Here is a 144,179-nt window from a genome sequence, read left to right on the forward strand (position 1 = left end):
TCAATATTATCCAAATTTATGTTTTTTTTTTTTAAAAAAAAGGAAAAGCTTGCCTATAACCTTCGGCTGTAACCTTTCTCCGTCTCGCTGATGAGATTCAGCAGCCTGCCTGCCAAGAAGGAGTCGCAGGACTTGCCAAGTGCTATCGAGCGGCGTGCCCTCATGACTCAGGGGGATTTCGTGCCTTATCACATGTGCACTGCAGTGGTTTCCACCGGTGGGGGGGTGAGGGGGGGGCAAAGCAGGAGGTCACATTCACAAACGTTGTGAAAAAATCCTTAATTACTCCCGCAAGGGCTGTTTCGGAGCTACTGTAGGGCCAAAAAAAAAAAGAGATTGAAAAGGTTCATTAAGGAAACTGGCAGACAGATGTGCCCGAATCACGGAGTAGCAATATGGTCCCTGACCTTAAAAGAAGGAGTAGGGAACCTGTCCACCATGTAATGGAAGCAGAGGATGGAAGAGCTTTAAACCAGCCCTTCTCATCGAGCCTTGCGAGGGAAGCAGATACAACGGGGAAGATGCTCTGGAGAGATTTTTTTTTCTTGCTGATGATTTTTGCTCTGTGTAACATGCAGTGATGCCAAGAGAGGGCAGCCCAAGCCGCCACATCACCGTCTGGCTTTTCCCAAAGCTGTACAGCGAGCTATTAGGATGCTGTGAGCAAGTAGAAAAAAAGAAAAAAAGAAAAAAAAAACAAAAGGAGGGAAAAAAAAAAAAGGCATTTCTACCCCAAATCCCAGATCCAAAAATGCTGGGAGAGAAAATACAAGGGGAAGCCAGGAGGAGACCCCAACTTTGGAGGGGTGGAGAGGCTGAAGCCATGAGGTTACAAACTGCTTGTGGGCAAGAAAATTTTGAAAGATGTGAGGTTAATCCGTCCTCTGCTAATAAGGGACCGTGGTGGGGGGACGTGCGCTGAAGTGAGGCGCCTGGACACGACAGCTGTGTGTCACCCTGTGCGAGGAGGGAAGGTGAGCTCAAGGGTTGAGGTGCTCAGATGCTTTGTTTCCAAATTTTTTAGGAAAAAAAAAAAGAAGCTGGGAAAGTTTCCTATCAAGGGTGTAAATCAGGTTCATGTGCCCACGGGAGCAGGTCCGAAGTAGCTCACCCTGGGATGGGGAGCAGTGCTTTTTCATGCGAGTGGTTGGGGTTTCCGTCTCCCCCAGCCCATAAAAGGCCTTTTTTTCCTTGCAGAAAGAGGCAGCTTTGCACATTTCCAGAGTCTTTAATAAATAGCGACAATAAAACCGGCAGAGATAGGGGTAATGGACTGTGTCAATGTGCAAACACGTCTTGGGGGCATTTCCAAGCAAGTGGCTTTAGCTCGACGGCCCTAATTGCAGGGGAGAAGCAGGTGGGGTGCATTTCACTCTCCAGGCGATTCCAAATGTGTATTATTCCCAGCCCCGACAGAAACACTGAGCTCCTTTCTTCCATTTTAATGCGGATCCGGGCAGTCTTAGAAAGCAAGCGTGTGTGGCTCGAGGGAAGAAAGTAGCACCTCCCCAGCTATTGCTCCCAGAGGGTTTGGGGAAGGGTTTTTTTCCCTGTTTGTGGCACTGGATATTTTCCTTTCTGAAAGAGAACCAAACCACAAGACCACTTTTTTCCTCTCGCAGTGCCCGACTGAAGCTGAGCTACGTCCAAGCGAGCGTTCCGAGATGATGTTGGTGGAAATCCAGGACGTGGAGATAAGGATCTGCCCCTGAAGGATCTGAATTTTACGCGGAGAAAATAAATTAATCAGGAAAAAAAAGAATTACCCAGCAAATTCCCTCGACGTGTTGTACCAATTTAAAGCAATGTTAATGTTGATTTATTGATTTGGAAAGGTACTTACATTTATAAAAGCAGCAAGGGCTTGTCTATAGTGTCAATAATGCAACACAGACCTGCTGGCTTTAATCCTGCAAGTCCCTTATCAGCACGTAAAATTCATCATGTGAGAAGGACGCAAAGGGAAAAAAATACCCAGGAAACTATTTTTCCTGAAAAAAAAAAAAAAAAAGAGGCTAAGCTGCGCTTCCAGTAAAAGCCAAGATACTGTAAAACGAGCCAACTGTCCTGCAAAGAGCCAAGGAGTTAACTAGGCTGGAAATCAAAGCAGCGATAGGATGGACCAGCGAGATCACTGGCACATCTGAGGCTCAGGGATCAGTTACTGGAACAACACCGTAAATCCCTCAAATAGCCCCAGAAGCAAAAGACGGCTCCCCCAGGGGTTCAGCCAAGCAGCTGAAAACAGACGGTATTTCCCAGACGTTCCCAGCAGGAAAGGTGGGAGCCAGGAGGAATTTATAGGGGCATCCTGGTGTCGTATGGAGGATGATGCTTTAGGGCTGGCTGAATTCAACAAGGCCAATGCAAGGTCCTCAATGTGGGTTGGGGCAATCCCAAGCACGTGTACAGGCTTGGCAGAGAATGGATTGAGAGCAGCCCTGAGGAGGAGGACTTGGGGGTGCTGGTTGATGAGAAGCTCAACACGAGCCGGCAATGTGCGCTGGCAGCCCAGAAAGCCAACCGTGTCCTGGGCTGCATCCAAAGCAGCGTGGGCAGCAGGGCGAGGGAGGGGATTCTGCCCCTCTGCTCTGCTCTTGTGAGACTCCCCCTGCAATGCTGCCTTCAGCTCTGGGATCCTCAAGATCAGAAGGACATGGAGCTGTTGGAGCAAGTCCAGGAGAGGCCACAAAGATCCGAAGGCTGGAGCACCTCTGCTATGGAGACAGGCTGAGAGAGTTGGGGTTGTTCAGCCTGGAGAAGAGAAGGCTCCAGGGACACCTTCTAGCAGCCTTCCAGTACCTAAAGGGGCTTCCAAGAAAGCTGGAAAAGGACTGCAGACAAGTGCGTGTTGTGACAGAACAAGGGGTGATGGCTTTAAACTGAAGGAAGGTGGATTTAGATGAGATCTAAGGAAGAACTTCTTCCCTCTGAGGGTGGTGAGGCACAGGAACAGGTTGCCCAGAGAAGTTGTGGCTGCCCCATCCCTGGAAGTGTTCAAGGCCAGGTTGGATGAGGCTTTGAGCAACCTGGTGTAGTGGAAAGTGTCCCTGCCTATGGCAGGGGGGTTGGAACTAGATGATCTTTGAGGTCCCTTCCAGCCCAAACCATTCTATGATTCTATGATTAAAAAGCACAGAGGAACTTGGAATGATCTTCCCCAAATCCAGGGGTTTTATGTGTGTGTTTAAAGGCAGAATTTAATTTCTGAAAAGCCCTGAAGGCATTAGGTCAGAGTTGCTCAGCAAAAAGATAATTTTCAGTAAGAAGGGCTATTTGGGCATGAGTTTACCCTGGGCAGCTCAGCAAAGCATGATGCCAAGCAGAAAAACATTTCAGAAAAAAAAAGGTTGAGAGTTGCTGGATGCCAAGAGCCTGGCAGTGGCCATGGACAGACATCCCTGGGGACACCATGGGACAGGACTGGCCAGAGCTTTTTCCCAGATTGCCACAGCTCTCTGTGCTTGGTGGCTTGTCCAGAGGAGGTTCATCAATGGGACGGAGGCAGGAGGAAAATCCACTTACACGGAAAAGGCAAACCAACAACCTGCTCCAGGCTCGCTGTTAGGAAAGATGTGGGAATAAAGACATTTTTCAGAATAAGACGCAGAAAATAAATAGTTTATCGTGGATCCAGTGTGGCCCAGGTCAAACAGGCAGTGTAGAAAGGACTGACTTGTCCAAGAAAATCCAGTTCCCCAGAGTTTGATCAAACTCCTCATCAGCTTTTCAAAGCAAGGAAGAAATTCAGCTTCTTGCACAAATTCTTCCTCTGGCAGAATTTTTCCCTGCCCCTGGCCTGATTTTTCCAGGTTGCACCCACCCAGAGACAATAGAAAACCAAGAAAACCAGTCAATTTTCTCATCCTGGCCATCCTCTCCTGTGTGCTGTGGAGTTCCTGGAAGGACCCTCCGTATCCCTCCATGCCCAAATACATCCCGGAGGATGGGGTACCCTGTCTGCAGTGGAAAAGAAGGTGGTTGCTCTCTCAGCAGACAAATTATCCACAAATTGTACAAGCCACGGAGGTTGTTTCAGTTACTAGGTCATTAAAGCGTCTAATCTCTAGAGCGATAAGGGTGAATATGGGTTGAAAAAAGGGGATATCTGGGGAGGGGGCTCCTCCAGCATCTCTCTAGGGCCTGAGCCATAGCAGCCCTCCAAAAGAGCCCCGGATAAGTAAGACATCATTAATAAATCAATGACAGGAGAACGAAAATGGAAGTAGATGAATCAGCGAGCTGATCGGGTCACAGATGAAAAATAGCACATCTGCTGCCGCTTGCAGTGCATTAACAAATAAGGCCACTGGCTCAGACACACTAATGCTTGGAATAATGAAGCTTCAAGACCAATTAGAGCATAAATCACTTTTTTAAAACGTAGCCAGTCCCTCCCCAGCTATCGGGAGATGTTATTTGCTGTATCCCACGCGTTCCCAGCAGCTGCCGGTTGGTGCAATGGGCAACACCGCTGCCTCATTCTGCTCCCGCTTTCTATAGGGTTGATCCCCACTAGCTGAAGGCACCAAGCAGTGGCTAATCCATACATTGAATCCACACCAGTGAGTGCCTGTGACCTCCACACGGATCTGGCCAGATGCGACCCAAGCACCTTCCCCTCGTCTTTACCCACTTGCACCAATTCATGGGTTTATCCAGATTGAAGAGGGCAGTGAGCTCAGGCTGCAAAATAATCTGCTCTGTGTAATGTGCTTGGATTTTGGGAAGGGAAACGAACTCACTTTTCCCTGGTCACACGAAGAGCCCCAGCCTTATCCCAGAAGGTTTCCCTGGGGACCTCGGATTTGGGTGCAGGGACATGGGGGTGAAAGTGTTGCGGATGGACCCACGCCGTGTATGGCACATGGCGAGCTGACGCTGAACAGCCACAGCTCACGAACTCCTGCATTTTTCATCCTTCTCCCTATTCATATATCCCCGTCTCCCTGCTATCGATCACGGTGACACAGCCCGGCGCGGTGTCCCAAAGTCTCTCACTCATCCATCAGCTCTGCGCCAGCCGCCCCGCCAAAAACCAGCCTCCAAGGGCATTTTGGGGACACAAACCTGGAGATGTCGGCACCGTCCGGACACCCACACCATGACCCATGGATGCAGCTGGCGGGTTCTCCCCTCTCATCAGCTCCCCAATTTCTCCCTGCACATCCCCACCTCCTCCATCCCCTTCGCCGGACACCGCGGTCACTCGCACGTAAACAAGGAGATCTATAAGCTAATCAAGCTGCTTCCCCTCAGGGCTTGATAGAGAGACAGATCATTATTGGTGTTTCTATTTTTAAATACAGAAGAAGTGCTGGGATATTATAGCAATAGGGTCATCTGTGTCCCTGGCGCCACCGAGCCGTGACCTCCATTATCGACGACCAGGGTGCGTAAAGAGGCACAGTCTGTACATGGAAATTCAGCACCCAAAACATCGATGGGAAGAGGGAGTTCTTCAGCTCCTGAGGACAACTGGAGTGGACAACTACCCAGATTGTTAAAAATATAAGGGCAAAAAGAGAAGCCTCAGGCTCCTGGCATGGGGACTAGGGCACGAAGCACCTCCATCCCGTCTGGGGACCCGCTGGGGCTGACCCTGGAGCTCATCCTCCGCTCAGCCCTGGAGCACCGTTCCCCAAAATGATTATTATTCTGCAGCTCCTGCCTGTAAAAAACCAGAGCAATCAGCACTTGCTCTTCCAGCCTCGTTAAATCCCGTTTAAACGAGGGCAGCGCTCCGCTCGGGGGTCGAGGGGGTGGGCTGCGCTCTGCAGCTGCGCGTGGGATTATCGTACGACGGGATTACGGAGCCATTACGGTTTGATGCACCGCTGCTATCCAATTACTTCAGTACAAATGCCTCTCCCGCGCGCTGGATCGCAATCCCCAGTCCTACCAGCAAATACAATTCTCCAGACTGATTGCTGCGTGTGGGAAGCAAACTGGAATTATCAGTTTGCAGGGAAGGCTGGAAGGGTCAATATCGCTGTCGGATGGCGGCGATGATGGGAGGATGCTGGGCTGGGGGTTTGCAAGGGGGTGGTTTAAGATGAGACGGCAGCAAAGAGCTGCTGGGGAATATCCAGGAGTTTCCGATCCTGAAGGAGGAGGAGATGCTTTATTTATTCCGATGGCGGTTACCTCCATTCGTATGTGTATTAAAAGGCAAAGGAGCAGCCAGCTACATTGGTTCATTAGGAAAAGCGTCGGGAAGGAGCCTGCTCGGGCTGAGATTACCTGTTTGCAAGCGATATTAATCACTGAAGTAAAAACTAATTATGTGGTTCACTAATTTTCCCTTCTCCAGCTCTGCTGCGAGAGCCCCAGACCTGATGGGCAGGGAGACGCGCTCTGCCATTGCCCTGGCACTAAATGCCTCCTTCTGCCAAAAACGAAAGCTCAAAGTGATTTAGGAGCTGTGAGAGCATCCTGGGGTTCAGAGGTCAAACCCAAACCTCGGCTGTCAACGACCAGATTTGCACCTGGAGCCAAACGAGGTTTGCACATCACATTGTTGGGTGAGACATCGGGGCTCTGCAAAGGGGTTTGGGGAGTCCCAGCTGACCCCTGTGTCCCTTCCCCACCACTGGCTTCTTTTTGGGGAAACACCCTCCCTGCATCCTCTGCACAGATCGAAGGGGGTACAGCTTAATCGTACCCCAAGGCAACAGCCCTGGCAGCCTCGCAGCAGCCAGGTGCACGCTTACATTTTTGGAGGAGAAAAAGTAAAATTCATAGTTTTGTACAGGTCATTACAGGCACCCGTCCCAGGACAACATGCTCATGCTTCTGACCTTTTTAAGGGTGTACTTTCATGTTGGGAAGTGTGGAAAAATGGAAATTTCGACCTAAAAAGAGCACCTTGAGTGTGCTTTTAAAAAATGTCCATCCGTAGAGTCCCAAAGACCCCTCTCTGCTCACCTGGTGTGGCAGGGCAGGGTGCGGGCAGCTGGAGTGGGGGCCCAGCAAGGCAAGGGAGAGGGAAGCAGGGATGAGAGGGGGAAGCAGGGACGAGAGAAGGAAGAAAAAGAAAGGGTAAAGGGGAAGAGGAAAAAGAGAAAGGAAAAGGAGAAAAGGGGAAGGGGAAAGGGGGGAAGAGAAAAAAGGAGAAGTCCAAACATTTTGCCATGCTGGAAGCCAGGCAAGGATGGGAGCGGCCACGGGGACCGCACACCTCAAGTCACCTCTGAGCACTCGCCGAGGAGCGAACCAAGAGCATCACTGGTGAAGTGGGTTAATTCCCATCCCTAAATGATTATTTTATGGCAGCAGCGCTCCGGGGCGAAGCACTGGCTCTGCCTCCACCGGCTGCTCCCCAACCCCCTGTGCCAGCGACAGCCTCCCCCCGCGGAGCTCCCAATCTGGGTCAGAGCCGCGCTTTTAACGTCTTTCAATATTAAACAAAGCTAAGGCGCTGCGAATAACACATCTTGGGGGGAGGGTGGTCTGCTCCCATCCATCAGCCTTGAAAAAACACGGATAAAAGGCTCTAGTGCTACCGGGGTCTCAAACCTGGCAGAGCCCGAAGCAGTAACGATCTGCCCTGCTAAGAGTTGATATCTTGCTCAACCTCGTGCCACATGAGGGTGGTTTTGTGGCTGGAAAAACCCCAGAGTTTGCTTTCTGCTCGAGCTCTGTGGGTTGAATGAGGGGTCTGTGTTTTTCCCGGCAAGGGAGGATGCAGAGCCATCATCCCGTGCCGGACTTTGTGCCGCTCCTTTCCCGCGAACACAAGGTTCGGGTATGCCGAACCTCCGTGAGTCGCAGGTGGGATGGACCCTCGTGGGATTTGGGGAGCGTTGGCCACAGGGAAAAGCAGCGGTACTCTGCATGCACGAGCTATTGCTCGGAAATTGCCACCGAGGGGCTGCTGGTGAGCGTGGTCATGGTCTCCGAGGTTGGGGTTTGGGAAGGAGACGGCGCCGGGTTCGGCTGTCGCCCGGCTTCACCACTCCCTGCCCGCTCCCTTCCATTTCAGCTGTGAAAGTGCCTGTCGAAAGGGGTTTCAGACCCGATAAATCCAACCTCAATTTAGTGCCTGTTACACTCCGCAGGGAGAAGGACGCCCCTGTCCAGAAAAATGCACTCGCTGATTTTCATCCTTTTGATTTATAGAGCTTCCAGTCTAAGAGATGTTCCTCTCCTCTCCAAACGAAGCAGACGCTGACAGCTCCATCCATCACCTGGGTTGTCAGAGGCCCAGTGCTTTAAATAAGCTATTAAAGTGAGATCTAGCTGGTGAGCAGTCATAACAGACCAGAAATCAGAGAGTTTACTTACTTCAGTGCCCGCTGAAATTAATTTCCTTTTAATGACGGGGGACCGGAGGGAGAGATCGCTCCGGTTTGAGAGATGCAAAGATATTTCTGACCCTGGAGGTGGCCGGAGCATCGGCTATAAGCACCTGCCCATGCTTGCCCTGGAGGGGGAATGTGTCTTCGTTACTGATGGCAAAGCCTAATTAACAGCCTCAGACACCCGCGGTGCTTGGCCGGGTGAGGAGGTGGCACTGTTTTCCCCGGCAGCCCTCGGGGATCCCGCCGTGACCCACCAGGAACGAGAAACAGGTATAAATTGAAACGAGACACGTCCCACTTGAGGGCTTTAAATAACTTCTGTTATCTCTTAACATTACCAATTCTGCTTTTTCTTTCCTTAAAGTAGCTGTTCATTACTTATAAAATGAGTGTTGCACGAGCTGTTAAAAAGACGCAAGTTTTTCTTGTATAATTAACCCTTGAACTTGTTTCGGTAAGCCTTAAAATTACAGGGTTAAAATAATCAGTGCTGTTATCCAGAGTCTATTGCACGTGTATGACTATGACTAAAGAAACATGATCCAGGTGTGGTTATCCAAGGAAAAGTCCTACAGAAGACTGAAATTGAAATTGGTAACTGTCATTATCGAGAAGGAAATCTATTACTGTATGATAAAACTGTCAAAATAATGACTGAGGGCTCCTCCAAATCAGGCAGAAGATGGATAAAGCTAATCTTACGTCACCGCTTGAGAATTTAGAAATTTTGTTTTGACCTTAATTCGCGATGGAGCCGTTCAAAACATATTTAATGAATGGGTTATAGTACTACTTAATTAAAAATTAAAACTATTCCTGCTGGGCTGGGACCATGGTGGGGTCAGGTCCCACAGTGCTCTGCCCAGCAAAGCCCATCACACCCCAAAAGCAACCAACAATAACACATTCCTCAGCATTTTGTTTTTCTCCCTGCTCCCCACAGGAAAATCCCAGCACTTCGTCTTTTTTAGTGAGCCCGGCGTCCTTGTCATCTTTTCACTTTCGATTTCCACCAGCCCATTTCATCCCTTCCCACCCCACCATCTGTCTTGTCCACCTTCGCCCCTTAATCCAATCTCCCCGCTCATATCACCTTGCCTCCGCGCCGTGGCTGATTTATTTCGGAGCAGCCGGTTTCCGCGCCGGGTGGGTCGGGACACCTGGAAATTGTCTCCGATTTAATTTCCAGACTGGGGAGGGGAGCTGTAGGGGATGATGTCTGGCAGGAATAGCCCCACGGGCCCCGGTGACACACACCACGAGGAGGAAATTGAGACCCAAACCATGTCCCCATGCTTTTGCCTCTGGATAATTAATGGCCACTGATGCCTTGGGGGAAAACCTGCTCCAAACCCCTTGCTTGGCTTTAAGCCACCCACCAGAACAAACTGCTTTGCCTTTACAGCATTTTTTTACCCCAGGCAGGCTGGTAAGCGTTGGTTCCCCACCATTAAACCACCACTTTTCAGCAGAAGAGACAGCTCACTTGCTCCTCAGTGAATATTTAATTCCTCCGGAGCAGCAAAGCCTCGTCCGAGCGGGTTCTGTTGGCCACAGCTACGTTGGGGTGTCGGGGCAGGGGTGCCATCACCCCGCACTTAAATCCATGAGTAGTGCAGAGACCCCCTAAAAGCACTTGGCTTTATATCCACAGGTAAATATTGGGCTCCGTAGCCTCTTTTCCCAGCTCGGCACCTTGGGGCTACACATGGGAAAAAGCCCTCGTGTCCCCTCCCCAGGGACCCACCGTGCTGCCGCAGGGCTGGGGGAGCACGCCGGGGTGATGCTAATACAAATTGATTAAGAAGAGGCAGTTTTTGGCAACCGGCAAGGGCTCGCTTGCGTTGCCATCAGGGCACGGCCACCCTCCTGCCACTCCCCGTGCTTGCGGGGACAAGGCCATGGTGACCACAGGTGGGGCTGGTGGTTGAGTCCACCTTTGGGGGGGGGATTTCTGCCTTCAGATGAATTTATGAAGCATCGCTGCAGTGAGCAGAGACTCTGAAGGAGGACATGGCCATAGGACTCCTGCACACTGACTCCATGGGACAAGGTAAGGCCGTGCCACAGCCACAGACCATCTCTTGCCCTCAAAGTGACCTCTGTCTCCATCAAACCACCTCCATCTCCATCAAACTGTCTCCATCTCCATCAAATCAACTCCAACAAAAGGCATCCAGAGCTTACACCATAGATTGCACCAAAAGCAGAGCCGGCCCGGAGCTGCTCACCTTCAAGAAGTGTCCATCCATGGGCAACGGGCTGGAGCAGCAGCCACTTCACCATCAATTGATGTTAAATGCATAAATCATTCCTTGGGATTCAGTCTCTTGCACAGGCAGGAGTGGTCCAGGCTCCTGCAATCCCAGGATTTTAGGCAACACCTAAAAACCACCGTGATACCTGCAAAAAGGAGTGGTGAGATCAAGCACCAAGGAGAATTTAACATAGAATTATAGAATGGTTTGGGTTGGAAGGGACCCTCAAGATCATCCAGTTCCAACCCCCCTACCATGGGCAGGAACACCCTCTACTATACCAGGTTGCTCAAAGCCTCATCCAACCTGGCCTTGAACACTTCTAGGGATGGGGCAGCCACAACTTCTCTGGGCAACCTGTTCCAGTGTCTCACCACCCTCTGAGTGAAAAATTTCGTCCTTAAATCTCATCTAAATGTCCACTCTTTCAGTTTAAAGCCACTGCCCCTTGTCCTAATTGGACAATTGGAGTTTGGGAGAAAGGAAATGGGTCTGCAGGGGTAAATCCACCCTCCCTTTGCCCCACGTTGGGAAACAACGTTTGTTACTGGGTGAATTGGCTCCCCCTTGCCATTCATTACATCCTCATCTGTCGCGCGCTTCCTGGGCGGCTGGTTTTGCAGTGAACGAGGGAAGTCGCGTCCTTGCCAGAATTAAACACGGCGCGGGGCCCTTGTCTGCCTTGGAATGAGTTTGTAAACAAGGATTTTTGCTGGCGTTTTCCCTCATCCAGGTAACGCTTCTGGGCAAAGAGTCAAGCCCAGACCCACTGTCTCACACCATCATTTCAGTCCCTTTAATGCCCAAAAGAGCAGTTTTCCTCCCTCCACTCCCACCGCTGCTTATTCCTCTCCCGTACACGACCGATGCCATCCTGCAGACACCTGAAGCCAGATCGAGGACCTCGTCAGGGTTAAAATCAACCTGCAAAAAGAAAAAAAGGTTGGTTTAGTTCAGATTGGTTCCTGGATGCAGCCTTGGGAAAGTTTGCACTGGCACGAGGAGGCCGGTGCTGGGCAGCAGCGCAGGGCAAACCCAGCTCTGCTGGGCTTAGGTCAAAGCAATTGCAAAAATACAGCTTGATTTACCCTAGCGCTAAAGCTCACCTAAGATTAGGGGGGAAATAAGACGTGAGGATAATCCAAATCTACCAATATTTCTCGTTACAACTCTGGAAATCTAATTACAGGTGAGCAGGAGCATCGCGGGCGCCTGGACCGCGTCCTGCCCTTCCCCATCTCCGTGGGACCTTCTGCCCAGGGGGGACATGGAGAGAGCTGGTCTCAGGGGCTCCGTCTTGCTCTGCTGCTTGCTCCATCAAAAAGAAAAAAGAAAATAATAATAAAAAATAATCAAGGTCACAGCATGAGGGCAAACGGCTCCTTTCGGGCAAGGAGAGGGGGCGAGGAGAGGGGTGGTGTGCGGTGATGGGGAGCGTGCCCAGCCCCGAGGGAAGCTCAGCCAGACAGTGATGAACGGGCAGGACGATGAAAAGATACAGCCGTATTTATTACCACTGGTCATTTCTGACAGCAGAATGTTAATAAGCATACTAATAGTCGATATTTCTTTGGGAGAGGCTTCATCCATTTTTAGCAGCTTGCTGGAGCACAGTAGATGAGTTTCTTATGGGCTGTTTCTTGCGGCTGCCGACACGATGTGATGAAATCTGAGCTCCTCGAGCTACGGTAGAGCGCAATGGCACAACTTTATTGGGCTTTCAGAAATCCAATTTTACTGTGTCCAATATTGTGAGTTGATTAAACCTGATTTGAATCGACAAACGTCCGGGGGGGGTGGGTGGTAGCTTACTGTGAAAGAAGGGAGAGAGTTTAATAAACAGGCTTGGGAGATAAAAATCTACTTTTATTCCAATAAAAACTCCCGTGTCAGAAAGCTGATGGTAGCGTGAAGGATAAGAGAGAGAGAAAAAAGAAGACAGACGTCTCCGAGCCAGTGAAGACACAAAGATACTGAGAGTACAAAAGATTGAAAGGGAAAAGCAGGCAGGGAGGTGGTATCTGGGTGCAGGACTCATGGGCAGAGTTTGGGAACAAGGTGCAGAACAGGGGGTGCTGCAGAGAACCCCCCACCAGCACGAACCAAAGCCACGTGCCAGCAGTTCAGTGTGGTCGGGGAAGGGCTGATCCTGGGAGGGAACAGTCTCTGTTGAGCTCAGGACAAGATCAGCCTGAGAGAGTTGGGGTTGTTCAGCCTGGAGAAGAGAAGGCTCCGGGGAGACCTTCCAGCAGCCTTCCAGTACCTAAAGAGGCTACAGGAAAGCTGGAGAGGGGCTTTGGACAAGGGTGTGTAGTGACAGGACATGGGGCAATGGCTTGAAACTGAAAGAGGGGAAAATCGGTTTAGTTATAAAGAAGAAATTTTCTACAATGAGGGTGGTGAGGCACTGGCACAGGTTGCCCAGAGGAGTTGTGGATGCTCCATTCCTGGAGGTGTTCAAGGCCAGGTTGGATGAGGCTTTGAGCAACCTGGTGTAGTGGAAGGTGTTCCTGCCCATGGCAGGGGAGTTGGAACTGGATGAAAGGACAAGGGGCAATGGATTTAAACTGAAAGAGGGGAGATTTAGATTAGATATAAGGAAGAAATTTTTCACTCAGAGGGTGGCGAGGCACTGTAACAGGTTGCCCAGAGAAGTTGTGGCTGCCCCATCCCTGGAAGTGTTCAAGGCCGGGTTGGATGAGGCTTTGGACAACCTGGTGTAGTGGAGGGTTTCCCTGTCCATGGCAGGGGGGTTGGAACTAGATGATCTTTGAGGTCCCTTCCAACCCAAACCATTCTATGATTCTGTGATCTTGAAGGTCCCTTCCCACCCAAACCATTCTGTGATTCTAACCTTTCCTTCCACCTGCAAAAAACCCAGTTGGGCTCAAAAACAGGCTGTTGTTTTTTTTTTGTTTAAGGTGATGGACCACAGCACCCAGGGCACCGCCGATGCTGTGGAAGAGCCTGGGAGGACAAGAAGGAAACACAGGTGCCCTCCGCTCCTGTCCTGCACCTTCATCCAGCCTTGCTCAGGGTCAGGATGCAGCTCTTGGAGTGCTGGGCATCAAATCTTACCCCCAAAATCCAACTCTTCTCTCACCTCCTTCCTGATGCAGCTGTCTGGCATCAGAAAATTACTTATCCCCTCGCTGGACATGCTTTCCCGGGTCCTCAGGAGAGGACAGGGTGCCCAGGCATCCGTCACAGCACATCCGTCCGACAACAGCCTGTGGTTCTGCAGGTTACCCCCCGGCGCTGGGCAGAGCCCCAGCCAGCTCCTGTCTTATATTTCTGCCTTCCTTCCGATAAAACCAGAAACCCTTCCCTACTCGGAGGCTCGCCTGCATATTAACCAGCAGCAGTCGGTGCGCTATAAATCCCCGGCATCCGTCTCCGGTAGAGCCGTTCGGTGCTGTCAGAGCCGTATATAAAACCTTCCCCCGTGATTTAGTGGCGAGGGGGGAGATGAAACACAAAGGGAGGGCTCCGCAATAGAGCCTCTTCCAACAGCTGCCCAAAATCTGCGGGGTCCAGGCGAGCCCCTGCTCTGCACCACTCGCCCCTCGAAAACTGCTGCCAGAGTGGGGTGTCGGGAACGTGCCGTAGAGAACCGCGGCGCAGGGCTGGAACCACGGAACGCCATACTGGCAGCGAGGAGGGAAGTGGGTCGGAGACCACCTCCGAGCTGGCATGGAACGGGTTTTACTGCCTTGCACAAATATATCGCCCTGTCCTCTGCAGCCGCCAGAGTCCTTATTATTCAGCCCGCATCCGTGCCGATGGCTCTCTCCCAGGCAGCTAAAGATCACAGCCAGGGCTGCTCGAGACGGTAGCTGTGACTTTTTTCATAAGGAGCACGTTGTCTAAACCTACAGGCTTTTTGCAAAAGGTTTAAAAGAGTTTTACAGCCGAGGAGCGAAGATATAAGCTGGTATTCCCAGTCATCCTAGAGAGATGATGGGCAGGTACTGGATCAGTCTCTGAGATGAAAAAGCTGGAGAGGGACTTTGGACAAGGGCATGTGGTGATAGGACAAGGGGCGATGGCTTTAAACTGAAAGAGGGGAGATTTAGATGAGATCTAAGGAAGAACTTCTTCACTCTGAGGGTGGTGAGGCACTGGAACAGGTTGCCCAGAGAAGCTGCGGCTGCCCCATCCCTGGAGATGTTCAAGGCCAGGTTGGATGAGGCTTTGGGCAACCTGATGGAGTTGTCCCTGCTCGTGGAGGGGGGTTGGAACTAGATGATCTTGAAGGTCCCTTCCAACCCAAACCATTCTACAATGCTCATGACTGTTACCACAAAAGCAGAGTGTGAACTTCAGCTGGCGCCTCCCATCTGGCCAGGAAATATTTGGCTTTCCCCAAATTTCTCTGCCTCAACATCTGGTTTGAACAAAGAGGAGGCATTTGGCTATTCTGTCCACCTCTCCCACCTCCGCCCTGATCTCCAGGATTTAGGCATCATCTTGCACAGCCCCCCCAGCCCATTTGCTAATGCAGCATTTCATGGCTGGGCTGGAGGTGCGTGGGCATCCTGTTCCCCCAGCACATGGCAGATGGGCACATCTACCCCCACCCTCCAAGCCCAGCACATCCCAGCCTGGCTGCTTGCAATCCCATCTCTGCCCGAATTTTAACTAAATGGGCACATAAAGTGCCTTGCATCAAGCACAAAAATCTTGGTTATGTTGGATTTCGGTCTCTTTCGAAAAAGATTGTGGCTTTAGCACAACCAGATGAGGCAAAGCTCAGTATTTGCTACAAAACTTATTTCTTGAGCAGCGGCCGGCCCTCGCCATGCGACTCCCCACCACCGCTGGCTCCTTTCCAGCCCCACGGCTGCATCTGGGCAGCTACCGAGGAGCCCAGGACAGCATCGTGCAGCAGCTCCTCATTCGGTAAATGTTACGTTATCACACGCCCTCTGTAACAGACACCCAAACGCCCAACTGGACAGTGGGTGACACCCATCACCTTTCCTTTACTGACGTGTCAGGTGAGGACAGGGATGCAGAGGCACTGGAACAGCTTTGCTCACCATCCCTGGTCCCTCTGTGGTCTGAGTTTGCCTTTTTTTTTTTTTCCCTTGACAGGCAAAGCAAAATAGAATCATAGAATGATTTAGTTGGAAGGGACCTTCAAGATCATCTAGTTCTAACCCCCCTGCCACGGGCAGGGACACCTTCCACTACACCAGGTTGCTCAAAGCCTCATCCAACCTGGCCTTCAACACTTCTCTAGGCAACCTGTTCCAGTGCCTCATCACCCTCATTAGTAAAAAATTTCTTCCTTAGATCTCATCTAAATCTCCCCTCTTTCGGTTTAAAGCCATCGCCCTGTGTCCTGTCACTACATGCCCTTGTCCAAAGCAACATTATTCTGGGAGCTGGGGGTCATTTGTGCAGCCGTGACTGAGTTTGGAGAGATATGATCAGTGCAAGCACTTTTCATGCCCCCGCCCCATCTCCTTTCCCCTTGGCTGAGCGGGAGCCAGGCCACACACCCAAATGAGTGGACCAAGCCCTGAGGAAAGAGATTACGGACACGGGCTCCATCCCAACCTCATGCTGGTTTGATTGCCCTCGTGGCCATTATAACCTAAACATGCAAAATGATGAGCCCATCCCTCCTTTTCCATCCTCCCCCACCCATTTCCCTCAACATCATATTTTCCCTCCATCACTCCCAGCTCTCTCCCCTTCTCCCATGAAACCAGGAGCGTTTCCAAAGCCATCAGTCCAGGAAGTTGTCCCCGACGGGCTTCAATGTGCGTGGTATTGGTGCATATCTCATCACAACGTGTGCATCCTCCATGAACGCTAATCTACCCATGTCCGGGATTCAGGGCACCCACTCCAATGTGGAGGAGGAGCAGTTATTTCCAGGACCTAAACCCCACAGCCCTGGAAGGGTTAGACATCCATGTGCAAACCCTCCCTGTCCCGTTGGTGCTGTGAGTCTCTGATATACAGGAACAGGGGTAACATGGATGGACCACACAAAAATCCCACTTGGGCTTATGCTTCACTAAAGCATCTCTGATCCCGCAGGCAGCACTGGGCTGTCCTGAGCCACTGGCCGAGGGAATCGCTCCCCAAAAACCAGCACAGGTGCTTGACAGCCCCGGATCTGTGCGTGGGTTTTAAGCACTTTCAAAATAAAACCATGTAACGCCAGAATGACTCAGAGCAACAGCACGTCTCCAGGGCAAACAGTCAGCAAAAAGGCATTTTCAACCCAATTTTTCAAGGTACCCACACTTCTCTCAGCGACTTGTAGCTGAGGGCTGGAAATCTCAAAACTAGACACCCACCCCTCATCATTTCCTATAAGATGAGGGTTGGAGTTACATGTTGGCATCACTTTACTGCTTTAAGTGTTGCGTTTTGGAGGGTCCGTACTCAAATTCCCGGCGGGAAGGGAAAATTAAACGAAACCCCCAAAATTTGGATGACAAATGCTCCTGGGCTCAGGTTTTTCACCTCATTGGAGAACCAGCCCCCATCCAAACACCTCAGGTTTTCCGGGGAAAGTTGTGTCTTTCCACACACCGATGAGCCAGCAGCTCCCGGTCTGTTGCAGCAACCCCAAATCCCTGCAGCAGAGATTTTATCTTCCAGGGAGCATAAACTAACAACTCTTCTGGTGAAGAAAAGCATCCTTGGCTCCAGCACGGGTACAGGATTGTGCCCTACAAGACACGGCTCATTTGTGGCAAAAAAAATCTCAGGTCTAACAAGGAGCATCTCCCTTACCCGCCAGCGTCCGACTCTTTGCCAAGTCCCACCCACCCGGGAGGTCACTCAGTTCATTTTTTGTTGTTTTTTATTCCCTTGTTCCATTTTCCTGTCCCCAGATCCCTCACAGCATTTTTAAGCCAAATCGAAGCCCTGGTTTGGGGTTGGGTGTTTATATTTTTTTTAATTACTCATAATTAAGTGATTCTTGGCAGAAAAGAGCATGGAAACAGTGTTATCCCACAGACAGGAATTCAGCTAGGAATTTCCTCTTCACCTCCTAGCCCTAAATATATCTGGAAAAAATATATAATCCCTTTATTATTACACTTATCCCAAGTATTTCCTTGCAAACACAGCCCTCTCACAGCACCCTGGGATCTTAATCACAACAGCCTCCAGCAAGACATTGAGCTGCGCCTTCGTTTCGTTATTTGTTGAGCTTCACTTTTCCTCCTGACAAAGTCATTGGGAAAAATCTTCCAGATCTTTTATTTTTTTGGGGGGAGGATCTATTTTTCAATGCCTTGGCTGGTGCCAGACAGCGAGAGCATCACCTGCACCCACACAACGCTGTGTATTGCAAGAGCTGAACATCTGCTGAAAGCTCTGTGGTTTTGGCCACCATCTCCACCGTGCTGAATGGTGGGAGGGCACCCACTAGCATGGGCTCAAGGGCTGGTCCTCGATATTGACTCGACCATGCTGTGTGTCCCTAGAGCTCACTGAGCAGCTTGAAGATGCCCCAGTATGAGCTTTTCAAACCAGCAGAACATACTGAGAGGGAAGAAGCACAAAAATAACAGGGTATCCTGCACACAAGCCAACGAGTCCCTATGGACAGCCACAAGCCCTCCTGCATCCTTATGCTCACCTGTGACCCTAACATCTGGCCATACCTCTGCATGTTCATACACCCACACTAGAAGTTCAGCCTTCAAAAAAAAGAGAATAATTTAAAAAGTTCTCCAGCATAGCCTTTAGCTGTGTTCCCACCAGCAGCTTAATCCTGGTGAGGTTTACTGACAAACTTCACACACATGGATGACACCCATGACCGCGTCCCACACCAGCCCCAGGTCATGTGCTGGGGATAAAAAAAAAACAGAGATACACCAGGAAACAGGGAAATCCAGCCTGTTCATCAGCAATCTCCTCCAGAGCTTCCTTTTTATTCAGGCCTTCCTGCAGTCTTAGGTCTCCAAAGCATCAAACCCTTTGAAAGCAGCAGCATCCCTCCCCCATGCTCCGAAGGGGAAAGAAACCCCATATTTGCTATTTTCTGACATCTCAAAGCATTTTAAGATGACGGGTCTCCTGGTGCAGGTAAGGACGTGGACCAAGGGTAAAATATCCCCAACACATCCCCTTTCACAGAATTACAGAATGGTTTGAGTTGGAAGAGACCTCAAAGATCATCTAGTTCCAACCCCCTGCCATGGGCAGGGACACCTTCTGCTACACCAGGTGGCTCAAAGCCTCATCCAACCTGTCCTTGAACATCTCCAGGGCTGGGGCAACCACAACTTCTCCGGGCAACCTGGTCCAATGCCTCACCATCCTTGGAGGGAAAAAGTTCTTCCTTAGATCTCATCTAAATCTTTCAGTTTAAATCCATTGCCCCTTGTCCTATCACTACACACCCTTGTCAAAAGTCCCTCCCCAGATTTCTTGGAGGCCCCTTTAGGTACTGGAAGGCTGCTAGAAGGTCTCCCTGGAGCCTTCTCTTCTGAAGGTTGAACAACCCCAACTCTCTCAGCCTGTCTTCACAGGAGAGGTGCTCCTCGGATCATTTTCATAGCCTCCTCTGGACCCGCTCCAACAGCTCCATGTCCTTCTAATCTTGAGGATCCCAGAGCTAAATATAGTACTGCAGGTGGGGTCTCACAAGAGCAGAGTAGAGGGGCAGAATGCCCTCCCTCAATCTGCTGCCCACGCTGCTTTGGATGCAGCCCAGGACACGGTTGGCTTTCTGGGCTGCCAGTGCACATTGCCAGCTCACGTTGAGCTTCTCATTCACCACCACCCCCGAGTCCTTCTCCTCAGGGCTGCTCTCAATCCATTCTCTGCTCAGCCTGGACTTGTGCTTGGGATTGCCCTGACCCATGTGCAGGACCTTGCACTTGGCCTTCCTGAACTCCGTGAGGTTCGCACTGACCCACCTCTCCAGCCTGTCCAGGTCCCTCTGGATGGCATCCCTTCCCTCCAGCGTGTCCACAACACCGCACAAGTTGGTGTCATCTGCAAACTTGCTGAGGGTGCACTCGATCCCACTGTCCATGTCACCAACAAAGATGTTAAATATCACTGGTCCCAGTACTGACCCCTGAGGAATGTCACTTGTCACTGGCCTCCACTTGAACATTGAGCTGCTGACCACAACTCTTTGAGTACGACCATCCAGCCAACTCCTTATCCACCAAGTGCTCCATCCATCAAATCCATGTGTTTCCAATTTAGAGACAAGGATGGCGAGTGGGACAGTGTCAAATGCTTTGGACAAGTCCAGGTTTCCAGGCTCAGGACCATCACCCAGGAATGCTCGAAGGATCACTGGAGCAGAGTGGGCTGCTTTCCAAAACACCAGCTTGTCTGGGGGAAACATCACCCTCCTGCTAAACCCCCAAAACTAAAGAAACTGTGTTCACCTAACTCCAACATGCCCTCTGGACCGGGTTGCTTTGAGCTCATTTCATTCGCAGCTTTGCACTTGAGTTTAGCTCCACTTTTCCAAACAAGCTCAAGGAAAAGCCTGTATCCAGGACTGTCAGCTCTAAATATTCATAAGTCATGAGACCGGCTTCAAAGTCGGCAGATTTTTTAGAAATTCACTCATACGTTGCTATTATTCAAAATTGTCTTTTTTTAAAAAAATGTTCTATATTTGGCTTTCTTTTGATGTATCTTCTCTTCAGGTTTGTGTTTCTCCCCGAAACCATATGGGCTTTAAAAAAGAAAAAGAAGAAGAAAAAAAGATAGCTGCAGTTCTCATACATTCACACAGCTCCAGATGTTAATCCTTAAAACAAAGCAGGTAGGAAAAAAAAAAACAAAACCAAACAAGAGGATGAAGCCACAATAGCTGGCGGGAAGATCCAGGAATCTGCCTCCGCACCCAAAGCCCTGTCCAGTACTCAGGGGGCTGCGGAGGTCCCCATCCTATGCTCAAGAGCGGTGGCAGGGACGAAAATGGGGTGTCAGGTACCTTATTTCTCTGCTGGATTTGCGTTTGGATTGGCTAGAAAAGTAGGAGATGGCCATAAAGCTGCAGGGGAAAAAAAAAAAAAAAAAAGCATTTCTAGGCAGCAGGGATGTCTGTTGAAAGAGCCACTGCTGCTACGAGCTGGATGGAAAGACAGGGTGAAGCCCCATTTCCCATGGCCACATCCTGCACCCAGGACCAGGCAGGAGGAAAATAATCTCCCTGGTTCCTGCTCCTGCTGAGCAAATTAGAGGAAAAACCCACACAACGACCCGGTGAGCATCCCCGGAGAGCGTACCAGTGGTTCCCCACAGCTTCTCCATCCCCAACCGGTGCTTTGCAGCGCTCCCCAAACCTGAGCCGCGATGGAGATAATCCCAGCCGCCGGGCCAGGTGTCTGCCTCACCCTGCCATGGCACAGCAGAACGCCTTTGCATAATCCCATTAAATAAAATCGATGCGTCGCTCGGCGGGGCCGGCGGGAGCACCCGGCTAATCGCCGGGGAATAAAAGCTACCGGGACTTTGATCGTTGATGTAGTATTCTCCGAGGAGCAGCTTTACCTTGTAAATCCTGAAGTACCTAGTTTGATGTTATTGCTAAGGAAAAAAAAATATATAAAAATAGGGAAGTAAGAAGCAAACGTCTGGGTGCAGAGCGCTCGCGCATTAGCAGAGTGGGAAGATGGGCATTTCTTACTGGTACTAGTGGGAGCAGCACTTGATCATCCCAGCACATCATGGCTCCACTCCAGTAAAAACCAGAGGTGAGAAACCTCCTGGAGCTGAGTGGCAGCCAACACGGTGCTGCTCATAATATCTAATTAATTACGGATAGCAAGGAAGTTCTAAGAAAAATGGGAAGATTGTTTACTATGGGTCCAGGATTAAATAAGGCGAGGGGGTTGCTCCCCACCAGATGTTGCTCCCCAGGTTGCTCTCCACCAGATGTGTGTCCCAGGTGGAAAAACTACATATATTTGTGCAGGATTTGACTCGAAGAATAAAGAAACGCAAAATCAACTGGTTCCACTGGGTGATTGTAGAGGAAATGAGCATCAAATGTGCTCTCATTCCTAATGAGCCAACGCTCAGGTTGTCCAACAGCCCAGCCCGCCGTATGGAATGCAGAGAGATTCCAGGAGGTTTTCTGACGTCCAATGCCCTGACATGTGAAAGCAGGATGGGAAAATGTCAATAAACCCAGGCTAAGTGGCTTACGGAGGGATCAATACCAGACTCCAGCTTGGAGGAGCTCCCCAGGGTGCAGCGGAGACCTCGCTATTAACGAGCTGGAAATCCATCTGAACATCCCTGCTGAGCATCAAGTAATGAGGAAAGCGGGGCAGGCAAGGAACCAGGAAAGTTGGGCAGGTTGAGCGCGGCCCCTGGAACGGGGCTGATGGCAATGGGAGGGCTTCAGGGTGGGGGGAGGCTGCCAGCCCCACGGGGTGGGGGTCTGCAGCCAGGGGACCTCCAATCCCACCCAGTTCAGCTCGGCAAAACCAGCGATCCCCGTTACTTACCAGCAGCCCGGAGCCTTGCAGGTCCGAACAGACCTTGCAAGGATGGGATGTGATCTTACGTCTCTGTATCCCACTGAGGATCTCAGCTGGAAAGGACATGGACAAATCCAGTAGATAAACTTGAAAAAGCACAAAAATGGTTTTAAGGCCAGAGAAAATACCATGTAGAAAGGCTCATAAAGGTGTCATCAGGGATATTCCTCTCCAAATGGTTCAAAAATGAAAAGGAGATGTGAACTTGGGAGAGATGCGTTGGTCAGACACCGGTTTAAACCAGGCTGGTATCCAGCAGCCTGGGCTGGGTTTCTGGTCCCTCGTGTCTTGGATCTGTGGATGGAAGGTGGCCTCTAAGCCCCGAGCCCCCCTGGGCTGAGCTCACAAGCGGTACCCCGAGGAGGGAGATTTGGGGAGCAAAAGCCTCTAGAGCCACCAAAACTTCAGCGAAAACCTGATGCCAGTGGCTCATCCCACCCATGTGCCCATCTCCCCTCCCCACAGCATCCCACTATGCCCAGTCACCGTCACTGGGACACTTACTGCCCTTTCCTTTCCATGCGGCACTTTGACACAACCTGCAGGCTGTTTTTTTGGGAAACCAGTAAATCAGCAGAAAGATATAGAGCAATTGCTTGAGGGTGATGGTGCTTTGGGTTTTTACCATGGAGGGGCTCAGGACAACTCATGAGGAAAGCAGGAGGCAGCTCAACATTGGTGCATAATCCTACAGTGATGCTCTGTCAACAGGAACAAAACCACAGCAGAAACTGCTGATTCTATTAAAAAAAAAAAAACCCAAACACAACAAACCACACTTAAACCTCAACCTGTGAGATGCACGAGCTGCCTGTAACCCCAGCACAGCTTCTCCAGCAGGTGAAGATGTGAGAGTTCAACCCTCGTCACATCCCTCTTGAAAGAAGAGTTTTTATAAGCCCCAGGGCTGGAAGCTCTTAGTGCTGCTTGGTGCTCTGCAGTTAGAGGTCCCAAAGGAAATCCGTGTCTCCGACAGGGCTGCCGGAGCAAACCCTGGGCTACAGCATCTATCAGCAGCTCCAGTTTCCCATTGTGAATTTATTCTTTGCTTCAAAGCCAAGATACTTGTTTTTTTTTTTTTTTCCAGAGAAATCCATCAGTGTGAGCATGTCTTCAGTTCAGAAGGGCAGGACCTGGCTTGTTTGATCCTTGCTTGTAAAGCATGGGAGATCTGGAGGAACGGGGCTGCTGTATAGGTAGTGACATTAATGGTGCTTTATCCTCCCAGGCTGAACGTAGAGATGCTTCAGAGAACTCCTGCCAAATCCTCGCAGATCTGTTTCCAAAAGCTTCCTTTAAACAAAACAAAACAAAAAAAACAGCATGTTTTTCTATACTGGGCTGTATAGCCCAGTAGCTTCACCAGCCTCTGCAGAAGGGCATCGGTCTATGTTGGCTGAGATGAGGGGTCTATTTCCTGTGTGTATTAACTGCAGACCTCAAATACAAAATATGCCAAGTCCTTCAAATCCGCAAACAGTGTCTGGGTTCTCTTCCCGGCCAGCCTGGCATCATGAGTCACTTGAAAAGACTTCGGGTTTTCGAGGAAATTTCTGGTGTATTTGCTGGCACACGTGATGTTTCCAGTAACCAGAACCACAGTGGAGTCATTGACCTGGATCTCTGAATCTTTCTGGAAATGTCACCTTAAAGATGTTTTCAGTATTTTAATTTATTTGCTTGTTTGAGAAAAAGTTTAAAATGCTGAGTTTCTGCAGAACAAACCATTTCTGACACTTCTGTGTGGAAGTTGGAGGAGGAGTGACGATGGGCATTGCAGAGTTTACTTAGACCAAACCGGTCGATGTTTTGAGTGGGGAAAACTTTATCTAATTGAGATGTTTTTCTATTTAAAGCAATCTACAACAGTGGAGCCTTGCATTTGTGGGCAAAGACCAACAAAACAATTACCTTCCCTGGAAACTGGATGCGACAATACTTAGGATGAAGACAAGTTGCTCCTTCACCTTAAACACAACACACTTCCACTGAGGCTGCAGACATCATCTCTTGACTGTAGGGCTATGAATTATTTAAATTTTAATATAATTATCCTCTTCCTCTGCCTGCAAATTCTATCCCAGTGGAAAAAAAAAAAAGTTTGGATAGTTGTGTGTTTCCATATGATGGAAGCCTGCGCAGATAGCAGCTTGGCAGGCACTTTCTGGCCTGATGGTTTGCTGCAAGTCCACCCTATCTGGGACATACCAGACCTACAGCTTGAGTTGAACCACACATGGACAGACCAAACCTGAAGTTTCTGGCATCTCCTGCCAGATTCCTTGTCTGTCCTGATACGTCCAAGTCCTTTCTGTGTTTGCTGCATGCATGCATGTCCCTGCCTGGGGAGCCTCACCTTGGGTAGGAGGACAGGAGCCCACCTTCACTGCTTGCTGTCCACGCAGCTCGGGAGCCTGGAGATCACTGCAGCAAAGGCGAGGTGGAACATCTGGCCCACACGTGTGTTGGGGAGGAAAGATTTCTCCCTGTGTGTCAGGGACCGCCTGTAAAACTTGCTGTTCTCCCCCCGCTGGAGGCTCCTGGCTGCCCAGACATGCTCAGTTACATGCACTCAACTCCCCAGCTGCTCCTGATCTGGCTTGAAGGGACCCTCCTGGCTCTCGTCCCAAGGAGGGGCTGACTCTTCCCAGCCAAGGGAAAGGCAGGAGGATCTTGGTATGTAGGATCTGGCCAGAGGACTTTGGGTCTGGGGTGGTGAATCCTGATGGAAAAGGAGGGGAGGGAGAAAACAGATTGTACCGGAGGGATGGCACTCCTGGGAGCCTGTGGAGGGTGAAGGAAGAAAAAAAATATGAAGGAGGACACTTGTTTCTGCAGGGAACATTCCCTTTTAAAGATGGGAAGTGTTTATTTTCTGTTTGCAGGGAGGGGGGATAAAACCCTTCAGTCAAATGCCAGATTTCTGTCAGAAAACTCCGGAATCGCTGTTTCAACCCTCCAAGCAGGGCTGGTAGCCTGGTAGTTCCGATTCTTTAGCTAGGAAAGGGGAAGTGAAAAATGTCCAACTCAAGGGTAGAGCAGGGAAAAGCCTGAAGTCAGACCTGACCCTCCCCCGGGCTCCGTTCATTTTTCGGCTTTAGGTGCCCGTGCAGCCTCCGTGGCGTAGGGTGGCTCTGGCAGCACTGGCTGGCAGCGCTCGACGTGCCCTTCTGTGCCAACTTGGAAGATTTTGATGGAGGTCAAGGTTTCTAAACAGAACAAGACAACGTGTGTGTACATGGGAGAGAGAAAGCAAAGCAGCTTCCCGGGACTACAGAGCCAGGCAGTGGTGAGCCCAGGGCTGTGTCACACGGGAGGCACTGGGGAACACACCAACCCCCCAGTACACACACCCACAGGGCCCACCAAGTCGCACCTAACGTGAGAAGAGACTCAGCTTTGTACAGATCCTGCTTGGACAAAGCTCAGCCCAATCCAGACCCTCTCAGGAGTGGAGTTACTCCGGCCCCATTCTCCCTTCCTCCACCCCTTCCCCAGCTCCTCGCTCCTATTTAATCAGAGAGAAATAAAGAGGGGAGGGGACACGGCACAGACCTGAGATGAGCCAGATGTTGCTGGTTGCTCTCCCCAGCCTGCTGAGCTGGATTTGTGGCCCAAATCCCACATCACCCTGGAAGCAGAGGCCAAGCCCCGGCTCCTCTCCTTGCCAACACACCTGGCCGTCCAGCTGTTCCGCACCGCCACAGCTGGATTTCAGCAGCCTGGGAGCTTCCCCATGGCACACCTCCCTCACCTTCACGAGGTGATGCTCGGAAGGACCACAGAGAAAGCACCCATGATGAAACCCACCAGCCTAAGCAGCAAACGTCCCTTTTCTGGTCACGGCCAGCACAGCTCCATCCACCCTCTGCAATCTAACCCCAGGCTGAGGAGTTGGAGTGACTTCTCTGGAAGGGGCAGCAGTCTCCAACACCTCCCTGTATTTCAATGGAGTCTAAGTTTAGTTTTAGGCTTAAGTACAGCTTCTTCCCATCCCTGCCCTGCTCTGCTGCTCTTGCAGGGGGCAGTTTCCAGCAGAAGTAGCAAATTCTCCGCTCAGTTCAAAGAGCCAGGGCTCAAGAATACAGCTTTAAGAACCGTAACTTTAAGGATAGAGCTTTAAGAAGACAGAATTTAAGGCAAATACTCCACAAAACGTATTTCTATAGGTATATACTTACATATATATATGCATGTATAGAATGTTAAGGGGTGATGTAATGGGGGTTCTACTGAATTCCTTTCTGCTGTTAAGTATTTCCTCATCTTGAGCCTATCTTCAGACACGAGATTTCAGCGAGTTGAAAAGAAAAGAAACATCAGGCTCAGGCTCCTATGTCAAACTTCTGTCTGCCTTAGTTTCACATGAAAGAGATTTCTTAAGCTCTTCCTAAAAATATGCATCCATACAGCAACATCTTGAAAGGGAAAGAAAACCAGTCATCACAAACGCTCTGGACACCTCCCCAAACGATCATTTCCCAGCAGCAGAAGCTGCAGTAACTAAGAAGAGGAGTTTTACAGCCAGGTAGCAGAGAGACAGGAATACACACTCTCTTCAGCAGCGAGTGAAAAAAGACTACAGCAACTTTAATCAGGTAGCTGGAAGAACGAGGAGAAAAGCAACAAGGGAATGGGATCAATAGGAGGATGTTTAGCCCAGTTGCCTTCCATAAAATGAACTGAGAATGGATTTAAAGTTGCAGGTTTAAATGAAAAAAAAAGCCAACAAATTTGTGGTGTTGCCTGATAGAACTGATACAAAAATGCGCACAATTTGCATAAAAAGCCTACAAAAAGTTACCACTGAGGAGTGCTATAGGGATGATTGAGGATCTGAGCTGCGACGCTTCTCTTCCCAGGCCCTGGGGGGACACTGCTGACCACCCCAGCTCCAAGCGCTCCCTGTTCCTCCCTCTTGGTCCTTGTTCCTGCCTCCAGGCTCATCTCCTCCTCTAAGGATTAGCAGAAACGTCTCCCCCCCCAATATCCCCAGCAGAGCTACTTCTCTTAGGTTGCCTCTGACTGTTTTAAACAAAATAGAACCATCCCTCTCTCTGGTCAGGTAAACACGGCTGTTCTCCACCTGGGCACAGCTGTTCTTCAAGAGCAGAATCCCTATTCAGAAACCCACCCCGGGCCAGAGACTGGTCTGACCACATCTGTGCACATCTGTGGTCAGACAGGCACCACATCCGTGCACATCTGTAGTCAGACAGGCACCACATCCCTGCCTGTCCAGCGGCACCTTTGAGATGCCTCGAAGTGATGCTGGTCCCTATACAGACAGCGATGGTCCCACAGGGAAGAGCTTTTACTCTCCTATTCGTAGGTGGGCACAGTTACACGCAAACAACCCCAAGCTTCCCCCTCTCCCCTTCGTCTGGGAGCATCTTCCCTGGAAAGTATTCCGCACTCTCCGATGATAAGGAAGGCCAATAGCGAGCTGGCGGACAACCACATCTAAAGAAAGTAGATTATTCCCTTATTTCCCTTTCCTATGCTCACGCCAACATTTTTTTTTTCTACTTAACGAAAAAGGCAGACAATTCATTTTACCTCATTTAAAAAAAAAAAGGCAGCAGCTTGTGTACTCACTGCATACAAAAAGGGACGAATACACAGATGGAAACAAAATACGGAATTACCATTATGGAAATTAATTTTAAGAGTCACAAAGCATATTATTCCTGGAAATTGCTTTTATTTAGCAATTATGTTAACACCGCAAGAAGGCAGCTGGCATCGAAAACAAACAGTTCAATTTAAAAATCAGGGAAATGAATTAACTGAAATTTCAGGGCACACACACCTGAATACACTCCACTACCTCGAATACTTGAAGGACCCTCAAAGGCTCAGGTTTTTGTTTGTTGAGGAGTAGAAGAAAGGGGATAAAAGAGTAAGAAAAACTGTTGATTTTTGAAGCTGTTCATATGTTTTTGTGAATCAAAGTGAAACTCTGACAACCAACCAGCTGGGGAAAAAACTGGAGTCAGTGACAATGCTGAGATAATATTTTAATTTTTTTTTTTTTTTTTAAGTTTTTTTTCCCCCCTGTAAAATGGCTTGTACTTCCACAGGTACCACAGCAAAGAAATTATTTCGGTCCATTTCACACGGTGTATAAAAGACCAATTTTACAAATATGCCCAGAAGTTTTAACAGCTGCTAACACTGTTTAAAGGTAAACATTGCTTCTCCATCATACAGGGCTCGCCGTGTGAACGAGCCTTTTCCTACAGTTGTGTCACCTGAAGGAGCCTTCCAGGGGCTCTCCATCATGTATTTAATCCGAGAGGAAAGCGATACCCATCCCTAATCACCGTGACACAAACAGAACAGACTTCCAGGTGACTTGAAGACTGGCTTGCCCACCAGGCAAGTACAAACATGCCCTGTTAAAAGGAAATCTTGACAGCCACCAGTTTCATCCGTAGTTTGGTTGTCCAAGAACTTACGTTTTTGTTCCGCTGCCAATAAACGAAAACTGATGACCGCAGAAAGTCGAGCTCTATCTTTGCTGCCTGCTGAGGCTGACTCTGCTGTTCTTCCAAGACCAAAGCGTCTGCTGCAGTCAGCGGGACACAGTTTGCGCAGGGCCTGCAGAACTACTGCGACTTCATCCTCAAAACTGTCCCCTCTCCACCCCCCGCCCTCCCTAAAAATCACCCTTCCCTTCTAAGTTTTTCCTTTTAGTTCACAACACCAAGCGTGAAGACCTGTGAAGAGCGCTTATGAGAAAATCTGTGACATTTGCAGCTCCAATTTATATCGTCCTTAAAGAGATAAGCAAGCCTGAAGGTTTATTTTTAATTCTTTTCCTTGTTTTCTTTCCAAGCTGTATTTACTTGTTTACTTGCAACTACATGGATAAATGGAAAACAAGAGGAGCCAAGAACTCTCAAGAGGCTGAAAACTGAGCAAACAAGGAGGAGGAGGAAGAGGAGGAGGAATAATCATCCTCGGCCAGAGTACTGCAGAACACCTGGGCTGTCCGCACCTATTTTCAAGCCCCTAACAGACTCCTGTTCCAACCTGCTCCCATCAACAGCTCTACCTGTCGATTCCACGGGAGCTTTCACTTGGCATCCAATGCAGCACGTTAACAACAGTCTCAGGGAAAACAAGACTTAACCACCCATGGCAGAACGTTCCTTCACAAAGAAGAGACAAGCACAGTTCGTTTCCAAAGCATTATGTGCAGCTGAACTTTAAGCAAGAGCCCGAGTCAAGCCAGGTCAGTTTTTCCCACCACACTAAAAAGCATTTAAGCGCCTCCATCAGCGGCCAGATCACCACCAACAGTTCTCTGACCCTAGCAAAGTGTCAAGACCATGAGCTGGAGGAACAGAGGCATGACAAGTCTTGGAGAAGCTTCCACTTCCAGAAGAATGATAAAACAGCGAGCAAAGTGACCACCTGCTGCAACAGCACTAAAGGCAGAGTTACCAGTTGAAAACCACAGCTTCTTTTGGGCAGTACGTGGAGTTAACAAATTAACCAGTTCTATTTGGAGACCATTGCAGTTTCTCACTACGATACACGCAGTAGCTCTGCTCCCCAGTCAGGCTCTGAAGCAGAACCCTCAAATTCCAGGAATTGAAAAACCAGTGTTTCATTGGGAAGATCACAGCCTTTCTGTTTCATCCTGGAGCTTCCTAACAAACTGGGAAGGATCCTTTTTAGAGCATGAACCAGGTCTGAAAGTGGAAGCAGCTACAATCACATTTCTGATGAGTTCCTGGCGTGCCTTTGCTTCGAGGTGGGTCTGTCCTTACTGAAACCAGCCCGACAATGGCTTTGGTCTCTTCTGAGCCCCATTCACCCCTCAAAGAAAAAAAAAAATCCTCAATTACTCTGCTAGTACAGTACTATTACTGTACCCTGAGGTGCAAAGTGATCACTCTTGAAAAAAATCATGATTAAAACGCAGTATCATGCTAACTCTGTTTTGTACAACTTGGATCACAACTCAAAATAAGAGCTGCGCCACCACTCAAGTCATCCATTTAGATTTCAGCACTCTATCAAGAAGCTGCCAGGAAAAAGGAAACCGTTACAGCTCCAGCATGTATGGATATGCCAAACTTTTTTTTTTTTTAAAGATCAGACTCAAAAAATACTTTTGGCTGTAAGTTATGCAAAGCTGTTTTTGAAGCATTCAAATACAATCAACAGTAACAGGTGAAAAAAATCCTTACAGAATACATGGACAGCACCTGAAATGGTATGCAAGAAATATCACAACACTGGAATCATGAACTAAACTTTCAAAACGAAGTTTGAGGGTGGTTCTCAACTCACTGCAAACAGAACCAGTCTTACTTATCCAGAAACTACTTTCTCCTGTTGAGTTACCATACCAGTGAAGGTATGTGTTTACTGGGACAAGGGAAGGAGAAAAGGGTTAAGCAGCCAAATGGTTCATCATCTGATCAGAGCAGCACATGTGGCAGTGGTGTCTGAGAAAAATAACACTACAAACTCTTCTGCCTTCCCAGTAAATCCAGCTCTGCAGGACTCACCCTAGATTTGAATACTGATTAACGGCAAAAGTACCTGGATTCATGCAAAGGAACTGTGGAAGTTTGTTTCCCAGGTAAGAGGGGAGTTTTCCTTCCTGCAGCATTTCCTGCGTTATACAGAACTGCTGACAGTGAAAGAAACAAAAATCTGGCTTAAAACAGTCTTTTCAAAAGGACACTTCCCTCGGATACAAACCATTAGCCAGTTTTCCACTCCATGCAAGCCGGATACACCACAAGCGGATGGTGTGCTGGTATTTCCAGCGAGGATCCTCTCATGCTGCACATTCCCTTTGCCCAGGGAGAAGCTGTACGAAGCCCTGAAGCAGCAATTAAACTGCAGCAGTGGGAAAGGGAGGAAAGCAGAGCCGCTGGGTAAGGGATGTGCCTGGGAGCCTGCACACTTGCAATCCGTTTACGCTCCAAAGGAGACTACGCATGCAAGTCCCCATCAGCTCAGCAAAACAGTTCCTACCCCAGACCTGTTGTACACAGAGCTCCAGACCTCTGGCCACCGGCACTAACACACGGCTCGTGGCCTTCATTCCACAAGGAACATCTCCTGAAAGCGTGTTGCCATAGCATCTCTTGTGAGAAACGGAGTGAAGTGTTTCACAGAGTCCAGTAGGAAGGAGCTGGAGGTGAGACTGCCTCTCGCAGATGAGGTATGTGCTAAATAGAAAGAACGCTGCAGTATGCATATGGGACCTGAGGAATTGTACGGAGTGTCGACAAGGAAGAGGCACCTTCACGTTCAGGACAGAAACCGCGACAAGGAATCGAAGGCCCAAGGCGTTTCTTCCCAGTCTGGGAAGTCTGGGCTGCCGTTCTTGATGAAGATTAGCCAGAAGGATGTCTTGTGGGAGTAAGGAGTCGGAATACAGAACCACAAGAGGATCTCATTGAAAAGGCACTAGGAAGAAGCATATGCTTTTAGGTTAACAAGATTCATCCTATTTCCAATCACTGAGTGTGAAAACTGTACAGTTTGGGATTTTTAAAGAAAATGATGCAGATTTTTTTTTTTTAACAGCAAAAGCATAAAAAGAAAAGTAAAGCTATTTTCAAATTATTAAAATGCTGATGATTTATACAGCAAAATTATATTAAAACCAGCAGCAGACAAAGTACGTCCCATCACCGTTGGCAAGAGACATGTAAAATGTTTATAAGGTTAACTGTAAAACAATTTTACAACCAAAATATGAACAGGCCAATTCAAGTATATATATACAGAATATATTAAAATCATATAAATTATATCTTTATACAAAGGGCACAAATATAGCAAAAAGCTATAGTTGATTAAACAGAACTGAGCTTGAATGATCAATTTAATCTAGAGATGTTATAATCTTCCCCCAATTTTTTTTTTTTTTTTTTTAACCTGGATAGATTGATACCTCAGATACCAAGAGTACAGAAAATAAAAAGGAACAAACCCCACAAATCAAAGATTTATCATTCTGTATGAAATGAAACTAACAATGGGCGGGGTACATCTCATATGAAATTCTGATTTAATTATTTCCATAGTAAACATTTATCAGCTCTCTGAAAAAGTCAGGAATTTCAAGTGATCCACTTCAGATGTGCCACCCTGGTGCATATATTTGATTACATTTGAATGTTGTTTGATTTGCAAACATTTGAAAAAAAAAAAAGACACAAACACATCTCAATCTGAAAAAAAAAAAAAGAGGTGACAGATGGCAGCAAGTTGAAAACTGAACAAAAATCCTCAGCTGAACTAGAAACAAGGCTCTCCTTACAGCATTTTGGCTAGTAAGTGAGCTTAAAAAATAACTTATTTTTAATTGCTTTTTATTTCAAAACATAACAGCATAAAACCACAATCCATTGAAGCACTTGAGAATCCAAACCGTCCCATCCGTGGGCTTATATTTAAACACGAACTAAGTGCTTTCCTGAATTCAGCTCTACTTAAATAAGTTCTGTATAGATTGTACCTAAACCTCCTGTTTTGCTGCAGCACTACCCCTTCATTAATGAAGTTTTTAAATGCTTGCTACATCTCAATTAATCCAGTGGTCCTGGGCATGCAAGGAGCAGGCAGGGCAAGCTAAGCTAAGCAGAAATAAAAAGGCCAGACTACACATATACAGAACACTGGCTTAAAAACCAGAACTAAGTATGTAAAAAAAGTAAAGCAGTTTTACCAGATGCAGGTTAAACGAGGGGGAAAAAAAAAGAAACAAAAAAACCCAGCCATATACCATACACAACGAACAGTGGAGATCTATTACACTGAAAGGAAATCGATGCAAACAGGATTTCCTCAGTTTCAAGTAATCCTTGATGCCTTTTTGGCCAGCTGTGTTATACTATAATAGAAATTTTAATAGCTTTTATACTCTACAATTTAGGCAGCTAATTTTTCTCTTACATATCCAATTATCCCTAGTGAACATTCACCTATGGTTGTCCACACATTCTGTATTAGCTCCTTGAGAAACTATTCAAGTTAAATTATATTGCAAATTAAAGAGATACATTCTGTATGTTCCTTCTAGATTTGAAAAATAGGTTTTAAAGGCTTGTCAAAGTTTAGAAGAAAAAACCTTTCCATTAAAAAAATCTTAGCTTAAAAAATCATTAAGACACCTTTTTCTGATCCAGGGTGCTAATAAAAAGATTACAAATATACTACAATTTGACCAAGAAGACTTCATGAATATGCTGCTTTTGAGCATGCAACACCACCGATATCTGCCAAGTTCCAGGTATCAATGTATCCCAATTCCACCACAGTCCCTCGCAATTTCCTCGTCAGTTCCCCCTCCCCACCCTACCACCCTATTAATAACATTATAAAAAAAGGTAAAATCTAGAGTTAGTGGCAAAATCTTCACAGTAAGTAGTTAAAGAAAATTTATTGTGGTCATTGCAGTGACATCAGTCAATTGGACCCTGAAAAATTAGCTTGATGCAGTTGTGTTCCCCAGACAGCTGTGTTGCACAAAAAGGGCAGGCAGCGTGAAATGCATGAGTACCATGAGGCAGTGGGATTTGAGACCAGTATTTTGCAGATTTCTCAGAGCACACATGTCCACAGGGGGTGAAAGCATGAGTTGGAGGACCAGCATCCACATAAAAGCCTGCTTCACAACCAAGCCAGAGAGGCACATAGGGGCCAACGGTTCTGCACATAGGACATTCCCGCTCGTTGGCTTCCGTGTCGCTGCGATGTCCCCAGTTGTGATAGCCGTGAACATGACCACAGCTGAGGTACGCCCAAGGCTGCTTCTCTTCCACCACGTCTTTACGGTTGATGCTGGGAAATGCTAACGTGTTTAACCCAACAGGACACTGTGGTCTGGCAGCGTTTATCTCCTGTCGCAGAGCTTCGATGTGTTTCTGAGTTGGAGTGTGGAACAGTCCATCGGCTGTTCTCCACAGAAGGGTGGCCCCACACAGGTCAATGAGAGATCCATCTTGTAGGACGTTGGTCTCATTTTCCACCTAGTGGTAGAACACAAGGAGTAGTAGTTAAGCCTGAGAGCTTTTGCAGTCAACTGAGTTCTGTAAACGAGTTGTCTTTCTCACCAAATCATTACTCCCCCTAGCACGGTGCCTAATTTTGTCTTACCCTTTCCTTGTGGCCCCCCATTTGTCTGAACCCATCTCTTGTCTCTTATCCTCCACTTAAGATTACAATGAGCATTCGTCTCTTATTCTGTGCTTGTACAGGAGGTTCTAAATTTGCAACTGTTACATGCTACGGCAATACTAATTATTATACACAGTTCTCCTTCCTGTAATCCTTTGGGAAAGGTATTACATTTGTAATCACTAACTTCTTCACAAATACCCTGTACATCTGAGCACCCTATTTTTTCTCTCAAGTATTGATTCTCTGTATGACTCTCCTGTTGAAGGTAATATTTGCTAAAATATTCTACCAAGACTGAAAAGGAAACTTGCCATTCCCTAAGGGCTGTATTAGCAGATTGCTCTCCTGGAATTCTTTGCCCACGTAGACTGGCAGAGGCTGCTCGTGCAGCAAAAGATGTTTTTTTGGACTAAAAACTGCTACCCAGGACAGATCAGCTGTCCTGCTACTCAGACACCTTTTTTTTTTTGGCTTGTGGCAAGTGCAAAGCATTTTGTAGAAGCACGAACTCCCACAGCGTACCTCATCAACAGCAAAACTCTTCCACAGGTACATCAGGGATAAATGACAAATGCAATCCTAGCTACGTGCACAGATTATCCTTACAGCAGAGTGAACTACCAGTTGAATTTCTCAAAGTGACAGGTTCTGCAACTAAAGCCACACAGGCTCAACTTCTGAACAATTAACCACCCTAACTAGTTAGGCCCTTTATTTAATGATGTTTTCCATGCAAATACGGCCCCAGTGTGCATTGCCTAAAGGCTTCTCTCCTCTGACTAAAAGCATCTACTTAAAACCTTTTCAAGGGATTACACCCAACGCAGGTTGCACTTTGCTGAAATATTCTTTAATTTGTTTTAATGCCCCAAACATCTAAGCAACTTGTGCAACTGCTACCAGTTCAGTACTGATGAATATCTATTTAAAAGGTTCTTTATGAAATTAAAAAGGAAAACAGACCTACTGCCTGGCTTTATACATAGAAAGTACACAGACAATACCACTAAGGCAAAAAAAACACCCTGTACATTAAGTAGGTCACACGAAATCCTCATGTCTGCCTAAGAATACTATGAATGACAACCGATTTGGCATTTACATTTTAATCCAGTTGAAATTCACAGATTAAGTGCGGATCATCCTTGCACAAAACACCTAGATGGTACCACACCGACTACAGATCAAAGGTCACCAGTGTAAAGTACTTCCAGCAGAAAAATTCAGTGGTTCAAGTAGAGATGAGAGAAGCTTTGATTTGAGGCACTTTTTGGATAATTCCTTCACAAACAGCAAAGCAAAAAGCTTTCTCGTATGCACCACGTTCATTATACAGTGTGCATTTGGTTTTATGAACCCAATCAACGAATACTGATCACATCAATACCAGTGTGCCATGTAATTTTATTTAAATGAGAATTCAAGTCATTTTGGATGCAGAGAAGGGAATTTATTTGTGTTAGTATTGCCTTTCTCTAGCAGCACTAAAAAGGTGTTTTGCTAACCACATACAAAGGGCACACTGCAGCAGCATCTGTCCCAGTCCCCAAGGCGATGTTTGCCTGCCACCATTAAAGTGACAATTTATGTACTGCAGGCTGTCTACTGAAAGCAGAACAAAATATTCAAACTCCATTTTCCAACTCCTTTAAACAGTCTGTCTTCTGCAAAGCCAACAGCAAAGGTGGAACATCAGGTCAGTGTGAGTGTGTGGGATACCTCTAACACCATCAAGGCAGTAGCACAACAGCAACTCCAGCATGAAGAGGATATTCCTCCTGCCAGGCACAGTCTCAGTCTTTAGCAGCTGGATGATAAAGTTACAAAAGAAAAGGAGCACCTTCAGCTCCTGTGAAAACACCCTTGAACATCCTCTCTCCTCCTGAATCCTAACAAAGAGCAGAAGGGGTGACCCATGAAGGCTTTTCCAGGTCTGCAGGCAGAAGAGCATTCTAACCTACCCAGAGACAAGGAGGACTTCTAGGAAAGCTATCTATCCAACTGGGAACACAGTTGTCTCTGTATTTTGCTGGGCTACTTCTATATGGTGGTGTTTTATTTTATGGTGGTTTTTTTTTTTCCCCTCCTTAGAGGGCAGAGGAGGGGGGAAGGATAAGCGACAATAGCATCCTCCTTCCTAGGTCCCACAGATCTTAGGAAGGGGAAAGAACAAAAGCGCTATGGGAATTCTGTTCCATCTTCTATAGAGAAGTGGACATACTCTTTCACAGGAACCTCTCTCCTGGTTACATATGCCACAGGTCTCTGGCAGCTGAAACCCTGCACTTTTGGTAAAGGCAAAGCCCATCCTGCTCCACGGAATAAACCAGGACTATACTTAGGAGGGCTTCTCTTATCTTCCTAGTGGCAGGTAAATCAAACAGAAGCTGTGTTATCCAAACTTATTTTGCATGCAAGTGACTCCTCCTTTAAGATAGCACTGCAAAAGACAGCTCCCTATACACTAACTTCCAGATGTCCCCGCGTCCCAGGAGAAGATTTCAGAGATGGAGATTGAAGAGCAAAGTTTATTTAGCTTTTACACTCTATGCTGTTTCAGTTGCAAAAGTGACATTAGCAGAAAACTTGAGTGTGCTCCTGCCTAAGCAGAAACAGAATAGCAGTACAGGATCTACTGCACGACACAGCTACTTAGAAAATATCAGTGCCTGCTATGTAGGGACAAGGCTACTACTCTGCAGTCACCCTACAACTGCATCCCTTCCACGCCAGGGAAAGAAGTATCCCTTGTTTTAATTACCAGTTACTTTCAACTTACCAGTTTCCCCCTTTGCTGAGCGGATCTGGTTTCCCGGAGAGTGTACACATCACCGCAGACCGAGATCTCCCGCCAAACGCCGGGTTTGGACTCCTCGGTGAACCCTCCTTTTGGATGCATGACCAGCACCCCATTCGTTGTCAATCCATCCATGTGGCCATCAGGATTTTTCCATTTTGCTGCTTTTTCCTGCATGTGACAACCACCCCAAGAAAGAAAGAGTTTGTCTAAAAGTTTAAGGACTAAAGTTTCACACACTCAAGCTTTACTGTGTCTAAACCACATTTCCTCACCTGCTGGCAGTGCTTAAACGTAGATTTACAAAAAAAAAACCCAAAACATTTTTAAGAATACTTTGTGCCAGAGTGGTAACATCTTTTGCTTATGCATCTTCAATTACTATTCTATCTTAAATATTATTATTTTTAACTCAGTTGAGTGCAGGTCAGGTAAGAGTTGAGGCCTCAGAGGTCAGCAGCATACATACTCCCAACCACCATAATGGAATACCATTGCAACGGGCACATCCTTTTCCATAAGGCAGGTGCTGAGCTCCTTGGTGTGTAGTGCTCAGAACTGCAGCAGCAACTTATTCACGACGAGTACCAAGAATATATCAAACCTAAAGAAAACCCACTAACAGTTACTAAAGTAGAGCTGCATTGTTAAAGACAATTATGACCATGAGTCCATGCTGGTAATAAATCAGGCACATAAACCCGCAGTTTCCACTTAACACTGCAGCTGGTATACTGGAGCAATAAAAGTCTAACGACAGTATAAGTTATCAACTAGTAAAAGGGAATTTTGGGGCTTGACAATAACAGAGAATGAAAACCAGAGTTTTCTCATACATAACGTTAATTATTAGTAATACTTACACCAAGAAATATATTTTTAGACGAGTCAAATCCAGCTGCAAAAATCCTTGCTGTATATGGTGGGCTCCTGTCACAAACAATCCTGCACGCAAAACGGGATATGGTGCTTTGGGTAATCTGGGTTTCATCGTTGTTTTGACTTCCAGAAATAGTATCTGTTACTACAAAGTCGATGGGACTTTCTGTTGACCTCCCGACCTACAAGAAAATTAAGATCATGGTATAATGAGAGCGCCATAGGAACATCAAGAATTAAGAACAGAATTTTGCCAAGTTAATGCTGACAGCATCAGTAAACTACTGTCTACTGAATTTTTGGATGGCAAGATCCAGCCAGAGTCCAATCTGTATTTTCACATTTGTCCTAAGAGGGTGGTGTCCTGGTGTCCTAAGGGCGGTGTCACATTTGTCCTAAGAGGGTGTCAGATGGTGGTGAGGCACTGGAACAGGTTGCCCAGAGAAGTTGTGGCTGCCCCATCCCTGGAAGAGTTCAAGGCCAGGTTGGATGAGGCTTTGGGCAACCTGGTGTAGTGGAGGGTGTCCCTGCCCATGGCAGGGGGGTTGGAACTAGATGATCTTTGAGGTCCCTTCCAACCCAAACCATTCTATGATTCTAAGCAGAAATACATCACTGACACAGCAAGACAAATTTTCACTTACAACTGATGCACCTGCTTGCCCAACACAGCTGCAATGAATTGTTTGCTAGAGTATTGTCAACAGCATGAAAGTATTATCACCTTGATAGTTCATAATCCAACCACAGCAAATTACTTACCACTATATTCTGTCAATTAGGAAATGACGAGTTTTATTCACATTTCTACTTCCAAGTTAATTTGCCATGAAAATAAAGGACCTAGAACTTGGTTATTTTGATACGTGATAACAAAAAGCTACCCACCTTCATGTTTTAAGAATGTGTAGTTCCAGAACAAAAGAGTTTTCAGGTAAAACTCAAAATATGATTAAATTTATTCCTAATCACATGCATGCATGACTAAGAAAAAAAAAAACTTTCTTCAGCAGGAATAAAACACAGCTGATCAGGAAGCAAGAACATTTTTTATCTTGACATCTATCAACTTTAATTCTAAAAGTGGAAACATCTAGGCATCTGGAACAGAAAACTTCATTACAAAACGGCAGGCAGATCCCTCTGCCCAATCAAACATACAGCGAGACTTTATCAATACTTCTACAAATGAGTAGAAAATTAGGCAAATTAGTGTTACACCAACTTTGAGTATAACTGAGGAAGTGGAGCTGACGAACAAGAAGTGGAACAGAATATTAATTTTATAAACACCTTGTGATCAAAGAGAAGAAAATTAAGAATTTCATTCATTCTTCACATGAAACTACCTTCAATATCAGAAATCTACATTTATATAAAATAACGTCCTCACTAAACAAAGGGTAATGGTTTTAAACTAAAAGAGTTTAGATTTAGACTACATACAAGGAAGAAATTTTGTAATTTTTTTTTTTATAAGGGTGGTGAGACACTGGCACAGGTTGCCCAGAGAGGTGGTAGATGCCCCATCCCTGGAAACATTCAAGGTCAGGTTGGACAGGGATCGGAGAAACTTGATCTAGTTGAAGATGTCCCTGCTCACTGCAGGGGGGTGGACTAGATGACCTTTAAAGGTCCCTTCCAACCCAAACCATTCTGTGATCTCATTGTCCCCCTAGAAGTTACGTTCTGCTTAGCTGCTTGCTCTTCAAAGCCAGCTGTGGCAACACATGGATGGTTCCATCATTAACAAACATCTCTGCAAACTGAATTTGCTGTGCTTGCTTAAATAGTAAACAAACATTATTTCAGAGTCAAGGAAAGTGATATTATTACTTAACCCTTGTCACAACTGAAGCAACAGTACAGGGATCTCTCCCATCCTCTTCTGCTTGCAGTTCTACTTTGCAGTGTTGAACTCAAACACAGGCCAAAATTCCTATCTTAGGTGACGCATCCAGTTACTTTCTCCACATCATGGGTCCCGACCGAGTATAAAGAATGATGAGCTTGCCACCAAAGCAGCACCCAGGAAATACTAAAAAAGGCCTACAAGTTTGCACTTCCCTTTTTCACAGAAAGTAAAGTGACTGCTAGAATACCCAAGAGACAGAGTTCAGAAACTATTCGGTATGGGACATTTCTGATTTATATAACTTGACAAGTTGAAGCTAAAACTTACAAAGCTATTTTCTTCTTCCTTTTACAGTATTATTTCTAACAGGCTTCTATTTCCCACCCAATTCAAGTCCTGCTAACAGTCAGCACGAAGCAGCAGCAGGAAGCTTATCCATAGCTTTTAACTATTGTCTATCTGTATGCAAAGTCTCTTAAAGGATAATCAATATTGAAAATGAAATAAGTTTGTTCGTAACGAGTTTCTGCCTGTTGCAGTCTCTCAAATAGATGACTCAAAGCTTTAAGATGAAATTAGAGAAAAAACTGCCTTATTTTCCCTTAAAGGATAACAAAACATGCAAGCGTTTACTCCCAGTCTTCCTTACATCCTATCAATCAACATGAAATCCAAGTATGTCTGGATATAAGCATTAAAATATATACACTAAGCTTTTATGTAGTTTTTAAAATCTCTGAAATGATGTGTTATATTTTAAACAACAATTACTTTATCTTATTTATGTCACAAGTATGTCTATACAACATCAAATATTTTAAGTATTTGCTTTTCTTTTGTTTTTTTTTCTCTTAAAAAGCCTTCAAGAGGATCAGTCTCATGTACTGTGCTACATTTCAACACTAGAAATTATTTTAATAAGTGGCCTTCAAAACATGGCAATTTCCTCATGCTCCACATCAATTCAAAATAGTGGGTTTGAGATCACCAGAAAAAGAAAGCCCCTCAGGAACAAGTGAAGAACTTCATGCTATCAACATTTACCCACGAAAAATTTTAACTCATCTGATGTCGCAGTCAGACTACAGTCACTACAGACCTAGTTCCACTAATTCAAAGCTACTCTTTACAGACTTTGTGACTCATTTTGCTTCCATTTTTCTCTATAGCACCGAAGACTTTCTTTTTAGTAATTTTAGGCTATATTTTGGGACTCTTCTTGTTAACCGTGTCACATTCGATATCATTTCATTAAGTTACTTCCAATAACAAACCATAAATCTTTCAAGTGACGCATGAGACAGCTTCTGTTTCAGCAATAACCGGTAGTGTAGACAAGCTGTGTAAAAGCCAGGCAGTCAATCAATTTGCTAGTGTCTACCGTCGATCAAAGAAGTGCTATTAAAAACCCCTCGCTCCTGAGACAAGGCAAAGCCAGGCAACCTGCCTACAGATATTTAACAGCTGCAGATTCTTGGGCTTCAACAGAATTTCACTCTGATCATAGGGAGAATTGGACCATGCATCTTCTGAAGGGCTGTTCTTCAGGAAAAAAAAAAAAAATCAATTCTTCATATTGAACATACTTGCTTCTTGTATAAACGTGTAGTTATTTAAGGTACTGGCTATACATTTTGGTTCCTTGTAGTGGTACTAAGAGGTATAATCATCCCATTCTTGTCTAATCAAACCGTGAAGGAACAGGTTCTACTCCAACTGATGATGCACATCGTCAACAGAACGGCTACTAATGAAGAAAATCTTCATTTTTAGCAGCATATAGATACTGTAGCACATAGACTCTGGGAGACGCCAGGGAGATGCTAATGGCACATATTAGTACATTCTTTTTATTATTACATGAAGAAATTTTATCTGGATGTCACTAAGACAAAGCTACAGAGTAGCATTTGTATAAAAACTGCACTGTAGAATTAAATTTAATACATGTTGTTGTCAGCAGCCAAGGAGGGGTCTCAAGCCTTAAGATAATCCTGTGGTCCAAGCATTATCCTTCCCTTTTCAGCTTCCACATCTTTGCCAGTGTTCTCCAAAAGCCAGGAAAACACACTTGAAAATAAAACAGCAACTCCAAGGACTGCCTATCCATGTGATGCTTGATCAGGTAGTAGGGTTTTACTCCGTGGATCAACAAAGACAACATAGAATTTGCCATCATGCAGCACAAAACAGCCCTCAAGTAACTTTTCTCTGACTGCCCACAATAAGATTACTGAGAATAATTAAAGCCTAATGGCTTATTTAAATAACCGAAACATCTTCAGCTGCTATGTGGCATTGCTTTAGCAGCAAAATCTTGCCACAGTCCAACAGACCATTCCTTTTCCCATTCTCACAGCTGTCAGCCCCTCTGGGCCAATGCTTGCAGTGCAATTCTCAGAAAACAGCTACAGAGAACGGAAATATGAACCTGGACACAGCGCTTGAGGTGAAGCTGAGATCAAGTCACAGCATGACAGCCTACACATCAAGACAGAAGAAACAGACTGCCCTGAAAAGAGGAATTTTAACAATACAGAAGCCTTAACCCTGACACGTTGGCCATTTGAGGGGACACCAGAAGGAACGAGGCACTCTACCAACACAAAAATCAGCTCAAAAGGTTTTGTTGTTACTAAGATGGTATAGTTTGACCTGTCAAAAGTCAAACCAGTCACATAACTGGTTGGCAGATAATTGCCTGGTGCATAATTATCTGCCATAAATGCATGGCAGATAATTGCCTGGTGAATTAGTACAGGGCCCAAAATTCGAGCTTTTGTGACATTTCATAGAATCATAGAACGGTTAGGGGTGGAAGGGACCTCAAAGATCATCTAGTTCCAACACCCCTGCCATGGGCAGGGACACCTTCCACTACACCAGGTTGCTCAAAGCCTCATCCAACCTGGCCTTGAACACTTCCAGGGATGGGGCATCCACAACTTCTCTGGGCAACCTGTTTCACCAGGCACCCAAGAGGAGAAAGCACAACCTATGCTTGTGAAGTGGCAGTGAGAAACGTGCACTCCTGTCAGCCATGGAGTGCAGCAGGTCTCTGGGTCAGGCAGTGCAGTCCAAGCTGTCTGGGTGCGCTACCCTGTGCAATCTCCGCCTCTACTGAGCATTAGTGGATCTCAAAGGGAAGCAAGGGAAGACAGGTTGTTAGCTGGGCTACGCTATGCTTAACCAACTCATTTCTCGCTGAGCCAAACCCCTGTTTTAGGTCCAAAGCATCCTTAATTAGCTCTCATAACCTACTGCCCTAGACAAGGGTCAGCTGAGATGCCGTTTGTGAAGTGCTGCCAGATTCCATTAGTGACAAGTAAGCATCTCAACCTACCTAATTCTTCAACAGCACCCCCCCCCCCAACCCCAAGTATCATTGAATGGTAAATAAGTAAATAGTATATATCTAAGTAAATAGTAGATATCCCACTAGGATATTCTGCAATCAAGAAGAGAGCTGTCTATACAACACAACCAGAAAAGCAGCTGTTCTGCAACTTGTTTATTCGTTTTTTTAGTGCACACAAGTGAAATAATTCCAGCTTTCTAAAATGTTTTTTTAAAATGTACATACAGAAGAAGTTTCACTGAAGCTACTCAAGGCACAAAAGCATCTTGCAGAGATAAACAAGTATCTTGGAGTAACCCCAAAGAATGGGTTACCTTTTCCATTTACTAGTTAACATAGAAAAATCTGGAGATTCATTCATTCTGGCTATGTGATTCTTTTCTAACTACCTATTCATGCAGCTCCACATGAGCAAGACTGGTTTTTATCAATCCCTATTTGGACCTAATCCTTTCAAAGTCACACTAGGAAAGATTTTATATAGAGCAAAAAACAGAAGTCACATGAAGCAAAAACATTTTCATCTTGACAGAGCCATTTCCTCTTCTGTCAACACTCAACTGCTGACCCTTCTGAGCGTGAAAGACTGAATGAGGAGGGATAACAATTCATAAGATGCTCTAATTACAGAGGTCACTGACAAGACAGACCCGATTAGTCTAGATTGGAAAAGGTGATGTGTATTTGTTTTCCTCTGAGCCTGAGGTTTCAGTTTGTACAGAATTTCTGCTCTCTTATTAAATAGAAAACTAAACATCACACAAGAAAATAACTTAGGTTACCAGAACATTAGATTAAAAAAAACAAATGCATACATAGGAGAGTGAAAATATGTTGGATAGAAGGTGGCTTAGAGAAACTCAGCACAATCCCCTACACCATTTGATATATTTGCACACCCTTCAGGTACAGTTTTTAATCATTCTATCACTGGCTTCTCTCCTTTAGTGCACAGCTCCCCCATTGCCCTCCTTACCTTAGCTTTTACCTTCCTCCTTCTCCTCCTTCCCCATCCCACATCCTACTCCTATCCACCTCCTTTTTACTCCAGCTACTTGATTAACTGGAGGGGGGGGTGGGGGGTGGGGTACTCTTGTGCTTATTCCTGAATCCAAACAGAGTACACATTTCTTTCTGGTACTGTTAGTACAGTCGTTACACTGTCCTTACAGAAAAAGGAGAGTACACTGAAAGCAGTAAGGATATTAACAGATGCTGGCACTGGTTTGAGAAGAGCAGACAATGCAAAATATCAAAGTGCTCCCATACGAATGCAACTGGGTTCAACCATAAAAATTCCACAGATCAGAGAAAATGCCAAGAAAAATATAATGCAGAACTGTGGTTCCATATTTAAAAAAAACAACAACCACCACCGTACAAGTACCACATAGAGTCTTACCTGAAACATGTCTGTATCTTTATCGTGAGTATACTCCACCACAACAGTCTGGTTTCTGGACAATGTGTAAGAGATACTGTGCTGACCTTTACAGCTGATCGCCTGTTGAACAGAAATATTATGTCTATTACACATGGCTTCCACATAAATATTTATAATCAAATTTATCTCACTATATAAACACCTTTACTATGACCAGGAAAAGCAGTGTATCATAACATTTTATTACAAGGTTGAGTAAATACATACAATAAGATTTGGTTTTAATGGAAAACCCCACAGCTGCACTTGTTTCTAGTTCAGAAGTACCCAACACCTACCATTTTCATAGTTCAGACCGCAAACACATGGTTTTCTCCCTGAAATTATATTAAATTCCTAATCCTCATAGGAACTTGTACCCCAGCAAAGACTGAGGGTTTAGGGTTAAATTTAGTTCTTAAGGTTTAGGGTTAAACTCGGTTCTTTGGTTTATTTGGTTTTTTTTTAAAGCAAATGAGCAATATAATTGATTTCCAGTTAAAAGTGCCAGGATTTCAGAGGTAGAGATATCATTGAAGTTAAGTAGATTTCTAGTTACATCAAAAAGACTCTAGCGATTTTCTATAAATTGTGACAACGCGCAAGCACTTTCAATCTGTTTTCCCTCATTAAAGGGTACTTCTCACTACCTGTCAAAGGAAACTGATCTCTATGATACAGCATCAGAGACTAAAAAGTATTTCAGTATTTAAAACCAGACTAGAAGAGGGACAAACTCCTGTTATTCCGCTGATCCTCACTAAGAAGGAATTCCTTATTTGTTAAGACTTCCCAGGTTTACATCTCTAAATTGTCTTTTTACTAGTCCAGCAACTACTTCAGAGAACAGAACAGAGACATCAGCCCAACACAGGAGCAGTCCCAACTTGGAAAGAAACAGCAAGAAACAGTTTTCTGATGAAAAAGAAAGTTTATTTTTGATGGATAAACACAGAGCAGAGCTGCCGCAGCAGAGAGCCCTAAGGAAAGGCAGGTCCCAGCGATCCTTTCAGAACCTCGGAGACTCACCATATAGAATCTTTGTGGCACTGATGGTCGTTTCTCAAGTTCAACACTCACTTCCAACACAGTGTAACCGTGCTAGCTGCACAGTGTAAACACACTAGGAAAAGCTTCAGGACCAAGGGAAACAACCTGAGAAACTAAATCTATTGGCTAACACGGAAACATATGGAAATACGAGGTCCATATAGCAACTGCAAACAAATATGAAAGGTAATGAATGCTACTGCTCAGCAAACTTAAGTATTGAATTAATAGGTTAATTAAAGCTTTCTCCAGTTTTCTGCTAAGGGGACTAATTCTCTGGAATAGGTTCTCTAACTAGCTCCATTCTTTCATGCTTCTCTTCACCTACGAAATTCAGATAGGAACGATTAAACTAAGCAACTGAATACATTCTACTCATCTGTCAGCTCTCACAAAAGTCTAAACGATCCCAAAGCTACAGATCAATTACTAAACAAATCATTAAAAGTCTTACTGAATGCTCGAGGTGTTAAGAACATCTACGTGCATACTAAAAGCCTTCTAAGGGTTAGCAAAAGTATTTGACACAGAATTACTGAAAAAAAATAATTCTTTCTTGTAAACTCCGTGCATTTACAGCAACAGACTAGAGACTACTTTTATAACGTGTCTCTTGCCGAAAGCTCTTAGCAGCTCCAACACCTGCTATTCAGGCTTAGGTGATGATACCTGGAGACAAAAGATTGGGCAAGATGACCTTTCCCAGTCCTTTTCAGTCCTTTTTTATTCTGCAATGAAGCTTTTAACAAACCTTCAAGCCGTAAAGTCGAGTTCTCCTGATTTTGTTACAACAGTTGTAACACCAGCTGAAAAGTGAGGTAAACATACACAGCATCAGCAGTACAGATTCTAAATTTCCTAATTTAAATTTCTGGTCTGTTTTGTAACAGCCATGACGCTGACACACAGTGTGTTGCAAGAACAAACAGCACCTCGAGATGCAATTCAGATAAGTCACAGGACAACTGTAGGATCAAACCGTATATCAAGAGCTTTTCCTCTCTGCGTGTTTGACAACTAGCAACGGGATCTTGAGCCCTGAGTAGGTCTCAGGTGTTACTAGAAGATAAATGAATTATTAAGTGATGAACAAGAAACCCTAACACCTTGCATTTTGAGCATAATATGGCAATAATCAACTTATATTCATATCAAACATCGCAATTTCAAACAGCAGAAAGTAATAGCTTTTACACACAAAGTTTTCATCCATTTCCACAAAACTGTGTTGCAGCTGAGGATACAATGGACAACAAGCCCATCAGCTCCAATCACCTATCGGCAGCTGGGTAAGAATTCCCAGGCATGGACACATGCCCTAAGCTTATGCTCTTGTCAGACAAGATACTGGATCAAACAGAAACTTTGGTGAAACTCAAAACTGAAAGTTTTACAGTCTGATGGAAAAACCAAGGGGGGAAACATAAGAATTTCCAGAATTACTTAGTAAGGTCATGCCCTATGCCTACAGAACTTAGGGCTTAGATATGTTAATAATTCCTATTAGGTTGACCAGGGTCAGAATCTTCTCTGAAATAGTAGAGTAGGACACTATCTTCTTTTCTGCGTGTGTTCCTTTTCCCTCCCAACTTTTCTTCCTCATCTTATTTCCCCTCCTCTGTGTTTTCCACTATTTAAACCTTACTATTTTCAGTGTGAAATGCCTTATTTAATTTCCTGGAATTGTGTAATCATGCTTCAAAAAGCTAAGAACACTATGAGAAAGGTTTCAACTTCTGTGCTTTTACAGTCTGCCCAGCACCAAAAGCTGCTCCAATTCACGACATTTTACAGACATTTTAATTGCTGGTTTCAAAGCAAGTGGTGACTTCCTAGTTAAAAAGTTAATGGTATTTCAAGAACTACACAAATCAGAAGTATGAATGATTTGCCATGACTATGACAAGTGAAAGGTAAATATCTTAATAAAACAGTATTTTAAGTGAAATGCAGCCACAGGCAGAATCATGAAGGATTTTAACAGCTTGAGAAGCTACAGAACCACACTACAAGTCCCAAAAAAGTGTGGAACTGATTGCCCCAACCCTCTTAAAATTGGTTTGTAGCAACCAAAATAGTCAGGTTGCTTTTTTACTGCTTTTAGCATTCAAATTTTTAGACCTTTTTCTGCCAGTAGGATCCCCCCTCCTCAGAAAAAACAACCCAACCAGGCGCTAAACCTTACCTGTATTTCCTCACCTTCACCCCAAGGCTGCCAAGATCCACCAGAGCAATAATGTGTATTTTTCAAAGCTTGTACTCAGTCAATCAAGCTTTTGAGTGTGTGGGTCAACATCACCTTAATTCACAAGTAGTTTTCTCATATCTTCTACATTCTTAAAAGTTTAATGAAAATCAGCAATTGAACACAGAAAAAAAAAAAAAAACACCACCCTAAAATTAGCTCCCAACAGAAACAAATGCTGGAAAAACCTCGCTAGTATGTATAGCCTGAGCCTGACAAACAAATCTGAAACAAGTGGCTCCAGACTGGCCACAGCATGTGCCATCTCTTGTCCAGCAGGAACGCTGGTGGAGATACAGACTCAATTTAATTCAGTTGCCTACACTGCAGTTTGTTTCATACGGTTAACTGTCTCAAGCTGCTGGATCCAAGTAATTCCCTTTGGAGGAAACAGATAGCAAAGTGGAGACTAACTGACAAAAACCCTGTGGAGGAAATAACAGCAGCAAGATATTCTTCCAGAATAATTCCACTGCTAGTAATTCTACGTCCACATCATAGAATCATGGAATGGTTAGGGTTGGAAGGGACCTTAAAGATCATCTAGTTCCAACCCCCCTGCCATAGGCAGGGAAACCCTCCACTACACCAGGTTGCCCAAAGCCTCATCCAACCTGGCCCTGAACACTTCCAGGGATGGGGCATCTACAACTTCTCTGGGCAACCTGTTCCAGTGCCTCACCACTCTCACAGTGAAAAATTTCTTCCTTATATCCAATCTAAATCTCCCCTCTTTCAATTTAAATCCATTGCCCCTTGTCCTATCACTACATGCCCTTGTAAAAAGCCCCTCTCCAGCTTTCCTGTAGGCCCCTTTAAGTACTGGAAAGCTGCAACGAGATCACCCCGGAGCCTTCTCTTCTCCAGGCTGAACAGCCCCAACTCTCTCAGCCTGTCTTCATAGCAGAGGTGCTCCAGCCCTCGGATCATCTTTGTGGCCTCCTCTGGACCCACTCCAGCAGCTCCATGTCCCTTTTTGTCTTGAGGACTCCAGAGCTGAACGCAGTATTCCAGGTGGGGTCTCACGAGAGCAGAGTAGAGGGGCAGAATCACCTCCCTTGACCTGCTGGCCATGATTCTTTTGATCAGGGCTGAGGGATTTTAAAAAGTCCAAATTTAAGCAACGAAGGAATCCTGAGGTACCATATTCCACTTGGCATGAAGGGACAGATTTCCCCAGCATCTTTCCAAGACAGCAACCCATTTATCTCCACAGGGCTTTCAAGTTGGAGGACAGAGTGCAAGCTCCAAGCCTCCCTCTATGTCAAAACAGCTTACCTTAACAGGAAGGCTCCTCTCCTCCCCATCACCCAAAACGCTGCAGCTACCCTCGATGTGCTGTCTTGAGGTTTGCATTCCAGTGATTTAGGGTCATCAAAACTGCCATATGTTATCAAAGACTGAAAAGAGCTGCATCTGAGAAGCCCCACTATCTCACCCCCAGGCTACCATGGCCTATGTAATTTTTAAATTATTTTTATTTAAGAAAAATAAAAAGCTTTATTAGTAGCTCCTTAAGTTTTCTTGTATCCTTCCCACTGGCTGGAATTACACTTGGCCTTGGTTTTCCCTCTGCCTCCTTACACGCACTTTTCATTCTCGCTCCTTTCTCTCCGTTTGAGAACAAAATCTCGTTCCAGCACTCCGCACTCAGAATCAAAGCAGAAGCTAAAGGCTATGGCTTACAAATCTGTCAGGTCTCAGAGGAACTAAGATCAAACAGAGCCTGCTTTCCCAGCAGCAACGCTGCACCTCAGCCAGCCCCTGGAACATCCCAGCCCACCTGCGTGCTTTGCTCTTCGCTCATTCCCCTGGTAAGGGAGCTGCTATCAGTTTTACGACCATTTTAAGAAGTGAGAACATAGAATTCCCTCATCTCACATATAAAAAGGCCTTGTAGATAAGAGGAATAAGAATGCACAAAGGTTTCATTTAAAAAACAGTACTTCTTAGTACTCTGCTTCTGTTAAAAAAAGATACAGAAAAAGAAAGAAACACAAAACTTAAAAAATATTCGACCCTCAGCAGAGTGGATGTAGACCCAACCGACCGGCAGCGATACACACCACCGCATCTGCAAACACACAGCGTTACCTGGAGTGTGCCACCCCACTGCGTGCCACCCCACCCCATCGCGTGCCACCACCCTCCCAACCACTGACTGCAATCGCAGCAGTGGCTTCTCTCCTGGAAACCAGCAGAAAGGTCAGTAGGTCTGAAAAACTTTAACTGTTTCCTCTTGCATAATGACAGATTAGCTGCAAACGCATCTGCTTTATCGACCAACAAGCCACAAGAAGGCAAAACAGCAGATCACTCCTGCAAGAACACAGAAAAAGACTGTAAAATAATCTGACCTAAGATGGAGCTCTCTTTCAAGAGGTCACCACTGGTATAGTTAGATCTCTCCAAGTGCAACAAGAAAACCCACGTTTTCCTTGCACTTCTTTTTTATGGGCTATTATTTGAGGACTCTGAAAGCTCCTGTTTTGCACACAGTGATAAACTAGTGTATATTCTTAAAATTTGTGTTCTGTAATAAGTGCACCACTTTTTTTGACCAACAACAGACATAAGAGTATAACAAATATCCTGGCTTAAGGATCAAACCTGAAGAAAGGTTTAAAAAGTACACGTGTGGGGTGTTGAGGTTTTTTTTCTTCCCCCAAAATTGTACTAGTTGTTTTAGTAAGAGATCCTATGTTTATCTACTACAGACTTGACATCTACCCTCAGCCAGATGTTCCCTATCGAGGAGCATCTTCTGGTGTGCCACAGCTCTCACAAAGTTGCTCATTTCCCTTAGTCATCTTCAGCGCAGGAGTTCAAGAACAGGTCAGGAGCTCACAGCATGACTACATCAGCTGAACACTATTAGGTCAAACCTTCTGTGTGAAGACTGTGTCCATGAACTAGAGAAGCAGATCCCAAACTTCTCACAGCTTTCAGGCTGCAGCTTTGCAAGGCTTGTAGGAGGCAGGTCTAATTCACTTCTAGAAATGGAGATTTTGATACTTTCTTCTGGTTTGCAAACAACGTTTCCAAGAAAAGAAAAAAGCAGCTCTGCATTTGGAAATTTAAACTTCACTGTTCACTTGTGCCTCGCTCGCTCCTTACAGATAGTGTTAAGTCCCTCTCATGACCATGGTTACCAACTCTTCCACGCTACAGCAGAAAATAGCTAAAATCCATTCAGAAAAGAGGCAGATGTCTCACAGGAAGGGCTGCTCCATTAGAATAAGAGTTTTAGTTTAGTTAATTAGGTCGGATTAGGACAATAAAATGATTTATGGGAACACTTTAGTTTTCTTTGTTGGTAGTCAAGCTGACCGACACCACACTGACGTGTTTAAAATTAATGACAGCAGTGCCTTCATGAGTTAAATGCTTTCTTACTTGGCTGCCAGCCTTCAATTTCTTTTACAAAAAGAGAACACAAGAAACACTCAGGAACGTGAGACAAAAGATCTTGCAACTTAAGAGAAAAAGGAAGCTTTGGCTAGCAAGGAAGGAATCCTTTTAAAGCAAAGAACACATCACATTTCCTCTGGATTTCTGGACAGACTGACTGCCAGAGCCAGCAGACATTAGGTTACCACAAGAAAACACAACAAAAGCTCATGATCAGGACACACTGACATTTTGGCTGCATCAAAACAGTGTGTCCACTTAGGAAGTTTCCCAGCAGATTACAACGAATGTCAATTCACAGAACATTAACTAAAGACTGTTTGCAATTTTACTTTGGCCTAACTTAAACCCACCAGTAATTGACCAGAATTACTGCTTCTGGAACACTAGATTGCAATAACACTGAAAATTCACACTGACCTCTGGCTACGGATACAGCTATTATATGTGACGTTCCCCCAGCCTTTTGCAAAGAAAACAGAGACGTTATCGTGAAAACCTTGCAGGCTTCATGTGCCTACAGGAGGGGCTGAAACGATTGTACCAACCAGAATCGCCGGCCCAGCTGCTAAACAAGTCTGCATCTGCTTCCTGCACAGCTCCGTACAAGCCCATCCTTCAGTGTTCTTCCTTCCTTTCCTTACAAAAAAGTGTCTACATTAGAACTGCACCACAGTTTTTGAATGCCACTGCTAAGGCTTTGTCTGTCTCTAATATTTCATCTGGCAATATTCTCTCGACAACTAAATGAGTGGTAGGAAATGGTCAAAAAAGATCAAGAGTCAGCAAATACAGGTAAAGTGAAAGAATATGGCGCCATAAAGAAATGGATTTTGTACACAGCACTTTGAGCATTTCTGACAATGTTTTTTAAATACATATACAGATGTTGCAACTACCTGCAGGCAAATTATTTCTTCTTCTTCAGTATATGGTAAACTGAATAGAGCACTGCTTGCCTTCTGAAAGCACCAGTTAACTGTAAAAACATTACAAATTTCTTACTGGTTTCAGATAGTTTCATTCATTTCTTAAATGATGCAAGCACTAAGACTGGGGGAAAGTTAAGAATGCACATGTAAGGAGTAATGGGACAACAAATATTTGACATTTAAAGAAACCGTTTAAAACTATGTGTGTGTGACACTGCCTGCAATCCCAGTCGCAATAAGAGTTGACACGTGTAACTTGCAGGCGACCCCTCTTCAATCTACTAAACGCAAATCTCTCTTCCTGCCCAAAAAAACCCCTCAGGGCACACGGGCTCAGTGTCTATGCATAAACAATATCAGCAAATAGTCTTAGTTTATTTACACTTCAAGCTTTTATGGCTTTCAAAGCACTCACAAGTGTGTTCTTACATATCCTTCCATGCTGAGCTTGGAGATTTGGCGGGGAGGGGGCAGAAGGGACACCACGTTTGTCCCTTGCATACGTCAAAGCCATCTGCTACAAGTGCACATGTGAGGTTGTGCACTCCTAACGCAATTTACCATTTATCAATTCAACAGGCAGATGTTAAATGATTCTCTTTGTCTGCTGAATTTGTGTCGGTGTAAAATTTTGGACGACCAGCCAATACTGCACATACCACTCTTGCTCCAGAAGAGGCCTCAAAATACGTCATTCCCCTAATTCTCTATTTTGGGTACTGCAACAAGCAAGGAGGCAACAATCTAAAAGCATTTCTAGATAAGCTAGGTTGGGGTTGACAGACACTTGACTGCATACTGTTATTCCAGGGAATAACGTAGAGTAGGCTACTCCTCAGACAAACACGAGTATTCAAAACGCATCTTCAAAATGCATAGTGGATGTTGATCGAATTACATAGCTTAAAGTTAGGTGCCCAAAATCATTGTTGTTGCAGCCACTCACTAGACCCAAGTCCTACCTCATACCTAGGACTCCTGACCAGTTCTGGTAAAGCAACTCAAGTTGTTTCACTTAATTCAAAGTATTAAAAGCAGCTTGAATCATAGAATCATTTGGGTTGGAAGGGACCCTCAAGATCATCCAGTTCCAAACCCCCTACCATGGACAGGGACACCTTCCACTACACGAGGTTGCTCAAAGCCCCATCCAACCTGGCCTTGAACACTTCCAGGGATGGGGCAGCCACAACTCCTCTGGACAACTTGTTCCAGTGTTTCACCACTGTCAGAGTAAAGTCCTTCCTTAGATCTCAAAAATCTCCCCTCTTTCAGTTTAAAGCCATTATCCCTTGTTTTATCACTACGCATCCTAAGTCCCTCTTCAGCTTTCTTGTAGCCACTTTAGGTACTGGAAAGCTGCTAGAAGGTCTCCCCAGAGCCTTCTCTTCTCAAGGCTGAACAAACCCAACTCTCTCAGCGTGTCTTCACAGGAGAGGTGCTCCAGCCCTCGGATCATCTTCTGGCCCTGCTCCAACAGCTCCATGTCCCTTCTTGTGTTGGGGACCTCAGAGCTGAACACAGCACTGCAGGGGGTTCTCACAAGAGCAGAGCAGAGGGGCAGAATCCCCTCCCTTGACCTGCTGCCCAACGCTGCTTTGGATGCAGCCCAAGATAGGGTTGGCTTTCTGGGCTGCCAGCACACATTGCCGGCTCATGTTGAGCTTCTCATCAACCAACACCCTCAAGTCTTTCTCCTCAGGGCTGCTCTCTTGAAATAGGTGCCAGTCTATACTGTATAATATAGCCGTGTCTGTTAGTAGCTCAGGAACTGTTTTGTAAATCACAAACTTTTGGTGGTTGTGAATCAACACTTTTCCTACCTAACCTGTGAATCATTTTCCTCCCAGTCTCATCTTTTAGCTTTTCTAACCCTTAAAACCTTTATTTCCCCTGTCCATTTTCTTCCACTCGTGTTCAGTAGCATTATATTGCAAGTGATCTTTCATCCGTCTTTGAAATCAAGTCTGCAGTTTTCCTCCTTTAGTCAGCTGCTAAATTTCCTCCCCCAAGCACACTAGAGCTAGAGACAGCTCAGAGGCACAACACAAAGCTGCGGCAATGTCAGATACATCAACTACCCACAGCATAAATCATTTACCCCAACCTCCAGAACGTTCCTTTGGGCAAATTACTGCCTGTACTTTGCTGCTACACTTCCTATTGCAACTGCTCGGGAGTTGCCTGCTGTAGTCCTGTGTTGGGGACGCATTTCACCCGCTTTGGAAACCCAGGAGACACATATGTTCACCACTGTCCTGTACTGAGTTTCATCTATTTGATATGTGACTTTAACTGTTTTTTTTCAATACTTGTTTCAGACTGTCAGTACAGGCATGTTGCTCTAAATTTTGCAGTTCATATATTGGTAGCTAACAATAATTTATTCATACTTAAAAAAAATTAGTACTACAACTTCTTATTTACTCCACCAGGTTTTCTCTATTCATTATCTCAGCCGATCACTACAGAGTGTAGAGACACCCACCCCCTGTTTTACAGGTTACGTTTCCATGTACCTGTCAATACAGATTACAACCGAATGATTAAAACACTTTCTGGAAGACACATCTGTTCCTGTTTCAGCTTCAACTCACCATGCAGTCATATCACTATCTAAAAGAAAAATGCATATGGGCATGAATTTGCAAAGTGGTTTTGCAATGTACTTTATAGCCACTTGTAAAATGGAAGCAAAACAGCCCAGAAAAGCGGGATCAAGAAGTTAGAACACATATCTGCCAGGATACTGCTTTGGAACAAGACCTCTTACAATATACCGAGCATTCAAGATTCTCTATCCACAACAAACAGGGTAGAAAGTAAGAGATAAGCAGCTGAGAGCTACCGTCCCTGGTCATGCTGCTACGACTCTGGTAGTACTAAGGCTTCCTACCTTCGTATAATGGACTGGTTCTCCTCATCTCCTCAGTAAAGAAGCCTAAGAAATCACCTCGTTAAGAGCAAGGGAAGCTAAGAGACTACTAGTCTACTGAAAGAGACTTTGCACAGGAAACAGTTCAGCTACAGTCACTTTAAGAAGAAAGAGACTAAATGGTTGACTGGAAAAAAGCCTACTGTACCAAGAGCTGTGTTCAAGATGATGTTCACTGTACTAAGATCACGTACTGAAGACCAGTAAGACCTCCCCTGGTGTGTGACCTTCTGAAAGTAAAACTTCTGACCCCAAAACTTCTGGCATTACCTCACTAAAGGGTAAGATTTTTTTTTTTTTCTGGAAGACTACAAGCCTATAAATTTAAACATGAAGGCATAAACATGATTTTGCCACTGCAGCTGGAGCACATCCTCCAAAACCCTTGATACACCCACAAAAATATCAGTAATTAGAGAAGGATGCAACAGTGTTTGTAGCTGCACGTTTTGGTGCCAACAGTCTACAATTCATTTATATACATCAGGAACAAAAGCAGCAGATGCCTGGCTACACTTATGTATTTGGATATGCCAAGCACACAAAACAGCCACAAATTAGAATCCTTAACTAAAAACCAGACAAAAAAAAATACAGTGATAAAGTCCCCTCAAGAGCTTCTATCAATACATAGACTGAAAGATTTGTACGCTCGGCGCAGCAGCGGTGAATGCTTCTGTGAATCAAAGCACCCACGAGCGCCAATCCAAGCCTGCCAGCCAAAGGAGAGCACATGACAACAAGATGAGAAGCTGCATATCATTCTGTAGCTTCCAGAAATCATAAATTCAATCTGACACAAATCAATTTTACATTAAGACAGCCAAAGACTCTCCAGACAGTTATCTAAGAGACCTGTTAAGCAGTTGCACAAAAATCTCTCCGAGGGGGAAGATGTGAAGCTACTCTTGCCAAGAAGTCACTTAGTGCTTATAGAAAACAATAACGTTTCACAAAGCCCAGCAAGTGACAGAAGTTGCTTTCTAGACTTCACGCTATAGCTAGAGTATTGTCCTTCTAGAAAACACTCTTCAATAGAACAAATCCAAAAGCAACCATATATTTTTCTATCTAAGATTCTTATGGAAATTGCAACAAGTCATCGCAGCAAACCGGACTTTGTAGTGTTTCCCTTCACAGACACTACCACCAAAAAAAAATCCTGCAGAATAGTTCAGCTGGTACTTGAACCAAGGTGGACCAACATTATTGACAGTAGCTCTCCAAGGAAAAGCAAGTTAAGCCCACTTTTCAAACAAGGCATCCTTACTGCAAGACACTTTGCGTGCAGAAGGCACGGAAAGGTACATCTGTAGGATCTTAGGTCTACATGAAGGCGATCAGTCTGACCAGGAGGCTCTCGGTACGCTGATGCTCAAGGAGTGGAAATAGCATGCAACTCACATGGGAAGTGATCACTTCCTTTTTTTTTTTTTTTTTTTAAGTCCTGTGAATCGACAGTAAACAAAAGTGTCAAGTTCAGAACTTACTCACATTCCTTACACACAACTTAGTATATTTAAAAAATAGACACAATCACTTCGTTTGAACTCTGGTTGACTGAGCTACTTAAGTGTTTTAAGTCAACAAGATAACACACTAAACAGCAGACAATGCAATCCTGATTTATGCTGCTGCACAGGCATTGAAAAATCAATTTGCAAACAAGTGGGAAGCAAGGAGCTTTCTTCACTATACATGTGCCGTTGCCAAGCTCATTTCAAAACACAACTGACTGTAAGCCCCTCCCCAGCACCGTCTCTGTATCTGTACAGAGTTGAAAACTGATTCCCAAAATTAGTTTAAAAAACACAGTTATGCAGAGGAAAAAGACAGACCATCTCTTCACGCAGAAGATGGCATGGCTCTGGGAGCACCCAGTAAGTAGCACTGCTCCATTTTGCAGACTGAGGAGGACAGTGAGAAAGCAACAGGTATGTATCCCGGTTCTCAGTTACCCACCTGAACTGCAACAAGGTGTTAACGACCAAAGTCAGGATTCCTTCATCAGAATGTGTTGTCCCTGGCTGTCACTCCAAGAGCATTACAGTCCAAGCTAACAGCCAGATTCACAAAATACATTCGACCGTAGCACAGGGAGGTTCAACCGAAAACCAGATCAGCATGTTTGTCTATTTACTAACTTCAGTGTGGAACACCAGACAGGGAAAATTTCAGTATCAACAGTACACTTCAGAGTAAAGCAAGTACAAAAGAACTGCCTGAGAGCACTTCGGCCAAAATATGGGTCATGTCTGCCACTAAATAGCTTTGATATCAGAGTGGAGCCAAATAGAACTTTCGTAGGTCAGTCCAACCTAAACAGTTGCTCCTCCTCAGCCCCCCCAGAGCACAGTGCTTTACCTACCTGATCGTTCAGTTAAATTTCAAAACCCAGGGTGTGACAGGGTGAGCACAGAGCAATTAACACCCAGGAAAATTCAAGCCAGTAGACAAGACGTTTGACAGAGTAGCCACATGTTTCACTTCTATCAGATAAAGACCACCACAGATCATTACTATTCCGAGTTGGCAGCAAAATCCCTCCCTCTCCAGCTTTGGAATGGAATAAATTTAGCTTACTCTAGATTGTACTGAAGGATATTCTGCAGCACAATTCCCAGTGTTCAGAGAAAGTAATTAGAGGATTAGTCGCCTCTATTGGTCTCTGTTCCTGCTATTTTCACTGTGTTTTCAAATTCAAATCTTCTGTCATTTTTCAGTAACGTTGATTCAGACAGGGGGAGGAAGTGAAATTTATGCCCCTAAAACTTAAATCTGTCATGGCAATCTAAAAATCCAAGCCACAAAGACTTGTTTTAAATTTTTTAATACTGGAATTGGGTTTTAGCAGGCTGTGTTGGACGCACTCCTATCCAGAAGTTACCACTTATCTCTTGTGCAGTCTATTAAAATTTAAAGCAAGCTTTACAGGCAACTTGCTTTATATTCATACGTAATGTTAGATAAGAGAACAGCTCATCAAAAGCTATGCACTTCATACAACTTGATTTTACCACCGATACGACCTGTTTCCTTCCCTCTCCCAAACACACACATAGGCTCACTCAGAAATAAGCAAGGCAGAACTCCATCCTGTATTATCACACATTTTTTTCCACATATGCCTTTAATAATAAAGCCCAAGCTATCTGAACATACAGTCAAAAAGACTTTTTTTTTTTAAAGGTACAGCACAAGACTGAAGTTGCAGTAGCAAAATTATAAGATATCTCACTATTTCTATGAAAAACACAGACTAGCAGTCGGTGATGTATGGGATTGGGGGTTTTATATTGCATGAAACAAACACTGAGGAAGAATATTAAACACCACCACAATGCACTTAGGCCCACAGCATAAATAAGACACTGTTTTAATTAGGGCTATAGAATACCAAGCACATCTGAGAGTAAAGCAGTCTACATGTATGTGGAGAATATAGAAGGCTTATCAAATTACATACAGCAAAATGCACTTCAGGTACCTACCTCCCCCCTCCACCTCCCCCAGCACGCCTGGGTACAAGTTCTTCACATAAAAATAAGCAATATTAACTGATTTAAATCATGTTTTTAATTTGATGTCAAACTAGTTGATTTCTTAAATCGGTTGTTTAAACCAGGTTTTAACAAGTCAGAAAGTCTTTGCCGCGTTGAACGCTTCTCCTGGTAAAGCTTGGAATCTCAGTCTCGTGACAGTTAAGAGCGTTTAGGACTCAGTACTATCAGGATGCCCATAATGAAGATGATAAATGAGTTCAAGATTATTGCTTACCTTTAAGAATTCATAAATTTGCATATATGTTTGAGAGGTTTAACAGCAATCTTGACACGTTTCACAGTCAAACCACCTCGCCATCCACAATTTTACAAGTTTATTGAAAAGTAGGTAAAAACCCAAAACCAAACCCCCCAAATACTTTCATTTCTTAACCTCTTTTACACGAGGCTCTCCTGCATGACACCACAATGTGTCCAAGTCACAGCTCTGTGAGCTTCCAAAAGACTTTGCCCCAAGTACAGTGTTTTTGACTGCTGGTGAGACATTCACTGTGTTCCCCTGCAGGCCCATGTGAGCTGGAGAGGGCCAGTTAAGGAGCCTTGGTGCAGACACCCACACATTTGGCATGCAGCTGAAGAGATCACTGCTTACTCACTCACTCTTTGCAACCCATGACCACAGCTCTTGCCAACGGAACAGTTTGTGCAGAAGCTCCCTAACCTGCTCGGATCCGTGAGCTGAGCTCGTCGCTACTCATCACCAAATGCACTTTGGACAAACTAAGCAGTTTGAAGGACAACCTCTTCCATCCTCACGGCTGGGTCTGAAGGTTGGTCTGTTGACTGTTCCATTACATAGGTTTTTAGGCTTATTACAGAGCAACACTCATAAAAGTTTCTGAGCTTTGACAACTCCAGAATAAAAATTATGCTGCAGACAAGAACAAAAAACGTTCTGTAAGCCCTCTGCCAAAAAGCCCCATTACCACTTTCCAGAGAGCTGCTGTATAAAAGCGTTCCCAGAATCATCTAAATTATTTCCACCATCCCTTTCTTCCACACCCACCTTCACCTCCAGACTTATCTGCCCTTTGTGTTCTCTTGATCAAATACCTAATTGAAATCACATGGCTTTGGGTCAAATGTTAGCCAAATTCCATTACACTTTTGGCATATCTGGATGGTATCCAAAGAAGTCTTCAGGACACTGAATGCATCAATGGAAAGAGGAGTCAACTGCCTATAGGTGAATACAGCTATAGGGACTTCTTGGAGCAAATACTACCTACAAATAAATTAATGGAGTATCTAATGCAGGCAGGAGTAGAAAAATAATGAATAGGCTTTTTTTTTTTGGTGTAAAATAAACAGCAGTGATCATGAAGATCAAACTGAAAAAAAACAAACAAAACAAAACCAAAAAAGAGATCAGCCACCACTCTGCTGAGCTAAAAAAGTAATTTAAGACCAGTTAATGGGGGAATCTGCACTGAAACCAATAAATTCTTTCACAAAGTATGAACTGTAAATCTAAAAAAAACACCACAGCAGGAAGACTAATTAATGACAGATGAAAATGGCAATCCAGATCAAATGCCAGATAAAAAATAATTAGTAGCGTATATATTTTTAGAGCAAAGAAATGGAAATCCAAAGAAAAATAATCTCTTCAAAGTCAACATAACTGAAGAATGTATTCCAATTCACATTTAATATAATCGTAACTGAAAAAAGCTTATCAGTTTTCATAACAACCACCCAACAAGCTAGTACAGATTCACTGATCCTTAAAAACAAGAACTTAATAACATAGTATTGTTGGAGAAACACAGACCACACGGAGTGCAATACCAACACAAAAATTCTTTTATGTACAGATTGTACACAAATAGTAAGCTTTATTTAAAGAATTACTTCCAGAACCCCTATTCAGTTCTTGTATAAACATATAAGGAAAGGTTTGAGTCTCCCAGTAACTGAATGCACTCCCCACCTGCAACATGACTTCAAACAACTTAACTGTCTCAGCATGTCTTGTCCTATCAAAACATTAATTTTTGTATTGACCCTCCCATGCTTTACCTGATCTCTGGGATAATGGCACCCATTCACGAACAGAAAGCCTAGTAAGTGAGGTAGTACATTGAAAACATTTCACAACTAAAAGGTTTTTTTCACCTACGTTAATCTATCCTGCTGTATCAACCTCTACTATTATTATTATAGCTATTATATAAAATAAGTAATTTAGAGTCCCTTTTATCAAAGTATTTCATTTGGCCTTATAGTTCCTGTACATGGCAACTGATTTAAAATTATTTTCCCCTCAAGAGATTCACTCTGTTCAGTTAGGTCAGTGAGTAGGGATAATACAGGGATTTAAAATTATGGCAGAAGCTATAAACCGAATTTACAGTTGATTATAAACCACTTCTTTACACTACGTACAGTATCACTCCAAATTTACAATGCCACAGATTAAACACAAACTTCAGTCTGAGGATTTTTTGGTATGGGATTTTATTACTGAGCCCCTGTAAGAGCAGCAAACAATCTCTTAAATCTCTGCTCTGTTCAAAGATGGGCGGCATCTGCTTTGTCTAACGAAGCACCAAAGCGAGAAGCCCTGACAGCTGAGAGGGTTTCTCCACACGCAGGAAGACATGGGCTTCTACCTCCTTCCCTGCAATACGCCGCCTCTGCAGACTGCAAACCACACATGGGCAATAAAGCTGGTATCTTCCTTTAATCTTCCAAGACTAATGCTTCCCAGGTTTTCTAGCCACATTGTACACACAGATACTACTCTCTCTCAGTAAGCACTATCATTTTCTACACCTAAAAAAAATAAATAAAAGGAGTCTCAATTTTGGCATTTACTCAAACAGCCCTAATTTGTTTTTGCAACATCCATTATCCTCCGCATCCAGTTTCACCCATTTCAAGCAGTGGCTACTATAGCACACAGGAACATTTTCCATCCTTCTCAAGACACCACTGCAGTTACTGCAACACAACTTACCTCACCCCCCACCCTGACTGCAAAGAAAACAGCGAACACCTGCTTCTGAATAACCAAATACCTTTGGGCACTTAATATTCATTGCTCCAGAAGAGCCCTTTAATTAATTCAGTGTTTAAAAATCTTAATTATAATTTCTTTATCCGCTCCAATTCTCCCCCATACCAGACACCTTCCAATTTCATCCAGTTGTCCCCGTACTGGTTTCTAAGTACACTGTGTTCAGCTATTTCAATCTGCTCCATGCTAATTTGATTTCAACAAGATATTAAAAGTCATCTTTCTTACTAGCTTGCTCCAAGAGTTAACTATTCTCCTGAAAACCTTCCCAGCTGAGTTGTCTTGACTTCAGCTTCCAGCTTGTTATTGATTCTCCTCCTTTTAGTGTTTGTGTGGTCACAGGACATAAACTAACAGAGCTCAATGGTCTTTGAGAAGCGAGAGAGACTGTTCCTCAAGGAGCTTCAGCTTTCACACAGCAGCAAGTTAAAATCACCAGGCAGTTGCTGCAGTTCAGAAGCAAATTTGTGAGCCACTTTCTGCCACGGAAATGGCAGTTTCTCAAGTAGCTGTGGTGAGTCACCTGTAGCAGAGCTAGTTTAAGCTGCCAGTTTTCATTTGATGCTATACAAGTCAGAGTCTCTCTATTCCCTCCTTCAAATGGTTTCTGCAACTCCTGTTTGCATCCTCTCGGGTCTTTCGAAATCCTTCTGAAAACTTGACAGCACAACTGCATACAGTATTTCATTAAGCATCACCGCGGAATATACCATGCTCCCATTCCCTTACTCCTACTACTTCCCTTTTCATCCAAGCAAAGAATTCCATTACTTTTTTGTACTGATTGTGGAAGACACTGGTTTCCAAGATACAGTCCCTGTTGCAATAGCTATAGACCCTACTGAAACCGTCCAAATATTTAGCTTTACTAGTATTTTATTTACAGTTGGATTACAATTAACATGCCTTTTTAAAAAACCCATTAAGTGACCCAAGTCATCTAGATCCACCTTTATTTTATTTATCCTTCTGACAGTTGAACTGCTACGAGTTTTGTCAAATGAAGTTTGTGGGGTTTGGTTTGGGTTTTTTTGTTGTGGTTTGTGTGTGTTGATGCTTTTAAAAAAAATAATTTCTTTTATATGACTTAAAGGGGGCCTACAGGAAAGCTGGAGAGGGACTTTTTACAAGCGTGTGTAGTGACAGGACAAGGGGCAATGGCTTTAAACTGAAAGAGGGGAGATTGGATCTAAGGAAGAAATCTTTCACTCAGAGGGTGGTGAGGCACTGGAACAGGTTGCCCAGAGAAGCTGTGGCTGCCCCATCCCTGGCAGTGTTCAAGGCCAGGTTGGATGAGGCTTTGCGCAACCTGGTGTAGTGGAAGGTGTCCCTGCCCATGGCAGGGCGGTTGGAACTAGATGATCTTTGAGGTCCCTTCCAACCCAAACCGTTCTATGATTCTATGACACATTTAATGCAGCAAATTGCTTACCTCTATGGAATCTCATTAGTAATCAGCTCAGGAATTTAAATTTCCCAAATAATTTCTTGGGATTTAAATGAATTAATAGCCAGCTGATAACAGTTAAGATGAAATACTACATAGTGCTCCTTCCCATTTCTCTCCTCTTGACTTTTCGTACCAGAATATCATTAACTAAGAAAAATAATCTTGAAGAACAAGAAAAATACAATCAAGTTACCATCTATCAACTGTTCTACCAGCCTTGTACACAACTCTCACTTCACAGCATCACACAGCACTGTGGGACACCAGCAGTCATTTTACCCCTCTCAGTTAAAAACAAGTAAGCATGCTTACACTCACCACAGTAACAGACTGTTACCACCTGGCAGCTGAACCACAGTAACTTGTTAGAATTATATGCAACAGGGTGTCGATACAGTTAATCAGACAAGCTTGTGTGCCAACATCCTGTAAAAATCAGCAGATTATTGACAAAAGCACGTTATCCACAAAACTGTGTTCGTTAGCTCTGTACTCCGTCCTGCGTATGGAGTTATAAGAAATTCAACTCTGATCCCTAACCAACCAGTTTACCTTTTCACTCTCTTAGCAGACCATTAAAACTCTTCAGGAATTCCCCCACTGCTCTAATACCTGCAATCAATTACCAGCACGCACTCTCTGGCCACTTAGGATTCTTGGAAACACACCCATTTAAAACTGCTTTTTCTAGTACATACTCAACAGACCAGGACTCACTTCATAACCCTCCAGAGAACAGACACACTCTGTTCTTTTCTCCCCAAATACAGTCAATAAATGTGTGAAGAGTGATGAAGAGGCACTGAAGAGGTGCTGTGCAAGCTTCATCCTGTCCACCTACCTCTGGGAAGGAAACACAGCCAGGCTCTCATGTTCCTAACAAACTTTGAGAATGCCTCGTTACTTTAACTATAGGAAAGATACTGTAAGAGGCCAAATCTAACTGAATTGGATGATGAACCAGATGATGGCGTTCACACTATTCCCCTGCCCCTCTCCTCAATGACGGGAGGGTAAGTAGTTTAGAATTCTACATTCCCCCATCCTACTTCCACATACACTTTCTGAAAGTGTCCTTTATTATGTCAGCATTTCATTTATGCAAATCCTCAGCAAGTTACAGAAACATCAGAGAAAGTTTCTTCTCAAGTGATGACTTACAGAAATTCCTGGCATTATTATGTAGGCAAGCAAGGAATTTCCTTGGACTAGATCCTGCTGCTTAACATGCTTACCATGGACTGTTCTCATGGGCGCTCTAAATTGTCATCTGGGTTGAAGACAATCCCACTTGCAAAAAATTAGGGTCATCCTTCATACAGTCCCGTCTTCCATTGAAATGGAATGAAAACGCACAACACTAGAACATTTAATTCTCACTGGTCATGGTATGCTTTTTTCCCCTCCTTCTTGCTGAGAGAGTCTGAGAAAGCCAGGACTTGCACCATGACAGATCTATGTATTGACATATTCTCTTAAGAAAAATATTTTGAATAGAGCACCCCATATCACCTATTTTTCTAAAAATAAATATTGAACAATAGTTAACATTCATTTTCCAGGCATAGACAGAGTACTGTGAATTGCTGATAGCTACTCAAGCACATTCTTTTCAAAAGATTATAGACATTCCCTTAACAAGGGGCTACAAATGCATGTCTAAACTATTCATTTCCCTTGATTTGCACTCAACACTTAAATGCTGGCAAAGACATCACCATATAAAGATGGGGAGAGGCTGTTCAGGAGGGCCTATTGTGATAGGACAAGGGGTAATGGTTTTAAAATAGAGGGAGGTAGATTCAGGTTGGATATTAGAAAAAAATTTTTTACCATGAGAGTTGTAGAACACTGGAACAGGTTGCCCAGAGAGGTGGTGGATGCTCCATCCCTGGAGACGTTCAAGGCCAGGTTGGACGAGGCCCTGAGCAACCTGATCTAGTGGGAGATGTCCCTGTTCCTTGTAGGGGGGTTGGACTAGATGACCTTTGAAGGTCCCTTCCAGCCCTAACCATTCTATGATTCTATGATATACATTACAGAAAAAAGAACTATATGCACTAAAATACAGAAGGAAAAAAGTGCATTTCGTTGTAAAAAAAATTCTAATATTAATTATATGGAGTTAAATCATTTAAAGGGTCTTGAAACATCAGGCGCCCAACTGACACATACTCGTACACAGTGGGAAGTATAAGCATCAGACAGTTTTTGTGTCCATAACCCACTGTATCTTTACTACAGACTTTTGTTGAGACTCAAACTTAGATTTGATAGCTAAAAATTGTCAAATGAGAGAAGCATTAAGTGTTATGAAAAGACAAAGCACTGCCTGAAGAGGACGATGTTACTACGGCACATAACTATCAGCCTGGAAGATCTGAAATATTAAATACTTCCTCTCAGGGTTGATTATCAAATCTAAAAAAGTCTGCTTAAATATACACTACCCCATCATGAAATTGTTGTTATAGCGTAAGGTTTTAAGAGTTCAAGTACAAAGTGCCTGTCAAATTGTATTAAGCAATATTAGAAATACAGCAGTTTAAAGCCATTTCAGAGAAGCAATTGTCCCTGTCTTTTGCTAAAAGCAATGAATAAGCTGATGCAGCAAAACAGTCGATGCTTTTGCTACACTGCCATCAAACAAGTAGGTTTAAATACGAGAAGGTTTGTCAGAACTCACCCAGGTTCTCCTGTTGCTACAATAGGAAAAAACGGTGGCCAAATGTTCCATCTGCAGGTATGAAATACTACAGACAAAAAAATATTTGTTGTGTCTGCTGAATCCTCAACTTCACCATGCTGGGAAACAGAAGCTGCTAAAAAGGAGACACTTTAATGAAGCCCCATGGGAGCACAAAGATAGAGATAATTGCAGCTTTGTATCGCTGCACAACCACCTGACTAACTTCTGTTAGGAAGTTCAAACACAATTTCACAAATTAATGCAAGAATTTTTTTTATTATTTTTCCTTTTTTTTTGTTAAAACTAAACAAAAACCCCACACAGCACTTATGGAAAAAGCATTCATAAAAGAACAATGCACTTAAGTTGTAAGAACAAAAGACAGACATTCCTGCTGGAGGAAAAAAAAGCTGAGTTGTTACTATGAAGCTTCTCCAGTGCAAATGCTACAGGAAAAACCAGTTGAAATTCTGTCCAGCTCTGGAAAGACTCATTTTATTTGTGACACTAGGAGATCACAAATCAGTGTTCTGCTGCTAGACAGGCAGATAGATGACTGACACTTTCTGCTCAGACTAGCTTCCAAGCCAAATAATAGTTTTGAGGAAATGATAGCTATGAAAGAACAGCATGTATCCTACCTTTTTCCGTTCTGTAGCAAAAGGTCTCAGTACCAAGGAAAATATAAAAACAGCAGAAGAGTTTGAAGACAACTCTAACGTGTAATTTTTAATGCTTGCCTCTGTGCATCTCACTTAGCAAAGTGCATAAAGTACTGATTTTCAGTATAAAATAGTGAAACGGAGAGATAATCTAGTGTAACTAAATTCTAATTATAGAAGCATGTCTATTACTCCAAGATTCCCCTTCACAGAAACATGAACAAACAGCAACGTGATAAAATCCTACTATTTCATGCTTTACAAAGTTAAGATTTATTCATGAAGATTCGAATCTAGGATTTAAATAAGATTTTTAAGATTTAAGCCAGAACAGGCAGTGTGCTGAACTACTTTCATGAACACAGGCATTGAAAACAAGTGATTAAGAGAACAATTTGTAGTTCTACGTTTCAGACATTAAAATATCTTCTCCAGATCCAATGTTATATGTGAATGTTCTGTCAACACATCCCCTCCCTTTCTGTTGCTACGTTGCCATAATTTGTGTTAAGAGACAAGGAAAGAAGCTTGCTATGGCAAAAACAAGTTTCTCGTTTTGCCAGCTCAAGAGGAAAAGCGAAAAACAAAACCCAAATGCTACCAACATGGAGCGATGGATCGACACAGCGCAAGTGTTAGTGGTACGAGTGAAAACGGGGACACATCAAGTCTCAATTCCTGAGCATACTGGACTATTTTTACTTTGTGTATTCCAGGAGGAACAAGGCTCTACAACAGTAGCAAGTGCTAAGCACAGCGCATATGTTTTATATATTAAATGTGAAAGAAGGAAATGCTCTTTAAAAAAACCCTGAGTACAGTTTTAACATTTTTATTTCCAAAAAGAAAACGTTCAGCAATGTTTTTCTAAAAAGCTCAGCACAGGCATCTCACTGATACCTATCACAGACCAACCAGGAAAAAAACGGAACCAAAAAACCAACATCAAGACTCCTGGTGTCCCTTCCTTGCCAGTGACAAAAGAGCACTGAGTCGAGGAGGAGCACAAGACAGGCACTGAGGAGGGGATGGGAGCGAGGAGGCTTTCTTGGGAAGAAGAGTAAGCACAGAAGGGCTTTAACCCATCCTTTCCAATCAAGTCATCAAATCAAAGGCACGTTTTAAGTTATGTGTTTTATCTATTTCCATGAGATGTACAGGACGCTATGCATAAGGGAAAAAGACAAACTGAAAGCTTCTTCATCAGCTTATTTCCAAATTATACGTCACCTTCTCATACAAAGTTATTAGAATACATTCTTCCAAAACTATGGTCACAGCCAGATCCTGTACATTAATTATCTAAGAGTTTAATGCAACACCCTCTCAATTTTATATGCTTCAAAATCTTGGCAAAGTTAGGAACCAACTCCCAACCTAGCAACGTTGTAGAAATTCACCCAAAACACCACATCAGAAAGCAAGCCTTCACTCTATTTAGACATACAACCAACCCAACTACATACTTGACGAGAAGACAACCTGCCCTACAGAGGTATCGATCTTTTCTGCCAAAAGCACTTTAATATAACCACGTTTTCTAATTTAAAGGAAAGGTGTTTACCCCCTAGTGCGAAGCGAAACCTACACTCTAGTGTAACAAACTATTAACAGAATTACTACAGCAAGGCCCAATCATAAATTACAGTGATACAGCACTGACAATGCCAAGACATATCATAGAATCATGGAAAGGTTTGAGTTGGAAGGGACCTCAAAGATCATCTAGTTTCAACCCCCCCTGCCATGGGCAGGGACACCCTCCACTACACCAGGTTGCCCAAAGCCTCATCCAAGCTGGCCTTGAACACTTAATACATTTAATACATTAAATTTAATACATTGTTGGCCTTTCTGCTCCACATGCAATTGTTTGCTGTTGACAAAGTTACAATTCCATCAACAATGAATTCTATCCCACCCCAAGTCCTCCACCAGTCTGCATAAAAGAGCATTCAAACATCATACTAGCTACAGTTAGCAGGCACTAAATAAACAGATTTAAATGCATCTGAGATGCTTCATGAAGACTTGCAAGCTTCCTTCAACATTAGTTACCTATTTTAGTAAAAAGAAGATAGAGTAAAAAACACAGATAAAAAATAGGGAAAGTGCATAAGCAGCAAAACATTTTTCAAATTAACATGAAGACTTTGGCCAGTCATTCAAAGGAGACTGTGCATCCTTACGAGCAGAAGGGTTTCATTTTAAAAGAACACCTACCTTTTATCTTCATTGGCCTTCAAACACACATTGATACACAACCACGAAAGTTAGACAAATGATACAAGTACATTATGTACCTGTAACAACTGTTTTAAGTGCTCTCTCCTTCCTGTTAATCATCTGAGAAAGGTGAGACCATGGCAATCCTGAACCACTGGACAGGCTGAGGTATCTGTGACCTCTGTGATTTATGAACTTTCACTAGTAGTAAGAACTTCATTCACAAGTTGGCAAGTGAAAGCCAAGCACTGCCTTTAAGACAGAGCATCCAGGGCTGACAAAGCCAGCCCTGAACACGAGCAGAGCTAGGCACAATTAACAAATGATTCTGGGTACGACATTTCCTTGAAGAAGACTTTCTTGACTTCAGAACGAGGAGTATCTGAATCTTGGCAGAAGTACAGAAAAAAAGGACTCTGTAGACAGTCCTTGAGTGCTTGTCAGAAAAATTACTGAAGGACAACAGATTACATGACACTCCCAAAATGTCAAACATCCACTGTACATAAACTTGCTAGGGAGTTCTTTCTGGAGTCTTCCTTCACCTGGGGTTAAATCAGTGATTAAGATACTTCAGTTGGTATGACCTACCATATGCATCAGATGTCTAAGCTGCTGCTGAGTCAATGGAGCCTTGACCACATCAGTTTGCTCCAGAACAGGCATGTGCTACTCGCTGAGCCACCTCCTAGACTCCACTGCCATACAGACTAAGCCTGCACAGACAAGGCTTCAGCATCATCACACATACAACCAGTGTGTCAACACAGGTGTCCACCTCAGACTCAAGCCCGTCCTTAATGGCCCTGACATTGACATTTCAATGACCTCCACCAGTAACAGCTGCTGAAACAGCCAGGCTGCTGAAATGATGGACTATCCCTCCACTGCACCTACCTTTGAGCGCTGTTGAGGTGTTTTGGTTTTATCTAGCGCAAAGCGGCTTACTCAAAGCAACTCTACGCAGGACTGGTCACACAGCTGGTAGCAAGACTGTCTGGGTATCAGAGATCATCTAACTCACATGAATGCTCTGCCATCAACACTGCAGCTAAGCACGATGTGGCAAACACCAGAACAGAAAGGATTACTGCTCATGAGAGCTGTAACATTTGCTTGTTGAGGCAGAATTATCTCAGCATTAGCATAGCCCGCAATCCTACCTGAAGCAGAGATCCTGTTTGTTACATTCCAAAAATCTCCTTTTCAGAGATTTATTTGAAGCTATCCAACCCTTTGACCTAGAAGGGTGCCTCTGCACTCTTGTTTCAAAGTAGTTTAGTGCTTTTAAGGCTAAATGCGGTTACCTTCACTGCCACCAAGTAAAACAAATTACTACTTCAGTCTGAAAAAAACCCCAGTACATTCATACTGCCACGTTATATGATGGTGTTCCCTCTGTCACCTCTATTTGGTATTCATGTACGTATTTTTATTCATCATTAAGGCCAAAGTTTAATCAGACTATTTTTTTACACAATTCCTGAGCATTTACTCACACAGGCACAGATTAAAATCAGGGCCCTACTTCTTCATCTGGAGAGATGAAGTACATCATCTTCTGGAAAGAGAGAGATTGCAGAAAGGGAATCGCTCCTTGAATCAAACGATGCAACATCACTGCTTCACCATCGGCGTTCCGAAGCATTGGACACTGTTCCACATGAAGAGTTTACAACCAGTTCACAGAACCACAAAATGAGGAAAACTGGAACTAAAGCAACAGCAGACATGACATGAGGAAGTATGAAGCTACTGGTATAGAAGGAAATTAATCCTAGAGCACTAAGGAATAGAAATAAAGCTTAGATGTTGCCGGGGTTTGCAGGGGGAAGGTGCAGGCTGATCTGTCAGGATTTGGGGATGTTCTTCATGTTCGCTCTCCAAGAAAAAGCCTTCTGAACTTGAAGGTCTAGAATTAAGCCTCATGGTAAACAAAGAAAAACATTCTGCCAAAGGGTTTTGATAATGGATTATAAAGAAGTAGTTGTTGTTCAACACCCAATATTGGCACAAAGTACAAGGTATAGAACATATACTCCTGTTTAGACTTAATGAACTCTGTACCCAGATTTTACTTAACAAGTTTTATATCCACTGATCTAAAGCTACAAATCCTTTCTTTAAAAAAAAAAAAGCCAATATTCTTTAAACAACGATCGCAATGCTTTCTTTTCTTCTAATATCTAAAATATTTCCACAGCAAAAGCCATAAAACTAGTTTAGAAAAATATCTGTAAAACATATGTTGCATAATCTAAATATGTACATTATATAAGTATTTGAAAAACACACTTCTGGAAAAGTTTTGAACTAGAGTAACGAACAGGGCTACCTTAACTGGACAGCCTGATCTACTTGAGACCTCGGGTAAATTCACACATCCAAAGGGACTTAACAGATACATAACTTCTTTCCTTTTTGAAATACTTTTCTATGATTTCTAGGAAAAAATGTTCCTCAGGAAAAGTCCTGTTTTTTTTTATCTGCATCACATAATGACACAGTATTACTCTCGACTCCAGCAGTATCTGCTACTACTAAGATACTAAGTTTCAACATGAAATAACCAAGGTATTTTTAACCAAGGAAACTCGCATTAGACCTTCCCAGTAACAATCAAGATGGTAAGAGTGATGATATTTTCAGATATTTAACATGGGCTGTCTCTCACACAAAATTGCAAACATTTTGTTTTGACTTACAGTTCATTTATGACACTCAAGCAGCAAGAGAGTCAATTTTTGTGACAAAACACCAAACAGTAAGATTTGAGCAGGCTTTGAGGGGGAGGGATGAGTTAGGAAGAACATTTTATAAGCGATTAGAAGTTTCGCAACCCAGCTTTCCAAGGCCAGCTTTTCACTTGGAACAAAATAAGAGCAGCTGCCCATGCTGAAGCGAGGTCAGCTTTGTTCCTGCCTGCCTCCCACCTGGACCACCAAGGCACTGCCTTATTGCTGACCTTCAGCAGTGGAAGATTCTTCGGTGGGCTGAAGCAGAGAGAAAATGGTGTGGATAACCAAATACTAGCATAAGAAAACAGGGAGGAGGAAAAATTTCTGCGTGTCTTGCACAGTAGTCCATTGTCTGAAGTTTAATATAACAACATTTACTATGAAGGCTAGCAGTCAAAAGTAATCCACAAACACCCCCAAAATTCCTTTCAGTCCTCCTTCCAGTTTTTGTGCGTTTGCAGTCACTGTCCTATTCAATGTTTCCTCCAAACTTGCTTTGTAGAAAATTCAAAACTAGTAAGGTTTGGATGGATAAAGTACAGTGCCAAACACGCAAACTAGAGAAATGGACCCATAATTGTTGAAGATTATTTGACCATTCATGCACTTTTTTTTTTGTATTCACGCAGTACAGATAAAAAGTTTTGCTTTAATAACACTCACCAAGCACTCCAAAGCCTGAAGCACAAAAAACACACCTCTCCCTCACTTTCTCTCAACCACATGATCTCCTTTAATTACCTCTTCTGGAATTCTGGACTCAGGAGGAGACTGTATATTAAACAGATACATAGTCAAAATACTGTGAAGGAAAGAGCTTCAAAGAGAGAGGCTGGTTGGTTATCCATGTGATCAGCTTGTGTCCACTCATACAGTGAGGGACTCCAAGCAGAACTTCCTGAAGACCCAGTCGTGGGAAAAACTCTCCAGGGAACACACGAATCTGACTTCAGTGCATCAAATCCACAGTTTTTCAGCTTGACAGGGACCAATACCCCTCCTTGCTTGTCGATATCAAAAAGCAGAGGAGAAAGCATCCATCATTTCCTAACTGTGGTGAACTCAGAGTAGGAGAGATCACTCTGAGCTCACACTGATGGGAGCTGGAGAAAAATCAAGTACTGTACAACCAAGCAAGTTGGCAGTGCTGGGCCTTTAATGAGCTTCCTCAAGTCAAAGCAATAGGCATCTGCTCTTACTGAAATTGGAAGGCCAAAGTATGTATTACCACACACATTATCTCACACCAAGCATCTGCAGAGTCCAGAACTTCCTGAAGTACTGGCAGAATCACTATGGACAAGAGACATCTGCAGAATTTAAAGACAAGTCTGTACACAACACACATGGTCTTTCATGGAGGTCACATAAGTACAAGCTCTGATGTAGACCCAATGGCTAGACAAACTTGTTTTCATGGAAGGACAGCTCATGAGACAATCAAAAAAAGATAATTATCTTGTAGAAGCAAACCCACAGTGCTAAAGAATTCTGAATTGCTCTTATGACCGCCAAACACAGAAAACAGAATTTCTGCATGCAGTGCTAAAGAGCTTGGAGCATACAGCAAATGAAGCATCACCATAAGCATTTCGCTGGGGATACATCCCTTCAAAAAGACATTATCCTGATAATGTACTCCGTTTTCTACTAAAATCTCTGGAAGGTCTCTGGTGTCAAATAGGAGCAAAACAGCAGGATCCTAAAACAAAGCAGTCCTGCATCTAAAATAAAACATCTAAAATAAAATAGAAACATGTCTCAGACAAGAGATCTACAAACAGTGGAAAGAGGAATCTTGTAGTCTCACAAGTCAGTCACCCCTCTACTACTTCGCTTAGTCAACAGATAAAATTATTCGTAGTCATAAAAGACTCCCAAAAAAGAGAAACATTTAGATTTTGTTCTTTCCATCAACAAAATCTCAACGCATTCTGGAAAATAAGTATTTTCTAATTTGTAAAACAGGAATAGCAGCTCTTTGTTTCTTTGAAAAGTTACTGTTGGCCCATGAACCTTGAATTGCTCTCTGTGTTTTCAAAATAATTGCCCCTTTCAACAAAGCCTTAAAGCATACGAGTCTCATCTACTCTTTGATGCAGTTCCAACTCCTCTGTTCCAAGAACGCTGTCCCACACTGCTGTGACTGAGTATATACTACCTGTTTTTTCCAAAACACAACATTCCATCCATTTAAGACAATTTTGTCTGGACGTGACAGTTTGAGATAACACAAAAAGCATATACACCATTAGTTGCATGCTCCTCATCACCACACTTTCTTTTGAGCATGAAACAACCTATATACTTGTCATTAGCACAAATATTCCAAGAACTTACAATTTTGTTGAAAGAGGACAGCACAAGAATAAGGTACATGCTGCCTTACACTTCTTCATAGTACCAAAGCATCTGTCTTCAGTTCTGTGGTACAAGTCTCAGCCAAGGACAGGCTCTCTGTGTCATACGTGCTATAAAACTCCATTCCATACAGCTTCGAATCCAGCTATGGGGGCTTTGCAGTTCAAAGCTAGCGTGAAAGTCACACTTCAGACTTGTGCACAGTTACCCCCACAACAGAAGTGATGAAGCATGTTTCCAAAACAGTAGATAGGAATTCCTGTATTACAAATGCTAACAGTCCCAAGACTCTTCTAATAGTTATGTACGAGCCCCTGTAGTCATCGAGCTGTTCATAATTGCACTACAGCACAGCCCACCCAAACACCTGGAACACAACAGCAGATTGTCACCACTTTTTAATATTCTAGGGAGGTTCTCAGGGATGCCGACTTGCAATGACGTGTTATCCCGACAGCAAGTTCAAACAGCAGAACCACCCCACAGGCAGAAACATCCCTGCAGCTTCATTTGATTTGAAATCAATTCTGGGTTTTCTCCTAACGTCTAGGAAGCTCAGACCAGCCCAGCTCTCAGGAGAGATGCACTTCTCAGACCAGATCCAGTTAAGAGTCGAATAGAATAAACATGTAACAGGACAGACCTTCACCACTACAGTACATGGTCCAAAATTTCCACTCTAAATCCTGAGGAATAGTGAGGAGGCATGCAGAAACCAGTCAAATTGGAACAAGATATTTTTAAACAAGTCATACTACATGAAGTTAAAGTAGTGAAATTGTTATCTTTCAGTGAAACGAGCGGCCCTGCTGCCTGCAGCGCAAACCCTACCTGCAGCTTTTCCAGTGGCACGAACAACTGAGGACATTCCCTGATGGGCAGCAAAGGTTCACAGCGTCTGACCTTACACTATGCCATTTTAAAAACCCAGCTGAGATACAATCTCTATTTCACCTGGCTCTCCATTTCCACAAGGCTCAACTCCTCCAGGTTATTTCTGACAGGGTAAAGGAAGTTGGAAACTGGCAGATACTGTGCGGTGGCGGGTTACACGGCCCGGCTTCCTGCAGAAAGTGAAGTGGAAGCGTAGGGGGAAATGCAATGCTCCCGAGTTTCTTAACACTAGCCCTGGCGATCGCTGCACCTTGCTCTGCTTCCAAAGGGCACCCAAAATCTAGTAGAATCTGCTTGAAGTATTGATTTATAGCAGATGTAGTTTAAACAGAGTTTATAAGGAAAGCATTTTTTGATCTTTTGTCTACCCTCTGAAGGGAAAGCATGAAAAGAAAAAACAATGTTAAGCCATAAAAAAAAATTATTGCTGTAGTCCTCAGCAATTTTTAATTCTCCTTCCTTCACTAAACATCTGGGTTTTGTTAGAAAACACTGTGAAGTGATTTTCCAAAACCTTTGACATGCATTCTGCTCAATAGATCCCAAAAGCTGAGGAAGGAGAGCTTCAAACCAAGTAACAGTTGTTATTTATTAAGCCCTACTAATAAAATCAGCCTAACCATTTTCTTTTGTCTAACCATTCCTTATTATTCGCAGGGGAAAGGGACTTAGCACGTTAAGACAATGTGCATTTGTAGAAGAAAAGGACACTCTACATCGAGGAAACTATTATTCAAGCCGACTCAGTCTGATGAGCCAGGAAAAAGCTGCCTCTGCACAAGTTGGGACTCTCAAGATACCTATGTGATTAAGTTCCTTCAGAACAAATTAGTGCTCCGTGAACTGATTACACCATAAATAAGCCCAACAGGGAAGAGAAAAGCCACTGACAGACACAGTACGCTCCTGACCACAGCTGAGCTCTACAGCTCTCATCCAGAACGAACACCAAAAAAACTGTCAGTGCCAAAAGGATTTCTGGTCTTTTTACTCAAAATTCACAAAGTATGTCACAGCGGATGCAACAGCTACCGTAGATAACTAATCACAAGAATCCTACACTTTCATTTTCTCTCATCACTCAAAACACAAATTGCAGCTCTCTCCCCGACCTAATAATTATTCGTATGGCTGCATTCTGTTCTTCTACAGTAGCAGCATGAAACTTGATTCGAGCTGCAGGAACCCAGCCAGTGACTACACAAGCTGCTGTTGTGATAGCACAAAGCAGAAGCCAACTCGGCAGGTAATTGGACTTGAAAGATCTTCCCCAGTCAGCTTGAAATAGTAATTTCATAGGGGAGAAAATAGGTTGCCTTTATCTACCACAGGTTACCAAAGGAAAACTCTGATCCCAAGAACAGCAGACATAATAAATACCTTTTTAGGGTGGTATGTCTTGGTATTAAAGGTGGTGTGTTTTTTTTTTTTTTTTTACTCTGCAGCAATTCAAAAGACATTTGCAACCTTTTATCAAGTCAGTATTAAGAATGCAAGAGCTTAGGCATCAAAGCGCAACGTTCACTTGTTAGAAAGGAGTACTTCTAGGGCTTGCTAGCTATATTCTCTTGCCACTGTCTCAGTACTTCGAAAGGTCTCAAATACCATACATGCTGTTACAGAATTCATTCATCCTTCCAGAGTAATCCTAGGGAATCCTGGAGGGCTAATGTCAACAATTCACACTTCCTAATGCCATACTTCAACCAACTCAAATGCATGTGAAGCTCCTTCATTTGTCTAACCTTTACACCCATACAAGTAATTCCAAAGCATTAGAAATCAATAAAGAAATCTAAATGCATACATATCTAGAGTCACGGGGGATTACAGGACTTGAGCATCCAGTACCACCAGTAACCTCATTGCTAAAGCCAGCTGCTAGCAGCCCACAGAGTACTGGGGGAGTTCTCTCCCACCGTTCCACAAAAGGAACTCCAACTAACAGCCTCCGACAGAGAGTTAGCGATGGCTATGAAGAGGAGGAAACAGGAATGAAGATCCACCTGTGTTTGCACAGGGGGAAAGCATTAACCTAACGGCCCACTGAACCAAGAGACTGGATGCGTACAGGAAGAAGGAACATTTGTGCTTGGCAGAAACTGGGATCGTAGTTTTATTTAGACAGGACATGTTGTTCACCTACTTAAGATCTGTAACAAAGATATTCTGTCCTCAAATACTATTCTACAGCAATATTAAGCAGGTTCTGTTTTCAATTATCCCTTTCCCTGTCAGACATGCATACCCTAGACAAAAAAAAAACCCACAAAACTCCAAAATACAAAAAAATTCTTAAAACCCCTCCCATATCCCCTCAAAAAATCTCTAGTTTAGCATCCCATCATTCCCAGGTGATTATTCTGAAAACTTACAATCCCCCTCTCATTTGAAGTTCAGCGCTCACTGGAAGATTTCTGCACAAGTAAAGCTTGTGATCATCTCAGACACCAGCAGACCTAGACTTGGGTTCCAGAGCGCTAGTTATTGTGCACTAAAACAACAGTTAAGACAACTCAACCAAACAAAACAAACATTACAACTAACTTTTGATTTTGTTAAATAGCTCTAATAGTTTGACAATAAAAATCGGCAATCCTAACTATGTCATGATGGGCTAGTAGCAAGCTTACACCTAAGAGTTTGGTAGTCAGAGGAAGGTTGTCATACGATCATGACTGATAACAGTCTTCCTCTTCATCATGAGACCGAAGCCAACGCAAGGAATGGCCTCTCCTCTGACTCGATGATTTTGAAACAAACTCTAGCGTAGCAAAAGAGATTATTAAAATCTTGAGTAAGGTTCGTACACAGTTAATGGAAAGTCTCACACCTCCCCCTCCCCCAGACATGTACACACAGACAAACAAGAGACAGCAGAAGAGTTTTAAGCTTCCTTTCTTACAGCAATATTAATTTTGACAATGCTGGAAAAGTCTGTCTCAACCAAATGGTCTGAGTTTTGTAAAACAGGGGACACTAGAAAATTCCCTGAATGGTACCTAAGCATAGAGTTAATACAACAGGTTTTAAAGTCAAGTGCATAATGTTGAAGAGATGCATGCATATTTTAACACTACTCTGAAAAAACTGGAGACTTATTACCCATGCAGTGCTTTCCCCCCCTGCATATACCCTCAGAAGGCCAAATTATTGTAAATTTTCTTCTGCACCTCCAAAAGGCAGAGTGGCAAAAACCAGGCACTCCAAGGGAAAAAACAAAAGGCACTGATTCATATGCAATTAGCTCAGCTAAATTAACTACTGAAACCATTGCTACTCCAGCTGTCCTTGACACCTGCATAGCAGGGACACTGGAACATGACAAGCATCTTCTTACGATCTATGGCAGTTTTCAGGCTGACACGCTAACTTAAAATGGGCAACAGCTACAGTTCTTGAGCTGCTGCATTAATGCAATTAGCACAAAACCAGCTCTGCACCTCATTCAAGCATCCCTGCCCCAGTACACTGAGACAAAACAAATGGAGACAGTCTGTGCTTTACCCACCTCTACTAAATCCACCACCCAAAAAGCATCAGTACTTTGAAAATAACACATTTCTTTCTACTCAAAGATTCAGTTTACAGCAACAAACAAGCAAAGCAAAACAGAGAACTGGTATCTGAAAAGTTAAAAAGAAGGAAGTGAAGGGAAGAAACTTGTTAATACCCTGTGCAGCACGAGTTCCCACTGTTTCATCTTCCTTAAATAAGAGTTAGACTGAAGGACTGAGCACGGAATGAAACCTTTGCGGTCAAGCTGCATGTTATTTTCTAAGAACAAAGCAGCTCCCTCTTTTCTCTATTAGTCTATGTTTCTGGAATCATTCACAGAATTTGTATGCAGAAGCCATTCCTAGTAAAACCCATTTAGGCTCTGGTGTTTAAGATGTCAGAAAAGCCTACGAAAGCACCTTACAATGTAAACATCCTTCCCGTGCATCCGAAAGAGCACTAACTGAAATCCACCGCATCACTGTTCTGGCACACATCCACCAGCCTTGCCCCAGACAACAGTATAAACAGACAAAAGCTCTTTTATAAGGGTTCAGAGAAAGTACAAAAGAATACATGCAACCTGAAATATCTACCTGAACCCAAATCCTCAAAGGAGGGACTTCAATGTCTCAGACCCTATGCTATCTTTATAAGGACACTAATTTGTACAGCACATATTTTATCTGCACTACAATAACAACGCAGATGAACATTAACCAGATACCTTGTCGTGTCTGCCAGGTGTTTAAACATTTTGCAACTCAAATGCTGAAATACTATCTGCAGTCCAAATACTTAAGATTATCCAGTGAGAACATGTGTATATTTCCATCAGCTATGTAATACACTTTTTTTTTTCCATTTGTTACATTTTAAGCAACAGACCAGAGTTACCAAGGTACAAACTTATACTACCAGCCTTCTATTTTGAAGGTTGACTTCATAAGGAAGATCTAACGCTTTCATTCTGAGAATACAAACACTGAAAAATATTTACAGAAACTTTTAATCCAAAAGACTACATATTTATCTGCACTATGCAGGCCCTATACAATCTTAAAAAAACAAAATCTGAGATTGTATATTTTGATAAATTTAGGTGTATACTGCGTATGGTACGTACTGTAAAAGAAAACCTAACACTATGCTATGTATTAAACAATATTTTTCTCTCGGTCCAAGTTAGACAACACACTTCTGAGAACATTGTATGTTCTCTCCCTCCCCCAATTTATATTTCAGTAAAAGCGATGTACATCTCTTACAAACAATCCATTTTTGTGAGCGTCACCACAGAACTCCCCCTCCAGTTTGGCCAGAACTCTAGTCACTTTTTCCTTCTAGGAAAAAGGGCTTGAGAGAAGAGATGACTTTCCTCAGGTTGAAATATGCTCCACCACCAGAACTCTGACCCAGACAGTTCTATACATTAATATATTACCATGTTACTGTATGTACTTTACTGCTTTTCCTCCTTCACCTACACTCGAGTTCAAGTGAAAAACATATAAAATACCATTATTAGCAACAAAAATGAAAGGCCCAGAGGGATCACTCAGTTTTTTATACTATGTCAGTTATCTTCCTGAAGAGGAAAGAGACATACCAATCTTACGCTCCAGTGAGAACGAAATTAAAATACTTCTTGCATTTGCATCACGAGACTGCTCTATGGCTCAGATAAAACCGTCAGCATTGACAAAGTCAGCTTTCTCAATAGAGGCAGAAAGGTCACAGAATCTCACACCTGAGGTTAAAGACTATTTTAAACAGGTAAATGGATTAAAACTAAAGATATATACCCCCTAGAAAGAAAATCCACTGCAGGCTTTTAATTAAAACAAATATATGACTACCATAGAATGAACTGGCAGCAAGTTAAATCAGCAGTAACTCACGAGTTGTTCTCCACCCAGGATGATCAGAAAAATGGGATTTGCCTCACTGTCACATACCTTTGATGCTTGGGGAGTAGAAATCACATGAACAGTGCTGGGCTTAACTCCGTTTGCCTTAGGTCGCTTATAAAGGGCAAATCTGCTTTTCCTGCGTTCTCTGTCACCATTGGGGAGGGATCCATTATACCTAGAAATAAACAAAAAAAAAATTTGGCATAAAAGACCACCAATCTGGAATATGGTAAAGAGCAGCAGCAATTTGGTCACAATATCCTGACAGGCAAAACCAAAAAAGCAACAACCGTGGTAAATTTTGTTTCCTGAGCATTCAAACATTCTTTCTCTATCAACGGTTGAAATTTTATTCATCATTAACAAGGTCATCAACTACAAATAAAATACTGAGTTGTTCAGTCACAGAAATACTTCTCCACCTCTAGAATTAAAGGAATCTGGAAGAACAGAGGTGACGTGGAAAAAGACAGAATTAAAGGACAAGTCAAATTAAGCGAAAGGGAATTTTACTCTACTCATACAGGGTTTTTTCCTTAGTTGTTTTTTTCCTTTCTTTTTTTTTTTCTTTAAACTCTAATCCGAAAGGCTTCATCTATTATTAAAGAAAGAGATGCAAGTGTTTTTAATTTATGTGAATCTCTCCAAAGACTCACTAATGACTTCCTTTGTCAGGTGTAACACAGTAGCCTTCAACAATTCTTTCATCTCTCTGAGGACAGAGACCCAATGGATTAATTATTCAGACAACTCTTAAGCCTCAAGGGGATAAAGCTCCTTCCCCAGGGAAGGGATCAACTGGAAATTTCTTTGCAATGCATAAGCACGGAATTCATCACCACCCCACCTGAAGATTTACGACAGCACTGTCACCTGTAACATTCTCAGTAACTCTCAACTGGTCTATGGAGATCTCTCAGGGCTTTACTTTACTGCAGAGATTCCTCTTTCATTCCTGATCCTCACAGACTTCAGACTTTTGCCTGAAGAATGACAGACGTTATTCCACTTATAAAAATCTCAGCTGCCTTACTGGTGAGGCCTATTTTATACTGATCACACAGATCCCTCTCCTAGAGTCTTTCTGATTAAAAGCTAACATCACAGTCAGGAAAGGAAACTGGAAAGGCAAAGAAGTTTAAGGTGACTAACTCCCTGCAAAGCCAAAAAGGTTAAAAAAAAAGTTAGGAGATCTCATTATCTGTTTAGAGATCCACTTAGAAGTAGTTCACCTCTACATGCACCACACCATCTGCAGATTAAAAATCGTTTGTTTGTAGCCCTGGAGAAGGCAAATAGTCACTCGCTGTTCTATGACAACTGCTGAGGAGGAAAAGCAACGCAGTAAGCCAGAATCTTTTTTTTTTTTCCTTTCTTATTATTACATTCTGTGTATGTAACTATCTTGTGTAACACAAGAATGCACTTGGAGAGCCTCGTATCCTTTTGCAAACAAATGGCATACGGACAGCGGATGGCAGCGTGCGGTCTCGCTCTGGATGGAGCACGGCCCTGCAGAAGGCTCACTGCTTGCTTCAGGTGAGGAGGACCTGGTGTCACAGGAAAACAGTTTAAAACTTCACATGCACAACATCTAAACGGCAGTGAGCTGAATCGCAGACTGCTAAATGTTTGCGAGCACAAGCAAGAAGAGATTTAAGCCTGAAAGAATCTCAAATTTAAGTTCTCTAGAATGTAAAACCAGACTTTTTTTTTAATGGACTTTTAATACAAGAAGGACATGGAGCTGCTGGAGCAAGTCCAGAGGAGGGCCACGAAGATGATGTGACGGCTGGAGCACCTCTGCTATGAAGACAGGCTGAGAGAGTTGGGGCTGTTCAGCTTGGAGAAGAGAAGGCTCTGGGGTGATCTTATTTCAGCCTTCCAGTACTTAAAGGGGGCCTACAGGAAAGCTGGAGAGGAACTTTTTACAAGGGCGTGTAGTGATAGGACAAGGGGTGATAGCTTTAAATTGAAAGAGGGCAGATTTAGATTAGATATAAGGAAGACATTTTTCACTCAGAGGGTGGTGAGGCACTGGAACAGGTTGCCCAGAGAAGCTGTAGATGCCCCATCCCTGGCAGTGTTCAAGGTCAGGCTGGATGAGGCTTTGGACAACCTGCTATAGTGGAAGGTGTTCCTGCCTATGGCAGGGGGGTTGGAACTAGATGATCTTTGTGGTCCCTTCCAACTCTAAGCATTCTAGGATTCCATGATTCCATGCTAGAGACACATAACAAGAACTTTCCAGCTGGGCTACAATTGAATTTGTTCTCTCACTGCCATTTTTATAGGGAAGACTACTGTATCTTTCTGGAACATTACAAGGGACTCCCCAGCACAGCAGAAAAACAACAGCAGTAAATCACTATTATTTCACGCCAGGCCTACTTGTATCTGGAAACTTGTTATTAACCCTAGACAAGAAAAGAGAAGCACTCAGTTAACACAGCAGATCCTCGTCACAAGAGACCAATTCCTAGAAAGATACATCAATACAATCCACAGGAAACTTAAACACCAGCCCTTAAAATAGGAATGATTTGATTCTCCAGCTTGAATCTTCCTAGATATATACACACGCTTGCTTTCAAAGACACTGTATTACCGTGAATATGCCAGCAAGTTTTAACTTGCCTGAAAACACCACTCTTTCTACAAGTATTTTTATCTGAAAACCTGAGAAAGCAGTAACTCCTTCACAAATAACATATAACTAGCATCATCACTAGCTTTATATTCTGTAATTAATTTTTTTTTGTATTTGTGTAACTAAATAGTACTGAATTTAAACAGTTCCACTGACAGTTAAAACCAGGCTAGTGGGGTTATTTTATTTGTTTTTTCTCATGTTCACAAAACAATTGTAACTGGGAAAGGCTACTTGAAATCATTTCAAGTCTCTGTGGGATTTAATAATCTTTTTTAAAAGAAGGCACTCAAGGTTAAAAGGCCTTTTGGAAACTTTAAATAGAAAGGAAATAAAAGCAAAGTGAAAGTTTAATTCATTCATCATGATTAGCACTGACAAGTTTTCACAGAGGTTTTCTTCGTGCCAATTTCTAAATTCCGTTTGCACAAGAGGGCAGGAGGAATTAAGTGGTAGTTTTACTATTTGTTATGCTTTAATTATAGACCTGCAAGTTTTATTCTGAACTGATACTGGTAAAAAGAGCTAGGACAATTAGTAGGCATACTGAGTCTCAGAGAACTTGCCTCTCTCCTCTCTACAGCCAGAAGACACCTTCATTTTTTTCTAGGCCAGGACTCTTGACTTGTTAACCACAAACCAGCCCTCCCCGTGGCACCTGAACCACACCTTTCCTTGCCACTACCTGAACAATCCACATACCAAACAGATATTAACGCCATGGCATCTCGTCAGCCACAACAGGACCAGCACCCACCCACTCACCCAGCGCCTCTGTCCTGGGAAGCGTGCAACTAAGACTGCTCCTGAGGCAGATGACCCACCTTGGCTTCTTGGCAAGTCCTTGCCTTTCTCAACTGAGCTGTCCCACAGGACACAGTGGGTTTCGGTATTCTGAAGGTGGAATACAGGCATAGAATCAGAGAATGGTTTGGGTTGGAAGGGACCTTCAAGATCATCTAGTTCCAACCCCTCTGCCATGGGCAGGGACACCCTCCACTATACCAGGTTGCTCAAAGCCTCATCCTTGAACACTTCCAGGGACGGGGCCTTGAACGCGTCCAGGGATGGGGCAGTCACAACTTCTCTGGGCAACCTGGTCCAGTGCCTCGCAACCCTCAGAAGGAAGAAATTCTTCCTTAGATCTAATAGAAATCTCTCCTCTTTTAGTTTAAAGCCATCACCCCTTATCTTGTCATTGCACACCTTTGTTCACAGCCCCTCTCCAGCTTTCTTGTAGCCCCTTCAGGTACTGGAAGGCTGCTGGAAGGTCTCCCCGGAGCCTTCTCTTCTCCAGGCTGAACAGCCCCAACTCTCTCAGCGTGTCTTCATAGGAGAGGTGTTCCAGCCCTCAGATCATCCACAATTTGCTAAGTCAGCCCTTTAAGCACTGGCACAGGGAGCTATATCAAGACAAGCAGCCCTCTCCTATCCTGCACTTTTCTCAGCTGTTCTACTGAGCAATGCCTGCGTGAGCAACAACTGCCGCCTCCTGGGCAGCAGCAGGATGGAACTGCACAGGAAGAGAAGGGTCAAGAACTAAGGCCACAAATTTCCCATCACAGAACATTATGAGATTTCCCCATAGCCAACAGGAGCTTCATAAACAGAACACCAGCTCCTTGTTGAACCCTCTCGCAACCCCTCTTCCACAAGCATCAGCCCATTTCCCTTCCCTCTGCGCCCTTCCAATAGCTCCAGAAGCCTGATCCACCTTAGGGACCAGCGCATTAGCATGCCAACTTCTCATCCCACAAGACCAGCACTACCAAAACCAACCTGCAGCCGAAACCCTCCATGCCACCAAAAAGCCTGGAACAAACATTGTTTCCAACTAATAAAACAAACTAGGAGAAATTAAATTTCAGAGACAGAATGACCGTTCCTGAGATTGTCCCACTCCCATGCACATCTATGGAGCACTTCTGAAGTTCTCCAGATGTTCCAAAACATCACACCAACATATGTGGTAAGACCAGTCCTATACATTTTTCCAAATGCTTCTCAGTGACAGCGATACTGGGACAGTAGCATTATGAAACCTTGTGAGATAATTATCTCTGTTGATAGCACTATTCCTTGCAAATAAGGGAGTGGTGCTGGCATAGGCTATGGGCATCGTAATTATCAAAGCCAGTTTCCTACAGATTTACATCAAACAGTTGAGGACTCTGGTATATAATGAAATGCAAACTCCAATTAAGTTTTTCCCATGGTTTGGATATGTAATGAAAGCCTCTCCTCTGCGTGGATTCATGGTTGTCTGGAGAGCAAGACCACACACGCTCTTCTCCCACAGTCCAAACACTGTGGCAAGTTCCTACTTTCTACAAGTCTTGTAGGAACCTACTTGACTACTTCAGAGATCATCAACGAGTTCTGAATCATTTGTGGGACAGCTTGTTACTCAAGCTTTTTTTGTTTTATTTTTTTTAAAAGGAATTAGGCTTAGCCAGTGACAAAGAGTAAACAAGATCTCTTTTACTTAGGACAGGAGCTCTAAAAATCTTGACCTGCACCTCAAACGGTTAGACTTCAACTCAGGGAAGTCATCCTCAAAATTAAGGGGAATACCTACTAGCTACTAGACAGAATCTGCTGCAAGTACCTGGTGTTGGATTTTTTTGGTTTGTTAGGTTTTTTTGGTTTCTTTGTTTGTTTGTTGGTTGGGTGGTTTGGGGACAGGTGGAAGACTGGTATTTTTGGTGGTTTGGTTTTTTTTTTTTTTTGGAGGGGAGGCTGTTTGGCTTTGTTTTTTAGTAATGCTATGAAAATACAAACTATCACAAAACTTAAATACTTCTGCATACCTATGCAACCTACCTCCTAAAAGACTACAAACTGAACAAGTCCTAAGTTGCATAGGTAATATTTCCACTGGACAAAAAGGAGTAATTTCACTTTTCCTCACCTACTGCTAACAGTTCCACTGCACACCACACCATTTTTAGATGCAAACCATCCCACTTAGCTATGAACAGATGACACATTACAGTTCAGTTGTTACCGTAGCTCTAATGGGCAAGAGAAAGTGCATCTTTGCTGCCCTAAACAACAAATCTACACAAGTATTAGCAACAGCTTTCACTGTGAAGTCAGACTTGAGTGAATTTTTAAGTACATTCTGTTTCCATGTTTTGTATCATATAGTAATATATACAGGCAGGGCAGAGAATGGATTGAGAGCAGCCCTGAGGAGAAGGACTTGAGGGTGCTGGTGGATGAGAAGCTCAACATGAGCCAGCACCGTGCGCCGGCAGCCCAGAAAGGCAACCATGTCCTGGGCTGCATCCAAAGCAGCGTGGGCAGCAGGTCGAGGGAGCGGATTCTGCCCCTCTGCTCTGCTCTTGTGAGACCCCCGTGCAGTGCTGCGTTCAGCTCTGGAGTCCCCACCATCAGAAGGACATGAAGCTGTTGGAGCAGGTCCAGAGGAGGCCACAAAGATGATCCGAGGGCTGGAGCACCTCTGCTATGGAGACAGGCTGAGAGAGTTGGGGTTGTTCAGCCTGGAGAAGAGAAGGCTCAAGGGAGACCTTCCAGCAGCCTTCCCTAAAGGGAAGGTTATTCCATCCCTAACCCTAAAGGGGCTACAGGAAAGCTGGAGAGGGGCTTTGGACAAGGGCCTGTAGTGACAGGACAAGGGACAATGGCTTTAAACTGAAAGAGGGGAGATTTTGATGAGATCTAAGGAAGAAATTCTTCCCACTGAGGGTAGTGAGGCACTGGAACAGGTTGCTCAGAGAAGTTGTGGCTGCCCCATCCCTGGAAGTGTTCAAGGCAGGCTGGATGAAGCTTTAAGCAACCTCATCTAGTGCAAGGTGTCCCTGCCCATGGCAAGGGGGTTGGAACTGGATGATCTTGAAGGTCCCTTCCAACCCAATCCATTCTATGATTCCATATACTTGGCACATACCAAGAATTCAGTTCATGCTTACACTGTATTTTTACCTTCACTGAAGTAATGTGGGCCAATACTGCTGCCAAAAGCAGCAGTTCCACCTTTCATTTGCTATTTTGTTCCTGCTACTTCTCTCCCTGGTTCATGTGAAGGAGAAACAAAACCAGATTTATGCTTTAAATATAGTTTTAAACCACATCAATTTCTTGCTCTCCAGTTCACTGCAAAACCACAGAAGCACTTATATTGGCAACAAGGGGAAAAATGGCACAGAGGGCAGGAGAGATTCCTTTAGAAGTGTGGCAAGTCTACAATTATCATGACATCTACAACATTAGAAGTCTAAAGATACATTATTCACCTTCACAGTATGCAGCATACAGTCGTGAAAAGCTCTGGGGCTGAAATCCTGACTAACTGGAAAGCCCTCTTCTACTGAAGGATCCAACATTTACTCCCTTGAACACAGATTAAAAGGAAAAATGCCACATGCTAGTTTATATCACAACGCAAACAGAAAACTTCAACAGATGCAATGTTGACAATAAAATAAGTGAACTTGTGTGTCTTTTCATATAATATCACTGCCAGCATTTCGTGCTCTTTACACCATCCCCCTTGTATCATACTGAACAATTCATTTTGGATCTAGGAAAATTAATGTACTATTTCAGCAAAATAACTGGAACTGTTTCAGATTTTCTTTCCTTTTTTAAAGACAATATTTATCTCAGGTATATTTTTCTGTATTAGACCTTCATAAAACAAGCAGTTGCTATCAGTTATCCGAGAATTTCAGTGAAACAGAAGAGTGAAGTTATTCTCAAACTTAATCTCATTGGGAAGTGTTGCCAAATAGGAAAACCAAAGATAAGTGGTATTTCTGTACCAACAGGACAGTACTGGCTTATTTTCTCCTTTGATCTCTATTCTCCAGCACCATGTATCAGTGTTATAGATATTAACTCAATAAGAATTTAAGTCTAAGCTTGTCTCCAGTTGATTATTACAAGCATCAATTTCTGCCTCAGAAGCAGCCTCCAACAGCAGAGGTATTGTTAATCATCAGCCTGTTCCTACCATGAGTTTCGGCAGTGAATGCAAAAGTGCTTCTCAAACACTGCAGTGCTTCACAGATGACTACAACAGATTAGAAAAAAAAAACCAATGTTGACATTTCTTGGAGGTTGAGAAGAGAATCCTAGAATGGTTTGAGTTGGAAGGAACCTTCAAGATGATCCAGTTCCAACGCCCCTGCCATGGGCAGGGACATCTTCCACTACACCAGGTTGCTCAAAGCCTCATCCAACCTGGCCTTGAACACTTCCACGGATGGGGCAGACACAACTTCTCTGGGCAACCTGTTCCAGTGCCTCGCCACTCTCATTGTAAAAAATTTCTTCCTTAGATCTAATGGAAATCTCCCCTCTTTCAGTTTAAAGCCATTGCCCCTCGTCCTGTCACTACAGGTCCTTGTCCAAAGCCCCTCTCCAGCTTTCTTGTAGCCCCTTCAGGTACTGGAAGGCTGCTAGAAGTTCTCCCCGGAGCCTTCTCTTCTCTGGGCTGAATACTGTTGTCCTCATCATCATCATCTCCCAGCACTTAACCACCAGCTCAACAAGCCTAGACTGACCAGAAGGCTCCATTCTGTCTTCTGAGCTGCACTTTCCCCGTTGCATTTCATGTACCTTTGGCAAAGTGTACAGTTGCTTGCTCATCACCAAATGACAGCAAACAGAGCTAGACAGAATTTCAAGGAGTCACCTACTCCATCCCAAACTTGAGGGCTTGATCCATTCCATCCATGACATTTGTTTCAGTTCATCTAGAAAACCTAGGTTTCCTCACCTTGTTTCAGTATCAGAGTTAGAACTCTCCCCCATGCACACAGCAAGGGAGATTCAGATAAAAGCAAGTCTCCTGAACTTCCTGCCAAATCCACCAAAGAACCTAAACAACGTGTTCTCCTTTTCACAGCAAGCTCACATGCTAGAAGACTTGATTCCCATCCGATTTTTCTTTCTTTCTAAAGGAAAACATTTTAAGAAGTTACAGCAGCAAACTAAAGTAGCCTTAATTTCTTGTTACTATGACTATAGCAATGAGTAACTCATGGGTAAGCAAAGGGCTTCCATCCTTTGAGCAATAAGAGATCCAAGACCTTTGGTTTCTTGCAACCTTGAAGGAAGTCCTGAATCAAAGACACAGTCCCACCTCAGACTCTGCTGGCTAAGACATCTCTATAGGCATAAATGCTTCCTAATCGCTACCAGTAGCACAGCTTAATAAAGCAGTCTTCCTGCAGAGCAAGAAAATCCAAACCAGCAAGCTCCAAAGTCTCAAATAATCTCATCTCTTTCCCCAATTAAGAGCACTGTTTTTGCATCTGTGAATTTGACTATCCCTGAGAAAGGTACGTTGGAGTAGTTAGTTGTGGCTATAATCAGATTTTTTTATCTTTTTTTTTCTTTTGAGACAGGCATTTGTTGTTACAACTTGCATCTGTGAAGTCATTTAACTCTCATGAAACACTTCAGGAAGCATTTCCTCCTCCAGTACTTTTGGAAGTAGTACTGAAGAGAAGTAGTAATGAAGAGAAGCTCAACATGAGCCAGCAATGTGTGCTTGCAGCCCAGAAAGCCAACCGTGTCCTGGGCTGCATCCAAAGCAGTGTGGCCAGCACGTCGAGGGAGGGGATTCTGCCCCTCTGCTCTGCTCTCGTGAGACCCCCCCCCCCCCCCCCGCCGCAGTGCTGCGTTCAGCTCTGGAGTTCCCAACACAAGAAGGACATGGAGCTGTTGGAGCAGGTCCAGAAGAGGCCACAAAGATCATCCGAGCTCTGGAGCACCTCTGCTATGGAGACAGGCTGAGAGAGTTGGGGCTTTTCAGCCTGGAGAAGAGAAGGCTCCGGAGTGATATTACAGCAGCCTTCTAGTACCTAAAGGGGCTACAGGAAAGCTGGAGAGGGGCTTTGGACAAGGGTTTGTAGTGATAGGACAAGGGACAATGGCTTTAAACTGAAAGAGGGGAGATTTCCATTAGATCTAAGGAAGAAATTTTTTTACATTGAAGGTGGTGAGACACTGGAACAGGTTGCCTAGAGAAGCTGTGGCTGCCCCATCCCTGGAAGTGTTCAAGGCCAGGTTGGATGAGGCTTTGAGCAACCTGGCGTAGTGGAGGGTTTCCCTGCCCATGGCAGGGGGATTGGAACTAGATAATCTTGAAGGTCCCTTCCAACTCAAACCACTCTATGATTCTATGAATACTCATTGTCATAGTGATCAATACTATGTGCCCACCACAAGCCTGCTCTTCCCCAGCACCAAATTTTAGCACTGTCTGCCTAGTTTACTGCTACCTGTACAGCCCTAGAGCCTTCAGAGAGGTTGCAGTGGTTCTGCAGAGGTTGCAGTCGTTCTGCCTATCATTGTTAGGCAGACTTTTTTCAGAAAGAAGGCTAATTTGTGTTGTCAGCTAGTTATTTGTGGTTATTTTTAATTATTTTTTTTAAGCTATCCTTCAAAAGTTGTTCCTAATTGCTGCCTTACCATTAGGAACCTAGCAGTCAGCTTGACCAAAAGCTGTATACTACACTTATGGTGCTTTTATGTTCAAATACAGCCAGTCTCTTTCTGAGCAGAATCAGAAATGTGGATTAGGTGAACACATGGTTAACAGGTTATATGCACACCATGAAAAAAGGAACCTTCTTCACAAAGTACACCAATTAAGTAGAACCTTATCTACTCAAAACACCACAAGAAATCACATGTGAAGCAGCTGGGGTTCTCCAGGGTGACCTTACTTCTCCCTTGGTATTCTGGAACAGAACTGGTTGCTCTTCAGCTCTTTTGGGGGAAAAGTGCCTATTTCTGAGGGGGTAAAAACATCTATTTCTGGCTGCTATGGCCTCCTCTCATTTCTGGCCCCCCCCCCCAAGTGATGAAAGGATCTGGTACAGAACAGTTCAGATTAATTCGCAGGCTGCTTTTTGTACTACTCCACTCTACACATCCCCACCACTGTCAGCAGGACTACCTTGCTATTATAACTACTGTAATATAATAGTTAAAAATATCAAGTTTGTTTTAGGGAGAATATTTATAGAAAACACAGCTGACTAATCCTCAGGCATGTTTAGCTTACATAATACAGGCAAATCAAGAAAATACACACCTGATCTATATTAACTTCATCCTGTACAAAAAGTTAAAGGATGCTATTGGCTTGCAAATACCAAATAGAATTCTACAAGAACTGCTTTTAATCAGTTTTATTTACACTACACAGTTTCCTTCAGAAGTCCCAAATCTCTCTGCTACTTTGATACTCTCTCCCTCACTGATGAGGTAAAAAAAAAAAATTAGAGTAAGAAAATACAGAAGCAAAGTAGCAAAAGCAACCAAGTCTCAAAGCAAGGGGCACAGGAGTCAAGGCTTTATTACTCTAACTCCTTGTAACGTAAGACGACTGAAACTCAGCCAAGAGCATAGTTTTGACACTCCTGTAAACTAGCTGATATTTCTTCTAGAGTGGGAAGAACTTCTAGAATATTCTTATAATTCTCTTTGACCATATTTTTTCTTAGCAAGTGGTTTGCTACTTGCCTCAGATTATTTTCCAGAAAAACAATTTGTTACTTCTGCTTTTGTGAAATCAAGTACAGCAGACCCTTGCCACCACTTTTGAGAGATGTACGTTTCTGTGGAAGTTTCAATTGACATTGCAACCTTAGTTTAATTCAAGAAATTCCAGATCTTCTATTGCATGTGTTAATGACAACGTGGAAACAGGTATTCCAAGAGGCAGTAACAGAGGATTTCTGCTGCATCAGCTTCTGCACGACAGCTCCATAAGCGGCACAAGTTTGATTAAAAGCTAATACTCTAGAAGAGCCTAAAGGAGCATGCTGATGCAGACTACTAGACCATCAGGACGAGCTCCAATTAAAGCAATCAAATAACTTGACAGTTCCAAACAACTTAATAGCTGAAAACCTATATAGGCAGCCCAGTTAAGCACTACAGCCAGAGAAAGGCATGATTATAGTCTCACTTACAACATAGATTTCTTAGAAGCCATTCATAACCATAATACTAGTAGGGGAAAAGAGCAGCTAAAAAAACCCACCAAAAGCTAACGTTTAAGATACTACTATACCAATTCCAACATAAGTGATATGCCAGAAGAGCATCAGAAGGCAAGGGGTTTTCCTTTTAGAAAGCAAAGGGTAAGGGAATCTGTTCTTTCACATAATGACATCCTCAACAATCCTTATTTCCAACGTTTTACTGCTCCCTCCAGCATTCATCTAACAAGGAGGCAATTTTATTCAGTGCTTTAAGCCCATCTCCAAAGCTGTCAACTAAAACCATTCACCACTGCATAAAACCAACAATGCTAGCACACAGTAAAATACAGGGTATAAACTAATCAAGTTCATTTCAAAGCATGCTTTTTATGCCAGCTAAAAGAGTCTAAGAGGTGGGCAAAGCACCATGTTTAGAGAATCCTCTTTCCAACCCCAAACCTCTTACAGTACAGAGGAAATGCTATTCATCTGAGAACTATCTCTAATCTAGCCAAATGCCACTGAAATTGTTTGATACGGCGTTCTGTTAAACTAAATACAGATAGATACGACAGAAAGTGAGATCTTCCTTTTACTGCATTCTAAACAAGTCAGATAAACACAAAATCCCTTTCAAAGGCAAGTACTATGCACAGCTGCATTTCAACGCAAGGAGAGAAAGAAGTGAAGGAGGAAGACTGTTTATCCAAAACACCAGAGGCTTAGGATCCACACACTTTTGTATGGAAACAATTTACAATCTTCTCTTAAATACCAGACCAAAAAAAAGCTGCAAGTTTCAAAATTAGGACAAGTAAGACCTCATATAACACAAGGGGACAAGACACATCAAAAAACATCTGTCCTGACATACCAAACACTTTCAACCTATCTGTTTGTGCTTTATACATGCTTGAAGGTGCAAAAGCAAGCTGTTCAAATTTTAGTCTGAGGAATGAATAGTAATAACACCATGCTGCATTTGAAACTTCACTACATTAAACATGACGAAGAAACTACATTGATTCAAAGGACCATTTGTGCTATAAAAAAAAAAAGCACAATTCAGACAACTCATTTCATAAGCAATCAAATCCTTTCCCTAAAACACTATCAAGGACTATTTGACAGCTCACATTTTCATAAGAAAAAGGGATAACTTTCTTATAACTTCAGTTATCTTCCAAATACAAGGGGTTCTAATATCATTTTTGCAATTCCAGACAAGAAGTTCCAGGATGTCTGTTACTTACAGCTTTTTCAAACACTCAAGCATGACGAGAATCTTCTTAGGTTCATTTCAGTATCATTTAACACAGAGGAAGAGACGAAATTTGCATCCATTTTGTGAATACAGGTGATCTCACAGGCAGTGTACAGAATAGAAAGTGAAGCACTCAACTTCTGCATCCTGACCTGTAACATCTATGTCAAATCCTATCAATTTTAACATCCCTCCTGGTTTCCCAGGGAAAAAGACAGCCTTATAAATGCACAGCGCTGTTCAATCCCAACAGCTTAAAGGAATCCCAAATGTTTGCCTCGGAAACAGAAAACACAGAATTAGGTTTCCTTCTTTGCAGCACTTGCAAGCATTACTGCCTCTCTGAACACAGCAGCATCCTTAATGTCACTGGTGCTCCATTATCATCGACTGATACAGTGGCACAAACAGTCCAACACAAGATAATCTACCACACAGCCTGCTCCAAGCACATTTAGAGCAGGTAAGGAAAGAGAAAAGCCAGAGCTACCTTCTAGCACCCAGCAAGATCTAGAGGTTGAAAGTCTCCAGATAGAGGCTATTTCAGAGGGTTGCTCCACTCCCCCCTAGTTGGGCCAGAGGTACCAACCTAGCTGAGAAACTTTCTGTGGTTACATTTAGCACATGGATTGAGTGAGAGTTACTGTCAGAGGTTCCTCCTTTTGTTGTCCAAACAAAATCAAAAAAAAAGGTAAGAATGGGCATTCTAGGAGGCAGACGTAGAAATAAAACCACAGTGAGACATAAAGAACACACAGAAGGCTGGAAGAACTGCACAGCACTGGAAGTCTGGAGAGCACCATGATGCAAGGCAGCATCACACCTGGAACAGCTGGCAAGGAAAATAAGCAGGACCTATTCTTGGAAACAAGTGTGTTATGTGCCCTACAAACCATACAGGATAAATTATTCTTCATACCCATTTTGAAAGAACTACCTGAAGCCTACCAGATCAGTGTATGTACTGTAAGTACACAAGCATCACAGCACAGCCAAAGCTGTGGGTTTTTTTTAAATAAATCAGAAATTAACAGTGCAGCAATGCAGAGAACTAGACTTCAATGTATCTTCTTCAGACTTAAAACACCCTGACAACTTACTAATTCACAGCAACCTTGGGTGTTTGCTTTTATCATAACCTATAACAAAGTTAATCAGTCACCTCCAGCCAGAAAAAGAATTCGCAAGGCTGTTAAATGTTTACTGCTGATCAGCGAAACTAATTCTGATCTATATGGCCTTATCATAGCAAAGTATCTTCACACTTCTACCCACAACATTTTAGAGATTTTTCTTCCCTTAAAAGGACTTCCAAAACGTTACATCAAATACACATTGACCCTTTACAGGTCTCAGAACACCATCACAAACATTTAAGAATTAGGAGGTAACTGCATGCATTTACCAAGAATGAATCGAAGTCACAGAAGCGATGTATTCCCAAAGTTTTTCATTTCTCTAAGAATGTCACTGTGTAGCTTCTTGCAGCAACTGCCTGAACAAGAGATTTTGCGCTACTGTTGTCTCCAGATGGGAAGGCACATCGTTCTCAGCAATGCAGCAAGACATTGTTTCAGGCAGGATAGCTGTGCAATACTGTTCATATACTGACACAACCACTGAAACCCTAAAGCTGAAAGGCTCTACAGCAACTAAGTTTCTTGGAGGATCAAAATTTTCACTTAGTTTATTTGCAGTGCTAATCCAGCCTGCCAACTTCTGGTTACATACTCTAGGAACTGAAGTTTCATAAAATTTGCATTTATACATTCCACGAGATACTAAGTAATGCTCACAAGTGGCACAATGGTTTGCAGAACAGAAAACAAGTTTAAAACCACATATAGTTCTCCCTCCAATTTTTTCCTTTGGAAATCCAGCTCTTTTTCTTAGCCAAAACCCACAAAGACAGTCAGCATACGATTACTATTTTTGTTCACTAGCTTTCAAAAAACAAGCCACCCCATATGTTTCTCTCTATTTATCTAGATTTCTTTGATTTTAAAGGCAAGGATGCCCTATGGGGCAAACCAGACCAAGAAAACAGAGGATCTGTCTAAAGCAATGTTTCCCAAAGTACAGGCTACAATTCCAAACAGTATTACAGGACTCAGAAGCAGCATTTGCAAGCCAAATGGAAATTGAGCTGTAGAAATAAAGCTCACAAGCCCAAGACTGAAATTAGAAGTGGATTCCCCAGCAAAATATGTCTGAAAAGAACCAGAGACACAGAAATGAAGTAACTGATTACAGCTGGCTGGCTCAAGAGATTCCCAATTACCCTCAGGTTTTTATAAAGGCTCCATAAGGGCACCTTGGCCACGATAACACTGTTTTCAACAGAAAAGGGGAGCAGTATGATGCTAAGAAATTTTGCATCCCACTTCCCTGCCAGCGCATGAGGATGCACAAGTACACACATAATGTCTCCTTTTCATGTGGGTTCTGCAGATACCCAAATTCTTACCTCTTCTCCCTCACCCAGCTAAAGATACTGCATATGCATTTTAGAAAACAGAGAGGACATTCCCTTGCTACTCTGTCAATACTTTGGCATTATACCCACAAGAATATCCGTAAGGATGTCTCACAACTGTTCTTCTTTCCTCCTACAACCCTACCAAAAGCAGAGAAGAGAGCTACAGCATTTGCTTCTGTCAAGTAGAAATCTCTCAGGCGAGAGATGCCATCACTCTACCACCTTGTGGGGTGGCAGAAGGCAAGAATGACATACAGAAACACACCCCATCAGCCTGTTCCAATATCTTCGTCTGTGAAACTTCACAGTACATCTCCTGGAACTGCCCATTATAACGGAACAAGTATTAGAGAGGCATCGAAGGCTGGACAAATCCCACACAAACTTCTCCTTTCAGATTTTTGGCCAAGGACAAAAAAATTCTTGACTAGGTTATTTTACAACCACTTGCAGAATGAGACTTTTCACCTCCTGAAAATTTAGCATTTATGTTCAATATAACACAGAGTATTAGTCTTAGTTCTGAACTGAGCTCATACATGAGAGGCAAAAGTACAAGGCTGCTGAACTACATGGGACATGATTTGCAATTCCCAAAACAAGTTTCAGGTTGTGTTCAAAATGCCTCCAAAAAGCTGGTTTTCTGAGAAACACAGACATTCAGAGTTAGTCTTCAGGGACATTTTCTTCCACTGAAAAAACAGAGATGAACTGATCCAAAGCAAAAGTGCGTATCACCACAAGACCCATGTTCTATACTGAGTGCTTCATGAAGCACAATTACTGAAGGTTTTTCTAGTACCCCAACAACAACCAGAAGATTTTTCACCCAAAGACACTGTGCTGACTTGTACATACAACACAATGAACATTTACAACACTGAACTTTTCTTCACAAACACCTGTGACAGACCTTACGGCATGGCCCAGGCTGCCACTCTTCTACATCCAAACCGTAGTAGTTGCAGTGCCAGAACATTTGTGTGACAAAGAGACAAAGTGACAAAGAGAACAATCGAAAAACAAGGAGTTTCAGATGCCAAAGAACCAGCAAAGCATGATTTCCTCTGGGTACATGTCTTGCAGTTGGATTCCTTCTTTGTCTACTAAGGTGACAGCTCCAATCAAAGCTTTCCCTCAGTGGTGAGTATCAGACACATGGATTCCCTGATGTCTAACAAGGCGAGGGTGTAGGGGGCTCATTCATCTTACAGACTCTCCTCAACAGAGCTCAAACAGCACTGGGAGGCTTTGGATTAAAATCAGCTCAATGACATACTTCATTTCCAGTTACAGACTACAACCTCACCTGTCACTACATCTTTCCGAAAATCACAGTGTATTCATCAGAGGCAGAAGGAAAATGACTGGAATAGGGAGATAATGGTGGCGGCAGAGTTGAGGATGTGGTGTCCTTCCGCACAGACAGCTGGGAGCAGTAACTACCTCAGACATCTGACTTCACACCATCCGTATGGGTCATCACCCCAAATCCAGCTACCTCGTTCTGCCTCTACCCAATGCCTGCACTGTCTCAAAGAGGCATCGGACCCTTAAACCAGTTTATCCCGCATCACTTAAATACAACCAGTTCTAGACACTATGAGTAGTTACCATGAGCAGTTTGAAACAGGCATCTGTTAGGAACTTCCCTAGATTTCAACAAGGCTTCAGTTATGCCAAGACAAACTGCACATCTGAACAGTCATTATCTGGACTTTTGTTCTCCCAGAGTAAAAACAGATAAAAAAAATAAACAACAAATAATAGGAAGCTAAAAGGCCCTGTCAAATACTGCCTGCTATACCATTTATTTTATTTTGGTTTTTAATTTTGACAACATCTGTCACACTCTGCATAGGTCTACACATCAAATAAAACTCCTTTCTCCAAAAACGAGCAACAGCACGTAAAAATCTAGGAGTGGAAGAAGGAAGAAAATGAAGAGTTTAAGTTATCCCTAACTAGGACGCTCTTCAGACTTAGTAATGAATATAGGTGGGAAGGAAGTCGCCTTCACTTAAGTAAACAGAAGACTGCTTGCAGCCACTCACACAGACTTCACTTAGCTCCTGCACAAGGAAGAACGGTGGCAGGGGCAGCGGGAGGAAGGTCACTTTGCACATCTGGTCTTAACGAACGAGTTGTTTTTACAAATGAATACACTTATTTTCTGGATATTAAAGAGCATCATGCGTATTTATCTACCAATATTTATTTTCATTTAACTCAACTGTTTTGCTCTCTTGACTTATGCATGACAAACTGATCTTTAATGCATTTCTCTAACTCTATATAGCACAAAGCATCACAGTTTTACCACCTGACATATTCATAACAAATTTCATCAGTTCACAAAACTGAGACAGCTGGTTTTTCTCAACTGCCATCTCTGCTCAAAACTCACAAATCAGCCCATACTCTTTCTGGCTTGGGTCTGAATAGCCTGCAACTGGAATCCAGCCAACCTCAAATCCAGCTCCTTCTTTCCTGCACTGGACAAAATGCCCAGAGGAGAAAGAGCGAATCACTTTTGCCACAAGGATCTGCTTACTCTTTAACAAAGCATTATTTTACAATTGTTCTCTCTATGCTGAGAGATTTCTACTAGGTAAAGCCTTAATATAAACCAGTGTCCTCCAAGGAGTTTGAGGTGCGAACTAGCAATATATGATCAGAGGCTAATTCCTCTAAATTCAACAATTCCTTGAATTCAATTCAATTGAATTTAGAGTCACATTGCACATAATAAACTAGGAGGGTACACTGAGCTTGACTTAGACCCTGCTAATCACTTAAGCCCTAGCTTTGCTTACAGAGGGAACTCTGTATTTTGTAGTCTTCCTGCATCCTTACATGGAAAGGTATTTGCTATATTACACCAGCTTCTTTGTGCTGGAAACTCAAAACTTGCAATAAAACTAGATATACAGCACTCAAGTATTGCAGCTGGAAGTGTGATTGTGCAACCAAAGAGATAAGGCAGGGCTGAGCCAGCAACATAACAGCAGTATTTTGTGCTCAAACATTGAAAGCAAGGCACAAAACAAAAGTTAAGGCTCTTCTGCTCTGACAACAAGCAGACTGTGAAAATACTGTAAAAAATGGCTTATTTATCTCTCAAAGGCAAAAGGAGAAACATATTTAGGGCTTTTGGGAAAGCTCTGGCAAAGTCTTTAAATGGGTGCAGGGGCTCACTACCAAAAAGGGTTATTTAAGAAATGCTTTTGTAATTGAGGAAAAAAAGTATTGCAGTACACATCCCTAAAAACAATTGAGTGGCTTGCAGTCTCTACCCCGGCACGTTCAGCCAGACATCTTACCTAAGGAAAAAAACATCCCCACAGCCAGTAAGACTGAAGCACTGCAGCTTCCACAGACACCAGCCCATGAAGGCACGTTCCTGCAGCCTCTAGGAACGCCGGTATGGTGCCAAGGGCAGCTGGCTTGCCAGTGGTGTTTGAAGGCATCTCCAGTGTTTCAGGCTTTTCATTAGGCTGGTGAAGACCAGCTAAGAGCTCACACACTAAGCTCCTGAATTCAAAACTCCCTCCCTGATGCACTGGGAAACTATTCCAGCAACTTTTAAGATTCAGAAAGTAACTCAAAGTAGGTCTTACATGACTGTTAGCAGAAAGGTTAGGACAACTACAAGGCAATGAATCCTATCTAGTCTCAAAGATTCCTCTCCAATGCCAAAATGATTTTTGAATCCAAGTATTGAGTTTCACAGCTGTTTGCTCTCAGAGGTCAAGCACTGACTGGGAGGAAGACACGTTGGAAGTACAGTAACATTTTGGTTTATCAGTCAATGTTTCACCAAAATCAAGGTCATCTGTGAGCTACAGAATCCCGTCACAGGATGTGCAGGGAAGCAGGAACCATACAGCTCAGCTTCTTTCAACAGCTCTGTCTTTTCTATGAAACAAGGATATGTGCACACTACTCCTGTTTCAAAGGCTGTGGCTCCACCATTACTAAATCAGACATCAACAATCCAAATAAAGCCATGCTGTTGCACATGACGAAATACAGCTGTGCTTGTATCAAAGTTTCAGCCCATTAACTTCTGTGTCTAGACTAAACAGTTCTTTCACTCTTCCTAAAGGCACGTGCTAGGGAGTTTGCACATTTGGTCTCCAGTTTATTTGTAAAACACAAGAGGAGATTTAAGCTTTTACATGACTCAATTTGTTTAGTTTACTTCCATACAGTGACTAACTGTCTTCACAGTCAGAACCACTTTGTCTTCATCCATGACATTCACATGCCCTAAGAGGATACACCTCGTAAGTCTGAAGCCTACCCGTTTGTTTAGGCATTACTACAGCCATCCAGTTTGAAGAATAAAATTATTTCATGACAGTTAAAGAACTTTCTGGATTCTAAAATAAAGACAGCATACATATTTGAGGGTGAAGAGTAACATGAAAACCTACTAAACGCATCTCTACAGTTGAATATGAAGACTGCCTTCCAAAACTGTTTATCAGAGAGAAAGACTATGCCAACTTCTCCTTTGTCCTCAATTCTTTGAGCATAAAGAGGAAAAATGAGAATTTTTCAACAACAGGGATCAGTTAACATTACCATACTCAAGGAGAGGACCATAATGTTTCTTGGCCTTCTCCTTTTTAACATACTCTGTACCAGCTACCTCCGACTTTTCTTCCCTGTCCCCATTCCTTTGGGGAGGCAGTGCAGTAAGCGGACATTTTAAGTTCGTATTTGTCTCGCTGTGCGACTGGTTGCTTTTGTCTGTTTAATACAATTAGCTGCTACACAGTAATATAACTATATCATAGTTAATATCAGCAATAAATATGACAAGCGAACATTTGGTCTTTATTGCCAAATACTTCATAAAGGTCTAGCACAAGAGTCTTCTGCTGCATTAGATTAGGAGCAGTCCCATATCTCGTTAACCCTCCTGGAAGCATGCTAGTTTTATCTACAGTGAGGGCAGGATACGCAGTGTGCTTAAGTCCAATATTAAAGATGATATTGTTCAATGAGGAAAAGAACATGTGAAGTAAATCACTAGCAGAAGCGCAAAACAGGGCTTGCTCACTTTCCCTCCCTACAGAAGAAACAAATTGCTATTGATAGAAGCATGCCTAATAGGTCCTTCAGCACTTGGCACCTCATATCATGCCTAATCAAATTCAGTTCATCTCAAAACCACTTTGCTTTTAATAAAACAAACTCTTCACACTGTAGATGTTGTCTGCATCCATTTTCACCACTGTTTATAATATCTTTTATCTATATGACACTTCTGTTGTGAAGCAGAGGAAAGCCTTTAGCTGAATTATTCTTTCTTCACCATGAGCTAATAACCACCTCTACTATGAAGCTGCACACACATTTTTGACTCATCTCACAGGATTTCATATTCTAGCCTTGGAAGAATGAAACAAAACTTCAGTGCAGAACAGCTGATACTTGCACATGCTGCTCAGAAGCTCCCTGTATTTAGGAACAGAAGTTACAGTACTCAGAACAAGTAAAAGCTACATCTAGACAATGCAAGTCCAGCGTCACCTTGTAAATGCATCACTGATAACCCGATCTTATTAAAACATCCTGTCCTCCTACCATACAGTCCCTCAAGTTTTCAGTAACAAGTAACAGTAACAAGTTTTCAAAGACTCTGAACAATTGTAATAAAACTGTTGAAGCTTTGCTGTCCAAAGATTTCCAGCAAGGACTGCATTCTTGTATCTTAAGCTCTATTAACTCTAGCCAGAAAGCACTGTTTGTGGGAAGGGCAGTAGAAGATTTTTTATTTTGAAGAGTCAGTCAAACCCAGAGACAGGTTACTCCTACTGCTCAACTCCCAGCACCACAATACCTACTCGGACGTGAAGAAAACCCCACAAGCAGCTTACTACCTGCCACACCTCCCCTCTCCAATCTTTGGGTTTAACTCACATAGCTATAAGTGCACTCATCATACCATCATCAACAGCACCCAGAGAGGGCACTTGCACAGGAGGTCACATTACAAGGTTAAATGTACCAGTCATCACAGAAAGGGCACATCTGGTCATCCAGAGAGGATGTACCATGGGGTACCACAGCTCAAGAGCTGGGACAGCACCGCTCCACCTACTCCCTTCACCCCCAGCACACTGATCTGCTGCTTTGGAACCCAAGGTACTGCTCACGGCTGTACTATTCGCTTAATATGAGGACGAAGATTTATTCTAGCCAACCAAGTAACAGTTGGTTGTTAAAACAGTTTAAACCTAGACATCACATACAATTTGCCAGAGAAGTTTCAAATAGGTCCTCCACATTAAGTCAACAACTCTACGATCTCAAGACTCAGTACTAACCTGCATAAACCTACGCCAGTAGACACCCAAAACATGACACAAAGGTAAGGCAGGTACAAAATTCTGAACTGCATCTTGTCAAGAGGGAAACAAGTCACCTAAAAGAAAAGCAGGACTCTTTCAACACAAGATTAGCATATCCAGGTGATAAAAGTGAAAAATGCCAAGAAACCATTTAGTTATGTATTTATAATACAAACAAAGCTTCTCCTTATAAGTCTCTGAAGAGGGCATGCTCTCTATGCCAGCATCCCCATTCCTGTCCCTCAAGGTTTAAGCTCGTGACAAGTCACAAGCAAGCTTTTCAGTGCTGACCTTGGGAGAGAGTGAGAATAAACATAAGTATATTTGATGATAAAACGAAAGCATCCTCAACACAAATGAGATTTAGGCATCAAACAGTACAAGCAGAACAGGATTTGATAGCACAAAGTGCACCTGGAAACAAGCTAGAGTTCTTGCTTCAAGCTGGGAGCTCAGACTGAATCCTCCTCTCTTTCACTTGTCTTGCTGACCGCAGGACAAATAAGCCACGAGTATGACAGTGCAGAATAAACAAACACAACTCTAGATGATACCATAAGAAGCACTTTTACTAAACATGAAGTTTAGGTGGTGAGGCACTGGAACAGGTTGCCCAGAGAAGTTGTAGATAACCCATCCCTGGAAGTGTTCAAGGCCAGGCTGGATGAGGCTTTGAGCAACCTGGTGTAGTGGAAGGTGTCCCTGCCCATGGCAGGGGGGTTGGAACTAAATGATCTTGGAGGTCCCTTCCAACCCTAACCATTCTATGAATCTATGAAGTAAGACTGCAACTGTACAACATGCTAGAGGCATTGTCTTTGGAAGGTTTCATACCCATAGCAGTCAGATACGACAAATTCAGAACCAAAACACGTGCAGGCAATACCAAGAAGAAAAATGACACAAGACAACGGCTGGTTCAGCCTACCTAAACACCTGTTGCCTACAGGTATGTCTATAGCATTTTGCAAACAGTTGTAAAACTTCTCTGCTAGTACTCTGAACTACTAAGCCCCACCTTCAGCAAGGCATGTTGGCTCAGGCTCAGAGCCATACTACACTCACACAGCTTCTCATTAGCTTAAGAGTACAGGAAAAGAAAGTTGCATCTTCTCAAAGCATCAAGTTGATATCTGCTACCACTACTGAGGAAATAAGGACTAAGCCAGTTAGAGAGCAGCATTAACTCCATAATAAATTCATATAAAACAGCCATAATTTAGTTTGAACTCGATAATAAAAAGTTCCTAACTTCTTAGGAAAAATCTGTTCTCAAGCAACCTTGTAATCACAGTCAAAAAACAGCCTGCTGTTAAGATGGAGCATGAAATAGCTTAAGCAAGATGCTGCTCTCAGCAACAAAAAACAAATCTTAATAGCCTAGAAAGTAATTTCTAGGTTTATATGTATATTTTAAAGTAGAACCAAGTGGACTTTCACAGTATCTACTCATTTATAAATTTCAGCGGAAAGTGGAAAACTATGCATCTCTGATTCTGTCAAGATGGAAAAGGAGCAGTTATTTGGTTCTACATGAGAAGTGCATCAATCAAAGGCAACAAAGTCTTACATTTCTCAGACTTGTTTACTCAGTCTGTTTTCTATATTTTAAGAAAAAAAAAGTCTTCTACATGTGTGACTTACTGCCTTTAAATGCCAAGGGGATTACAGTTTAACTTCCACAATGCACTCAGTTTCCTTTTTATAACAAGCATTAAAAATGAAGATGTTTGATGCGCTGATTTGCTTCAACAAATATAGATTTTAGCTTCTAGAGTTTGAAGTTTCTGCTCTCTGATTTCACATTGGTATTGAGATGCTGCGAATAAAGCCTACAGCTGGATACAAATCTGCACTGTGAAAGTCAAAAGTACTCCAAGGAATAGGATAGTCGCAGAGAACCAACTCGGGTACATTTTCTTTCTTAGCTTAAATGAAGCAAAACCTTTGCTCTATCCAGCCACATGCAAGCTTTCACTGAAAAAAAATCCATGAATCTTTCCTCAAATATAACCCTCTCTACTCTTTTTCTCTATACTGCAGTTAATGTTCTATTCAGACACAATACTTCTGGTGTTTGATTAATCTACTCGCAAGCTCTGAACTGGCACTGATCACATATTCTCAATATGCAGCATATAAGATCTATTATAAACTAAGCACAAGACAAAGGTCTCCAAGAAGCCACTGTCAATATCAAATAAAATAATAAATCAGTTTCTGCAGAACAGCAGCCTTCCAGCTATGACTGTTGAAGCAAATGATTCTCAGAGAGAATCATGACCTTGAACATACTTAACGCTTGGCTACCATTATTTGCTACAGAAGTTCCTTTAAATGAGGCCTAAAGTACATTTTTAAATAACGCTCAAAAGCAGAACCTGAGCCAACTAAGCAGTTTCACCAATATATCTACATCATATAGTGCAGAAAATTACAGAATCATTAAAACAAAGCTTCAGCTTGATATCAAACAGCAAACCCATGTGAGTAAAACTAAGTCCCCAGCTTAATACCACAGCCAGGATGACCCTGCCTCTGCCTTCGGTCCATAAACAGAAGCAAACAGACATTAAGGACAAGCAGAAAAACTAGATTGCATCTGCATTTGTCAACACTATTGGAAAACTGCATCAGCTTCTTCCTGAACTGCACAGTAAGAGATTAAGAAAAGAGTTCTGTGAACAGCCAGACAGATAAGTTAAAAAACTGATGATGCACTTAAAAGTAGGAAACACTTGAGGAACTTTACTTAGCTCATCAAGGAGGTAGTAGTTAAGGGGCAACTTCGTTCCATCAGAGAATACCTGTACGAGAAACAGGAGTCTAAAAATGAAGGTCCCTTCAGACAAACACAAGATGACATGTTTCAAATCTAAATTTGCTTCAACTATAAAGTGGTCCCTCAATCAGAACAACTTCCCAAAAGTTACTGTAGAATTTATCACTCTAAACACAGATGAGAGTTTTATTCTGTTTTTTTTTTCAAAAGGTTAAATTTCAGCAGAATTACAGCCTGTTTGTTCGAGGATGTCCACCAATCCACGTTAAACAAAGCTCACCTAATTCACAGTGGCTCCTGCAGGCACTGCAGCCTGTAAGTTAACAGATTCATTCATTTTAACGGTTGACTCTGGAAAATCTATACATGAAATGCTGACAAGTGATTTCAAAGTGACCACTGTAACAACACTGAGCGACACCCCTTAGGAGTTTTGTCTAGATAGATACAAAAATTAATGGATTTGGCAAATCGAGTCAAGTCTATAAGCCAAAGCCTCCCTCAGCTAACATCTCCTTGCTAACTTAGAGTAGCTAAGGGAAGTCTTTAGTTAGTAAGAAATATTACACTTATATGCACACACCTATCGGAAACCCCACCCAGAACTCCTCAGAACTGGTTGCAGTACACCACATCGAAAGTATCTAATGTCAGGCACAAAACCCTTTCATCGCTGGAGAACTCGGCCACGGACTAGGACTTAGCGCTTCTCTGGTATTCCTCCTTCAGCTTACACCATTCTACTCCAGTGACTTTTCTGAGAAGTTAAAGCTGCCCATCAACACCACGCAGCCCCAAAGGAAGGAAGAGAGATTTAATGGCACCAGGCTGTCCAGTGAAGGCCACTCCACGCAGCCAGGGACCAGCACCCACACCCAAAACAAAGCCACGCTGGCCTGAATGCCGTTATGTCAGAATAAATTCTCCAGAGCGCAATTCAAAGTTGGGGGCGGGGGGGGGGGGGTGGGAAACGGGCACTGGGAAGAAGGGGACAGGACATGCACCACAAGCACCTAATAACCAGATACCAGACAAGTCAAGTGAATGCTACTGTCAAACAATGTACTAGTACTGACACTCCATCCAGGGACTTGTTATTATATTCAGGATCATCTTCAAAACTCCCTACAGCTCCACATTCCAGGAAACACACAACGGGCCATTACTTTGACGGGACTTCAAATAAAACAACTCTGTTTTTTTTTCCCCGAAAAATTAGAATATGAATGTTTCTATTTCACCAAGAAACCCACAGGCTTTTGTGAGCAGATGACGCTACGAGCAGATGTACACCAGCAGATTCACAATCAAGCAGATGATCTCTTCTTTACCAGCCATCTTGACCCGTCTGGCTCGATTTACATAAACCGTTTTTACTCACTACAACATCGATTATGTAAAGCTCGACAAAATCTTAACCAAACACGCGCTGCCACATCACTGACAGAAAACACGTAACGGAGTACTGGGAGGAGGTTACTAGACATGTGTTTGCTGCAGTGACTGACCTGAGCTGCCTCAGGCTTTTTACCCTCTGACGGCACGAACGCACAGACAAGCAATCACAACTATTGCGAGCCAACACAGGAATGGGTTCTGGTGGGAGAGCTACCTACCGCCAAAAGAACTCGTTCCCCTTGATTTAAAGGTCAAGTACACAACCCTACTTTAATACTGATAAGAGAGAGTAAGAGCAAAACATAAAGGCAAAGTTTTTTCATCTTAAAAACAGGACTCTCAGCAGTTTGCCAGGTATGTCAATTCCTTTGTTCATCATCCTTTTCACCACCCAATTCAATAGTCTCACAGCTCAAGACAGAAATTATTCACCAACATTACAATCAGTGCTTTTTTTTAAAAAAAAAACACACTGTGCCTCAAAACAATTTTATTTTTTTTTTTAAATCTAGCTGTGAGGTCACTGTCAATTTTAATCAAGCAGTTGGAACAAGAGCTGCGATGCTACACTTCTGGCCGTTCACAGGTCTCAGTTTCACTACGGGGAAGCGAGCAGATTTACATTGTCTTATTTAAATGGAACTCCAGATTACAAGATTTTAATACAAAACAGGTATTAAGAAATGATATTTTTTTTAGAATACTGAACAGATGCTTAAGCTGTTTCAAGAGTTCCTAGTCACAAATGTTGAGTCACCAGAGAAAGAGATATGTTTGTATTATTTATGGCACTACATAAAACATTTAAGACATCTCTGATAGGAAATGCAGTGATCAGCTCTTAAAGTGTCAAACGGATCTTCAAACCCCCCATCTTCAGTCCAAAAAAAGGGGGAAATGTAGTTACCGAAGTCATGGCATTTCCTGGAGCGCTTCCATCTCGTCTACCTATTCCTACATCACATCCACCAGGCACATTGTGTCAGTAGGCTGAGACGGCCAACATTCTACTGTTTCAGCGTAGCCTACAGACACACACTGACCCGAGAGGTTCAGCTGCCAGTTTGCAGACTTCTCGTTCACAATTGCACTACAAGGACAAGAGGATTTGGTTTGCTTTTAGCACATGTAACACTCAAAAGATAGAACCTCAATGGTTTTAGGAGAACAGCTGATACTCAAATAAGAACTAAACTCGGTCATACAAAGTTTATTTAAATTTTATTGGCATGTTTCAACACACAGCAGTGAAGATCAAGACCTCTGGCAGAACCGATAAGCTGAGATCAATGCATTTCCATATTAAAGGAAAAGCACACCAGCCTCTGCTAGGCTAAGATCAGAGCCAAAACATTTCATACTTCTGAACTTTGTTGCTTTACTATTTTTAGCAGCAGTTGAGAAAGGAAAATGCTTCCAGCTGTGCACAAGAAAAGCCTCTGCAGCACAACATCAATTTATGCACTCTAATTTAATTAAAGATTCAACACTATACTAGGACTTTATTGTTAGAGACAGTGTTGCACAGCTGAGGTTACCCTCCATTTCCACAACTGAAACAGTAAGAACATTTCTTTATTAAATTGAGTTTGATATGGTTATTTCTCCCGAATCGAGTTACTCGACTTAAATTCAAGACTCTCAAGAGCCAGCTACACCACGTTCGTGGTAACAGCTTTATTTTATTCCACGGTAACGTTATCTTGACCTAGTCTCGTGATAAGAAACACATAGCACCCCTTAAGGAAAAAAAAAAGGTACAACATTGGACACAGGAGTACCCAGTCTTGACTGCTCTTTTTATCTGCTCCCAGAGATTCAAACAGCTATTCTGCAGAGGTGAAGACGGTTCTTTATCAAACGACTTGACCAAAACAAAACAAAAATCCCTAAGGAACCAGAACCAGGTTTTCTACGACCTTGCAGCAAACATGTAACAGATTCTGGGGGAGGCTGCGTTTTTGCAGGAAGGCTGCAACTGTTCTGCTTCACGGCTGGCTTGAAACCTTTCTATTGTATTTATTACTAAAAATTATTCCATTAACCATGTGTTCCTACGTATTAAACTACCAAAATTAAGCATCTCTTATAAGGTTCACAAGGGCTCCCAGCAAGCACGGCTTAGACGCTTCTCCCTCATCTGCTTCTACGGTGTTCAGCAGAAAGGCTTCAAGCTTTAACAGCAGGGCAAGCGCATAATACCAAGCGGATTACTTTAAGATCCGTATCAAGCTGAGAAAATAAACATTTCCACTACGGATCTGAATAGGAGCGCTCCATTCCTCCTCCTCCCCCCGCCTCTCCTCCTAATTCCAAAGTCATCTCCCCTGCAATCCGCACGGAGGACGCCGCCGTCTCTCGGAGCGAGGGGAGAAACCGCTCAGCGAGCGGCTGCGGCGAAGGAGCGCGCCTCGGTAGCACCTGCGAGCGGCACCGGCGGAACGACGAGGCCGGGGGTCGCCCGGTAACTCCGTACCCGCAACCCCCCCCCCCCCCCCCCCCTCACCGCACAAAGTTTCTCTCCATCCCGCCGCGCCGTCTCCGCAGGCCCCGCGGTCACGGTGCCCGACAGCCCGCCGCCGGCCCTCCCTCCCTCCGTGCCGAGGCAGCCGGAGCCGCGGCGGGCGGAGGGCCGAGCCCCGCTCTCCCCCGCGGGGAAAGCCGCCGGCGGCGGCGACGGGCGGCCGCTCCCTCACGGCGGGGCGAGGCGCGAGCGGGACCCCAACGGCCGCCCCGCGCGCTGGGGCGCGGGAAAGGCGGGAAGCGGTGGGCGCCCCCCCCCCCCCTTGGTCTCCGCCGGGGGTCTCGCGCCTCCGCGCGTTACCTCAGCGGCGAGACGCGGCCGGCGCTGAGGGGAAGGGGCGCCGCCTCCGCCGCTCCCCCCGCCCCGGGACAGGCCCCCCCGCCGCCGCGCTCCCCTCCACAGCGCTCACCCCAGCACCACCAGCTCCCCGTACTTGACGGGCTCCTTGTTAGGCGCGCAGTGCTCCTCCTGGCTGGGGGAAAACATGGGGCCGCCGCAAAGTCGCCCGCCGCTACAGTCCCATCCGCCGCCAGCACCCGTCCCGAGCGGGCTCCGCGCTGCGCCCCGCACTGAGCCAGCGGCCGCCCGACAACGGCCACTACACCGCGGCGGGGGGAGGAGCGCCGGGAGGGACGTACCAACTCGCCGCGGCAGGGGGCGGGAGGAGCCAAGCGGCGCCCTCCCCCCCGCCCGGCCCCGCGTGGCCCCGCCCCCTTGCTCCCGTTCACCGCCCGCGGAGGGGGCGCGCCCGCGGGCCGCGGGGCTCCGCCCCCTCTCTCGCGCGCTCGCCCCCCCCCTCCGCTGCTCACGAGTGGTACGGCCCGGCTGTGTTATGTAAACATAGAGTAAAGGGGACGGGGCCGCTCTTAAAGGGGCCGCTCGCGCCGGCGGGCGCAAGCGGGGTGGGGGGAGCAGGGAGCGGGGCCGGACGGCACGCGGCCAGGGGGTGGGGCTCTGGATCACCGAGGGGTCCACATCGCTGCCTGGGTTCCAGATCACCTGGGGGACTGGATCACCGTGCAGGGTTCTAGATCACCTCCTGCCCCCGGGGGGTGTCTAGACCCTGGGGGGGGGTGTTAGACCTGCACTTGCCTGGAGGTCTGGTTCTAGATCACCTGGGGGTCTGGGTCACCTCCTGTCTGGGCTGGGGGTTCTAGATCACCTCAGGGTTCTAGAACATCTCGGGATTCTGGATCATCTCCAGGGGCTGCAGGCCACCTCTTGCCCAGGAGGATGATTCTGGGCTGCCTGCGGCTGGATGGAGAGGCTCTAGATCCTGTCCCTGTTGCTCTAGATCACTGGGGTGCTCCGGAGTCCCCCCAGGGATCTCCTAGGTCACCTCCTGCCTCAGAGGAAGGGAGGTCTCCAGACCACCACCCACCTTCTACACCTTCCCTGAGGTCTCCAGCACGGCAGTCTCCAGTGACGGGGCCACCATCAGCTTCTGTGCTTGTGGCTGAGGAACGACTGCTCTCCCGCCCCTCATCCCTAGATGAGGAAGGAGCTGTAGCACCCACCTTCCAGCCTCTTCTGTCCGGTGTCTTCTTCTGAGGCTGCAAAAACACCCCCCGGCCTTTGTTCTTCAGGAGAAGCTTCACAAAGTCGCTGCAAAAGGCATCGGGGTGCAAAAAAACCCACCCTGAATCCCAAACTTTCTACAGCGACTTCCAAGGACTTGCCCCCCCCAAGCCTGCTGCTGCCTCCGGGGGTTCCTACTGCCCCCTTCGCTCGGAGCTTCATTTCCTTTTTCCTCGGTCCCCGACGCCAGAGCAAAACCAACAAAGATTAACTCGGCATCGATCCATGTTGAGGACAGAAATTCTCATTAGCCGCTATTTCAGGTCTCCAACCCGGGAGCCCGTTAACGAAGACAAAAGTAATCACGGCGGCCGCCACGCTGCTCCCGGCCTTCACCAAAAAACATCCCCTGGGCCGGCGCGGGCAGACTCGGGATCGAGTCCTGCTCCTCCTGCCGAAAGCTTTCCCTCCACCTGAAACTGTATTTAGCTATTAATTTTTCCCGGTGATGTTATTTTTCTGTCGTTTCTGGTGAAGAGGTGAAATGGAAAAAAACAGCCAATCTGGCTGGGCTGCGAGATGGAGATTTTCCCAGGGGCTGCGTGAAGAAGACAAGATTTTATTAAAGACAGAGAGCAGAATTAGTACGAATTTATCTTCTTTATTGCCCTAACAAAATAGAAAAGAAAGCCGGGCTGTAAGTCACTGTCAAAGAAAACAAATACAGTTTCAAAAATGGTGTGAAAAACAAATCTCCTGGCTTCGTCCTCTTCAACTTCTCCTATTTTCCCCCCCGAAAGCGAGACCTTCGTGACAGTTTGGCTTTCGCACGGCATAAACAAACTTCAATACTCTCCCAAAAAATGCTCCCAAACATCTCAGCTCAGCTGGACTCTCCATAAATCAAGCTTCCCGTTAACGTCCCTGGATTTACAGCATCTTCTGCTGCTCCCCCAGCCCCACACAGGGATGGAGGGAGAAGGAAGGACCTTCAAGATCTGATTTTGCTCCTTTTTTTCCCACTTTCTCGTTTTCTAACACTACACTTTTCGGAGAACGGGCAAAAATCGCGCAGAGCCTTGCGCAGCTCTGCATCCTTTTGCCAAGCCCACATGGGATTTTTTAGCAATACAAACCAGCGCATTCGCTGTATTTGAATACAGAAATGCAGAAATTATTAAGTCCAGAAAATGTGCTGGTTTGCATTGCTGAAAACAATTATTACATGCAGGAAATGTGCTCGTTTGCATTGCTGAAAAATAAATGCACAGGCTTGGAAAAAAAAGAGCCCAGCGGGATTTCTGGGGGGGTATTTGCACCTGATGCATTTGTAGTAGACAGATGAGCTGCACCGGGTTGAGGAGGCACCCCCCAGCTGTGTACCTTTGGTGGGGGACGGCGAGATCACCCCTGCCACTTGGGTTCATGCTTTATTTTTTTTCCTTGGAGATGTGCTTCGTCTGTCCATGTGTGGTCTCTTCATTCTGTGTCTCCCTACAGGGTGTTGTAGGTTGGCGAGGGAAAGGGAGGCCCAGCCCCACAAACTGTGTTTTAAGGCTCACTGGGGCTTTTTTCCCAAAGCGTGGGGTTTCTCCTTGAAATTTCCAAGGACCTACTGCTCTCAGCACTGGAAAGCTGCTTATAATTTTTTAATTTTTAATATTTTTTTAAAATTTTATTTTAGAATTTTTTTGTTTTGACTACTGAAGCAGACCTAGGAGCTGGGAGCAGCTTTACTGTACATTACACAGCTCCCTGTCCCGCACACATTACAGTCCCAAATCCCAACACCTCTATTTCCTCCAGCTCCAAAAATTCCTTCTACAACTGGTGCAAGCAACACTTGGCTGGCGTTTTTCCCCAAATCCACTGAAATAATTGAAAAATATTATTTTTTTTTCAATTCACAGCTTCATTTTTCAATTTCAATTTTCACAGCTTCATTTTTCAACTAAAAATGCCTTGCGGTCTCAGCTTTGGGATGGCTCAGCGTGCTTTTCGGGGTGACAAAGGGAAGTTTGGTTATTTTCCCCTTGTAAGTGGGAATCACAGATAACTTGCTGGAGCTCCTTCCTGGCAGCATCGGTGCTGGGAGAGGGAGTTTGGTCCCAGGTTTAGTGTGAGGATCTGCTGGGCTGGAAGGAGGGATATCCAGCCAAGCCAGAAGTGCCTTAAAATCAATGTTTGGAAAAAAAACCCAAACATGAAGAAATAGTACCTGCCCATTTATTTTTAAAACGTAATAAAAAGTTATTTTAAATGGGGGAAGATTAATAAGGCTCTAATTCAGCAAAGTACTTACAGATGTGCTGGACTCTGAGCAAAGTACTTCAGCGCTTTTATGAATCGGGACTTAGGGACGGGGCTTAAAATATGGAGAAAGTATTGAAAGATGTAAATAGCTCTCGCATCGTACCTGCGGCTTACGCACCACGTGAAACTCATAGTACATGGGATCGGGGCACAAATAGGGATAAAGGTTTCCATTCCCAGCCCTATATTATTGCCATTAATAAAAAGGTTTCCAGGAGTGGGATCAGGTTTATGTTCAGCTGTTGGTGGGGATGGTTGGGGCTGGGAAACTTGATCTCTAGGGTGGCAGCAGCCTGGCTTTGATCCTCCAGGGTGGGGAATAAACCTCAGGAAAGGAGAAAAAGTGTCTCAGCTCCAAGGTTAGGATCAACCAGGTATGGCCTGGGTGGGTGCGGATGTCTCAGGCTGGAAAGTCCCCAGCTCACTGGTAACTGAGGGTCTCGAGCAGCCACCAGGTGCAAGCAGCAGAAGAAGGAGCTGTAGATGTTTTAAAATCAGGTGTGATAAATGTATCCTAAAGGAAAAATATGATGCGATTGCTCATAGTGATGCAGTACTGAGCTTAGCGTGTCTTGGGGACCCTCTCAGTCCTGTGTTTCAGGGGTCCAGTGCCTGACATAAATTGGGCTAAAATAAACTTGCTTTTCTTCACAGCATTCAGGAGGCTGTCTATGTGCTTTGGACCTGCTGTTGTCTTAATTTTCCACCATGCCATGGAATGGCCTTGATTCATGGAAATATCTAGAATTCAGAAAGGGGAATTACATTAAAAAAATAAATGGAAGGAGGATAAAATACTTTCAAGTATCATGGCAGCAGCTTAAAGCTATGTTATAGGCTCCAGCTTAACATGTAACGCTCCTTAATAAAGACCCTAAAGGATTTTTTAAAAGCCGAGAAGTTAAGCAGCAGAGTGAAGGCAGCTATTAGCAGCAAAAAAGATAGCCATGAAAGAGCTACATCTACATGAGGAAAATAGAATACAGCGTAAACACTGGCAAATATAAAATTGCTGTAAGGCAAGTGAAAAAGATATTGCAGAACAGTTTGCCAGAGGCATAAAAACTCACGTAAAATCACAGCAGAGACAGAAAGTCTACCAGGGACTCACTGGGGCTGGTGAGCGGTGGAAGCGTGAAAGAAGTTTGGGGTGAAATAAAACCGTGGGGAGTTGGGTGAATGAGCCCTCCATGTGTCAGCACCATAGTGGGGGGAGCTGGAGACTCCCCCAGCAAAACCTTCTTTAGCAGGAACGAGTCTGATGAGCTTCTTAAATACAAGTGTCACCAACACAGATTTAGGAATAAACAGGTAAATTGAGAGAGGAGCAAATCGCCAGGGTGAGATGTCACTGGCACAGAAGCTGTAAAGAGATTCATATATAATTATATGAATAATTAACAGTGTTTCTCCATAGCAGATGAGAATCATAGAATCATAGAATCATAGAATCACAGAATGGTTTGGGTTGGAAGGGACCTCAAAGATCATCTAGTTCCAACTCCCCTGCCATGGGCAGGGACACCCTCCACTACACCAGGTTGCTCAAAGCCTCATCCAGCCTGGCCTTGAACACTTCCAGGGATGGGGCAGCCACAACTTCTCTGGGCAACCAGCGAAGTAGCAAACTTGACACGGGTTTCTGAGGAGGCAAGCTTAAGAGCTGTGGCCTAATGGGTCTGACCCACGCTAGGCAAATGAGCAGAAAATACAATCAAGTGTAGGTAAATATGGATACACAGGGATGCATTTGGCAGATCTGATACACTGGGGAAAGCGCAAGAGGGGGCTTTTGCAGAAGGAAGTCTGTAATGCTTTCACGTCCCTTGACATGCTCCATGAATACGATGATGGTGATTGAACGTGCATCACCTACCTGGGTTTCATGAAAGCTTTGCTGCTGTAAGAGCTGTCAAAGAAACAAAAGTAGCATGAGATAAAAGAAAAAAAAAAAAAAAAAAAAAAGAGCATCATGGATTAGCAGCTGACTGCGAGAGAGACCAAAGCCAGAACTAGGTTCTCGTTTTCACAGTGGGGAGAGGCTGTCGCTGAGGTTTAGAGGTGGTGGTGTGGGGTCTTGGCCAAGCAGCCAGCTTCTGATGGGGAAGTTTGCTGAGAAGCCAAAAATTTTAAGCTGACTGCAAAGAGTTATAGAAGGACCCAGCAAGAAAATGTCCGAGTAAAGTACATAAGAGAAGATGACCTTCGCCATATCTGTCTAATGACTGGCTCTAATCGAGCTATTATCATTCAAGAAGGACAGCCTGAGGTTTTACAGTCGCCATAGGTCCTTCTCCTGACAGATCAGCTCCGAGATCAACGTAAGTATAAAAGACACATAAAATGTGTCAAGAAGCTTCTGTGTGTCTTCTCCAATGACATGAGTTTTTCTGGGTGGATGGTCCGTATCCCTTTTCCTATGGGGCAAAGCCAGTGCCCCATAGCTCACTGATCCTCCCTGGATGGATGGCACTGTGCCGTCCCTTCACACCTTCTTTCCGAAAGGACTTCTGACAGCTAAGGGGGAATAAACACCTTTGGTATGTGTCTGCCAAAATCGGGGACAGTGGCAACCCAAATCTCAGCATTGCCTTTCCTGCCCTCTCTCTGGAAGGATTCCAGGTCCATCTGCAGCTCCAACCTCTGCCAAGGACCTGCAGCCCAGAGCTGAGTCCCCTCCCAAATCAGCGTGTCTCTCTTCACAGGATGCTCTCCCCTACCCTAGTTGCTTACCTGGGAATGGACTTTCTCCAAGATGTTGCTCCTTTTTGCTTATAAATTTCATCTCCATTCAAATGTTAACACCAACACAGTGGTGCGAGGTGGAGGATGGAGAGAGTTTCCCTATAATTTACTTATACCTAATTTAGCGGAAATTCTGCTGCTCTGACCTTCATCCTAGCAGATGAAGCTGGTGTGACCGGTTTCCTGGGTTTGGACCACATTGTCCTACTACGGGAACCATCCCTGGCAATTATGCTCCCCATCCCCCAGGAGACCAGCTTTGAGAGCAGATGGCTGGGTCCACATCCACAAAGAGATACTCAGCCATCCAATAAATCAGCCGGACTTCCTCCATCCAACATCGTGAGAACACCCAAACCATTGCAAGATAAAAGGTGGCAGAGGAGCTCGGATTTTCCAGTGCTGAAGCTCTGGCAAAGCTCGAGCGCGTGGTCTCAGCCTGGCTCTGGTTCGTGCTGCACCAGCCCGTGTATAAAAGGCTCCTGCTGCGAGGGCTCGTCAGCTAATTGCACTGATCCCTGCGTGCACCGAAAGCCTCATCCAGCTGCTGGTATCACACAACTGGTTTTTACTAACCAAGGAATCTGCTTTTTGGGGGATGCTCGAGGAGCACCGGGACACCAGGAACTCTGCTGTGTCAGCACTGTGAACCTCAGACCCAAAACTTTCCCGATTTGCAGGCGCCAAAGTACTTCACCCACCAGCAAAGTGTGAGCACCCACAAAGCCACCTAAAATTAAACACCATTTTCACGTATTTCCGCTACAGAGAACGAAATGCATTTTAGAAATTTTTGTGTATTAGAAATGAGAGACAGTCCTTCAGCTCCTGTTCAGCCAGCAGATAATCAGCGGGTTACAGAAGCATCCTCCACATCTCCAGCACCATCCAGCCCGTGCTGTTCCCAAGCCAGATTCGGCTCCATGGCCAAATGCACGGAGCCGGCAGGGACCTCTCACCTCATCTCCCCAGACTCCTCAGCGCTGCCTTTTGCAAGTTTTGCAGCCCTGCTACGTGCACATGAGTTTAGAAGAGAAGAAAAACACTGTTTTGCTAAGGGCTATAGGATCTAGGGTTAATAACTACTTGGGAGTTCAGACTTCCCTGGCTTCAAGACCTAACAATTAATCGGTTTGCACCTCTGTATCTTGTTAGAGCAAAAGAGGGCTGGGTCATATCTGAATATGTTAAAAGCTGCATTTGGCCTTCAAAGTATATACATCAGTAAAGCCTTATAACTACCTCCTAGCATTTGACGTTCTTTTCATTACTATAATTTACTAAGTGCATTGCCAGGTGCTCCTGGCAGGCTTCCAGGCTGCCTTCAGCAGATGGATAAACTCAGAAAAAGAGTCTGTCGCTGCCCCTGAAACCTGAAAGTCTAAGCACGAGAGGGAAAAAAGGAAAAAAAAAAAAAACCAAAACAACCAAACAGCAAACATCCCACCAAAAAACCTGACCGTTGGCCGGGTGCAGATGTCAGGAAGATTCTATGATTCTAAGATGCATCCTGTGACGTCGTGTTACATCAATGTGCGAGTGCCGTTCCCAAAACTCCGAGCACTGTCTTCCTCCAGTTGTGGGAGCTTTCCCAGGTATAGATGGTTATAGATGGTCGCTTCTCCTATGCCTGCTCCGTATGGGTAATTAGTAAGTCGTTATCTGTGTAAGCTGAAAGCCTCGTTATTGTCAGGATCAGCCGAGACGCCGGTCGAGCCGTCATTATCCTGGGCTCTTTAGCAGATGGATGGCCAAAACTGTATTTCACAGCAATAAGGTAATGGCTGAGAAATGCAATTCTGGTAGCCCCCTGATTGCTACGGGAATTGTTAGGAGCTGAAGATGCCTCATACCTCATCAGATAATGCGCCTCTTTAACAAAGGAGCCAAGTTATCTTGGAAGATATTGAGAGCTCCTTGCCTTTCGGACGGGGAAAGGCACTGCTATGTGTTGCTGAGATTTACTAGTTATGTTAAATTAGGGGAGGTTTTGTATGGAAACACTGGAAGAAGCTATGAAAAGATCGCAAGACAATTTTTTTTTTTTTTTACAAAAAGAGCCCACATATACCTGCTGTTGCCATTAAGAGACAAAAGATGAATGAGAAAAGCCTTTGAGCTGAAAGAAAATCAACATGAATTCATTGCTAAGTGCTAGCAGTCATATATATAGAGTGTACGTCCAACTGCAGCAACAGAAAATACATTATTGAGGGAATAGAAAGAACAGGAAACCACTTGCTAATAAAAATCACCATCTGCCTTCTAGAATGAGGGCCTCTCCGTTTCAGAAGTTTTAGTCAAATCAAAGCATCCAGGAAAGCAAAAGCAACCTTGTAAATCCACATCTGGTTAGTAAGGAACTGTAGGGCTGGTGACAAAATCTCGTTGACTTAATAGGTGAAGGCTAGGTCCTCTGGTTCTCCAAAGGATGGAAGCAAGGTGAGGTGGCCCTGGGGCCACGTTTAAAGCCCCCTGCCAAGCTGATTATATGATGAACATCCCAAGCCTGCTCTGAGAAAGAGAGACACCTACCATTTTCTTCTCTGCGGGCTGTTAAACCCACTGATTTCCAGGCACGTGATGAAGCTTGACGGTAGGAACGGAACATGCTGACATCTTTACAAGGAAGAACAGGCTGTGACAGCCCAGGAGTTGTTGTGTTTTGTTAGCCTGATTTTTGGGAACAGATGGGAAAGGAGCCACAAGAAGCCTCCTCATTCAAGAACTGGCCCAACGTGCAACTCATTAGCGAGGCCCTACGCAGCTAAACCCTCTGCTTGTCCCATCTGCAGCAGCCAAAGCCCCGGTGACCTGCAAACCCACCACCTGGGACCCCCAACCCCCCCACCCCTGCTTATAAATCTTTACGTTTGAGATGCACAGCATCTCAAATCGATAATTTCAGGATGCAAACGGAGCATATGGAGACCATAGCAAGCAAAACAAAGGCAGAAGCCACAGGCCATTGCCACGATCAGAAAGAGAAAGAGTTTCTAATTATGCAAAGGTCGTGGACGGAGCGTGGTCCAGCATTTCAATATTTTAGTGTGTCTTTGCCTGGATCCTCTCAGAAATGTTTGTGTACGTGCTGGTAAATGCTCCTCTGTGGTTTTGGGAAGATAAGGGAACACAGGAGAAGTGCAGATGTCTCTGTTTCATGCCACAAGAGATCTTTAAAGCAGACACGAGCATCTTGGAGGCTTTGGGGCTTCTTTTTTTTTTTTTTTCCCCTTGTAGTTATTTATTCATGCTTTGACTCCTGGTTACTCCGCACAGTTTCCAGCGTGAAGTCGAGATAAAACACTTCTGCCTCCCGAAATTCGCACCAGCACCGTGCAGCACTGAGGGATGCAGCAACGGGAGCTCAGTGCTGCGGGGTGTCACCTCCATCCTGGCCACCCTGTGTCACCTCCTCTGTGCCCACAGGGCATAGCTGGCACCGTCAAGGCGAAGGAGACAAAGTTTGACTTTTTATTTTCCACCCCCCCTCCTCTTTGCAAATGTGTAACAGTGAGAAGGGACATTGTCCGCAGGTCTGTGGGAAGCACAAAGCAACGGCTGTGCTGACCTCCTTATAAAAATTCAAGGCTGTCCTCATTTTTCCTGGAGGTTTTGGTGCTTTGCACACATGTATCTTTGTTGTCCCCCTCCAACCCCAGTCCTGGCCGGTCCAAAAAGCCTCCAGTGCCAGCCTGGCCCTGCTGCCCACACAGAAACCAGCAAATTCTGACGTACTCAAGTCAAAACTTCAACAATTAGGGACAAATTTTAAAAATTCCTTCTTGGAGAAAAAACATGCTTTTACTTCCAGAGATGCTGCCAGTTGAAAACTTCAGTGGAGCTCAGTCGCTAGCACTGGCAACTCAGTTTTTGCCAAAATCAAGCCCTTGAAGCCTCTCTGGCCAGTTCCTCTGTGCTACGAGTGCAGGGAAGGGTGGGATGCTGGGCTTCCCGGGAAACTACTTTACATGTGTAATTTGAAGATTTTCATTTAAGTACGTTCTCTGTCACCACTGAGGTCTCAGGCTGGAGTCTGGTTTTTAAAAAGGATTAATACCGTGGGGTCCTTCATCCAGATGCCTCCAGAAGAGGTTTGACCTGGTTGTGTGCTGAGTACTTTGCTGTTCTAAACCTACCGCTTCAAATCCCTTTTGCTTTTCTAGTTCCAGCTCTTTTCTTTTTTTTTTTTTTTTCCCCCCTTTCTGGCATTTAAATGCTGAGCTCGCTACAGGTATAAACAAATTTTTCAAGAACCCTCGATTTAGCAACCTGACCACTGATATTCTATTCTATTCTATTCTATTCTATTCTATTCTATTCTATTCTATTCTATTCTATTCCATTCCATTATATTTATATTTATATTTATATTTATATTTATATTTATATTTATATTTATATTTATATTTATATTTATATTTATATTTATATTTATATTTATATTTATATTTATATTTATATTTATATTTATATTTATATTTGTATTTATATTTATATTTATATGGGGGGGAGGATGGGTGCCCAGTGTCATGCAGGTGAATCCGTGTTCATGGGAGAGCCTGGGCTTGGTGGCTAGGACATGCTCGCAGGGTCCTCTCCTCTCCCCATCACCCTGTGGTTTATTCGGGTTGATGCAGGGTCGTTCTTCTCTGCTCATCTCTGAAAACGTGGGATTTAAGCGATATTTGGGAGCGAAGCGTTACACCGTTGGTCAATCTGGGGGATGTGCTGGGTTTCTTCCCTTAGCCACAAGCAGGATTAAGGCCAAAGAGCTCCTTCCTGCCAAAAACAGGGAGAATAATCCTGTCATAAGCTATTACTATGGAGCTGTACCGGCACTTGGCAGCAAACCATCAAGCCCACAAAGTTGTGTTTAATTTGTTGTTAGAGGACAGACTGAGTCTTCTTCACTCAATTATACCGAGACGATATTTCAGCACCGCGCCCTGGAAAAATGCCACCGCTCAGCTCGCTGCAACTCCGCATCTCCATCCCAGGGTTGCCCATCCCCTGCTACTCCAAAGGAAATCTCAAGAGCTCCTGTTTGCCGAGACAGCCCATGTGCAAAGAATCAAGGAGTTTGTCATGCACGCTGGCACTGCCATGGGAAGCACAAGGTGCTTCGTCCCCCACCTTGACCCCACTGGCCCTGAGAACCAGCCCAAGCCCTGGCTCGCGTCTCATTTTGGGCCTATGTGCGTGCCAGAGTAGCAAGAACAAGCAGAAACAACCCCAGGGTAGATTTCTGACTTTCCACAGGGTTTCTTCACCCTCTTCCCATCCCAGCCTGGAGGTCCCCATGTGATCCAGGCTTCCTGTCAGTGCTGGGCTTTGCCTGGTGCCTTCCTGCCTTCCCCACCGGATGCAAAGCCTTTCCCCCGTCATCCAGGATGTTGTTCTCTATTTTTACGTAAATCTTTTTAACTTCTTGACATTTTTAAGGCAGTGGCCTGGAGGAAATAGATTATCCCGCCAGTGGTACTGCGCGGCTCCAGTCCTTGGCTAACAAGATAATTCTTCTTTTTTTCAGGGTTCATCACATTCCTGAACTGGCCACGACTCCTAACTCACAAAATAGAGAATACAGTGCCCGTAAGCTTCTGTTCAGCAAGACAGGCTGAGAGACCTGGGGTTGTTCAGCCTAGAGAAGAGAAGGCTCCGGGGAGATCTTACTGCAGCCTTCCAGTACCTAAATGGGCTACAAGAAAGCTGGAGAGAGACTTTTGACAAGCTTGTGTAGTGATAGGACAAAGGGCAATGGATTTAAACTGAAAGAAGGGAGATTTAAATTAGATCTAGCGAAGAAATTTTGTACAATGAGGGTGGCAAAGCACTGGAACAAGTTGCCCAGAGAAGCTGTGGCTGCCCCATCCCTGGAGGTGTTCAAGGCCAGGTTGGATGGGGCTTTGAGCCACCTGGTATACTGGAAGATGTCCCTGCCCATGGCAGGGGGGTTGGAACTAGATGATCTTGAAGATCCCTTCCAACCTAAACCATTCTATGATTCTATATCTTTCATGTAGATGGGGAACAACAAGAAAATAACTTCTCTCATTTTAATACATACAGCTTGGGAGACAGCTATAGCTTATTATCTCAGTTTGTTGAAATCTCTTGGCTTGCTCAAGTCTCTGTAGAGCTAGGAAGCTGGTTTGCTGCGCCGATGGACAGTCTCCATTGTGTGGTGGCATGAAAAACAGGACACAAGGATCCACTGAGGTCTTTTACAAACTGCAATGACTGAAGCAGGGACCACTTCTGGTATTAATTTCATCCCACACACACTGTGCAGAAAATCAGTTTGATATTTCCTTCGTTCTGTTCTGCAGCTGCAGGGCCTAATGCTGCTCTTTTTTTTTGGCCTATTCCAAACAAAATTGCTGTTAGGTCCCACTTTTCCTGTGTTTCCAGCACACAGAGATGCGCAGAGCAACCACCGCCCTAGGAGTGTTTCAAGGCAGCAAGAGGAAAAACTCCAGAGCGGCTCTGGGGAGAACTCTCCCACGTTCCTGAGATTCCTCTTCCAACGCTCCACAGACAGACTCACAGTTTTATTTGCAAAAACTGGGAAGGCTTCCAAATCTCAGCCTGTAAAGCCTTTCACTAAAAAAAAACCCAACCACAAGCCCACAGGAATATCACATTTTCCTCTACCGTGGAGCAAGAGACCCTTGCAAGCAGTGAAGCCCCTGCAGACGTGCCCCCGTCAAGCACAGCGTGCTGTGAGCCTTCACTGCCGATGTGCCGCTTCCCAGCAAGTGCGCGGGGCCCAAGATTTCAATTTGCAAGCAAAACTCTGGGTTGTTTCTCCAAGGATAACGTGCTCTTCATCTACAGGAGAATTCAAGACGGGAATAAACGGCGCTTGCTGGGAGCAGGATCCCTCGGCTGAGCTCTTGCACCGATTTTTCGTGTGTTAGTGCCTCTGATGTGGAGCAGAGGCTGGATCCCATGCACCTGGATGACAGGTTCTTGTGTTTGTCCGCATTTTTCCAAGAAGTGGGGAAAAAAAAGAGAAAAAAGGGGTGTTTCTGCTCAGCGAGGGTAGAACATGGACAGTGGGATCGAGTGCATCCTCAGCAAGTTTGCAGATGACACCAAGCTGTGTGGTGTGGTGGACACGCTGGAGGGAAGGGAGGCCATCCAGAGGGACCTTGACAGGCTGGAGGGGTGGGCCTGTGAGAACCTCATGAAGTTCAACAAGGCCAAGTGCAAGGTCCTGCACGTGGTTCGGGGCAATCCCAAGCGCAAGTACAGGCTGGGCAGAGAATGGGTTGAGAGCAGCCCTGAGGAGAAGGACTTGGGAGTGCTGGTGGATGAGAAGCTCAACATGAGCCGGAAACGTGCGCTGGCAGCCCAGAAAGCCAACTGTGTCCTGGGCTGAAATCCAAAGCAGTGTGGGCAGCAGGTCCAGCGAGGGGATTCTGTCCCTCTGTTCTGGTCTTGTGAGACCCCACCTGGAATACTGCGTTCAGCTCTGGAGTCCCCAACACAAGAAGGACATGGAGCTGCTGGAGCGAGTCCAGAGGAGGGCCACGAAGATGATGTGACGGCCGGAGCACCTCTGCTATAAAGACAGGCTGAGAGAGTTGGGACTGTTCAGCTTGGAGAAGAGAAGGCTGCGGGGTGATCTTATAGCAGCTTTACAGTACTTAAAAGGGGCCTACAGGAAAGCTGGAGAGGGGCTTTGGACAAGGACCTGTAGTGATAGGACAAGGGGTGATGGCTTTAAATTGAAAGAGGGCAGATTTAGATTGGATATAAGGAAGAAATTTTTCACTCTGGGGGCGGTGAGGCACTGGAACAGGTTGCCCAGAGAAGCTGTGGCTGCCCCATCCCTGGAGGTGTTCAAGGCCAGGTTGGATGAGGCTTTGATCAACTTGCTGTAGTGGAAGGTGTCCCTGCCCATGGCAGGGGAGTTGGAACTGGATGATCTTTGAGGTCCCTTCCAACCCAAACCATTCTATGATTCTATGATTCTATGATTCTATGACATGTAACTCCTCACATCTGCAGCCAAGCCACTGTGGCTACGCGCGTCTCTGCAAGGTTTGACACCTTGATGCAAACGCTTGTGCTAATGGCACATTTTTGCGACATGGGCTCAGGGGTTTTGCAGCAGAGATTTGGCTTTTGCTCGTTTATTTTTTATTATCCTGCTGGAGCTCAGAAAAAACATTGACCTTGAAGGCGCAGTTACTCTTCTCTGCAAGTGCTCCACTTTGTCTTGGTCGTTTACTGTGAGTGACACCAACAGAAAAGAAAGTAAAACCTGAACCAATGGATATTACATTGTTTTGACCTAATTTGGCACATCCAAGGAGACGAGTGAACTCCATCTTTCCAGATCTGCTCTACTCCAACTTGCTCTGACCTTCACCCCCTCACCCAGGGGTGACAGCTCCTCCACCAAAGTAGGGCAGATGAGTGGCACCGATGGACAACCTGTCTTTCAAAGGCAGGATGGTCGCAGAAGAGCTGGGCCAGGGCCAGAATCGTCAGGGTCTGTCTGTTGGGCTGAGCAGCCTCACCACGTATAAGCAATTAGCGTTCGTGCAGAGATCTGACAGACCCTGTTTTGCAAATGCTGAAGTGTTGACACTTCACACCAAGGTGCATCTTGTGTTATTGGCAAGGAAGAAGCTACTCTGTTAAATTCACAGGGTTTCCCTGTCAGATCTTCCCTTTACTCTAACTCGGAAGCAGCCCAGTGCTGATGTCCTTGCTCGTATCTGCAATGGAGAACATTCATTTAATTGTCAATAAGGCTACAGTCTGCTGGCAGATAATCAAAGTCAGCAACTGAGAGGGTGGACGGGCCTCACTGAGGTGCACTGGGTGAGACTGGACTTGGTGGGTCATGGGAAAGGCCACTGTTCAGACCTGACTCCGGCACCACCAAAACCTGACACATCTCAGGTCCAAACACTGATATTGTTAGAGGACCCTGTGAGCAGCTGAGATCCACAACACAGCCAGGAATTAAGATGAAAAAAATACATTTTCCTGCCCCATGTCTCTTCCCCAGCCCCCTCCACACCCAAACCTTTGTTGTGACTGGGGTTGGTACCCAGGCACCATCCTGCTAAGAACCGAAAAGCACCCATCACCTCTTGGTTATCATCTTCGCTGTTTGAATGCAGATAGTGTAGAAGGGTTGAAGGCGCTGGCTTAAAGGTCCCCCAGCCACCAACTTGCCTGTCTCCCACGGGAACACCTCGGTGCCTGTGATAGCCTCCCCTCCTGGGTCCATAGACTGCTTTGGCTTTGAATTTGAGCCACCTGACAAACAGCACGCTGGGTCCTCCCCCCAGCCTTCGGAGCAAAACCCGTGCCGTTGCGCTTGCATGTTGTGGCCAAGCCCTGCTGAAGATGTTATCAGGAAAGTGAATTATTTGCTACTGGAGAATGTACTTGTGCCTCGCAGCTATTCGGTTGCACAAATACGTGGAGCGTTGCTGATAACTCACCAAGGGAAGTCTGGAAAACGGATTCTGCAACGAGACAATTCTGCTTGTAGACTCTTATTTTATGTATTTCTATTTCCTTCCTCCTTCTCCACTCCCCCCACCGTTTCCATTTACATCTAAATGGGATCTTTGTTTTTTCTGAGTCAATATTTAGTCACTTGTTCCTCGTTCAAGCCTCCTAGCGGGGTTTCTCAGAGCAGAGGCATTCCCAGGGGAGAGCTGGGCCCGAGCAAAATGCCGGAGCTCCTCCAGGTATTCACGGTCCACACTTGGAATTACTTTTACATATTCATTTGTAATTGAGTGAGTCAAACCTTCTTACAAGCACCCAGAAATAAAAGCTTCATCCTATATACCGATATCTATGATATTTGGCATAACAAAAATCCAGAATTGAGTCCCCTTTTAGCGGTGATTGCATCGATGTCATCGGCAGACTGAAAGTTCACATAACTTCAGATAAAAAGAGACAGTTCCCAAGGACCCTTCTCAAACAAGGATGTATTTCTAGCTAATCTCTTGCAAAGACTTGCATTAACTCTGGGAACGGACAAGGAAACCTGTCCATTAACAGATTGATTTCCACTGAGCTATCGGCTGCTCCTTGTCCAGCTGTTGTCAGACCAGCCGATGATGTTCAGTTGATTTACAAGGCTCCAGCACTCATGGTCATTGCCTTTTCTTTTTATTTACATTAAAGCTACAAGTATATGTACGTTTGCTTCTAGGCTTGTCGGTATGGAAAAGCGTTATTGTCTTCTGTGCAAGCTGAGCTACACCAGCTGGAGCACAAAGCTTGTCATTATTTTAATACAAGACCCTGTTTCAGGATATGCTCTAAACTAGATTTGATTTATGTTTGTAAATAAGCAGAAACATTAAGCAGGAAAAAAAAAGTCTTTGTAGGCTTATATAAAGCATCTGCACAGGCCCACACTGAAATAAACACAGGTTGGGTTACAACCTATAAGCAGAACAGTTTTTCTAACCAGAGACCCCAATCGTAGTTTTTCAGTTCCGCCACGTGGAGAAGCCCGTAAGGTGAGACATCAAACTGATTTCACCAGCCCTGATGCACGCAGCCACATGGATTTCTTTGGGTTTGTTTCATTTGCTCCAAGCCTGTTCTGCCTTTGCTCAAGTCAGCTGGGAATGGGATGTGGCAGTATGGCAGGAATTAACTTCCCAGGGAGCAGCAATGGCCAAAAACCCATGGGATGCAGAGTTGGGTGCAGCTCGTAGATGAAGACAAGGTTTCAACCACCATCTTATTGCCTTGCCTGCATCGCTCAACAGAAGTGTCCTCACCTTACAAATTGCCAGGAAAATGGAAATACTGGAGGGGTTACGTAGAAAAATAGGTTCATCTTCAGTGTGAAAATAACAAGAGTTGTCCAGGTCACACATAGTCCCAAATTATCAGCCCACACAACTGCCAGGATGGAGGTGGGCTTCACTGTGACCAGAAAAGAGCAGGGAGAGCTTGTGGGAAAAAAGAGAGGGGAAACGTTGTCAGAGACACAGAAGGAGCTGTTGAGTGCAGGCTATACGCAACGATAGCCAAGGAGCACATGATGATCTGTGGGGTGTTAAAATCCTAGAATGGTTTGGGTTGGGAGGGACCTTAAAGATCATCTAGTTCCAGCCCCCCTGCCATGGGCAGGGACATCTTCCACTACACCAGGTTGCTCAAAGCCTCATCCAACCTGACCTTCAACACTTCCAGGGATGGGGCATCCACAACTTCTCTGAGCAACCTGCTCCAGTATCTCACCACCCTTGTCATAAAAAATGTCTTCCTTATATCTAATCTAAATCTAACCTATTTTAGTTTAAAAATATTACCCCTAGTCCTATCACTACAGAGCTTGGTAAAAAGTTTCTTTCCATCTTTCTTATAAGCAGCCTTTATGTATAGAAAGGCTGTAATACAGTCTCCCTGGAGCCTTCTCCAGGCTGAACAGCCCCAACTCTCTCAGCCTGTCTTCATAACAGAGGTGCTCCAGCCCTTGGATCATCTTCATGGCCTCCTCTGCACATGCTCTAACACGTCCATGTATTTCTCGTACTGAGGACCCCAGAGCTGAATACAGCACTGCAGGTGGGGTTTCACCGGAGCGGAGTAGAGGGCTAGAATCACCTCCCTGGCCCAGCTGGCCACACTGCTTTAGGTGCAGCTCAGGATACAGTTGGCTTTTGGGGCTTCAAGCGTGCATTGTCAGCTCTTGTCAATATTTTGTCCACTAGCACCCCCAACTCCTTCTCTGCAGGGCTGCTCTCAATCTCTTCATCCCTCTGTCTGTACTGATACTGGGGTTATCTCAATCCAGGTGCAGGACCTTGCACTTGGCCTGGTTGAACTTCATAAATTCATATAGGCTCACTCCTCAAGGCTGGCAAGGTCCCTTAGGATGGCGTCCATTCCCTAAGTGTATTAACTGCACCTCTCAGCTTGGTGTCATCTGCAAACTTGCTGAGGGTGCACTCAATCCCACTGTCTATGTCATTAATAAAGATATTGAACAGCACCGGTCCCAATACAGACCCTTGAGTGACACCACCAAATGATCTCCATTTGGACATTGAACTGTTGACTGGAGTCAACACTGACACGGCCATTCAGCCAATTCTTTCTCCTAGGGAACAGCTAGACTTTTGTTGGTGCATGACAGTTGGAGACAAGGTCTGAGCAAAGAGGAGGAACCCTTGTCCTGACGCCTTCTGTTTATACAGCTAGCAGAAAGAGGATTTTCCAGACATGCTCTGCACTGGTGTGCCAGCCCCTCCCACCCACCCACCTCTGGGCAGGAAGGGGCATAGAGGCATAGACACCCACCTCCCCTCTACCATGCTTCGCTCCGTAGGTTTCTCTCTGATGGACAAAACCAGCAGAGCAATGCTGCCTTCTCCTTCTTTTCAGTGTGGCCACCTTTCCTTGGGACATCAGCATTTTTCAAAGTGAAAAACAACAAGAAACCCATCCCTACACCCTCTTCCCATAGGGACACTTGTGGCAGACTGGAACGAGACGCACCGTTTCCTTCAGTTGAGCTCTCCCAGGCCTACACACACAGCTTTATAGACACACATATTTAATTTGGATCAAAAGTAACTTGGATCCAAGTGAAGTGACTTAAAAATATTAGGTTGGCACTTGTCTCCAAACCCTTTCTACTTCTTCAGCTGTTGACCACAGCAGGACGATTTTGCAGCCGGGCTCAGTGTAATTCTTCTGTCTGCTGCCTTGAAACCACGCTGAGATCGAATTATATAACGATGCTGTTTAAGCACCAGCAAAATGCACAATTTGATTAATCTCAGCAATGCGCCAACTCCAAGATCTAAAAAAGACAGCCATGTGCATTTTAACAAAGTTAAAGCCCAAAGCTTTTCATTTCATCCTAATGGATAGCAAAGGTCATTCTCCATTTGATAAATGACGACAGCACTGCTGCATTTGTCTTCTGGCTGGCAGCGCTGGATTCCTCTGAAGTTCGTGTTAATGAGATTCCTGCTACCACAGGAAAGAAATCCTCCAGTGAGGCACTGGCACTGGATTTATCACGAAGGATACCTGTTCTGCATGCACACAACAGGATAAATGCAACTTCCTACCTCGCTGGCGAGGTGCCCACAGCAGCTACGTCCTGATGGAATGACGTTGCCCGTGACATAAATCCCAAGCGGTGGGAACTAACTCTGCAACTAGATATATTTCTTCTCCCCATGACTCAGCTTAGCAGCATTTTTCAGAAGGAATGCATATCAGCAAAGAATTAAAGGATAGATTCAATATTTCCCTCTTGGGAAAAATGTCTAAAATAAAGTCATCAGCCCATATCCTGGAGGGTTGATATTTATTTTGCTCGCAAAACTGCTCAGAAACATCCAGAAGCCATAGAGTTCCCAAGCTGGACCGTAAATTAGCAGAGATGTGTGCATGTGCTTAATGTTGCTCTTGCGTCTTGCACAGTGAGAGGTGAATGAATTAAAGCCGTAGAAGATGTAGGACCTCTCTTCCAAGAGTGAGGTAAGAGCCATGGAGGAAGAGAGAGACCGGCCAGCAGCACGAAGTGAGACCCTGCTGCAGGGGAGAAGGATGTAGTAGGAAGTTCAGGGAGCAGGCATGGTGCTGTAAAGTCCCCAGAAGAGCAACCACTGTGTTACAGCCCTCCTCTTTCCCCTCCTCCTCTTCCTCCTTCTCAAGGAGCCCAGCAGACCATCAAGGAGACAGCGGGAAGAAAAGCCCAGAAGACAAAATCTCCAGAGAAGAAATCCTAGCTGAAGTATCAGCTGCCAAATCGGGCATGACTAACTTGATCCATTTGGTCCCAACTCTTTACCCTAAAACCTTGGGTTTTGAGGGCTGTTCCAGCAAGGAGAACTTGACTTTCCCAAAGACAAGCTGCGTCTTCACAAGCATGCACAAACTCCTGATTTCTTGGGCACTCAAGCGTACACATACATAGCCCCTTCTTTGAGATGGAGACATCCACCTGTAGCTTGGCTTTGGAGACTCCTGTTTTTTTCCAGTTGTCTCCTTCTGCAAAGGACTGTCCTCAGCACTGGTGAGTGTCTTGAAGTGATTGACTTCAGACACAGAGGTTTGTCCTTAAATTCCACAACCCATTAACGAGCCCAAATTAAAACGGCACCATTAGCAGGAGATCTGAATTTTCATACAAATGATGCATCTCTGAAGACCAGAAATTTAGTATACAGATAATAGTCCTTCAAATCCAGTCTTACCAACTGCAATTGCTCAAGTATAGACCAAGCCCCCCAAAATCTTGAGACTGACACTGAAAAAATGAGCAGATTACAGAAAGTACTCCCCCCTTTTTTTTTTTTAATTTGACATTGGAGTTTTGAGCTTTCAAGTTTTGAAACTGCTCAGTGCCAAGAAAAAAACTAACTTTACATTTAAATAACCTGTGCAGGGCTGGTTTGCAGGTAGTGTAGAACTGAGTTAGGTAAGAAGCTCTGGGAAAACTGTTGCCCAAGTACCCCAAAAGCTTCTTTTATTATAGTGCATCAGATAACATCAGATAGCATCAGATAGCTCCCTAACCAGGACAGCTCGTGGGCAGCGAGAGGTGCTGAGGAATCAGCCACTGGCTGAGCCACACAGCTGATGTGTGCCCGTCGTCTTTGGGGACAGTCCCTTGTGGCATAGGACCTATAACATATGAGAGAGACTCAACACAGCCAGCATGTGCAAGCCAGCTAGGAGCAGGAGTCTTATCCTGCTCTCTTCACATCTGCTTTTTCACCGCCTATACCACCATCTTTCTAGAGAGAGGACCACAATGAAGGTCTTGCACTACCCTAAATGATCACGCACTTCTGAAAAATCCCCGTGACTTCAAAGCCCGAAGCATCCTTGGTCTCCACGATGGCCAACACAGGGCTGAGCATTATCCAGGAGGATCAAACAAACCCCTCGGTTCCAGAAACAAAGGGCAGTAACTGTGCTCAGAGCCGACACATGATGAGCCCTGCTGACCACCAAGCCCATCCCAGACGTGGGCACACAATGTCTTCTTTCATCCTGACCTCTGAAAGCCATCTCCTTTTGGGTGGCCGCACAGCCGTCTCTGTCCGCATGACTTTGCTGCCTGCCTTTGCCTCTGGACAGGCAAAGTAATCACCACAGTAAAGTTTAAAGAGCTGCCAGCACCCAAAATTCCTACTTATCAGACATAATCATAATCCTATAATGACAATATAGTACATTATAATTTGCAAGACGGGGGAAATCTTGACATAAATTGCTCGCCTCTCTGATTCACCAACCTGCGTGCAATTATGGCACATCAGTTACATGGTATAGATAATTCATGTGCAAGCTGATAAGGGAAAGGGCTTGCTATGAGTTTTGCTACCCTCACCCGTGGTGCAGGACCCGCTCGGGGGAATCGCAGCACCCACTGGACTCAGCCCATCGTGCCTGAGGTCATTAGTTGTACCCCAGAATCACAAAACATCCCACTCACAGGCCAGGACTCACCTCTCCAAGCCAGAGCCAGAAGAAGCATGGCGCTTAGGAACATGGTTTAGTGGTGGACTTGGCAGTGTTAGGTTTACGGTTGGACTCAATGGTCTTAAGGGTCTTTTCCAACCTAAACGATTCTACGATTCTATGAAAGCAATCTGTCCTGCAAAGAGCCCACAGCCTCAGAAAATCAAGGGGCCAGTTTTGAGTCAGAAATGTGCATTTTGGTTCACGCTCTCTGACTGAATCGCTGCTGCCGCCGGATTGCTCCGGGGATAGGCTGCAGCCAGACCTCCCCTTCCAGACATGGCCGTGGCACCGCAAGGATCCGCTGGGCAAAGACTCGCTCCAGGTGCTGCAACGCTGCGGCAAGGGCTCTCGGAGCTGCCGGAGCTTTAAAGCATTGAAAGACAAATAAGATTTACTGGAAGTTGCTGCAGTTTCAGCAAGGCTGAGTTACAGGGCTTCCTCCCCACCGAATGCAGATGCTGCTAAAGGAACTGAATTTCTTGGGGGGTGGTCTCCATCGAACCCCCAGCAGACGCCTCCACATTTCCTACACCATTTGTCTCCGTTCTGGGCTTTGCTAATAAAACACAAAGCTGCATTTAAATATGAGGCTGTCACAGTCCCCGGGACTCGTTAAAGGTTATCACGGCTGAATTACTCATCCCGGAGGGGAAGGCGGAGGGAAGCAGCTGACTCACATCACGGCAACATGGAGAGGGGCCAGCGAGACCGGAGCCCTGATTCTCCCCCCCACCCCAGCACTGGACTGCTGTATGAGCACAGGCCGTGGTTTTCCTCCATAACTGCTCTTTTTCCTCACTTCTCTTCCCAAACGAGGCTCCGACAAGCACGAGACAGGCTTCATTTCCCATATGCATGTGTGTGCGTGTATCTGCTTTTCCACCTGAATATAGACGGTCCCTGGCAGCCTCCACATGCCTCGCGCAGCCTCAGGGTCTGAGCCTCCTTCCAAAACTTCCCCCACACACTGCACATCCCATCCTTACCCCAGCTCGTTTCCTACTCTTTGCTAAGGGAAAAGCCAGCTGACAAGCGTGTACATCAATTACCCCAGAGCCATGAAGGCTCTTGTCACAGCTAGAAAACCCTTGGTCACCCTAAAGGATGTGCCAGAGCCCTCTCCCTGCCACGGGCAGGCTCAGCCCCGCTCCCGGTGTGGTCCAGAGGAGTCTCGGCTCTGCTGCACGATGGGGAAGGCAGGCTGCAGGCAGGAGAGTGGCAAAAAAGGTCATTTCTTGGCATGGCACTGCATCAGAGCTGTATTTTATGCCTTCTGACAGCATTAGCCAGAGCATCCAGATGTCCAAGGTATCTCCAGACAAATGAACTCATCAAATCGCTTCTTTCTCAGTTTAGGGCTTGGCCAAGGTGTAAAAGCAGATTCCTGGGAGATGCTCTTACCCCAGCATGACCTTTCAACCTTGATTACTTTATAGCAGCCATTTAAAAACATCCGCCACATTCATGCAAACACCATGGATAGCATCTCCTGGGAACGCTGTGGCTGTTGGAGACCCGGGAGAAGGCTGCAGAAAAGATGCTTCTTGCTTTCCCCATGAAACGTGGCAAACCCCTCTCCCAGCAAAGCAGCCGTTCCTTTTTTTTTCCAGCCATCTGTGTTATTTTTGTGTCGTGTTGCTGGTTAAAAATACCCTTTGCCAGCAAGAACGGAGTTATTTGGGGCACTCTTTTTTATCTTTGTTCGGAAAGAGCGCACACCGCTGTCAGCTGTCTCTTTCCTCCTAAAAACTATCTCCTGCAAAAAAAATGATCCTGAGCCTGGTCCATGGCCCTGGAGAGATGCTCGTGGCCATGATGGGCTTTCAGTCAGGCTTGATGTCACTGATAAAAGGGGAGAAGGACACAAGTGCCCATCAGATGTAGGGTATGGAGGTGATCTCCCCAGTCTCTTCCCCAGACATAAAAGTTTGTGGCTTTTGAAGGAATTCCTGCAAGCACATCCCTGGCTGCAGGAAAAACAAGAAGGTCTGGACATCAAGGCGAGCATGCTGGGAGGTTTTTGCTCACTGTGCATCTCCGCAGCACCACATGCCCCGAAGAACCCAGGAGCTGGCTGCAGCAGGAAGCCAGTGATGACTATAAAAAATTTACAGGTGAAGCTGGAGCCAGCCCAGCCCCAGAGCCTCCCCTGCCCTCCCTCAGAGATAAAACAAGGCGAGAAGGATCCTTCCGACCTCTTGCCATGGGAATGCGGGGAAGGGAGCTGCCCAGGAAACCCAAAATCTCTTCAGGATCCTGAACAAAAATAATCTGACAGTGCCAAAAGCCCAGGCTGTTCATTAGCAACCACAACTGATCACTAATGGCGGCCAGGGAGCATCCCCCAAACACGCTCGCCCAAACAGCATCCTGTAAGGCATTGGGTCAGGCAAAATTATCTCCCCTGCTCCTTGGCAATCCTTGGTTGGTTTTATTTACTACAGGGCATTTTAAGACCCAAAAGCATTCCTGGGGAAGATGTAGCACCCTGTGTTCAGCGGACCAGTGCCCTCATCAATGAATCAGGTCTTTCTTTTTGCCCTCTGACACATCGCTTTTTTTTTTTTCCCCCCAGGCTAAAGTAATCAGGGATTAAAAGTCTGGAATCCAACCACAGAGAGCGCGAAAATATTTAAACAGACTGGTTTAAATCAAGGCTCTGACTTGCTTTTGTAATGGCCTCTCTGGTCAAGGCTTGAACATGCTGTTGCATTTTGGAGCAGAAAGCAGAGGACAGGTTTGCTCCATCTGATCTCGGGGCAAGCGTGGAAGCAGAGGCATGGCCTGCGGTCTCCAATATTCCAGAGAGAGAAAGGAATTTCTTTAATCCTTCTTTTTTTAGTTGTTTTCTTTCAATTAACTTGCACAGGGGAGGTGTCGATCCAGCCTGTGGTCAGCTGGGCTCCCACTGCTCATCCCCCTCCATCCCACGGCTGCCGCTGCACGTGGGATGGTGCGGAGGAAATGCTGGAGCAACAGAGGCAACACCGACCCTCCCAATGGCTCCTATTTCTTAATTTTTGACTTATTCTCTGCCTCCAGGCACCCAGAGGAACCATGTGCCTCCATTTCCCACTCGTTCTCCCTCTCGGCTTCCCTAGAAAACACGTCAAAGCTAAGCTCTGCACTCCGACGAGGCCTGGAGCAGCCCAGTCTCCCTGCTTTCCAAGGTAAGTAATGACTTTAATTAGGAACTATGTCTAATTATCCATGTGGAGTTGATGACTCAGCTGATTATCAGAAGCCTTTTCGCTCTGGTTTCGAGTTTTCGCAACTTGACCCCATGTCTGCCACTCTACGTACGTGTTAGTGCAGACCTTGAAGCTCAGGAAAATACAAGTTACACCAAGTCCTTCAGGTTGGCCTCAAGCCACGACATCTCTTTGAGAGGTGGGGGGTAAAGCCCCTCCTGCAGAGGAGTGCCAGACTCTTGAAAAGGCGATTATTGTCATCCTCATTTGAATTTTAAAAAGCAAACAAGCTCTGTTGATTCAGACATTACATTTAGACTCGGGGTGGTAAATAATGCAAGGTTTGCTCTTTTTATCAGCTTGCTCGGCAAATCAATTGGAGGACTCGAAAGCGTATTGTCATCATAAACGAATGAATTCGTTAATGCCCATTGTTTGCCTTTGTGTTTTAATCGAATGCAAAGCAAATATACATCCAAAGAGTGTTCGCTGAGACAGTCAGCCCGAGCCAGGCAGGACTGAGATCTCCTGCTGGTTTTCATTTGCCTGGAAGAAAGAGGAGATGGAGCGAAAGAGGTGGCAGGACCTCGGTGAAGATGACCAGCAAGCTGGGGATTTGCATCTCCTCTCCTATACATATCCTGAGGGAAAGAAATTCGTCTTTTGGACGTGCTGTTGGAGATCTCTGCTCCTTGGGAGGCATCTCAGGAGTGGAGGGATGTGTCCAGCTGAACTCCCACCTCTTGCAAACCCCTTTATCTTGCCGGTGGGAGAGATTTCATCCCGTTTAAAGCCTCTGGACAAAACACCACATGTGAAAATAGTATTTCTTTAAATACTCTGTGCACCCTCTGACAGCCCTCACTGTATTCCCTCCCTGTGAATCACCAAGACCCAGCCAGAGCAGCTGCGCTGGTGGTTATATGTGTTCAGCAAATATGTTCTTTGGCACCGAGCTGAGCGGTTTCTTCGCAGCACTTTTGATGTGCAAAAGGGGAACGATGCAAAGCATCGGCTCCCTCGCTGTCACGCGGTTTCAGGAGCTGTAACCCATGGTCCCATCCAGCCCCACGGGCCTGCGACGGCGTCGGGCAGGCTTGCGGGAGTCTGGAGAATGGCAAGAGGTTTGTGTGTCCCCCACCTCGAGGAAAACCTCCGTCCAGGCATTGGGGTGTAGGGCCAAATCCAGGCACGATGCAGGATCCAGCTCTTGTGCCCTTCTCCACACCCCATGGGTCCTCCCGCGACTTCAGCAGTGGAAATGAGAGAAATTCACAGCATTTGCGAAACATCCAGGTACCTGCAACCACGGCTGGCTGGAAGGCATTGCAGATACTGCTTTTAATAGACTTAAGAGAGTTGCTTTCGCCCCGCTTGCTCAGCAGCAGAAACGTCCCTTCTGCCGTCCCCGTGGAACGTCGTCTTGGCACGGCCTCGGCACGCTTACATGGGGATTAATCCGGCCCCATAAAGTGCCTGCCTCAAACTGAGCCGCCGCCAGAACCAAGCTCATTTGCACATATTTATCGTCAGAAAAAAAATAGCCGCTCACTGATCCAGAACATTCATCTCTAAATATTTACAAAGCATTATTTATCCAAACGAAAGAGACATTTTTCCACTCAACAAACCAGGCATATGGTAGCGGCGTGCGATAGAAGATGAACTGCACCGAGTAATTCTAAACAGATTTAACGCCAGCAATAATTATTTTTAATCAGACAGAAAGTTCCCTGGGTGATAACTGAACATCTAGCATTTGAAAGTAATTGCATATGCCCGCATTGTTGCATACTGGTTGTTCAAATACGCTTGTGGCTTTGGATACTTCAGTGCAACTTCAACCCACCTTTCCATCTCCCTTGGGGATAAAAAAAAAGGAGGAAAAAAAATTAAAAAAAAAAACAAAACAAACCCAAGCCCTCTGTCATTTATTTCAAGCATGTCTTTTAATTACAGTGCCGCATTTAGATAGTGTACAAAATATTCCGGGCTGGATGCCTATTTAACAGACTCCCCGGTTGCTGCTTGAAGCTGCTCGGCAGAACACTGTGAATCATTATAAAATCTCCCACTTCAGTACGTACCGAGGAAAATGGAGAACAAAATGTACTGACAGAAAACATTTAAGGAAGAATGACACAGGAGGAGGGATTTTGCCAGGCTTTCGTTTTTCAGAAGAGTTTGATAGATGCTACAGGTGAATCCAGCAGGTTCCCGGCCCCAAATCGCTCTCTCCCACGCTACAGGTCAAGGTGGTTTGTGTAACCCACCTGTCCTCACACCGACACGCTGCAGAGCTCACAAATACCCTTCCAGGGGCTCCAAGCTCCCAGGTTATTTTGTGATGCAAGGAGAGCACATCTGGAGAAGCTATGGAAATCTTTGCCATCTCTTGCAGTCAAATCATAGAAACACGGAATGGTTTGGATTGGAAGGGACCATTAAAGGTCATCCGGTTCAACCCCCCCGCCATGATCAGGGACATCGTCAACTAGATCAAGTTGCTCAGAGCCCTGTTCAACCTGACCTTGAATGTTTCCAGGGATGGGGCATCTACCACCACATAAACTGTGGTTTATTCATTCTTAATGGTTTTATACTCTCTGGTTATCATAGAATCACAGAATGGTTTGAGTTAGAAGGGACCTTCAAGATCATCTAGTTCCAAGCACCCCTGCCATGGGCAGGGACACCTTCCACTGCACCAGGTTGCTTAAAGCCTCATCCAACCTGGCCTTGAACACTGCCAGGGATGGGGCAGACACAACTCCTCTGGTCAACCTGTCCCAGTGCCTCACCACCTTCATTGTAAAAAAAATTCTTGCTTGTCACCTCTTAATTTTGGCTGTGGGGAAAGCAAGGAGAAGGTGTTTGTCCCTGGAGCCTGTGTCCCACCGGTGCAGAGCCCCTCTCACCCCATGGCACATCACCACAGGTTGCTCATGCCTCTACCCGGGGAGAGGACGGCAGAGCGGTGCTCACGTACTGAGACCAGTGCCTTTCCCCATAGCCTTGGGACCATGACCCAGTGCCACATTCAGGACCTCTCTCGAGCCCAGGCGGGCTGGCATGGCTATAGCCAGACGGTCTGAGCTCCCTCACCACTTGTTTTCAGCTGGGGAGGTGAGGAACGATGGCAACACGATGCCAAGGACAGGCAGAGCTGGAAACACTATCTCTCCACCAGACAGGGGAAGGAACAAGATCTGGGGATGTGAGCTGGGCACACAAATAAGGCTAATGGCATATTAATGAAAAATAAGATCTACCTGGGAACAGCTCGTCCATCTGGTGAATAAGCCCCTGTAACAAGCTTACGTGCTGCCCTTACCTGGGGTCTTTGTTACGTGCCGGGAGGGTGCAGCAACCTCAGACTCTCCTCACCTGTCCTGGTCTCAGGATTGGTCCCCTGCCACTGCGAGAAGAGCAAATCCCCACTCTCAGCACCCAAAAGCAACATCTCAGAAAAGATTAAGTTATGTTTCTGGCAGGGCTCAGGGCTTTCAAGTCCCCAACAATTACGGTGACAATTACAGTGACAATTACAGGGCTGCTGACTGCTGTAGTCGGAGTCAGCGTAGGGTTTGCTGCAATTTAAGGGTTTATTTGTGTAGTTTCCAGCTTAAAGGGAATTTCGATTCCTGCTGAGGAATGTAACCAACACCAGGCCCTCGTCACCTAAACCTGCACAGACACACTGCGAGGGGTACTCTTGGCCCTGAAAAACCCGCAGCTGAAGATTGAGGGTGCAGGAGAAATGAGGAAAAAGCAGCATGGAGAGCACACAGGACAGCTCTTCATTTCTGGTCCAGAAGAGTATGAGTCCAAAGGGAAAATGTTTTGAGTTCGATGTACTCACAGATGCTCAAGGCATCAGGCTCCTTGTCCCAGAGAAAACTTATCCAGGAGAATCACGAACATCTACATCACCTGGGAACATTTGGCTGTAGATGTGTCTCAGAGCCTAATACCTCTTCCAGGAGAGCAGAGGAGTTCAGCAAACATTTTGCAGCCTCATTCAGGGGATCCAGCAGAGATCTCATAAAGACAAATTCACTCGGTTAACCCTCAAGGTTCTCCTGTTTGTTGATGTATTTCTGATAAAACAAAGGAGGTGGCTGCTGAAGTCAGGAACACGGCTGATGAGAAGTGGGCTTTTCATCTTCAGTTTCAGGACTGATAACAAAAAAACCACCTTATTCAGCAAAATCTATCCCCTGCATGTGAGAGTTGCTCTAACCTGCTTCTAAATGTGATGGACACCTCTGATTGTACAACCATTGGCATTCGGAAAAGATAAATGGGATTCTGCTTACATCCCCAGAGCCTTTGCGCTCAGTGGGCTGGAGCACACAGCTGGCACGCACAGGCTGAGCTGAAACACAGTTGTTTCAGCAAGTAGGAAGCTCAAGGGGAATCATCTTATGCCTCTGAAGAGGTATCATCAGGCTGAGAAGGCCTAGGGCTTGAGGTTTAATAGTAAAGATTATTTTAGTCAGGAAAAAACCAGCTGCTTCATCTTGAGGACTTAGCCAAGTGTGGGGAGATGACTCTCGACTTGTTCTCCACCATAGCTGGTGGCAGCCCTGGGTGTTGGAGTGATCTTGGGGAGAATTTTGGGTGATGCTGGGAGGAATTCCTGTGCAAACTTCGATTCAACCATAAATACACCCAGGAGAGACTCACTCGCCTGTGCCAATCCCAGCAGGACACTAGACATGAGACCTTCCAAAAACCTCCAGCAACATTGACCTTGACTTTCAAAGGAACCTCAGCCCTCTGCGGCCTGATGGTGGGTTTTGCCGTGTTCCCAAGCAGCCGGGCTAAGCTTTGCAACGAGGCACAGATTTACTAGTTCAGAGGCAAAATGATTGCTCTTTATCGCCGGCATCAAAGCCGTGCTCTTCCAACGGGCAGCGTTATCAGCGGTTCATTATCCCTCCCGCCCGCCCAGCCTCCTCGTCCTGCTGTAATAAGCCGAGCGGCAGAAGTCAAAGGCATCATTCTGGGGAAAGCTCTCAGGAACTGTTCATCAAACTTGCCCTTTTATAATGAGAGCCATCTAATTTACATGCTCATTTAGCGCTGTATCCTACATCTGACAGCGCATTCCAGGTTCCTTCTTCCTTTATCTGAAACCCGGCCCATTTACAAAACCAGCGTTTCCCTTAAACCATAATTAGGTCACTGTGACCCTGCATAAGCTTTAGCAAACCCCTTTGTGTCCAAACAGCACAGCCTCCCAAACGCTTTATCCAAACACCCTCATAGAATCATAGAATCGTTAGGGCTGGAAGGGACCTTCAAAGGTCATCTAGTCCAACCCCCCTGCAAGGAACAGGGACATCTCCAACTAGATCAGGTTGCTCAGGGCCTCATCCAACCTGGCCTTGAACGTCTCCAGGGATGGAGCATCCACCACCTCTCTGGGCAACCTGTTCCAGTGTTCTACAACTCTCATGGTAAAAAATTTTTTCCTAATATCCAACCTGAATCTACCTCCCTCTATTTTAAAACCATTACCCCTTGTCCTATCACAACTGGCCCTCCTGAACAGCCTCTCCCCATCTTTCTTGTAGGCCCCCTTGAGGTACTGGAAGACCGCTATAAGGTCATCCCGGAGCCTCCTCTTCTCCAGGCTGAACAGCCCCAACTCTTTCAGCCTGTCCTCATAGGAAAGGTGCTCCAGCCCTCTTATCATCTTCGTGGCCCTCCTCATCACGAGGTTGAGCATATTCCAGCCCAAGGAATTAACAGATCTGCAAGCTTTGTCCAATTAGCAAAACTGAAGTGCCTAGGGGAAAAAAGAAACAGGGAAATCATTCCTAGATCTGTTCCTGCTGTGGAACAAACACCTTTTCCCCCTGGGGAAGCCTCTCCCGCTTCCCTCGCATGACCCTTCCCAAAATCCGAAGCGTGTCTGGCAGCCCGCACACCTCCCTGCCAGGGCCAAGCCCAAGCCCAAGAAGACGTTACGATTCATCCTTCTGGAGGCTCCCAGCTTGCAGGAAACATTCAGACTAACTGGGGAAAACAAAAAAATAATCCATTTTGCCCATTTCTGGGCTGCTGTTTTATAAAGCACTGATGCCATATGGTGGTTCCCATGACAGGAGCAGTACCCAGCAGCTTGGAGCGGTTTCGCGGTGCTCACGGTCCTCCATGAATCCTTCTCTCGAGCGAGTGGAGCTGAGCATCCCCCCACCACAAGCATCCTTCATCCCAGCCTCTCCAAGCTCCGGCTGCCTTGCCCATCCCCAGGCACAGCACCACGCAGCCTGCACCACTGCTTGCCCCACTTTTGCCATGTCCAGATCCTACCAAATCCTCCAGTCCCTGCCTGCCTCACCAGTTGAAGCCATCCTGGTTCCTGACATCCAACCTGGTGTAAGGAGGCATTTTCAGATATTCCAAGGTTTCTTTTTTGCAAATAACATGGGACAGGCATGGAAAAAAATTTAAAAATCATATGGTGCTATTAATAGTCACGACTACTATCACCATGAGCTCAGGGTCACCGGGATGCTGCGGATGCAAGTCAGGGAGCTCACCATGATACGCACCGAAAGGAATTTCCCAGCTCAGCCCCCAGTTTGCTGCCGGCAGAAATGGCCCTGTCAGATCTTTCATCAATTTAACAAGCTCTGCCTCAAAATTAGTTTCGAGGTCTTTCACCCCCAACAATCCTATTAGCCCCAGTTGTCCCCGGATCCTATAACTGTGTGCTTATCTCCTTTTAGATTTATTCCTGCCCGCTTCAGAGCGATTTGTTTTTCTGCTGACATCGCCCTTTGAGTTAAATCAGTTTGCTTCCCTCCCCGGTGTTTACATTCCCGCTGTATTTATAGACAGGCATCACGTCCTCTCCCAACCTCCTTGGCCAAACACAGAGGATATTTTTCATCTCCTCGCCTAAAATTAGGCCCCTTTTCCCCTGCCCTTCCCAGCCACCCTTTGCTGCACCTGCTGCGATTTAAACTCAGCCTTTTTGGGGCAAAGACCAGAACTTCGTGGCACATCCGTAAAGAAGTTTCCCCAGTGTTTCACAGTGCACTTCAATGTTTCCTCATCTCTCTTTTGCTTATTATGCTTTAGGGTCACATTTTGCTTTTCCCCGTCAGCATGGCATATAAGTTGCACACAGTGAACGCACCAAGGTCCTTCTCCTCCTTGTAATTCACACTCATGTGCCCTGAGTGTAGCAGAAAATCTGCTTCATCCCCCAAAACTCATGAGCTCACCCTTTGTAATCTGGCACTTTTCCCTATTTTATATCACCTTTAACCCATCCCCTTGCTTTCCCAGCCCTCCCCAAGCCCACAATAGCAACACTGACCCTTAAACTCCTGCTGTAATCTCTCGACACCCGGCTGATGCTTTAGGGAAGGCAGGTGGACCACAGCCGCCCTATTTTCCTCGCCTACAAAGTCTGCTTCCTTTCAAAGAAAGAAACCGGGCATCACCTATGGCGAAACCTGGAGCACCTTTCCTATGAGGACAGGCTGAAAGAGTTGGGGCTGTTCAGCCTGGAGAAGAGGAGGCTCCGGGGTGACCTTATAGCGGTCTTCCAGTACCTCAAGGGGGCCTACAGGAAAGATGGGGAGAGGCTGTTCAGGAGGGCCTGTTGTGATAGGACAAGGGGTAATGGTTTTAAAATAGAGGAAGGTAGATTCAGGTTGGATATTAGGAAAAAAATTTTTACCATGAGAGTTGTAGAACACTGGAACAGGTTGCCCAGAGAGGTGGTGGATGCTCCATCCCTGGAGACGTTCAAGGCCAGGTTGGATGAGGCCCTGAGCAACCTGATCTAGTTGGAGATATCCCTGTTCCTTGCAGGGGGGGTTGGACTAGATGACCTTTGAAGGTCCCTTCCAGCCCTAACCATTCTATGATTCTATGAAACCCGTGCCACCGTGCATCCTGTCTCCTAGTGCCTGCTGACAGCCAGCAAGAAGAAACACAAGTGAGAGCATCTTCATACAGGCTTCTCGGGCAAGGGATTTAATTTTCATATAGCTCATTAACTCATCCAGCAGCGAGCTTGCTGCCCACACTCTATAACTCCAATTATTCCCTCCTTCCCCTTTCATCCTGCGGCCTCCCAGTCTTGCGAGCTCAAGAAAATAAAATCATCTCGATGACTAGCTCTTTTTTTTCCCCTTTTCAAGTATTCTCTGTTCTCCAGTCAGATGATACCACCTCTGACTCCTCTGTCCACAAAGGGCTACCTTAAGTATTTGATGTAAACGCTGCGGGGAGAAATACTCACTCCATTTCGGGTTATTATCTCACCAGAATACCATATATTATCCAGCAATCTCCAGCTGAGCGGGGGGTCCACTGTATCATCGCATTATCTTGTTTGGAGCACACGGATTGCTCGCTACGTGGCTCTGCCCACAAAGAAGGTTACATTAAAAAAAAGAGAGGAAGCATCCATTTAGGCTGCCGATAATGCCCTGGTGGAAGAAAGAAATGAAGCAATTGCTAATGGCCTGGGATTCATCACAAACACACTGAGTCTCCCAAAGCCTGGCTGGAAACCACAACGTTTGGTGCCTGCAATGCTCGACGTGACTCCACGCACGCGCATGTCAGTGAGGGACGCTGAGGTTCGCGGCCAAAGGCAGAGCCGAAACGTCAGAGCTGTTCGAATGCATCAGGGGATGGTGCCTCTCATTGCAATTCCTCCCGGAGATCAGAAAAAATAGCACAATTTAAAACACATTTTTAAAATGTTGAATGTATATATTTACGTAAAATCCTTTATAATACATTATATTAGACACCTGGCACCACTGTCTTTCGCTGTGAAAAGTGTATCTCATGGCTCTCAGTGTGTTTAGGATCAGCAAGCCCTGTGCCTTTCAGGCTGGTGGGTAACGGTGAACCAAGGATGAATGGCACCAGGGAGCTGAGATGTACCTGCATCAGCCCCATCCCCAGTGAAAAACAAGCTGCCTCCGTGATCTCCATCACTACAGCTGGGGAAAAGTCCTGCTGGTTGGAGCAACATGGAGACACTTGGGACAAAAATCAGGGATCCTCCCTGAAGAGGCATCAGGCAATGGGGTATCACTCCCTGAGTTTGGTGTTTCCCAAGGGAAAGGACTCCACGAGCATCTCTGCTCTCCAGCAGAACAGACCTCAGGGATTTTGCAGGGATTTCGTAACTACACCGGTGCGAGTCGTTTATGGATTTAAAGAGATAAGAAATTTTTCATGCCCATGGTAATCAATTCCTCCACTCAATTAGCCTTGCAGATCTAAGAAAAGATGGGTCTTATTTCTAGAGCAAAAAATCCCAAACATCAGCATCTCAGCAGCACGGCTGAGGCTCAACACAACACGCATCTACAGCAGCGTGACGGGCACCAGCCCGTCGCCCTGCAAAGAGCAACAGGATCCAGATGTCAAGGAAGACAATACAGTGAGAGCAGGGGCAGGTGATGACAGGGTCCTGCCCTAAGGCTAGGAAGGTGTTGAAGCTATCCACTTAGAGGCATCTGTTGGGGACCCAGTGACTGTCCCCAGATGATCACTCCTGGACTTTGCCCATCATTTGCCTTAGATGGAGGGGATGGCTTGGAAAAATCCATGTCCCATGTCCTCTGGGACCGCAGCTAGGGACAGAGCGGGGGCTGCAGCTCTGTCTCTGGAAGGCTTAGTGCCAGGACAAGGAGGCAAAGCGATTCAACCTACTGAGTATGAGCTACTGAGGGACAGGGAGAACTTCAAATACAAAAGGAATCATGGAATGGTTTAGGTTGGAAGGGACTTGCAAGATCATCTAGTCCCAATCCCCCTGCCATGGACAGGGACACCTTCCACTACACCAGGTTGCCCAAAGCCTCATCCAACCCAGCCTTGAACACTTCCAGGGATGGGGCATCTACAACTTCTCTGGGCAATCTGTTCCAGTGCCTCACCACCCTCAGAGGGAAGTTGTTCTTCCTTAGATCTCATCTAAATCTCCCCTCTTTCAGTTTAAAGCCATCATCCCTTGTCCTATCACCACATGCCCGTGTCCAAAGCCCCTCTCCAGATTTCTTGTAGTCCCTTTGGGTACTGGAAGGCTGCAATAAGATCTCCCCAGAACCTTCTCTTCTCCAGGCTGAACAACCCCAACTCTCTCAGCCTGTCTTCATAGGAGAGATGCTGCAAAGTGTTTCCAGCCACTGCCTCACTCCCCTCCCTGTGCTGCCTGGACTTTCTAAGCATGTGACTGTGCTGCTGGACAAGAGGCTGAACACTGTGGTGTCCCCAGGAGTAGGCAGCACAGCCCAGGGCACAGCTCAGGGCTTGCAGCCCACTGTCTCCACCATGTCCTCGGTGCCTTTCGGCAGGGTGTCGTG

At 44.8% G+C, this 144,179-nt stretch overlaps 1 protein-coding gene across 2 annotated transcripts; it reads right to left on the reverse strand.

Moving 5' to 3' along the window:
- Nucleotides 1-33,469: 33,469 nt before the first annotated feature.
- Nucleotides 33,470-109,096, reverse strand: PELI2 (pellino E3 ubiquitin protein ligase family member 2). 2 transcript variants are annotated; one of them, XM_086613040.1, is made up of 6 exons: nt 108,990-109,096; nt 80,171-80,300; nt 44,516-44,617; nt 37,885-38,082; nt 37,004-37,192; nt 33,470-34,073 (listed from the first exon to the last, which is right to left on the reverse strand). In XM_086613040.1, the coding sequence occupies exons 1-6, from the start codon at nt 109,040-109,042 to the stop codon at nt 33,507-33,509; spliced, it is 1,239 nt and encodes a 412-aa protein (XP_086469166.1). In that variant the 5' UTR covers nt 109,043-109,096; the 3' UTR covers nt 33,470-33,506. The 2 variants fall into 2 exon arrangements, with proteins under 2 accessions (XP_086469166.1, XP_086469165.1); XM_086613039.1 differs by having other exon boundaries at nt 108,966-109,096.
- Nucleotides 109,097-144,179: the final 35,083 nt, after the last annotated feature.

The sequence above is a fragment of the Tauraco erythrolophus genome, chromosome 6 (genome assembly GCF_009769465.1).
Source record: "Tauraco erythrolophus isolate bTauEry1 chromosome 6, bTauEry1.pri, whole genome shotgun sequence".
Classification (NCBI taxonomy): domain Eukaryota; kingdom Metazoa; phylum Chordata; class Aves; order Musophagiformes; family Musophagidae; genus Tauraco; species Tauraco erythrolophus.

Excerpts from the sequence above, each read along its gene's own strand:
- PELI2 (XM_086613039.1), bottom strand. The coding sequence starts at position 109,042 with ATGTTTTCCCCCAGCCAGGAGGAGCACTGCGCGCCTAACAAGGAGCCC. Across the intron at positions 80,301-108,965 it reads GGGGAGCTGGTGGTGCTGGG|GTATAATGGATCCCTCCCCA; the intron begins GTGAGCGCTGTG and ends GTTTATTTCTAG. Across the intron at positions 37,193-37,884 it reads CTAAAAATATATTTCTTGGT|GAAAAAGCAGCAAAATGGAA; the intron begins GTAAGTATTACT and ends TGTCACATGCAG.